Source organism: Zingiber officinale, chromosome 3B (genome assembly GCF_018446385.1).
Source record: "Zingiber officinale cultivar Zhangliang chromosome 3B, Zo_v1.1, whole genome shotgun sequence".
Classification (NCBI taxonomy): Eukaryota; Viridiplantae; Streptophyta; class Magnoliopsida; order Zingiberales; family Zingiberaceae; genus Zingiber; species Zingiber officinale.
In genome coordinates, this window is record NC_055991.1 from 104427894 (window position 1) to 104549742 (window position 121849).

Sequence of the window (121849 nt, forward strand, 5' to 3'; positions counted from 1 at the left end):
TCCTAGAAATAGGAGGTCCGGGCGCCCGGAAGGGATCCGGGCGCCCGGAGGTAAGTTTTATCCAAACTCACGCGTCGCCACGTGGAACTTGCTGGTTGGACCTGCCACGTCCCACCAGGGCGCCTGGAAGGGATCCGGGGCGCCCCGAGCCTCATATAAGAGAAGGGTCAGAGGGGAGCTTCACAACAACAAAAAGAAAGTCTTCTACTGCTTGCTCTACTGCTCTGCGCTTCTGCGACGCTAACAAAGCTCCGACAATACGCTCCTTTCCTTTTTATTAAATTCTTGTTGGTATTTGTTTTAACTTTCATTAGCATTCATTGTACTATTTTTGTAATCATTATTTCGAATTGCTAGTGAATTGCCCAACGAAAGTACTCACGGAGTACGGGCCTTCGAGTAGGAGTCGTCACAGGCTCCGAACGAAGTAAAAAACATCGTGTTCATTTGTCTAAGTTTTTTTTTTTTATTCCGCTGCGCTTAACTCTTTTCAACGTTGTTTTTCGAATCGATATTCACCCCCCCCCTCTATCGATGTTTCACGATCCAACAAGTGGTATCAAAGCAGGTACCGCTTTGATTTGGTGCAACCACCAATCAGACAGGGGGTGAAAATATTTTTGTTTTACGTTTAATTCAAATATGATATTATTATTAATTTAGGAATTTTTTTCTTCGTTGCAATTAAATCTATATTGGTGCAACACTAATTTAGATACTCCTATTATTTTTTTCCGCACTGCTAATCCAAGACCAAGTCTTGGGATATTCTTTTTCGTTGTTTACTTGTGTGCAGAATGTCTCAACTAGAAGGCTTTAGCACAGTACGTCCTCCCCTATTCAACAGGGATAATTTCTCGTACTGGAAGAAAAGAATGGAGGTGTACCTAAAGACAGACTACGATCAATGGTTCAGCGTCATAAAGGCGTACCGAACTCCAGTCGACAACTCCGGAAATCCACTAGACCCGGAACAGTGGACTCCGGACATGAGGAAAAAGGCATCAACAGAAAACAAGGCAATCAACACGCTACACTGCGGCCTAACACGAGAAGAGCTGAATCGGGTCGGACCGCATCAGAACGCTAAAGAATTGTGGGACAAACTGATCGAGCTACACGAAGGAACGAGCGATGCAAAGGTAACAAAAAGAGACCTACTTTTAAATAAAATATTTAATATAAAAATGCAGGAAGGGGAAACGACAAGTTAACTGCATGCGAGAATCAAGGACGTCCTCAACGGACTCCACGCGATAGGCCACCAGATGGAAAACAGAGATTTAATAAGGTACGCACTAAATGCCTTTCCTCGTAATAGCTTGTGGGCATCGATCGTAGATGCCTACAAAATTTCGAAAAATCTATCTAAGTTAAAATTAGACGAGCTTTTCTGTGAGTTAGATTACATGAACAAACTAATGCTGGAGCCGAGAAAGGTATTGCTTTATTTGCAGGCTCATCCAAAGAAAAGAAGAGCAAGTCTGAATCTGAAGAGGATTCCGGTCAAGATTCAGAAAACGAAGAATACCTGGTGAACTTGGTAAGAAAAATATTCACCAGGAGAAAAAGGTTCACCAGGAGAAAAAGGAGCTTCAGCGAAAAGGACCTTCAAAAGATCAGTCCTCCCGCGGAACAAAAGAATGTGACTTGCTACGGATGCAACAAAAAGGGGCACTACAAGAATGAATGCTCAAGACTGAAATTCGACAAACCGAAGCCAACCAAAAAGAAGGCCCTCAAAGCAACGTGGGACGACTCCTCCTCGGACGAATCGGAGGTAGAAGAACAGAAGCACCAGAGCCACCTCGCGCTGATGGCCAGCGAAGCTGAAACGGAAGACGAGTCGGGAGATGAAGACGGGTCCGAACCCGAATCAAGCCACGAGTCCGTACTCGTTTCCGAAGGCCCGAATGAGGTATATTTTAATTTAAACAGAAAATTTTTTAAAATTATTTCCTGCTTAAATAGTAAGTTAATTAAAATAGAAAATGAAAACAAATCACTCCTTGAGGAAAATCAAGACCTCAAGGAATAAATAAAAAATTCAAATCCAACTCAAGATATAATACTTGAAGAGAATTCATCATTAAAATCAGAAATTAATAACTTAAAAGAAATACTAGAAAAATTCACTACAAGATCAAAAAATCTAGACCTAATCCTGAACAATCAAAAAGCATGTTATAATAAAACCGGACTTGGATACAAGTCAAACTCAAATAAAACCTTTAAATCATTAATAACCCAATACAAATCAACTAATCAAGCTTGGGTTCCGAAAGCGTGTTTGACCACGCGAGTAGGAATTAATCAATATTACATATCTAAAGAAAAAATATATTATATAAACTCGAATAAACCAAATCAAAAACCAAAATACAAATCAAAGAAATCAAAATTTAAACATATTAAAACTCAACAAAATATAAATTATCACCAAGTTAATTTTAACTATAAAAGAAATCGACACAAACCTAAAACGAAAATTTAAATTAAAGGCAATAATTCAGGGGGAGGCTCCAGAATAGCTGGCACCTCCAAAACTAACTTACCCGACAGGGTAACCTACACAAACTAATCCGGCAGGATAATTAGGATTAGTTAAAAAGAGACCAAGTTTAACTTGAATCATGGTACTGGTGAAGTTTTTGGATGATAGTACGTTGGGGAAGCTTGGGCATCGCATGTCTAGAAAGATATGGTTTCGATCTGGTGTATTTGGCCAAGTGGAACTGACCGAAGCTACCCTTAAATGGATCCTAACTAGTTAGACCAAGATTTAGTACTAAGCTCCGTGGATAGGACTATTCGGAAAACCTCGAAAGGTTGGTTACTTCTAATGATGTCCAAGTGACTCACCAAGCTTAGAAGTTTATCCGAAGAATGTTTATTTGTAGAGACCAAAGCTAAACCTGAATCTAACACAAGCTAAACCAAACTCCATAATTAAAATCCAACTCATCTCACAAAATTATAGGATTCCCTGATTGAAAACTTAGATCGGGTGAGATGACTAAGGATCAAAATTAAATTTCGAATTAAATTAATTAAATTAGATTCGAATTAAATTAATTAAATTAAATTTCGAATTAAATTAAATTTCGAATTAAACTATTTAAATTAAATTTCGAATTAAGTTAATTAAATTAAATTTCGAATTAAATTAATTAAATTAAATTAATTAAATTAAATTAATTAAATTAAATTTCGAATTAAATTAATTAAATTAAATTTCGAATTAAATTAATTAAATTAAATTTCGAATTAAATTAAATTTCGAATTAAACTATTTAAATTAAATTTCGAATTAAATTAATTAAATTAAATTTCGAATTAAATTTGTTAAATTAAATTTCGAATTAAATTAATTAAATTAGATTTCGAATTAAATTAATTTAATTAAATTTCGAATTAAATTAAATTTCGAATTAAATCAATTTAAAATTAATTAAATTAAACTTCGAATTAAATAACTAAAATGAACTACGATTAATTAAAATTTAAATTAAATTAACTTTAAAAACTATTTTAAAAATATTTTAAAAATTACTTTAAAATTGAATTAACGTTAAAAATTATTGTAAATTAACTTTAAAATAAAAGACTAACCTTAATTCCTACTCATTGTAGAAACCAAGTGGATTTTGAACAGTGGTTGCTCCAAATACATGATTGGAGATCACACCAAGTTCACTCAACTCACTTACAAAAGCTTAGGAACAATTGCCTTTGGAAACAACGGCAAACTCAAGGTAATCGGAATATGTAATATTGAATTAAAAATAGATTTCATAATTACAAATGTTCTACTTGTCGAGAATTTTAAATACAATCTCCTGAGTATAAGTCAATTGTGTCATACTAGGTATAAGGTTAAATTTCTATCCACAGAGTGTTTAATCAAACATCTAGATAATCCTACTATAAGCCTAAAAGGTTTTAGAAAAGACAACATCTATGCTATCAACTTAACCACCTCTTCAATTAAGTGTTATTTAACATAAAAAGAAGAAACTTGGTTATGGCATAGGAGAATGTCGCACACCAACTTTAGAAATATAAGCAAATTAAATGGACTAGTGACAGGCTTACCGAATTACCTAACCTAGATTCAACCATATTTAATGCTTGTCAACAAGGTAAACAAACAAAATCCACTCACAAACCAACCAATCAGTCACAAACCAACTCGATATTAGAACTTCTACATTTAGATCTTTTTGACTCCCATGGAGTCAAATCCATAAATGGAAACTTATACTGCTTAGTAATAATAGATGACTATTCTAGGTTTACTTGGGTTAAATTCTTAAAACATAAAGACGAAACTTTTGAAATCTTTACAAACTTTTGCAAACAAATTGAAAACGAAAAAGATATTAAAATTAAAAGAATTAGGAGTGACAACGGGGGAGAATTTAAAAATCATAATTTTAACAAATTCTGTCTTGAGAATGGCTACCATCACGAATTTTCGTGTCCTAAAACCCCCCAACAAAATGGAATTGTAGAAAGAAAAAATAAAACTTTACTAGAAGCCTCTAGAACTATGTTAAATGAATATAACTTACCTAAATATTTTTGGGCAGAAGCTGTTAGTACAACTTGCTATGTGCAAAATAGAACAACATTAAATAAAAGACATAATAAAACTTTCTTTGAAATATTTTATAACAAACAACCCAACATAAAATATTTTAAAGTATTTGGGTGTCCAGCCTACATCTTAAATACTAGAGAACACTTAGGAAAATTTACCTCTAAAGTAGAAAATGAAATTTTTGTAGGATATTATCTAAATAGTAGGGGCTACAGAATATATAATAAAATTATGTTAAAAATCGAGGAAACCACAAACATAAAATTTGAAGAAACCCTAGGACAAAATCAACTTCAACCTATTGAAAATAATAATTCTGAAGAAACCAATTAATCCCTAGATCATGAAGAAGATGAACACACTCAAGCAAATCAACCCCCTAGAACTATAAAAATCAATCCTAACCATCCAACTGATCAAATAATTGGTGACCCAGACCTAAAGGTTCAGACCAGATCATCCTTTAGGAACCTAAGTCAAATTTCCCTGATTTCAAAAATTGAACCCAAAACTGTAGTTGAATCCCTACTTGATCCAGATTGGATCATCGCTATGCAAGAGGAACTAGCTCAATTTGAGCGTAATAAAGTTTGGGATCTAGTACCACCACCTAAAGATAAGAAAATAATAGAAACAAAATGGGTATTTAGAAACAAATTAAGTGAAACTGGGGAAATTACTAGGAATAAGGCTAGGCTAGTTGCCAAAGGGTTCAGTCAAGTTGAAGGACTTGACTACGATGAAACCTATGCCCCAGTAGCCAGATTAGAATCCATTAGAATGTTACTAAGTTATGCAACCCATAAGGGATTCAAACTATATCAAATGGATGTTAAGTCAGCTTTTCTTAATGGACTGATAAAAGAAGAAGTTCATGTAGGTCAGCCTCCTGGATTTGAAAATCTAGAACATCCTGATTATGTCTTTAAGTTAAAGAAAGCATTATATGGACTTAAACAAGCACCCAGGGCATGGTATGAAAGGCTAACATCTTACTTAACATCCAAAGGATTCAACCAAGGTCAAATCGACCCAACCTTGTTTGTTAAATTACTAAATAACGACATATTTATAGCACAAATATATGTAGATGATATAATATTTGGTTCAACTAACTCAGACTTTTTAGAAGAATTTATCAACCTAATGGAACAAGAATTTGAAATGAGTTTAGTAGGAAAATTGACATATTTTCTAGGATTACAAATTAAACAAACATATGAAGGAAATTACATTTATCAACATAAATACACTAAAGAATTACTTAAAAAATTCGGAATGGAAAATACAAAAGAAATAAAAACACCCATGGCAGTAAACACAATCTTAGACAATGACCCAAATGGAAAACCAGTGGATCTAAAGTATTATAGAAGTGCAATAGGTAGTCTACTTTACTTAACTGCAAGAAGACCTGATATCTTATTTGCAGTTAGTATGTGTGCTAGATACCAAACCTGTGCTAAAGAATCCCATTTGACTCAAGTCAAAAGGATTTTTAGATATCTTAAGGGAATAACAAACGTAGGAATTTGGTATCCTAGGACCAATGACTTTAAATTAATAGGATATTCCGATTCAGATTATGCTGGATGCAAATTAGACCGCAAAAGCACAAGTGGTGGATGGCAACTACTAGGTCCATCACTTGTTAGCTGGTTTAGTAGAAAGCAACATTGTGTTGCACTATCTACAACTGAGTCAGAATACATAGCCATAGGAGAATGTGTAGCCAATTATTATGGATGATGCACACCTTAAAAGATTTCAACTTAAAAATCTCAAATGTAAAAGTGTTAATTGACAATATTAGCTCAATAAATTTAACAAAAAATCCAGTGCATCATTCAAGAACCAAACACATTGAAATCAGACACCGCTTTATCAGGGATCATGTTACCAAGGGTGACATTGAACTCAAATACGTTGAGTCCAAGTCAAACTTAGCTGACATATTCACTAAACCACTCCCTGAAAGTGAATTTAGCAATTTGCGTAGAAAACTAGGAATGTGCCTAATAGACTAGGAGTTTCAAATTTCAAAAATGGTTATTCTCAAATTATAGGTTAAAACATATTTCATTTTCAAAACTTTCCTATTTTTAGATTTTTAAATATATTTTTAGCCTTAGACTAGTTCAAAATCCTTAGAAAGCATGTACCCATAGGACTAGTTTTGAGCATCTCACCAAAACCCTAGGCTTACCTTGCTTGTGTTTGACGAACATAGAAAGGGGTGAGATGTATAGGCCACTTGCCTAAGACTTAAGATGCTTATTTCAGTGCATCGATATAAGTCTGGGCGTTAAATACAAAATATACATTAATCAAGTTTTAGTTAAACTTAACTTGACTAACCAAGTGAAAGCTGCTATCTTCTGATAAGTCAGTCAGTAACAAACTGGTTAGACATTTGATTTAATGTCAGATTCAGGGGGAGAAATAAAACTACTTCAGTTTTTCAAACTTAATTTTGAAAATAAACTTTTCAAGTATTTTAAACCATGGTTTTAAAACTAGTACTCTTGAACTTTGAAAATTTGATTCTGGAAAAAGAATTTTACAAAATTATTTTGAAAACTCCTTTGTTTTGAATATTTTTAGAAAATACTTTCAAAATTTTATGTCAAGTTCAGGGGGAGGAATTAATTAAAATTTTCCCTTTATTTAAAAATATTTTAAAATTTTTGTTTGAAATCTTGAACTTTTAAACTTTGACCTTATAAATTATACTTGAAAAATCAGCTATCTTTCAAGATTTAGCTTTTTTTTTTTTAAGAAATAAAAGCTAAATAATCTATGTTCTAAACTCTCCCAGATTAACTTGACATTATTTCTTACTTTGTCTGAGGTCTGTATCTATGCTTACTTTATTCATACTTACTTTTGATGAATGCCAAAGGGGGAGGGTTAGGTGGTTAAGTTAGCTAAACCAATTTGAAAATACAAACTAACTTTAAAACCATATAAATGCATGTTGTTTCTTGCATATGTTTTCACTAACTTAACCAGGTTGTCATTCCATCAAAAAGGGGGAGATTGTTGGTGCGGTTAGCACTAACGATTTAACCCAGGTTTTGATGAATGACAAATCAGGTTAAGTTAGTTTGTTGTTGTCTGACACTTTGATCGAGTGTGCAAGAGAAGTCCAGATAGGTCGACGGGCTGACTGGATGTCTAGCACGAAGTCCAAGCGGGTCGACGGGCTGACCGGACGCTTGGCGAGAAGTCCAGCTAGGTCGACGGGCTGACTAGATAGCTGGCACGAAGTCCAAGCGGGTCGACGGGCTGACCGGACGCTTGACACAAAGTCCAGCTAGGTCGACGGGCTGACCGGATAGCTGGCACAAAGTCCAGACGGGTCGACGAGCTGACCGGACGTCTGGCAGGTAAGTGAGGTAAGTCACTGGAGGGGAGTGACTGCGAGGACGCGTTCCCGGGAAGGGAACATTAGGCGTCGATCCGACTTAGATCTATTTCGGATATCTAAGTCGAGATCATGACTAGATTCCGGTCTCGGAAAGACGGAATCTAAGTCATACTCTTTTTCTATTACTTTGTTGAACTTTAACTGTGCTAACAATCTGTTTTACAGGATATATATTTGCCTCGGACTAACTCTATTTCGCAGGAGAAGGAGTTCCTGGAAATAAGAGGTCCGGGTGCCCGGAAGGGATCCGGGCGCCCGGAGGTAAGTTTTATCCAAACTCGCGCGTCGCCACGTGGAGCTTGCTGGTTGGACCTGCCACGTCCCACCAGGGCGCCCGGAAGGGATCCGGGGTGCCCCGAGCCTCATATAAAAGGAGGGTCAGAGGGGAGCTTCACAACAACAAAAAGAAAGTCTTCTACTGCTCTGCGCTTCTGCGACGCTAACAAAGCTCCGACAATACGCTCCTTTCCTTTTTATTAAATTCTTGTCGGTATTTGTTTTAACTTTCATTAGCATTCATTGTACTGTTTTTGTAATCATTATTTCGAATTGCTAGTGAATTGCCCAACGAAAGTACTCACGGAGTACGGGCCTTCGAGTATGAGTCGTCACAGGCTCCGAACGAAGTAAAAAACATCGTGTTCATTTGTCTAAGTTTTTTTTATTCCGCTGCGCTTAACTCTTTTCAACGTTGTTTTTTGAATCGATATTCTCCCCCCCTCTATCGACGTTTCATGATCCAACATAAGCGTTATAGCTAAAAGTTAGCATAATATTAGAGCACCTATAAGGAGCCTAAAATAAGTAATATAGGGAATATTTAGACTCATTTCAACCTCAAGAACCTACAGGGCATGAAATGAGTGTAATTTGAGCTCTTTAGGTTGATTAATGGATTTTGATCAAAATCTACTAATGGACCTAAGATATTTGGATTTCTATAAACTTGCACCCACCTGGTAGGGTTAAGTAAGAGGAAGGTAGATATAATGTTGATGCGCGTAGATTATATACACTTTTATACATGTTTGGACGCACATCTACTTGTATTTCATTAGCATAATCTATGTTTATTGCATCCTATTTCATTATAATGTTATACTTTTATTATAATGGTATACTTTCATTATATTTTGTTCGGAGATCTGCTCTTTGCTTATTTTGATTGATAGGACGTTATTTGGAGCGAAAATGGAGCTAAAACACACACAGGAGCTTGGGTCGTGTAGGCCACATGACCGTGTGGCCATTATCATGCTTTGGCCATGCCAAATAGCACGGTCGTGCCAATGCTCCAGAGACAAGGAAAGTCATAGTCATGTGATCCACACAGTCGTGCTTCCCCATCAGAGGTAATTCAAGCCACGATTGTGTGAGCCACATGGTCATGCCATTATCCCCATGGCCAGGCAACACATGGTCGTGGCAAATGGCACGGTCGTGCCAACTTTCCAGAGGCGAAGAAGGTCATGACCGTGTGAATCCACACGGCTGTGTGACTTTAACAGAGAAGAAGAAGGCCACGACCGTGTGACCCACACGGCCGTGTAACTCAACCCGTGAGGAAGTTGGGTGAGGCCGTGTGACGAAGAACATGGGGTCGTGACGCTAAAACAGAGTTATGCTGAATTCTGGACAGATTGCAGACTAATCATAAAACGGCCATAACTTTGCGCTCTGTTGGAGTTTAGGGTTGTTCTTTATACCGAAACATAGCTGACTTCAAGATCTACAACTTTGCTTCAAATCCAATAGAGAGATAGCACTGTCTGCCCATGCTAAATGGCACGGTCGTGCCTCTTAACCGCGGGTTCATCTGGACCTCCGCCCAGACTGCAGACTAAACTTTGAACCATCATAACTTTCGGCTCGGTTTGAGCCATGGCTCGATCCAAGTATTAGATTTAAGATAATTTCAATAGATACAACTTTGGTTCAGGGTGAATCACGAGAAAACCGGGTTTAATGGGTGAAAATATGGTTTACCGAACCCTTGTAATTCTGGTTTTCCTAGGCAATTTGGAGGAGGTATAAAAGGGTCAAGATCCTCATTCTTTGACTTATCTTGAGTTTGGGACTTCGTCCCTCTCCTTGGGGAAGGGTTCTTCCCTTAGGGGGAAACCCTAGAGCTTCATTCACCTCTATTCATTCATGATCCATCCATCTCCGGAGCAAGGAGGCATCCCCAAGACATCGAAATCATCGATCGATAAGCATCTCTTCTTCCCCTTCTTCTCAAATCTAGGGTTGTAAGTATGCTTTTCTTTATATTTTGGGATTGTTCTTCCTTAGCAATGAAGTAGATCTCCAGATCTAGGATGTAGAAAGTATTTGTGATATAATGGAGATGTAAAACTATGTAGATTTGCCATGTTTATATTCAATGACTTGTTAATGCCTTGTTCATTTTTGATGATATATGTGTGTGAATGATTATATATATCTTTTGCATATTCTATCAAATAGTTATGTAGAATTGTTAATCCCGTAGAGGGGATACCTTAGATCGTATGACCGAGGGGCGTCGTGACAGGGCTGCCCCGCTAACGGACATCTAGGGTATCACCTTGAAAGGAGAAGCAAATCTCCATAAGGAAGTAGGGGATCATGCGTAATCACTATTTCTATTTCTATGTTATTGTGTGTTAGTGTGTTTCTATGTTATATAACTGAGGGGCGTCGTCACAGGGCTGCCCCGCTAACAAACTTCATGTTGGGATGTATACTATAAGCCTAGCTTTTGTATGAATATCTATTTTTGAGATATTTTGAAATGAGAATCACTTTGGTCAAATGTATGCATTTTATATTTATATGTCGATGCAGTTGTTCATTTAATTTATATTGTAGATAACATGGTGTGTGGTGCCGCACAGAAGATCATGTTATCGGTTCCTTATAAATTATAAATAGTAGCTCACAACCAAGATGGATAGGGGTAAACCATTGGAACGGTTGCAGTGTAATTTGGTATTAGTTTATCTTGACTATATAATTACACTAGTACACTATATGTGTGTTGAGCAGGACCATTTGAGGTTGTTCGATTTATACTGACTGCATAAAAGAACAAAACCTCTATTATTATGAATGTGTGTACTCTTAATCCCGATATAATAACAAACACATATACTTAGTATTTATTTCTTTAACTTATCAATGGGTGATATTTATTCGTTAAATCAATAGGCCCGATAAGTTGGGAGATAGTACCATTTATATGGTGTGTTGTTGATTATAAAGGGAAACTGTATCCTATTTATTTAGGTTGATGATGTCCCCTTGAGGAGCTCATAAGAATTATCATGTAAACCCTACAGGTGGACTTAGTCCGATGTGATAATAAAGTTGAGTGATACTACTCTTGGAGTCAGATGTTAATTAAGTGAGTTGTCAGTAACTCATTTAATTAACGGGCATACGATATTTTAAACACAGGGAGATTAATGTACTCATGATAAGTAGGAACTCATATTGTAATATGGGATTGATGCGGTAGTTTAATAATGACCCTTTAGTGGCATGGCTTATTATTGATGAACTTGAGTTGGGTGTTCGGGTCGAACATAGGAAGCTCAAGTCCATCAGGAGATCAAAACCAATTCCTCCTCTCAGTTCTTGTTGTAGCCTCTATAAAGCCTCGCATTCACTTATTTTCGTTTTGCTTCCTCCCCAAGAAAGGGGTCGGCCAAGCCTTGCTTGTTGCCCAAGCATAGGGCCAGCCAAGCCTTGCTTGGTGCCTAAGCAAAGGGTCGGCCACAATAAAAGAAAAAAAGAAAAAAAGAAAAAAGAAAAAAAAAGTTATGAAATGAAGATTTTTTTTCTCTCAACATAATTCTAAAAAATCTATTAATTTTTCTCCTTTTTTTATCTGACGCCAAGGGTTATAAAAGGAGAGGAGGTTGTGCCATAAAAACATCAAGTAAGAAATGATAAGTTTTTCTTCACAACCAAAACCCTCTCCTTTTCTTTCCTCTAGGGTCGGGGCCCAAAACCCCTCCCTTTCTTTCATCTAAGGTCGACGTCCCATCCCTTTCTTCCTCCCTTTCTTCCCTCTAGGGTCAGTGTTGGTGCGGTTAGCACTAACGGTCAAACTCAGGTTTTGATGAATGATAAATTAGGTTAAATTAGGTTTGTCGTTGTCTAACACTCTGATCGAGTGTGCAGGCGAAGTCCAGACAGGTCGACGGGCTGACCGGATGTCTGGCACGAAGCCCAACTAGGTCAACGGGCCGACCGGATAGTTGGCACGAAGTTCAAACGGGTCGACGGGCTGACCGGACGTTTGGCACGAAGTCCAGCTAGGTCGACGGGCTGACCGGATAGCTGGCATAAAGTCCAGATGGGTCGAAGGGCTGACTGGACGTCTGGCAGGTAAGTAAAGGTAAATCACTGGAGGGGAGTGACTGTGAGGACGTGTTCTCGAGAAGGGAACTTAGGCACCGATCTGACTTAGAACCATCTCGAAACTCTAAGTTGAGATCTTGACTAGATTCCGGTCTCGGAGAGACAGAATTTAATTAATACTCTTTCTGTTTATTATAACTACGCTTAACTCTTTTCAACATTTTTTTTGTTATCGATATTCACCCCCCTCTATCGATTCTTCACGGTCCAACAAGTGGTATCAGAGCAGGTATCGCTTTGATTTGGTGCAACCACCAATCAGACAAGGGGGTGATCTGTTTAAAAAAAAAAAATCTTCTTTCGACTTTCAGTTTTTCGTATAATTCCAAACTGGTATTATTACCTTTTTGGAAATTTCTTTCCATTGCAGTTAATCTAAATTAGTGCAACACCAATTTAGTTTTCTTTATTATTTCTATTTCTTCCCGCACTACTAAATCCAAAACCAAGTCTTGGGATATTTTTTGTCTAGCTACTCTCTTGTGTGCAGGATGTCTCACATCGAAGGTTTCAATACGGTGTGTCCTCCCCTATTCAACGGAGATGATTTTCCGTACTGGAAGAAAAGGATGGAAGTCTATCTAAAGACAGACTTCGATCAATGGTTGAGCGCCACAAAAGCCTACCGAGCACTAGTTGACAGCTCCAGGAATCTATTGGATCCTGAACAATGGACGTCAGACGTAAAGAAGAAGGCATTAATGGAGAACAAGGCGATCAACACATTACAATGCAGACTGACAAGGGAAGAGCTGAACCGGGTAGGACCGCACCAAAACGCAAAAGAACTGTGGGACAAGTTAATCGAGTTGCACGAAGGAACCAACGATGCTAAGGTAACGAAATGAGATTTACTATTAAATAAAAATTTTAATATAAAAATACAGGAAGGAGAAACAGCAAGTCAGCTCCATGCGAGGATCAAAGACATCCACAACGGGCTCCACGCGATAGGCCACTAGATGGACAACAGAGAACTAATCAGGTATGCATTAAATGCATTTCCACGCAATAATTTGTGGGCATCCATCGTAGATGCCTACAAATTTCTAAGACCCTATCTAAACTTAAATTAGATGAATTATTTTGTGAATTAGAGTTACATGAGCAGACTAACACTGGAGTCGAGAAAGGTGTTGCTTTATTTGCAGGTTCCTCCAAAGAAAAGAAGAACAAGTCTGAACCTAAAAAATATTATGACCAAGACTCCGAAAACGAAGTGTACCTGGTGAACTTGGTAAGAAAAATGTTCACCAGGAGAAAGAAAAGCTTCAGCAAGAAGGATCTACAAAAGATTAGTTCTCCAACCGAATCGAGGAACGTGACATGCTACAGATGCAACAAGGGGCACTACAAGAATGAGTGTCCGAAATTGAAGATCGACAAAATGAAGCTTGCCAAAAAGAAGGCCCTCAAAGCGACGTGGGACTCCTCCTCCTCAGACGAATCGGAGGCCGAAGATCAGAAGCACCAGAGCCACCTCGCGCTGATGGCCAGCGAAGCAGAGTCGGAAGACGAATCGGAAGACGGGTCCGAACCCGAATCGAGCCACGAGTCCGTACTCATTTCCGAAGGTTCCGAAGAGGTATACCTAACTTTAAATCGAAAGTTTTTTAAAATTATTTCTTGCTTAAATAGTAAATTAGTTAAATTAGAAAATGAAAACAAGTTACTCCTTGAGGAGAATCAAAACTTCAAGGAACAAATTGTAAATAATAATCCAACTCAAGATTTAACACTTGAGGAGGAGAATCTATCACTAAAATCAGAAATTAATAATTTAAAAGAAATGTTAGAAAAATTTACAACAAGATCAAAAAACTTAGATCTAATTTTAAATAATCAAAAGGTATGTTATAACAAAACCGGACTTGGATATAAGTCAAACTCAAATAAAACTTTTAAATCATTAATAACCCAACACAAATCAACAAGTAAAGTCTGGGTTCCGAAAGCGTGTTTGATCACGCAAGGAGGACTTAACCAATATTATATACCTAAAGAAAAAATATATTATATAAATTCGAATAAACCAAATCAAAACCCAAAATACAAACCTAAACCAAAAAATTCAAAATATTTTAAAACTCACCAAAACTTAGACTATCACCAAGTAAATTATAACTATAAAAGAAATAGACATAAACCTAGAACTAAAAATTAAATTAATGGCCAATAATTTAGGGGGAGGCTCCAGAATAGCTGGCATCTCCAAAACTAACATATCCGATAGGGTAATTAGGACTAGTTAAAAAGGGACAAAGTTTAACTTGACCTATGGTACTGGTGAAGTTTTGGATGATAGTACGTTAGGGAAGCTTAGTCTATGCATGTCTAGGAAGATATGGATTCGACCTAGTGCATTTGGCTAAGTGGAACCAGCCGAAGCTACCCCTTACGAATCCTAACCAGTTAGACCAAGGTTTTGTATTAAGTTCAGTGGATAGGACTATTTGGAAAATCTCGAAGGCATGGTTACTCTAATGATGTCCAGGTGACTCACCATAGCCCAGAAGTTTATCCAGAGAATGTCTATTTGTTGCACCCAAAGCTAAATCTGAATCTAACACAAAGTTAAACTAAACCCTAAAATTGAACCTAATTCATCCCACAAAATTATAGGATTCTCTAATTGAAAATTTAGATCGGGTGAGATGACTAAGGATTAATTTTAAAATTAAAATTGAATTTCAAATTAAAATTAAAAATTAAATTAAAGTAAAATTAAAATTAATTATAATTAAAATTAACTTTAAACAAAAAAAATATTTTTTAAATTAACTTTAAACTTAAAAATTATTTTTAACTTTAAACTTAAAATTAATTATAATTAAAACTAACTTTAAACTTAAAAAAATATCATAAAAATTATTTTAACATAAAAATATATTTTAAAAATTATTAAAAATTTATTTTTTAAATTATTTAAAAATTAATTTTTAAAAATCTCTTAAAAATTTATTTTAAAAATTCAATTAAAAAATTCTTTAAAAATTCATCTTAAAAATCTTTTAAAAATTTGTTTTAAAAATTCTTTAAAAATTTATTTTAAATTTTTTTAAAAAATTTATTTTAAAAATTCATTTTAAAAATTCTTTAAAAATTTTATTTAAAACTTTTTTAACAATTATCTTAAAAACTTTTCAAAACCATTTTAAAAATTCTTTTAAAAATTATCATAAAAACTTTTAAAAATTCTTTAAAAATAATTTTAAAAAATTCCTTTAAAAATTTTTAAAATAATTTTTAAAAGAAGATTTTAAAAATTCTTTAAAAAATTCATTTAAAAAATTCTTTAAATATTCATCTTTTAAAAAGTTATTTTAAAAATTCTTTAAAATTTTATTTTAAAATTTTAATATAAAAATTCTTTAAACATTTATTTTAAAAATTCTTTAAAAATTCATTTTAAAAATTCTTTAAAAATTCATTTATTTTTTTTAAAAAAATCATTTTAAAAATTAATTTAAAAACTAATTTAAAAATTCTGTCGAAAATTATTTTAAAAACTTTTAAAAATATTTTAAAACTTCTTTTAAAAATTTATTTAAAAATTATTTTTAAAACTTTTTAAAATCATTTTAAATTTTTTTTTAAAAATTATTTTAAAAACCATTTTAAAAATTCTTTTGAAAATTCTTTTAAAATTTCTTTTAAAAAATTATTTAAAATCATTTTAAAAAATTCCTTTAAAAATTATTTTAAAAACTTTTAAAACTTCTTTTAAAAATTATTTTAAAAACTTTTAAAAATCATTTTAAACAAACTTTTAAAAATCATGTTAAAAATTCTTTTAAAAACTTATAAAAATCATTTTAAAAAAATAATTTTTAAAAAAAATGTTTAAAAAATTCTTTTAAAAACTTTAAAAATCATTCTAAAAATTCTTTAAAAAATTCTTTTAAAAACTTTTAAAAATTTGTTTTAAAGAAAATTATTTCAAACTTAAATCTGAAACTCCGCCTAAAATAAATTAAACTAGATTAAACTAATTAAAATTTGATTAAATAATTAATAAGTAAATAATTAAAGTAAAAATTTTATACATTAACTGTACTTTAATGTACTTAATTGGAAATAAAAAGTTAAATTATAATTAATACTTTCATTAATCAATTCAATTAATTAATACAAAGGTTAAATTATTTTAAATAAGTATTAAATTATTGAATCAAGTAAAAGTTAACCAATTAGCATTAATTATTGAATTAATAAAATCTTATCTTATTTAACCTGAAACTAAAGCTTAAACGCCTGAATCTAAAATTAATTATTAATCAAACTCAAATAAACAATATACCAAGGGTACAGAGATAATTATGTAAATAATATAAGTATTACTAAATTAGAAAAATATATTAGGGTTTTGAAATTTTACACACCCAAACCTTAGCATTATATTAAGGGGGAGTAATAAAATAAGGAAGATTAATAAATTAAGGGAGAGTAATAAATTAAAGAAGTATTAAATTTAGGGGGGTTTATTTTTTTTAAAAAAAAAAAATTATCTCCTTAAGTGTTTTTCAAATTTGTCTTTCAAATATCTTTAGAAAATTCTACCTCAATTTATTTTAAAAAAAATACTTCAAAAATCTTATTTTTAGAAAATATTTTCAAAAGCTTTATTTTAAATAATTTTCGAATTCAGGGGAAGGAGTTAATTATTTATTTTAAAATCAGTATTTAAAAAACGTTCTCTTATTCTAAGTTTGTTACTTTTAAAAACTAAGTTGTTTTTAAATTTTAATTGTTTTTACTTAGTTTCTTTCAAAATTAAAATTGAAAATTAAATTTTACAAACTAAGTTATGTAAACTAGATTTTACAAACTTAATTTTGCAAATTGAATTCTTTTTCTTGGTTTTGAAAATCAGAGTTTACTTGCTTTTGAAAATCTAATTTGAAAGTTGAACTCTACTCTGTTTTAAATATTTTAAGTTTGCAAGTTGTGATTTTGAAAATTCCTCTATAAGTTATCTTTGAAAAATTATTTTAGAAATTAAATTTCTCAAAATTAGATTTTCCTGTTTTTGAAAATTCCAGTCTACAAACTAGATTTTGGAAAATTAAGTTAATTTTGTAAAACTACTATTTAAAAATTAACTCTTAAGTTAAGAAATTAGCTTTTATATTGCAAAAATTATCTTTTGAAAATTAATCGGCAAACTTAATACTAAGTTATGTTGCTAAATTAGCTATCTTTCAAAACTTAGTCATTTTACAAAAGTTAAGAAATAAAAGCTAAATTGACTATGTTTTAAAATTTAAACTCTCCCAAGTCAACTTGACCTTATTTCGTGCAATGTTTACATTGGTTGTATTCTTTTATTTACATTTTTTATCTATGTTCATGTTTGATGAATATCAAAGGGGGAGGGATAGGTGGTTAAGTTAGTACAACAAAATATCAAATTTAAAATCTAACTTAAAAAACTCTATAAATGCTTGTTTTTACTTGCATATTTTTTCACTAACCTGACTAGGTTGTCATTCCATCAAAAAGGAGGAGATTATTGGTGCGGTCTAACTCAGGTTTTGATGAATGACAAATTAGGTTAAGTTAGGTTTGTCATTATCTAACACTCTGATCGAGTGTACAAGCGAAGTCCAGACAGGTCGACGGGCTGAACTTATGTCTGGCACGAAGCCTAGCTAGGTCAACGGGCCGACCGGATAGCTGGCACAAAGTCCAAACGGGTCGACGGGCTGATCGGACGTTTGGCACGAAGTCCAGCTAGGTCGACGGGCTGATCGGATAACTGACACGAAGTCCAGATGGGTCGAAGGGCTGACCGGACGTCTGACAGGTAAGTAAAGGTAAGTCACTAGAGGGGAGTGACTGTGAGGACGCGTTCCCGGGAAGGGAACTTAGGTGTCGATCCGACTTAGAACCATCTTGGAACTCTAAGTTAAGATCTTGACTAGATTTCGGTCTCGGAGAGACAGAATCTAATTAATACTCTTTTTGTTTATTATAACTGCGCTTAACTCTTTTCGACATTTTTTTTTGTTATCGATATTCACCCCCTCCCCTCTATCGATTCTTCACGGTCCAACAGCCAGCTCCCCATCTCCCCTTGGTGGCTGGGGCTTGGAGGAGAAGAAAAATAAGAGAAGAAGCACCTAGGTGGTCGGCGGTTTGGAGGAAAAGAAGAAGAAGGAGCCGCCCTTTTGATTTGCATTCTTTGGTGGTAGGCGGCTTGGAAAGGAAGAAGAGGTTCGAGTGTTTTGTTTTGGTAGATCGTCGCCCACACGACGTCCAAGAAGAGGAGAGGAATACGGCAGAAGATCAAGAGGCCTTTAGCTACGAAGAAAGGTACAACTAGTTCTTTAATTCCGCTGTGTATCTAGTTTTGCTTTCCTCGTATCGATTTTTTATATCGATTTTGATTACCAACACAAGAGGCCAGCGATCTTGTGCTTCGATCAAGGTACGCTTTGATCAATCAAGAATTTGCTTGATTGATCCAACACATGTCTGATCGAGCATGTGGGTTGCTAGGAAAAGTTTTGTGCTTGTACACATTTTTGTATAGGGGATTTACACAGAACGGAATTCCCAGCGCCTTCACTTCATAGGAATCACTACCATTTAGTAGTGATCCTGTCCGAGCGCTGAGTCGACGGACGCTGGGGACGTGGCACGCTCCGCTGTCTCCGACTGTTGGTATAGATCTCCGGTGAACCTGCAAAGAAGTCGAGCCGGGAGGGGTTTCCTGGCGACGGTCCTCCAACGCTCAAGTCAGGCAATGAGAAATGAGAGAGGCAGCGTAACTGTGGCTACAGTGAGATCGCGCATACCTTCGTCGACGTCTGGGGGTCCTTATATAGGACCCCGGGGAGGCGCGAGCACGCTTCTCAATGCGTGCACGCTTCCCCAAACATACATTAACAAGCACGTGTCAGAAAAGTACCCCTGACGCCATTCCGCAATCGTCCGAGCATATCCCGGATGTGACGGTGGAAGCTTCTGCCGTATGATCCTACGTACGGCTCGGCCGCCAACTCTGCTGCTTGTCAGCGGCAGACGTCTAGAGGATGATGTTATCCCCTGTCTCCTTTGTCCTCTTGCGCCTCCTGTTTGTTCTAGGGCCGAGCGGTTCGGCCGCTCGACAGACATATCTCTTCTGCCTCGGTTGTAGGTATCGGTCCGACCGGGAGGACTCCCGGTCGTATGCTCGGATGAGATTGCTCCTGCCTCTGTTGCCTCGTGCCCGACCGAACGGATAGACCGCTCGGCCATGAAACCTTTTTACCTTGAGCATCGGAAACCCGACTTCTAGTCGGGTTGTCTTTCATTCGGCTCGGGGGATCCCCGGCCGGTCGACCCTCTCCGTCTGGTCCTGTCGGTCGGCCTGCTTCGTCCGGTCGGTCGGGTCTCAGGGTTGAATCTCTTGATCTCTGACCTCCACGTGTCGTTGACCTTCCGCCGCGAGGGTCCCCCATCCTTACCACCGGATCACATGCCTCCCCCTCAAGTCTAGTCGAAGGAGGCTCTAAGTCCGACTGACTAGACTGCCGGTCGGCCGGAGTGACACCGCTCTGCCACTTTCTGAAATGTTCCTCCTCACGACCGCTCGGCCTCTTACTGTCGTCGGCTTTGCTACCGTGTCGACGGTCAACGCTGACGCCCTTCGGATCTCTTCGAGATTCGTGCAAATCCTCTCCATTAAGACCGAGCACGCGCGCTGTGCGCCGTAATGGCGCTCATTAAATGCGCCCTTATGGCATGGTGCCACGTGGCACCTCCGCTGGCGTCATCGTACGGCTCGGCGATGTGTCCGATGGGACATCGGCGGTTTGAAATGAACGGCCCAATGTGGGCCTTGGTTCCTGTGACCTGCATCCGACGATCGAGGCCGATCGGGCCCGACCTTATAAAGCCGTCACCTTCTTCCTCCGCCGCACCTTTGCCTTCGCGTGTCCCGCAGCCTTCTTCGGTGCTTCAGCGTTCCGGCGACTCCGATTCTCCGTTTTCCGACGATTCCCCCGTTTCTTTGTAAGGTTCCTCCGCCTTTCCTCTTTGTTTCCCTCGTGTTTTTTGTCAAGTTCATCCACTGCAGGGGAGAGTCGGTAATGCATCTAACTTCCTACAAGAGCATGAACATAGAAGATAGAAACTAAGAAATCTATGTAACATCACCTAGCATTACAAGGAAACCGAAATCCTAGAATCTATCATCCTCAATCCTCTTAGCTCAATCCCCTCTCAAGATCCATTCTCTCTTCCCTCTTTTTTTCTCTTACTTTTACGTTTGTGTAGATAATTCACCGTGCGAAGTTAACTAGTGCTTAATCAACAGTCCGTGTGGATACGATAATCTTTTATATTACTGATGATGTAACCGTACACTTGCGATGCATAACAAATGTCAAACCTTGGCTCTGATTAAGGAACATTGTGGGTTGGTGTTCCAATGTGCTCCAATATAACACTAACTTTCAGTTAGAATGCTTGGGCCTAGTCTCCTAGAGACTAGGACCATATTGGGCATAATCTGCTCTCATATTAGGCTTAATGTGGTCTTGGTCTCCCCGCACCAAGTCAACAACATTCCTAAATCAAAACAAAGGTTTGACACTATATTTAACTTTCTCTCACTCGACCCTACCAAGTGAGTGAAAGTTTGTAAAAATTCAAATAGCCTAGGTCCATTAGTGAGTTTTGATCAAAACCCAATGATCAATCTAGAGAGCTCGAATTGCACATATTTCAAATCATATGAGCTTCTGAGATTGTAAGGAGTTTAAATATACCTTCCATTACTGTTTTAGAGCTTCCCTAGTGGCGATTTAGAGATTTTATCTTGTAAACACCATAACTTTTGACTCAGGATGAGTTTTGGGACATTCCAAGAGCCAAAATGAAGTCTGTTCAGAGATTTACGATTCTTTACTAAGTTAATCCATAACCACCCAATTTTAGATCTAAAAATATCATTTAAGATCTTTTTGAAGTCTGAAAGACTTTTTCTCTTTGATAGTAGTAGGGAAGCCCGAAAATAGTAAAGCAAGGCACATTTAGATTTCTTGACACTTCAGAAACTCAGAAGACTTGGCATGGATGTAATCAAAGCTCTCTAAGTTGATTACTGGGGTTTTATGAAAATTTATTGATGGACTTAAGCTATTTAGATTTTTGTAAATTTACAACCATATGAAAAAGTAGAGTTTAGAGATGGTAGATTTGATATCAAATCTTGATTTTGATTTTAATAATTAACTAAAAAAAATTAATTATATAAATCGATAGGTGAGAGAAAAGAAGAGAGAGATTTACTTTCCACGAGTGGAGAGAGAGGGAGAGAGAGATATTAAGGTTACATGTATCCAATTACCATAGAAATAATTTTTATATTTAATCTTTTGGATGTGGCTATGATGCTTTGGAAGTATGAATTGAAGTCAGTCGGAAGGATACCCAAAGTAGTAGCCCTTTGGTCATTCTCAAAATATGGTATGCGATTTGAGAATTTCCTAACACGTGATATATATATATATATATATATATATATATATATATATATATATATATATATATATATTTCGCCCACCAAGTAAATCTAAGAAACGAATCGCCCCATAGCCCAATGGCCCAGCATACCAAGTTTTCGAGCAATGTAGGCATTCGAAAGTGTGCTGCTGGAGAATTGAACCTTCAACGCTGAGTGTATCCACCGTGCATCTTGCCAACTCACCATGTCTGGGGGGCCACAGATTAGCCTCACTTGAACAATAAGGGATTGACAAGATCAATAATTCATGGTCATTATACAAATTAAAATTAATAAAATATAATATTTACTTAATTGATGGTTGATACGGTAAAATTCGAAAGCTCTAGATCAACTGAGTACTTCAGGGATGTCGATGGCCAAACACTCCGCGTCTTCTCTGTATTAAGTAGAAGAAGTCTTGTTCAAAGGCACATCAAAGGGAGCCAGTCTCATCCCAACAAATCCTCTCTGATGCTTAAGTAAGATAACGAGAGTAAAAATAATAAGTGTAGTAGAAAGAAGCGAGATGAGTGTATGAGAGTGAATATGAGAATGAGCATACTTTGTCTTCTGATTTTCACCATTCTTTTATAGTTTTTCTGTGTAACGGCAGCTTTTTATCTCATTTTAATTATCTGGTTGTAACGATTATTATTATTCCTTATTATGATTATGCTTGGTTTCCATTCTCTAACGGTCTCACACTCCCATCTCTTGGTAACACATCATCAGTAATTAATCTTCATCATTATTGGTTGTAATCCCATCTCTTGACGTTCTCCCAAACCTTTGTCTCTATCCAAAATTGTGATACAACAAATCGTTTGGTTCTGTACTGATTCCTCGAGCATTGTAAGACCTGACTTCCGAGTGCACTCTGATTTCGACTCCACTTCTTGAGAACCAATCGATTACGAACGCTACTCAGTACTTTCTAATTCCGACTCCACTTCCCGAATACTAATCGACTTCGAACCCGTCTTCCGAGCACAGTGAAACTGTAAACCCATTTCCTGAACCCGAACCCCCCATGGGTTGTTGCTGGTATAAAATCCATGTGCCAAGGCCATTTCATGACGGGCCAGGCCTCCCATCCCGATAATTATGGAGTATCAACTCTTTTATGAAATATATTTCTAAAAATAATCTTGATCAATCCAAATATCAAATCACGGGAGATAAATAGTGTTTAATTTTATTCATAATCAAATCACTAAGTTTGTGATGTTAAATTTCAATTGTATTAAGAAAGTGCTTTTGAAAAAATTACTTTTCGCAAGTAATTTCTATACGCTTTAAAAATTAGTAGAAAATTTTAAAAAATAATAGATAATAATAATCAATGGAAAATTTAATGCATTATGATGAATAAAATAAAAATAATAAATATATTTATCTTGTAGTAGTGATGATATGACAAAACTTATTATTTAATATTCATAATAAAATGAGATGTAATTTTATAATTAATTTTCACTCAATTAATAAATACAGTAATCATTATATATTAATGTTTTTATTTTTTAAAAAAGTATAGTTTTATTTATCAAACAATATAGATTGTAAAATGTCTTTGTTAAATAATTATGAGATTTAGATCATCAAAGCTAAATTACCTTTTATGGTAGCTTGAGTAAGAAAAATAATGGTCCCCTTGGATGGATCTAGTGGCTAGCGTATGAGGTATTGTCACAATGAGATCTGGGGTTCGAATCTCGACAAAGCTGAGGTAAATACCTCCCTTATGTGCTAGTCAGTATTCCAAAGGCTAGTAGCCGCCCGTAATTTACTTCCTCTGTGTTGACCCTGGGATGAATTAGCGGGGGTGCTGGAGATGAGCGTATTCATCTTTTACCACAATTGAATAAGAAAAACAATACATTCTTTCTATACATTTGATATATAAATTTACTAATCAAACATTATTTAAAATTATTTTACCTTTCTTTTCTCTAGAATAGTAAAATAAAGTTCTTAGAAAAAAAATCTTATAATACTTCCCACAAGTTATTAATGTCTATTTAACATCCCTCTCCATATAATGTCCACTCACAAGAGAGATGAGCATTCAAAGGCACCTCTCATCTTTTTTTTTTTTATTATTTTTTAAAAATTGTAAAAATTTTATATTATTTTTTAAAAATAGTAAAAAAAAATTAAAAGTACTACTAATAATAATAATATTTTAAATATTTTAAAATATATTTATTTAATATAATATAATTTTAAAATGATTGAATGGACGATGGGACTCATAAATAATGAATATTAATATTAAAAGGAATGTGGGTGAAAAGAGACATATTGTTATAATGAGTATGTGGTAGTATATCCCATATTTTTTTTAATGAAGTGATGGTGTTATAATGATGATGCATTATGAATGCTCTAATACAAATTTAGTCATCTCTGGAGGTTCACTAATAACAAAAAATGTTGAATATAGTTAGTGATATATGTTTAGTCCCACATTTAAAAAGAAGGAGAAGTTTGACAAGCTTATTAAAGGATGTATATCAAATATATTGTATTTGATTGATGACCAAGTGGAACATATTTATACATATAAATCAAAGATGGGCACTTGGGCATTTGGTTGTATTATTCATTATATATACATGCAATCACTTTGTTAGAATGTATACTAAAAGCCTAGCTTTTGGTATAAACATTTATCTAGAAATAAGAATCACATTGGTCAAATGTCTACATTTATGATAAATGTAGTTGTTCAATTAATTTATATTGTAGATAACTTGGTGTGTGGTGTCACATACAGAAGATCATGTTATCAGTACCTTATAAATTATAAACAGTAGCTCACGACCAAAATGGAAACGAACAAACCATTGGAAGGTCGTAGTGTAATTAGGTATTAGTTTATCTTAACTATATAATTACACTAGTACACTTAGAGTGTATTGAGTAGGACCATTAGAGGTCGTTTCTTTTATATTGACTTTATAAAGGAACAAAGACCTCAGTTATTATGGAAGTGTGTGCTCTTAATCCCAATATAATAACAAGCACATATATTTGATATTTATTTCTTTAATTTATCAATGGGTGAGATTTAGTTCGATAAATCAATAAGCCCGATAAGTTGGGAAATGATATCACTTATAGTGTGTGTTGTTGATTATAGAAGGAAACTGTGTCCCAGTGTTCTAGGTTGAGAATGTCCCCAAGAGGAGCTCATAAGGATTGTCATGTTAAACCCTGCAGGTGGACTTAGTCCGACATGACGATGAAGTTGAGTGGTACTACTCTTGGAGCTAGATATTAATTAAGTGAGTTGTCAGTAACTTACTTAATTAGTGGACATTTGTTATCTTAAACACAGGGAGACTAACACACTCATGATAAGAAGGAGCCCAAAATGTAATTTGGGATTGGTGCGGTAGTTCAATAATAGTTCTCTAGTAGAATGAATTATTATTGATAAAATTAAGTTGTGTGTTCGGGGTGAGCACGGGATGCTTAATTTTATCAGGAGACCAAAACCAATTCCTCCTCTCGGTCCCTATTGTAGCCTCTAGTATATAGAGATTTATACCCACCGCATACCCACCTTCTTACCCATCCAATGGGGCCGGCCAAGCTAGCTTGGAACCCAAGCTAGGGCCGGCCAAGACCAAGTGGATGAGCCATGTAGGTGGCCGGCCAAAGCTTGGGTCCCAAGCTTAGGTGGTCGGCCACTAGAATATTAAAGAGGATTTTTATTAAAATTATTTCTTATGTGGATATCATGATTTTTAAAGAGAATTTAAAAATTAAAAATTTTCTTTTATAGCTTTCTACAAAAGATTAAGAGAAGAGATTAATCTCTTTCCTTATTTGTAGTTTAAAAGGATGATTTTAATTTTTGGTAAAAACTTTCCTTATTTGTAAATCATCTACATGTTTAAAAGAGAGTTTAAAATTTGAAATCTTTCCTTATTTGTTGATTAAAGGAGGATTTTAAATTTTAAGAAAACTTTCTTTTTAACCATGTTCATGATTTAAAAGAGAGTTTAAAATTAAATATTCTCTTTTATAAGTTTCTACAAGAAAAGATTTGATATCTTTCTTTATTTGTAGATTAAAAGATATTTTAATTTATAGAGATAACTTTCTTTTTATCCACATGTTTAAAAGAAAGATTTTAATTTATTAAATTTCCTTTTTATAAACCAATCATGAAGGGATAAAATTATTGGAGAAATTTTTATAAATTTCCAGAAGCAAATAAGGAAGTTTTAATTGGTGTTTAAAATTTTATTTGCTTGGAAATATTATTTGTTATGGCCGGCCATTGTAATTTGAAAAGAGAAAATTGTTTTAATTAAATAAATTTTCCTTTTCAATGGCAAAAGAATTAAGGAAGTTTTTATTAAATTTTCCTTATTTGCCAAGACCAAGGATTATAAAAAAGGGGTAGAGGAGGCTTCAAGGCTAAGGACTCTATTCTATTTTTCTCCCTCTTTTCCTTGGTGTGGTGGCCGGCCCTTCCCTTTCTCTTCTCTCTTATTGTTGTGGCCGAAATCTATCATCTCTTGGAGCTTGGAGGATGTGGCTGGATCAAGGAAGGAGAAGAAGGAGAGAAAGCATGCATCCCTTGGAGCTTGGTTGGTGGAAAATTCTTCATCCTTTGGAAGTTCTTGTGCTTGGCCGAAACTTGAAGGAAGAAGGAAGAAGGTGCCTAGGTGGTTCTCATCTTGGAAGATCGTTGCCCACACAACGTCCGAGGTTAGAAGAGGAATATGGTAGAAGATCAAGAGGTCTTTCTAAAAGGTATAACTAGTAATTTTTCTTTCCGCATCATACTAGTTATTTTTGGAAATAATATTAAATACAAGAGGCATACGATTCTAGTGTTTCGAATTTGTTTTCGATATAGTGTTCTTTTGTTTTTCTTTTCCTTGTGATTTGATTGTTCTTTTCGGTTGACCTAAAGTTATTTTAGGAAATTAAATATTAGCTTTCCTTAAAAGGTTTTGTCTAGTCGGTGGTGGTTGCTCCCATATCCAAGAAGGTCATGTGCCTCGCCACGTCAGTACTGGGAACTAATTTTGGAAATTAATATTTAATAGAATTAATAACTTAGGTGATTTGGATCAAACGTGTTAAGTTCCGCAGGAGATCCAAGTCAAAACCTAAAAGAACAAATAGATTGAGTTTTGGATCAAACGTGTTAAGTTCCGCAGGCGATCCAAAATTTAATTTAAAAGAACACATGGTAGCTAGGAAAAGGTTCAGACCTTTGTACAAAATTTTTGTACAGTGGAACTTCTAGGTTTTCCGAGTAGCAACCAACACACTTTTCCATTATCTACATTGTCTTGGGGGAATTTATATGTTTGTTGTCTATAAATTCTATTTTGTTTTGAGTATCCAGGAGGGAATTTGTCATCAAACCCGACAACAACATAATGGGGGTAAATATTTCTTTCAACAATCTTAAGGAAATTTTTTATCCATTTTTGCAATGCAAGTCACTGGTTCAAAGTCTGTTTTTGATGCATTCAAGTTGGATCGTTTCAATGGGACGAACTTCACTCGTTGGAAGGATAAATTGTTCTTCCTTCTCACTTAATTGGGTGTCACATATCTGCTGCTGCATGATCTGTCTGCAATTCCTGCACCAACTAATAAGGATACTGATGAGATCAAAGCAACTTGGAAGAAACAGGAAGAGGATGAAGTTCCATATAGAGGATACATTCTAAATGCCTTATCCGACAAATTATATGATCTCTTCCGTTCGATCAAATCTCCACAAGAAATTTGGAATGCATTGGAAAACAAATATACATCTGAAAAATAAGGTACGGACAGATTTCTAAGCATGAAATTTTTTGAATTTCGCATGGTTGACAATAAGTCTGTTATGGATCAAGTCAATGAATTGCTTGTCCTAGTTTCTAGACTCAAGGATCTGAAAATAGAAGTGTCTGATCCATTACAAGTGGTTGCAGTAATTGCAAATTGCCAATCACTTGGAATGGATATAGAAAGAAATTATTACACACTTCTGAAGATTTCACCATAGACCAACTCATAAAGCATATTCGAATTGAGGAAGAAACTCAAATTCGCGAGAATAAATTAGCTTATGAGTCTAGTTCTAAGGTTAATAACGTTGAGTCTAAGAAAGCAGGATATTCTGGAAAGAAAAGAAAGTTTGCTGAAACTTCATCTCAAAATTTTGCTAACAAAAATGAATGCAAGTTTTACAAGAAACTAAAGGCAGAGGGAAATGCTGGACAAAAAACTATGAATGTTTTTGAGTGCCCTCCAAGTTCTCCTGATATCGTTGCTATGATTACTGATCTTAAAATCAGCATGATAACTAAATGCAACATGGCAACAAATGAAAATTTTGATGATTCGTAGTGTGACTCCGACGCTTCAGTTCATGTTTGCAATAAAAAAAGTTTATTCAAAAATTATGAATTTGTTGTAAAGGAAGAAAGAGTCTTGATGGGAAATCATGATACGACCATAGTGCTTGGAAAAGGAACCATTAAGATACAATTTAATTCTGGAAAGAAGATGATCTTAATGAATGTACTGCATGTTCCTGATGTGAGGAAGAATTTGATTTCCGCAAGTTTATTATGCAAGAGGGGATTGAAGGCTATTATAGAAGCAGAGAAACTTATAATTTCTAAGAATGATGTATTTGTAGAACAAGGATATTCATGTGACAGAATGTTCAAATTGAGTATCAATAAAAATAATTATTCTACCTATATGATTGTGTTTCCATTTAATTTATGGCATGCTCACTTATCCCATGTTAATTTTAATTTGATTAAATTTATGTCAAAGTATGGTTTAATTTCATATCCAAATGGAAATTCTGAAAAATGTGAGATTTGCATACAAGCGAAAATGATTAGAAAACATTTTCCTAAAAATGAAAGGATAACCAAATTGCTTGAACTAATACATTCTGATATATGTGAATTAAATGGTTACTTAACTAGAGGTGGAAAAAGATATTTCATTACTTTTATAGATGATCATTCTAGATTTACACAAGTTTATTTAATGACAACAAAAGATCAAGCATTTGATATGTCTAAAAACTATAAAGTCTTGGTTGAGAATCAATTGGAAAAGAAAATTAAGATCCTAAGAAGTGATAGAGGTGGTGAATATTTTCCAATTGAATTTTCAAATTTTGTGAAGATAATGACATAATCCACCAAACTAGTGCACCCTACACCCCACAACAGAATGGTTTGACTGAAAGGAAAAATAGAACGTCGGTAGATATGATCGATGTTATGCTTATGCATGCTAAATTACCAGCAAATCTATGGGGAGAGGCATTATTAACAGCCTGTTATGTACACAATGGAATTTCATCAAAGAAAACTAAAACTTCTCCATATGAAGTATGGAAAGGGAGGAAGCCAAATCTAAGTTATTTAAAAATGTGAGGGTGTATAGTTTATTATAGAGTTCCAGATTCTAAGAGGACCAAGTTAGGACCTAGAGCTCTTAAAAGTATTTTTGTGGGATATACTGAAAATTCAAAAGCATACAGGTTGTTGGATGCAGATTCTAATGCTATTACATAATCTAGGGATGTTGAATTTTTAGAAACAAGCTTTTTAAAAGATTCAAAAGGTAATCCACAATCAAATGAAGAAGCCCCTGAAAATGCAACACAAAGCACCTACTATGAATTCTGGTTCAACTAAGAAACAAAAATTAGTAGAACCTCCTAATGAACAAAGGAGGAGTCAGAGAGCAATAAAAGCAAAGTATTTTGGTATTGATTTTATAAATTTACAATCATTGATGTTTTTGGTCTAAGGAAGTAGAGATGAGGTGTTGAGTAAAATACCTATTATTTTGCATTTAGAAGATGATCCAAAAACATATAATGAAGCAATAACTGTTGGAGCAATCTTGCTCAAGACATTACTCATTGTTAATGTTTGATTAAATTAGTTTAAGTTAGACATTAATTGTGATCTAACATAAGTATTGAGTAAGCAGATATGAAGAGAAGACCAAGTATGAAGACTTGGCAAGGAAAGTTCTGGAGGTACGATCTATTGGCAAAATAAGAGACTTAGCATGACAAAGTCAACGGTAGCCGTTGAAGGCAAGCGCAAGGATGAGGAGTCATGAAGACAGAAGCATCCTAAGGGCGCAAGCTGAGGGAAGGTGCTTGGAGGCATGAAGTCTAAGCTAAGGAAGTATTTCAAGTGTGTAAAATAATGTACATCTTAAATTGGACATTTGCTGTAAACTTCAAAGATATAAGGTACCAGTCGACTGGTACCCACACTAGTCGACTGATACCAAGATACAGAATGGATAGAAGGTCGGCAGACAGATTGGAGTCAAGCACCAGTCGACTGATGATAGTACCAGTCGATTGGTAGACGACCATTACGAAATGGCGGCTCAAAATCTCATCAAATCTTTAGTTCCGTTGAAGCCCATCAGTCGACTAATATGTATACCAGTCGACTGATGTCGGGAAAACTATAAAATCTACTGTCAGAGCTTGAAGACAAACTACTGTTCAAAAACTAGAAAAAGTGTTCGTCAAGTGATCTACAAGTCTACAGATATTCACTCTCTTCCTCCTGATTCTACTCTCCATTTTTGTAAAGAGGAAGATAAAATTATGCAAGGGTTTCTCCACCTTCGATTGTGATTCGAGAAGGAGAAGTTTATAGTGGAGCTTAATTGTGTGGGTGTGTGCCTTGGATTAGTCACCTCAAGGAGGTGGAGACCAAGTAAACCAAGGAGTTAGCATTGTTCTCTTGTTTTCTTGTATTTTCTTTATTTCTATTTGCTTCCGCTAACAAGATTGTAGGCAAAATCGAAGAAAGGCTATTCACCCCCCCTCTAGCCAATAGTAAAGGTCCTATCAATTAGTATCAGAGCAAGGTTCGCATCGGAAGACCTCACCGTCAACCGAAGCATCAAAATGGCATTTCAAGAGGGATATAGCACCGCAAGGCCACCCTTCTTCGATGGGAATGACTTTGCATATTGGAAAGGTAGGATGGAGTATTATTTAATGAATGACATTGAAAATTGGTTTAGTGTTGTAGATGGATTCGAGATGCCAAAGGATAGGTCGGGAGCTCCTCTTTCAACCAAGGATTGGACAAAAGAGATGGCAAAGAAGGCTTAAGCAAATGCAAAGGCTACAACAACCCTACAATGTGGACTCTCAAAGGAGCAACTAAGCAAAGTAGGACCATTCAACTCCGCCAAAGAGCTTTGGGAAAAACTCATTGAGTTGAATGAAGGATCAAGCGAATCAAGGAGAGCCAAGAGAGATCTCTTGTTGGGGCATCTTCAAACTTTCACTATGAAGTCCAATGAGACCGTGAGTCAAATGCACGGTAGATTCAAAGAGATAGTGAATGGACTTCATGTAATAGGTGAGAAAATTGACAATCGAGACTTAGTAAGGTATGTTCTCCAATCCTTTCCTAGAACCACCTTATGGGCATCAATGGTTGATGCATATAAGGTTTCTAGAGATCTTTCTTTAGTTAAGCTTGATGAATTGTTTTGTGAGTTTGAACTACATGAACAAGCTAATGTGGTTTCAAAAGAGAAAGGTATGGCTCTTGTTGTAGAAAAGAAGGAAAAGAAAAAGAAGAAAGAAAAGAAGGTGGAATCCTCATCATCCGAATCCGAGCAAGAATCATCGGATAGTGATGATGAAATGTCGGCAAGTGAAGTGGCATTATGTTAAGAAGATGATGGGAAGATCAAGGAAATTCACAAGGAAGGATGTGAAGAGAATGTTCCAACCCTCAAAAGGTAAAAGTAATCAAAGTTCAAGTTTTAACCCTAATGTCATTTGTTATGGATGTAGTAAGAAAGGACACATCAAGCCAAATTGCCAGGAATTAAAGAAGAAAGAAGAAAAGGAGAAAAAGAAGGAGAAAAAGAAGAAGGAAGTCATGGTGGCACAAGCTACATGGGATACACCAAGCATTGACTCATCGGATGAAGATGAGCTATGCCATGTTACTCGACATATGACATTTATGGCTTTTGAAGATGACAAAGAAGAGTCAAGTCAAGAAGAAGTGTCAAGTGAAGACGATTCATCAAATGAAGAGTCATCAAGTGAGGAATCATCGTCAAGTGATGATGATGAGGTAAAAGAATCTCCCAAAGTAGAATTTCTCTATAAAACTATTGCTCACCTCAAAAATGCTTATGTCAAATCGTAATCTAAGGTAAAAACCTTGAAGGGAAAACTTAGGACCATTAAAGTTGATACATGCATGTCTAGTGAGTCAAATGTGCTCAAGGAAGAAAATGAGAAATTGAAGAATGATGTGATTGAATTAAGAGCATGTTTAGAAAAATTCACAAATACATCCAAGTATCTAGATATGATCATTAGAGATCAAAGAGCGGTTTACAACAAAATCGGAATAGGGTATAGATCTAAGGAAAAGGAAGTTGCATATATGTCTCTAATCAATGGTACTAGAAATGATGCATTTAGAAACAAAGTTAAGAAAAATCTTAAAGGGAAGGTAAAACAAGCTTAGGTGCCTAAGAAATATTTGAATGATACTTCCAAATCTAGTGCATGGGTACCAAAGAGTTGTGTGTTTTATGTTTCTTAGGTAGAGAAGAAGAAGGATGCAAGTATGTGGATTGTGGATAGCGGTTGCTCAAGACATATGACCGGCGATGTGAGCAAATTCTCTACAATAAATTATATAAAGAAGGGAACGGTATCATTTGAGAATAGTGGAAAGATCAAGATTATAGGTAAAGGTACAATTGAGGTATCATCTAAAATTACCATTCATAAAGTCCTATTGGTTAAAAATATGGGATTTAATTTGCTTAGTGTTAGTCAATTATGTGATGCCGGATATAATGTGGAGTTTCATCTCGATAAATATTTGGTTAAGCACAAAAATCTTGAGAATGTTGTGCTAAAAGGATTTAGAAAAGCAAATCTTTATTATATTGATCTTTCATATGCTTCTAATCCTCCTATTAAGTGTTTGATATCAAAATAAGAGGAAGGATGGTTATGGCATAGAAGACTTGGACATGTCAACATGAGAAACATAGCCAAGATAGCCAAGATGGATCTAGTAAAGGGACTACCAAAGATCAAGTACATCAAGGACAAATTGTGCGATGCATGCCAAGAGGGTAAACAATCAAGGTCATCACACAAAGGTAAAACCTTAACTAGCACTTCATTACCGTTAGAATTATTGCATTTGGATCTTTTTGATTGTCATAAAACACCTTCTTTGGTAAGTAACAAATATTGTTTGGTGATAGTAGATTATTACTCTAGATATTCTTGGGTTTATTTCTTAAAACATAAGGGAGAAACTTTAGAAACAATTATGGGATTTGCCAAGAGGGTAGAAAACGAAAAGAACATCAAAATTGATAGAATTAGGAGTGATCATGGTCGAGAGTTTGAGAACTTGAACTTTTCTAAGTTTTGTCTAGAAAATGGCTACAAGCATGAATTCTCTTGTCCAAGAACACCTCAACAAAATGATGTAGTGGAGTGAAAAAATTGAGCTTTACAAGAGGCGGCTAGAACCATGCTCAATGCATACTCCTTACCAAGCTATTTGTGGGTCGAAGCGGTTAATACTGCTTGTTACGTTCAAAATCGTGTCTTGATTCGCAAGTTCTTAGGGAAAATACCTTTTGAATTATGGAATGGCAAAATCCCTACAATTCACTATTTTAAAGTCTTTGGTTGCAAGGTTTATATTCTCAATACCAAAGATGACTTAGGAAAGTTTGAGGTCAAGTCCAATGAGGGAATTCTAGTTGGATACTCATCTACTAGTAGAGGATATAGAATATACAACAAAAGAACTCAAACCGTTGAGGAATCATCAAATGTTGAGTTTGATGAGTCCACTAAGACTTATCCTAGGAAGTTCTCTATTGACAAGGATATAATTGAACATAACCAAACCATTACTCAAGAAATGAAAAGTCTACAGTTAGGGGGTATTGATCAAGAGGGAGAAAGAGATGGTTCGGATGATGAAAGAAACAATGTAAATAATGACCCTTCCAAAGATGATGATTCGATTATCTCAAGGACCTTAAGGCACCATCAAGATCATCCTATTAATCAAGTGGTTGGAGATGTGGCACAAGGGGTAAGAACTAGATCCTACTTTAGGGATCATACTAGTCAAATTGCTCTAATATCACAACTTGAACCAAAAATAATTGATGATGCTTTACTTGATACGGATTGGATTTTAGCAATGCAAGAAGAACTGAACCAATTTGAAAGGAGTGATGTGTGGGAGTTGGTTCCAAGACCTAATGATAGTACAATCGTCACAACAAAATGGATTTTTAGAAACAAGTTGGATGATCAAGGGAGAGTCACTAGAAATAAGGATAGGTTGGTAGCTAGGGGTTTCAATCAAGTAGAAGGACTTGATTATGATGAAACATATGCTCCGGTAGCCCGATTAGAGTCCATCCGAATATTATTAGGATATGTCGCTTACATGGGTTTTAAACTTCATCAAATGGATGTGAAATCGGCTTTCTTAAATGGGTTCATTAAGGAAGAAGTTTATGTAGAGCAACCACCCGGATTTGAAAGTATAGATTGCCCAAACCATGTTTATAAGCTTAAGAAAGCATTATATGGGTTAAAACAAGCACCCAGGGCTTGGTATGAAAGACTTTCATCCTTTCTAATTTCCAAGGGCTTTAGAAGAGGAACAATTGATCCAACATTATTTTTAAAGTCTAAAGATGAAGACATTTTCATTGCCCACGTCTATGTTGATGGCATCATTTTTGGCTCAACAAATAATGACCTTCTTCATGATTTTATTAAACACATGGAAAGCGAGTTTGAAATGAGTCTAGTTGGAGAATTGAGTTTCTTTTTGGGATTACAAGTAAAACAAACTAATGAGGGAACCTATGTTTACCAATCCAAATTCGCTAAAGAACTCATCAAGAAATTTGGGTTGGAAAATGCTAAAGGAGCACATACCCCTATGGGGACAAACACCAAGATCGATAGTGATCAAGAGGGAAAATTAGTGGACCCAAAGCAATATAGGAGCATGATTGGTAGTTTGCTTTACCTAACCGCTAGTAGACCGGATATATTATTCGCGGTAGGAATGTGTGCAAGATATCAATCATGTGCTAAAGAGTCACATTTAGTAGCGGTAAAAAGAATTTTGAGATACATCAAGAGCACTCTTAATGTGGGGCTATGGTACCCTAGAACGAGAAATTTTGACTTGATTGGGTATACCGATTCCGATTATGTGGGTTGCAAATTGGACAGAAAGAGTACTAGCGATGGATGTCAATTTCTTGGACCTTCTCTTGTAAGTTGGAGTAGTCGAAAACAACCTTGTGTGGCATTGTCCACAACCGAGGCCGAGTATGTGGCAATGGGTGGTTGTGTAGCCCAATTGCTTTGGATGATGAATACCTTGGAGGATTATGAGCGACATTATTCTAAGGTCAAGGTCTTATGTGATAATGTGAGCACCATCAATTTAACCAAAAATCCCGTACATCACTCTAGAACAAAGCACATTGAGGTCAAACACCACTTCATTAGAGATCATGTGGCAAGAGGCGACATTGAACTACTTTATGTTGAATCCAAATCTAATCTTGCCGATATTTTTACCAAACCTTTACCCGAAGCAGAGTTTATCTCTATCAGAAGAGAGCTTGGTCTGTGCCTTGTAGAATAATAATAGATTTAGCTTTTCGGGATCCCATAAATTTAAAAGCTAAATACATACCTTAATGTATCTCACCAAGACCTAGGATGCCTTGCTTGTATTTAGACATCATGTGAGATATTAGGAAGATGCACTTGGTTCATCATGTTAGTTATGATGCATGATATTGAGCCATTATGACATCTAGTCACATTGATCCTTAATTAGACCAATCATTGGGAAGACTTGTGCAAAATTAATGTGTACATAGCCCTTTGAACATGATTGGATATTTCCTTAAAAGATACAAGTATCATACTCTATTGTATGCAAAATACCATATAACCACATGCAAGAAGGGAACCTTGCTCTAACATAGGTATAGCAACCATAGGAAAGTCTTATTTGGAACTTTCACTCAAGGTTATACTACATAATCTAAAAATTTTGAAGTTTGTGTCAATCTTGGGATCTGTGATAGACATATTTTTATGTATATTTTTCCCAAGTAGACATGATTCAAATGGACCTCTCCATAAAATTTGAGATTTTTTTGAGGTCTGTAGAATTATCTGCGAGTTTTTGAAATTTGGGTAAGAATTGGGCCAGTATTGGTATCAGTCGACTAGTAACAGTAAAATTTTCAAACAAAATGGTTCTGTATGTTTCTGTTTTAGGTACCAGTCGACTGATATGTACATCAGTCGACTGATCCTCGAATCTTTATAACCTTCCGCGCGGCAGGCGGCCCGCTGGAAACCCTAGTTCCTTCCGTCGCCTGCTGTCGCCTGCGTTCCAGAGCCGCTCCTCGCCGTCTCCTATCTTCTCCGGCCTCCTAAACCTCATCTTCTTCCTCGATCTACCCTTATCTTCCCTCTTTGCCCGGTTTGTCTCTCTTGCTGTCTCTCACCGCCAGTCCTCTTTCCCCGTTTCCTCGCCACAACTGCTTCTCAGCTATGGAACGAAGGTAATCCCTCTTACACGCCTTCCTCAAGTTCGGTTGTGATCTAAACCCTAATATTTTGTTATTCTATATTTGTTCCTGCTGTGTTCTTCTCTGTGCTCTTCATTTGGGGCTACCTTTGGATCATATGCATTGCATTCATACATTTAGGGTTAGGCAAAAACATAGAGCTGGTGAGGGGACCTCGCGGCAGTCCACTCCCGTGCCCTTGGTGGATCGATTTCGTTCCGAAGCCGCACGGCAACGGTTTGCGAATACTGATTTCGCTATGATTCCCTGTCGGTATCTGAATTAGACTTATTTTACTCAGATTGTGCCAGATATCATGGATACTCCTCTATACTTTGGGTTGGATAAGTTAGTGCATTGCATGTATATGGTAAATCTGGATTTGTGTAAGGAATTCTACACCAATCTGCATCCTAGTGCTAGCGGAGGTCGTGCATGGGTATCTCGTGTAGGTGGTGTCGACATTGAGTTCTCCCCTAGCATTCACCGGTCTTTCTTAGAGTGTTGGGCTTCTGATAGCTCCTTTACTTGTTTCCCTATAGTTGTTGAGCCCTTCACTGATTCATTCTCTCATTTGTCGTTCGAAGTGATACATCAGTATTACTTCAATGCCCCCGGGCTCCTCTGCGGCGTATCTTCGATGCCACACGCATGTCTGCCCGCAATAACAATCTTTATAAGATTGTTATTGCGTGTATTTTACCCATAGTCACTAGGGGGCAAGCCAAGATTCGGCTACCCCATCTGGTCATGATGTATGTTTTGGAGCACCGGCTCGACATCGACATTGCCCTTCAGGTCTTTGAGTCCATCTTGCACTTCTCTAGTCCTATCCATGAGAAGTTGTACATGCCCTACTGCCACCTCCTGACTTCCTTCTTTGCATCTCGGCATATAGATGTCATGAGGGGTCAACAACATCAATTATCTAAGGACTATGATCAGGTCGGGGCCCGCCAGCTATCTCTTGCAGGGATTGAGAGACGCCAGGGGGTGATGGTATGGCGTGCTCAGGCGGAGGATGATTCTGACGATGAGGAGGAGGCGGACGTACCTGCTCCTGCACTGACACCGGATCCAGCTCCCATGACTATCGAGGCTCGACTGACTCAGCTGGAGGAGACAGTACGCCAGGGGTTTCAGGAGTTTCGTGGATTCCGACAGGATTGGACTGCTTCTCAGCAACTTCAGACAGAGGTGTATGCGATGCTGCAGCGCTAGGATCTGACATACCAGGCTTCTCCCCCTCCTCCTTCCAGTGATGATTACTAGGATGCTACTTCTATTTTTTTTAGTTAGTGTCGAGATATGTTTTGGTCTCGATAGCGATATCTTTTGTCTATCTCGAACACTTAGTTGTCAGACTATGATGGGTGTATGTTGTTATGATATTGTCTGTCTAGCGTTTATTATGTGTTGATGCTTCTCTATTTCTCTATTACTGTTTTGTGAGTTCCTCTATGTCCGGTTATGTCTTCTTTTATTATTTGTCATATGTTTCTCTCTATCTCTTGCTCTTCGAGGATACCCTGGATTCAGGGGGAGCTGTTAGCATATTTTTAAATCTTTTTGATGTCTGACAAAAAGGGGGAGACTTGGATGGTTTAAGTTAGATATTTTGTATGCTTCATGGATATTATCATGCCTTATGGTATATTTTGTATGCTTATGCCTCATTTATGCTTTGTGTTATATGCTTCATGTTATATGCTTCATGGATATTATCATGCCTTATAGTTATGGTAAATTTGAAGACCTAACTTAAATAAATTTTGCCAAACATCAAAAAGAGAGAGATTGTTGGAGCAATCTTGCTCAAGACATTACTCATTATTGATGTTTGATTAAATTAGTTTAAGTTAGACATTAATTGTGATCTAACATAAGTATTGAGTAAGCAGATATGAAGAGAAGACCAAGTATGAAGACTTAGCAAGGAAAGTTCTGGAGGTACGATCTATTGGCAAAATAAGAGACTTAGCATGACAAAGTCAACGGTAGCCGTTGAAGGCAAGCACAAGGATGAGGAGTCATGAAGACGGAAGCATCCTAAGGGCGCAAGCTGAGCGAAGGTGCTTGGAGGCATGAAGTCTAAGCTAAGGAAGTATTTCAAGTGTGTAAAATAATGTACATCTTAATTGGACATTTGCTATAAACTTCAAAGATATAAGGTACCAGTCGACTGGTACCCACACTAGTCGACTGATACCAAGATACAGAATGGATAGAAGGTCGGCAGACAGATTAGAGTCAAGCACCAGTCGACTGATGCTAGTACCAACCGATTGGTAGACGACCGTTACTAAATGGCGGCTTAAAATCTCATCAAATCTTTAGTACCGTTGAAGCCCATCAGTTGACTGATATGTATACCAGTCGACTGATGTCGGGAAAACTATAAAATCTACTGTAGAGCTTGAAGACAAACTACTGTTCAAAAACTAGAAAAAGTGCTCGTCAAGTGATCTACAAGTCTACAGATATTCACTCTCTTCCTCTTGATTCTACTCTACATTTTTGTAAAGAGGAAGAGAAAATTGTGCAAGGGTTTCTCCACCTTCGATTGTGATTCGAGAAGGAGAAGTTTATAGTGGAGCTTGATTGTGTGGGTGTGTGCCTTGGATTAGTCACCTCAAGGAGGTGGAGACCAAGTAAACCAAGGAGTTAGCATTGTTCTCTTATTTTCTTGTATTTTCTTTATTTCTATTTGCTTCCGCTAACAAGATTGTAAGCAAAATCGAAGAAAGACTATTCACCCCCTCTCTAGCCAATAATAAAGGTCCTATCAATAACTTCAAGAGATTCCAGTTTCTGGAAGGAAGCACTAAACGATGAAATGGATTCTCTTCTAGCAAATGAACATGGGTGTTAGTTGATCCACCTTCTAAATTAAAACCTATTGGTTGTAAATGGGTGTTTAGGAGCAAATACAACACTGATGGTTCTCTACAAACCTTCAAGGCAAGGCTTACAGCCAAGGGCTTTAGGCAAAAGGAAGGTGTTGATTACTTTGACACATATACTCTTGTAGCAAGAATTACTTCAATAAGAGTTTTGTTTGCTTTAGCATCAATCTACGATTTACATATTCATCAAATGGACGTACAGACAATATTTTTAAATGGTGAACTTGATGAAGAAATTTACATGGACCAACCAAAAGGTTTTGAACTTCCTGGTCATGAAAAGAAAGTCTGTAAATTGGTTAAATCCTTGTATAGACGGAAGCAAGCCCCTAAACAGTGGCATAAAATGTTCGACAATGCGATTTTATCACATGGCTTTAGACATAATGGGTAGACAAATGTATCTATTCTAAGTTCACAAAAATTGATGGTGTAATTATATGTCTTTATGTTGATGATATGTTAATTATAAGAACAAATATGCAAGGAGTAAATGAAACTAAATCTTATTTATCTTCTCAGTTTAAGATAAAAGATTTAGGAGAAGTTGATAGTATTTTAGGAATAAAAGTGACGAAACATAGTGGGGGTTTTGCTCTGAATCAATCTCACTATATATATAAAGTTCTTTCTAAGTTCAGTCATCTAGGAATAAAAGAAGTCAATACCCCATTTAATGTTTCAAACAAATTGACAGATAATTCAGGTATATCAATTAGTCAATTAGACTATGCAAGTGTTATTGACAGTTTAATGTATGCTATGCATTGTACAAGACCCAACATATATTGCCTTTTCTGTTTGCAAGCTTGCAAGGTATACATATAATCCTAGCACTGAACATTGGATAGCGATTGGAAGAGTTCTTGGATATTTGAAGAAAATAAAGTCTCATTCCTTGTTCTATAATAAGTTCCCATCGGTGCTAGAAGATTATATAGATGCTAGTTGGATAACTAGTATCACTGATAATAAATTGACGTCTGGTTGGATTTTCACCTTGGGTGGAGGAGCTATTTTATGGGCTTCCAAGAAACAGACGTGTATTACTCATTCTACAATGAAATCAGAATTCATTGCTTTAGCAGTTGTAGGCAAAGAAGCCAAATGACTAAGAAACATGTTGACAGACATAGAGTTGCGGCCACAACCAATGCCAGCGATCAAGCAACTATGTCTAGAGCATTTAGCAAGATTTACAATGGTAAATCAAGACATATTGCCTTGAGGCATGAATATGTTAGACAATTAATTTTTGATGGTGTTATAACAGTTGTCTATGTTAGGTCTAATAAGAACCTAGCCAACCCATTAACAAAAGGCCTCTCAAGATATATGATAAAAAGTATTACAAGTGCAATGGGTCTAAAACCATTATGATTTGTTAGTAATAATGGGAACCTTACCTTTCTTATTGCATAGCAATTTTAAAGGTTTAATAGGTAATAACAAATTATTAGTGACATATAGCAAGTACTAGAATCACTACAGTACTTATGGAAAAGAGGTTGAATATAAAGTATTTTTAATGAAGATTTATGTTGGTCATAAACAAGAAATCTCAAACGAGATTTTAAAGGTCTTTCACCTATGCAAACACAAGAAGTGGTGCCACTTCTATCAAATGTTTGAGAATAAAAACTTTTGTAAGTCTTTTGTGAATCCAGGGTAGCACAAGGCTATAATATGATGTTAAAGCTCACGGTGGATATATTGGAGAAATCAAAAGTCATATGTGTATGATATTTCCAATTTTATCATATATAAATTATTGTTTAAGTTAATTAACTACCATATATTTTGATGAGATTTTGAAATATTTATACTAATAACATGTTTAAGTCGAAAGACACCTTCTAGATATATAAAACTTTGCATTTGATTGCAAATATCACTAAGTAGGAGATTGTTAAATATAATTAATGATATATGTTTAGTCCCACATTGAAAAGGAAGGAGAAGTTTGATAAGCTTATTAAAGGATGTATATCAAATATGTTGTATTTGATTGGTGACCAAGTGGCACATATTTATACATATAAAGATGGGCACTTGGTTGTATCATTCATTATATATACATTCTTTTCACATCTTCTCTTACAATCACTTTTCCATTCTCTACATTGTCATTCATGCTCAAAGTTCTGTCATCGAATATTTCTATCAACAAAAAAATAATATACATTTTTTTTTGCTTTGTCTTTCGACCCTTCTAGCTTTGAGATCTTTTTAAATCTTTTATTTTTCAGCAAACATTAAAACAGACTATAGATAAGTAAAGACAACACTTACTAAGATCTTTTATTCTTATCAACTTTTTTCACCCACTCTGCATCATGATGATTGAAAGATATTAATATGAAACTTTGTGCCAACAATATACAACGCTGCGGGGTACACATACAAATCCAAAGCAATATGTCAAAACTTATATGGGAACTTCATTAGTATTTGAAGATAAAAGTTACGTTTGTTGATTAATTTTATGATAACAAATAGAGTTTATTCTAAAATGATATTATATTTGCTAGTTTAACTTGATTAACTAAATCATATTATATATGTTTCTAATGCTCTCCTACTTTGATTGCCAAGCATATAGTTATATATGTATACACTTAAGTTATAGCATCACAAGCATTCTCATTATTTGACATTATGACATGGTATATTTTGGACATGGAAACATATTTTCTTATAGTTCTATACCGATCCAACTAGTTCTCAATAGCTTTGTTTCATGTGTATTCTATTTGATAACATTTAACGATCACATCTATCACAATTCCTTTGCATTTTTGGTTCTCCTCATATTTGTGTTGTATTATTGCACTATTTCTAGGTTGTTGATGGATATCCATGCATTTGAAATATTAATAATAGTAATTTCTGTATTTTTAAAATTTTATATATAATCATATTTGTTTAAATATGCAATGCACATGAGACATCCATCCACAGACAGGTGGAGGCTAACGGAATCCAAATTGACTTGGTAGTGAAGGGAGTCAGTTGGTGTTGCTGCTCCATGGCTTACCAGAGCTCTGGTACTCATCCAGATTCGTGCTTGCCTTAGACCTTCGTGGCTACAATGACTCCTCTGTGCCACCTGATGTTGCCTCCTACTCTGCCCTCCATGTCGTGGGCGATCTCGTCGCCCTTCTCGATGCCCTCGCCTTATCTCAGGTTCTCCGATCCCTCTACTTTTTGCGAGAAATCTATTTTTCTTGAATCGGTTCTACTGTTTCAAAGTTCGAAATTGATTGCTTTGATTGATAAAAGCACGGTGCCGACGACAGAACTAGTCATTCGAGAGAAAAAAAAGTTGATTCGAAGATCACTAAGAAGGGAGCCGACGACAAAGTGAATCCGTCGTGGATTCATTCTTCGCCTAATTAATCGATTAAAGTTAGCTCTGTTAAAAATGAGAAGAAAATAACATAAGTATTCCACGATTTGATACCTGGAAATTGGCTGGTCGGATCTTACCATTCCCAACTCGGTCAATCTGTTTTGTCACCGCTGCAAAGTGTAAGAAAACTCCGACACTAAAGAAAATGGTATTTAAGAAAATAATGGAAAGTATAAAAAATATACCTCTAAAATTTATTTATTTTAGCATTCATGGAGGAAAAGGTGAAATTATTCATCTTAAACAATTTAATATATCGGTTCCATAATAATATTCGGACATATAAATGATCTAATTAATCCTCTTTCTCAGATTTTGGATTGGAAGATAATGCAGTCCGGATCCTCTAGATTAAAGATTGTTGATAGATGAAATCTCATGGACTCATTCTTTGGACCGCGGTCCAGAAGATCCAGCCCGTACGATCCAGAGGATCCAGCCGAAAATGTTGCAACGGGCAAATAAAATAATGATTGTTAGATAAATAACCTAATTAATCCAGAAGTGAGTATGCGTGTCATGGAGCAGAGTGGCATGTGAAGAATTTTGGACACGGAAGCGAACGGGCTGTGAGCCGCTTTGTGCCCGTTGCAATCATCTCCGATCCCGTCCAATCGCAATGGCGATGTGCCGCGCAGGCCTTCTCGGCAGCCGCCTTCCTCACCCCTTCCGAATCCTCTGCCGCCAGGCAAGTGCTGCTGGCTCCGGATCGGTCTTCCTTCTTCCCGCTTCGCTTTCAATCTCGATCGAGTTTTTTTTCGTCCGGAAATCTTTTCCGTTGTTTCCGATCGAGAATAAATTTCTGGCTATTCCGTTTGTACTGTGGTTTCTGTTTTTGATCGGATTGGATCTTGGGATTATGTCTGTGCCCAGATGAGCACGGAGCCGAGGGTGGCCGTTGATCGACTGAGGCAATCAGGGCTGTTGAGGACCCAGGGACTTATCGGTGGGAAGTGGATCGATGCTTATGATGGCAAAACCATTCCGGTACATAATCTTCTATCTGGTTGTTTGAATTGCGCTCGTTCTTTGTTAATTTCTTAAAATAAGATTTTGGCTGTTGAGATATATAATGTTTGTTGGAGAATAACTTGTCAAACAATACGTCTGGAGTCCGTAAGGGTATGCTTTGGTTTCAAATACTTCTTTTGTGCTGAAACCTAATATACCTGTATCATGATACTGCATTTTGGTTGGAGCTCAATTCTAATGTCACCTTTCCCCACGTTGGCCTTTTCAAAGGTCAAATTTTCATATTCAATAGGTTTCCTAATACCATCTGTACATGTTTTCACATAATCTTCTTTAAAGTTAAGATCTAAAATTAATCTATAAGTGCCTGTAATTTTTCTCCGTGATGGAGAAACTTGATGGAGAAATCAGTCAATTTTGTTGTCTAACAAGATTACCAGTGGCTTATTACACTATGTAACGAGCAATGTTCTCTTGAGAACTTTAATAACAGATCAATATTTTCATCATATTGCACTTCCAGTTCTATATTGAGACTTCAAACAGCAACGACAAAAACCCTTGGATCTTATCTCACCATCATTGTTGTGATAATGATATATTGGTAATAATATTTAGATCTTTTAAATGACATTTAATTAATCTAAGAGAGTTTATGTTGTGCTTCACAACTTATTATAATTCAGCTAATTTAAATTTTATCAACTTGATAATTTTGTTCGTGGTTGTGATTTGCAACGTATATTTGATTCAGCAAATTTTAATCTTATCAACTTGAAAATTTTATTCCTAGAATGTCCTTTCTACCGTGTCTTTGATTTTTTAACCATCCGTTCATTGATTATTCATATAATTGCTAGCTAACTGTGATTCATGAGCTTTAGATAATTATAGCATTAATTATGTACACAAGTGTACCTATGTTACGTGGTGGTGTGCATATAATTACTCACATCCGAGTCATTTTGTTTCAATTTATTGAGAGTCCATGCCACTATAAATTTTAAGATCACTACACATTCTCATTCTTTCCTTTCGTCTTTCGTCTTTGTCGTCCTTCCTTTAGAGAGGTTGGAAGTCATTAATTATGTGCCACTAAATAGAGTTGGAAATTATTTGCCACTAATAAAGCAATAGTTGCTTGCCTTTGGTACTACCTCAGTACCTCCTTTCTTCATGATGAAATCACTAGTCTCTCAACCATTGGTATGATATTAACTTTTGTGGTTGACATTCGACATAGAACAATTCTTGGAACCATAGGGTTGGTACCCTACTTGCTTTTTACTCAGTTTTTTGAACCACGAAGTGTATCTTCCATTTTTTTAGAGGAGATGGTTCATCATATAAATTGTACTTGTGATTCTCGTCGTGTTGGTCCTAGTTAGGCTGCTGCAATGCTATCCTATTGAACTCCTTTCTTTTATAGCTTGTAATGAGTATTGTCTGTGGCATTCTAGTTGCTTCTTGCATTCCCACTTTTTTTTGTGTGCATACATTTCCTTTAGTCATTTGGTGTCATGGATATAACCACGAGTCATTGACAAGATGTTTGAGTCATAGATTGCCTATACTATGAGCATATGATTGAAGAGACTTTATTCTTTTTTTTATTTTTTATGATAATTTCTTTTAGTGCACACATCGTGTTGGCCCTAGTTAGGCTGCTGCAATGCTATCCTATTGAACTCCTTTCTTTTAAAGCTTGTAATGAGTATTGTCTGTGGCATTCTAGTTGCTTCTTGCAAGCCCACTTTTTTTTGTGTGCATACATTTCCTTTAGTCATTTGGTGTCATGGATATAACCACGAGTCATTGACAAGATGTTTGAGTCATAGATTGCCTATACTATGAGCATATGATTGAAGAGACTTTATTTTTTATTTTTTTATGATAATTTCTTTTAGTGCACACATGAAACAAATTCTTCCTTCTTTGGTGAAGGGCAATTAAGAGTAAGACGAGTTGTTGTTCTGTGATAACCACTTATTTAATGAATTTTTCCTTATGTACTGTACCTGGACTTATGATAAATTACATACAAAAATCTTAGAGGACAACTATAACTTTCCACTCCTTATTTTGCAGGTTCATAATCCTGCTACTGGTGATGTTATTGCTAATGTTCCATTCATGGGAAGAAATGAGGCCATCAATGCAATATCCTCTGCACATGAGGCATTTACATGTAAGAAATATCAAAGTTAGCTAATATTTGATTTTTTTGTTTGTTTGGCACATGGTGATGCAAAGTCACTTGCTCCAAGTTTGTGACATTTTCTCTTTTAAGCTAATACCTCTGACCCATCTGTGTATTGCTTTGAGATGGTTGTGTTGAGATGTGAGATAATGACCTGTAAGCTTAATATCGTGAATACGCAAAAATTTTGTTGAGACTGGTGCAATTTACCATGCCCTACTTGTCAGGGTCCTTTCCTTCAAGTAAATCTAACCGAGCTCAAGCTAACCTCAATCTTTACTGGATCTTATAAAGCAAGAGTAGTCACTCTACAACCTGGATGCTTATGCACCACCATGAGCTCGAAAGGATGATGGGAATTGAGGAGAGATCTAAAGGAGACTGACTATCTCTTGTTAAACCTCTCACCCTAAAACGCTTAGCAAATTGTGTATAGTTAGTGGAGGAGATGACAGATTTCTAATGAAAAATCTCTACCCAAAAGATTGTTTGTACATTTCAGCGACCCTATGATATCCGATGACTATATTTTCACTAAGTAGACCGTATTTTGAAAAACATCCACCTGGGTAAACTTGTTTTGCACAATACCACACCAGGACATCAGGTAGAGTGGCCAAGAGGATCAATATCTCAGAGGATGTCCAGCTGCAAAACAACTGAAGCCCACAATGCCCATACCATGGTACCACAAATATGTTGTATGAAAGTGTCAATTCAACATTGAAAGTGGACAAGCTATCATAACCTAACTACATAACTTTAAAATATAGCAACAAGGGCCGACATCTTATTGCTGGCTTTAAGTCAAAACTCAAGCAGTGTTGCTCATGCACTAATTTATCAAGAGGATGATTCTTCTAGAAGGTCCTGTACATATGAATTCGAGTTAGAATTCTCATCATCTAGTCATGCACTAGGAATAAGAGCATCTTTTATAGGTTTGTGATGGGTATATTATATAATGCCTTCGCTCCTTGACTACACTTTGAGTATGTGTGTTTTGTATGTACTAGATAGTTGTGCTAGATTCCCTTTGAGTATATGGAACATGCCATCTTGTGCTAGTATACATTGTTGTTTTATTTCTGATAATGCTGAATTGTTGGGTAATATCCATGTGGGCACCTAAATTGTTAATTGTGTTGCTTATTGTTGTGTACTTCTATTCCATAAATTGTTTATCTATTTCTCAATACAAATGTTGCCTGGAAGTGGATCAGGTCTAAGTTGTTGATTCCTTGTATGGAACTCATTGGTTGCATTATTTTGTTAGGAAGTCTTATAATTTTGTTTGTTGTCATGGATTTATCAAACATTGATATATTTTATGTTATTCACAGCTTGGAGCAAACTCACAGCAAATGAACGGAGCAAGCGTTTAAGAAAATGGTACAGATAAATATGTCACTTGTAAGAGGAATTTAATTTTACTCTTTTTGTTAGATATGACACGTAATCCTTTATGAATTTAAAGTAGGTGTAGGCATCCATAAACCAAGCCAAATCTGATAACCCACACACACCACCGCCCAAAAAAAAAAATCTGATTTATCAATTTATTGGATTGGTTTGGGTTTTGATAGTAGATAAAATTATCAGTTTTGGTTTGATTCAATTTGAACTTGTGCAAACAGTTAAAATGGAACCCAACTGTAAGTTTTTTTATAGTATTTATGTATATGCAAATCTAGATAAATTAGTATGTTAATTATTATGGCTTCTTGCTACTTTTTATCTTCCCTAAACATTAAGCTTAAATGATAATAATTTTATTTTTATTATTATTATTATTATTATTATTATCTTCAATGGAATTATTGTTTGGAAATTCCTTTTTAATTGGCTTTGATTAATTTGTATTTATTTTGAATTAATAGTTTCAAATCGAACCAATCCAAAAAAATTTGGTTTGGTTTCAGTCATGGATTAAAATCTCGTGTTGAGCTAGTTAAAACGGGCGAAACATTTCGTTCCACCCACTAACTAGCACTTGCACGACCCGACAACAGGCCTCGTAGCAACCGCGAAGGGGTTGCGCGACCCCCGTGGCAACAGTGGAGGAGTCATGTGACCTTGCGGTCGCGGCAGAGGGGTCGTGCGACCACCACGGTGGAGGGGTGATGTGTCGCAAACCGTAAGTGCATGGTTGTTGTCAAGTAATAAAATTATCAATCCCACGAGAACTAGAAATTGAGTACCGATCTATTATGTGAAAACGATTATCTAGATAATTCAAAAGTCGCGAAGGTCTTGAGAAAACCAAGAAGACTTGTGAGAAAAGTTCTAGGAGGAAAATCCGATTTTAGGAAGCGATCCTAGGATTTCGGTTTCACTGCAATGATCGTAGACATCCTATCTTATATTTCGTTTCCTAATTCTCATTGTTTGTTCATGTAGGTAGACAATCTCGATTTAACCGACGTGATCTTTTAGAACTATGCCTATGTATCTGTCCAAACGCGACGCCTACTTTTAGGGCGACATTGCTGAAGAACCTCTTTCTCTTGCCTTCCCTTACTGTGTGACAACTAATTGAGGCAGACCCATTAAGCTCCGTGAAAGCCTAGGGAATCCTCATGGTAACCTGGCCTACTTTTGTGACCAACCCTCACATCTCGGTATTCTATGAATCAGAGGATTGGGTTCATCTTCGGAAAACTCGCTTTTGGTGTCGGAATTAGACCACAAACAATCAAATCATAGAAATTAAGAAACACGAATATATCAAAACATGGAAAGACAAGCGTCTACATACCAAAAGGCTACTCCTTAGTCCTAGAATCAAGAGTACTACTCCATGAATATGGAGTTACAACAAGAAACATGTTTTAAGCTTTTACAACCCAAATCTAAGAGAAAGAAAGAAAAGATTATTCAATGGAGCGAAGGACGTCTCTGGGTTACTTCTCCAACTCTAAACATACACGAGAACGCCTCTTGCTCCTTAGAATGACTCTCCTAGTGCTCCTTGTCACCAACCTTCAGATTTGGAAATAACTTCCAAAAATACCGAGTCGACGAAATCTGTGGCGGGGCGACATGGCCATATGTAAACACACGGCTGGGCCTCGTGGAACTTTGGGTTCTTCAGGAGAAACGACTCACAGTCGTGTGAAAACACACGGCCGGGGGAGAAATGACACACAATCGTGTGAAAACACATGGTCGGGCTATGTGGAACTCTAGGTTCTTCATTTTTGCTCCTCTTTGCCCCAAGGTATATGCCCGTGTCTTGGATACAGCCAGAGCATATTCCTCTCTTGATGTCATCATTCCAAGGCTCTTTTAAATCCGTTTTAGTTTCGATTCTTCATCCTATTAATAAAAAGTACAAGAGTAGATCTCTGAATAAGAAAAATAGCAATACAACACTAAAGGGGGAATTAATCATGCAAAATATGCTCCTAGAATATCACAAGATGAGTGCAAAATATGGAATAAAATCCTATATAAAATACACTTATCAAGGGGTTGCACGATCGCTGTGGTCTCACTAGAGGGGTTCCGCAACCCCAACGACCTCTCGGGAGGGGTTGTGCGACCCAACGGAGGATCGTGTTAGGTTGGTTGCGCGAGGAGGCCGAGTTTTTTTTTTAAATTAAATTGCGAAACTTACATTGATTATCCCGATCAACTCATAGTTATAGTAGAGATAATCTAAAGAGACTTAACTAAACCTTAATAAAATTATCTAATTAATTATATATTTTTATTTATTTTAATTCTAAAAATATATAATAAATTATTTATTTATTTATCTCTATATTTTTCTTTTTTAAAAATTATTTTTTTCTTTTTTAAATATTTATGTTAAATATTTTTTAGTTAATATATTTTATATTTAAAAAAATATAGAAATCATATCGGTACGATACAATATCAAAATCGTATCGTTCCAGTCGCAACTAAAACTCCAATATGGCTCAAGATTTTAAACCATGATTTCAGTACTATATTTTAGTTTCGTTTTGGTTTCCTACAAAAGTGAGAAAGCGAATGTGCCCAACCCTAATATAAACACAAGATAGGAAACTTGTTTATATTGACTAGAGTTGATATTAGGATGAGATAATGGTCCTAGCTAGTATCATACCTGTACATGCTGGCACTACGTATCTTTTTATTACATATACTAGGCATACATACTCTACAGCCCAACATTTTCCATATGTAGCAACAGTAATTTGCCATTCACTCCAGACTTGATAATAAAAGGGTCTACTATCTCTTGGTCATTGCTCAGACCAGTACATATCAATTTTACCCGCCTGGTATGATGTATGCCATGTAAACCTCTGAATTAGTCTGATGAAGGTGTAGTGTATTCTCCAAAAGATAAAGGAGCATTAAATGGCGGAAAGGTCATCTGGCCCTCCTTTTTTTCAGTAAAATATCTTTTCCTTCGGATTAAACTGCCACCTTCATGCAATGAGTAGTAACTAGTGAGCAGAAGCAACAAGTAGCTTGAGTTCCAATTTCATGCTGAGTGGTACATATTTCCGACAGACCTTAAGGATCATGAAGAGCATCTCACAACATTGTGGACTCATTTTATGATTCTAGAGTAATTTCTTTACATGATGTATCCCCTTTTAGACCTTTTTCTCTTCTTTTATTTGTATCTTGAATAGCCAGTACAGATTGATAATCTTTTATCCCAAAGGAAATTTCCACATTCTTAACTAACTGTTATAGAATAAAACAGTTAGCATGATATGTAATATAATCTAAATGGCGCTCACATCATGGTTTTGCCACAATATTTCTCTTTTGTTGTTTGTATAAGGATTGAGCAGAAACTTAGAAAAACAGCTCTGCTCACTCGTCATGTATTTTGCTATTGTTTATAAAAGAGTCCCAAATGGTTGCCCACGTAAAAATAACTCTCGTTTGTTTATTCATCTTGCATTCTTGATATATCAGTCGTTCTAGTTCCTAATCGAGGATCTTTAAGCAGTCTTCTGGTTCTCCAAGATGTATACTTTTTTAAACATAATTCCTTGTAGATCTTTCAATTAAGGGTGGGAAAAAGTTTGCTATTTTAGAGTTTTTTAATTCATTTAGTACCAAATATGGGCATTAAGACTGGGTTTTCTTTTTGTCACCAAGGGTATTGGGCCCATTAACAATTTGTACATGGAATCAGAGTTTAAAAATATTGTTCTATACTAATCGGCACATTTGAAACATATTGTTCTATTGATTGACTAACATGTTGAATGGGTTAAGATATGATATTAAGTAACCTTTGTGGAACTACATCCAACCAACACCTGAACTCTATGAATGATCTCTCACGACAGAGACAGGAAGCTTCTTCATAGATGCACAAAGCTTCCTCTAACTCTAGTGATTAGAGATGCGAATCTACTTGGGTCCAACCATTGAAACCCTGTTAATGTTCTTCTGTGACAGATGTGCGTGATGGAAGACTTGATGAACATGAGGCAAGGTGACACGAGACATAAGCCTCATTTGGATTCCCTCCTCAAGTTAAAGCAACTTTGCCACTTCATCTTCTCTAAATCAACTCCCACACTAATCACATATTGACATGTAGGTACAACAGTAGTACAATATTGTTTTTTGGCTAAGACCAATACAGAGCTCAGGTTGATACTTTAAAATTTTATCAAATGAGATCAGGTTCCACAATTAATTGAGTGGCATAGTTATTGTTATTTGGTGGTAGTCCGATAGTGACCAATTAATAGAAAGTTTTGTTGATATCTAATAAGGTCAGGGCTAGCACCAATGAGCACGTGATAACAAGATCAATAAGCAATAAATAAGAAATTTATATTCTGACTCGAAATGTTTGAAGTTCATGCCGAACAAGTTAAAGACAAAGATAAACAAATGAACTAAGTGCTAAATGAGAAACATATGATGCACAAACAATAATCTCCAAGATGCAATTTATAAATCTCCAGATGGATTTAGTGGCGAGTGTCTTAGAGCAATATTATATCTTGATTTTACATCTCTATTACTCACCTCCAATAAATCTAGAATCAAGAACAAAAGGGATACCAGATGAGGAACTAGTTGATAAGGATGCAGTAGTGTGCAATGTGCAGTGCAGTAAGGGAAGCAGTGGCTTATCACCCAACAATTAATATAAGGATGAGTAATAAATCAAGCAAAGATTCGTTAGGATGTTTTAAGCTAGTGTATGCACTATGTTTTACTTCATGGTTAGCTTTGTGGTTTGTAAGTAAAATTGATCGATCGGCATACGAAACACCCAGAATTGGATGTTTCAACATGGGAAGCTTCAAAAAGTGAAGCTAGAGAAATAGAAAAAAAAACAGAGAATGAGAATGGGAAGATCGCTACGAAAGTGACAGTATAAGAGGAGTGAGGATAGAAAAATATAATCTAATTAAATAATTATATAATGTTTAACCTTATATAAATATAAATAATTTAATTAAATACGACTGAACTAAACTTTCCTATATATAAACTTCGTTTAATTTTAAATAAACTAAAATAAATCCAAATTGAGTTGGGTTTGAATCCACTTGGTCCTAATCATCATATCTACTTGATGAGCTCTAGTTAATCCTAAATCAACTTTCATTCAACTATAAAACTTAAAATATTAGATTGATTTAACTTAATTAGTTATTTAAATTATTTTAAATTTAAAAGGATAAAATTTGGTAGCTAACCTATGTGAATAGTTTATGATTTTCCTACTTTTGTAATGAAGAGACTGATAGAGACAATGTGACCAAGAGATAAGAAATTACTAGGGTTTAACAAGTTGCTTTGATTAAATGTCGAGTTTCTTATCCTCCTTTAGTCTTTTCTCAGCTTTACTTCTAGCGCCAACAAATATCTAGGGTTCGACATGGACTTTGATTAAATGAAAAATTATTTAATTAAATTTAGAAAATGATTTATTTTTCCATAATTTGTAATTTGGATATTTTTAAAGAAACTCTATTTTCAAATTTGAATATGATTTTATCAAAAAAAAATTGAACCTAAAATTTTCCAATTTAATTGAGTCGAGGTCAAATCAAGTTTTATATATTTAATTTTGATAAATTTAATTATAATGTTTTACATCTTAAAATTTAAAATCTCTTTATTTTTTATCTACCTAGTAATTATAGTTATGTGGAAGAATAAAATCCAATTAAAATTAATGGTAGAATTTTAAATTATTTCACTGTGTTCAAATGAATTTTTATTTAAGTTTTTATCATATAAAATCTAAAAAGTAATATTTAATGCTCTATTAAATGCTCATAAATACATTTTAAAAAATTATAAAAATATCAATTTATTTCAAACAAGTTTGTATCCGTAACAATGAAAGCTTCTCAAACTCACTTTCAAATATGAAAATGCTCTAATTTTTCATAATTTAAAAGATAAACATGCTTAAATTTATAGTGAACTAGAGAAATTCTCATTTACCTCAAATTGAATAAATTATAAGTGTGAATTTGTATGCAACAAAAAACAATATGAATAAAGATAAAAATTACAAACATTTTTAATTGCAAAAATTGAGATGGTCAAATTAATCAACAAAGATAAACAAAAGAACAAACATATATTAACAATAGCATTAATTATTAACAAAAAAATTAATTATAATTAAAAATTATGCATATTAAGTAAAATTAATTATGTTATTATCAATAATTTAATTAAATATATTAACAATAGCATTAATTATTAACAAAAAAATTAATTATAATTAAAAATTATGCATATTAAGTAAAATTAATTATGTTATTATCAATAATTTAATTAAATAAGTATCAAAACCGTATTGGCATGACACGATGAGGTATTGAAAGTTTCTATTTCCAATCAAAGACCGAAACTCAGATCGAGATTTTAAACCTTGACTAGTAAGCAAATACTTGTGAAAAATTTAGCGGGCTTGCAAAAAGTCTAAAGCAAAAAAAAAAAAAAAGCCTTTAATATTTAAGGTTTAAACTTAGCTAGCCAATTAAGTGTTCCTAAGCAAGGAACGACATAATTAGCTTAACATTATCTTAATTCTTAACCAATGCATATGACATGGTATAATAGCATAAATTGGAATTTCATAGTCCCAAGTGTAGTAATTCATAAACAAGTAAATGTGTGATGAAGCAACCTGTGTTTGCTAAACAAGGAGCAATATAGTTAAGCATGTATTAGTAGCAACAATAGCTTCAAGGAAAACTTGTAATGCTAAACAAGATAGATGAAATAGCATACAAATTATGCATATATGAACAATAAGCCTCAATGATTTTAGAAGCAAAACAAGCAACTAAGAATAAAGAAAGTCAAAGGTTCTTCATCCATCAAATTCCAGCCAAGGTTCCCTAGCATACCCCAATTCACAAAGGTAAACACTACCTAACTTAGCACAACAAGGAATGGTTTACATTCTAATTGAGTCAACCGTCAACAGAAAAGCAAAGAAATTAATATAGCATGGTGATAAGAGATTCTGGGACCTATTAGCCATCAGCACCAAGAAATCAAACTGAAAATCCTGTTCATTTTAGGACATTCCAACAATGCTGTTCTTTTTTCCCCAGTCATCACATACTTAATTCTCTTTCTGCACCTCCAATATGTAACATCCGTTCTTCTCTGTTGTTGAATTTCGTGCTTTCAAAGAAATTTCTTGTATGTTAAACATCATGATTTCAATTATAAAAGAAAAACAAAACAAAAATCAGTTTGCAACGAGTAAGCTCTTTCTCTTCTTATTTCTTGAGTTCCATTCAATCACAGTTCAAGGATATCAATTTTGCAAATTGTAGTTATTTATTATAAAAAGAGCAATGGTTCCATTTCTGTCATTCATGCTGCTGGAATTTGGAGTTGTTTTTTCTTTCAGACGTGGGGAAATTATCTTGATAATACAGTCACCTTCGTGTTCCTTTTTCTGTTGTCTATCATTCCCTTATAAACCTTTTTTCTTCTTTCGACTAACACTAGTTAGTCAACTTCTTACTATAATCTTCATTTTACTTGACATTTTGATGACATATTGCATGTATATCTCACTCTATCCTTAAATGTTTGTGAAGGTATGATTTAATCATTTCTCATAAAGAGGATCTTGCACTACTTATAACATTGGAACAAGGAAAACCTTTAAAGGAGTCACTTGGCGAGGTATCTAAATTATTCCTGCAATCCTCCCAAGATAGCTTCTGTACTTTGCTGATGTATATCCATCATAAAATAATTTCTAACTAAAATTATTTTGCAGGTTAACTATGGGGCTTCATTCATTGAATTTTTTGCCGAGGAAGCTAAAAGGATCTATGGTGACATAATTCCTCCTACAATTGATGATCGCCGCTTGTTGGTTTTAAAACAGGCAATACTTGATTGCCAATTAGATATGTTTAATTTTCATATAGCTTATCCATCAACCTTTCTTCTTAGGAAATACCTCAAATTAACAGTTAGCAGTGTCTACAGTCAGAATTGTTTGTGTTCCTTATTGTGCATTATGATCATGCCAGATGCTTTTGATATTTCTAATACTTTGAGCATATAAGCATTTGAGTTGATTATCAAAGTTTATAACAAGAGAAAAGGAAAACACCATCCGATCCAGCATTCTGGAACCTCCTAAAAACTTAGTGCACCCTATTTGTGCATACAGAATTCTAAATCCTTTGACATTTGCTAGACAAACTAGTTTGAGTCTCCTATTGGATATGCCAAAAACCAGCCATCAATTGAGACCACAAATGATGGTTTCTTGCTGAGCAATTAGCCAAAAGTTGAGTCCAAATAGGAATCTTATACTGGGTATTCTATGTGAAGTATAACCCATTTCTCTTTATAGTCATGATAGATTGATGTGAACCCTATTCCACGTCACGATACACTTCAAATTGAGTAAGATTGAAAACCCTTACATTTCAAAAGTAAAAATGTAGTATAGAGTCCCCAAGTCGAATTTTTCAAAGGACAACTAGTGAATATGTGCACTCTAGATTCAAATTATTCTTTTTGGGTTTTCTTAACTAAATAGTGTTCTAATTCAAGATTTTAATCAAAGGAAAATTAGATGAAATCTAAACAATGTAAATCCACTAAAAATGCTAACTAATTCAGAAATGAAATTTAACTCAATGCAAGGAAATTAATTCTACGAATGGAATTCAAATTGTAACTTGGTCAATCTGTTTATTGAATTCAAATATCAACCAGCTAAGCTAAGCATTCTAATCAAGCTCAATTGAGAAACAAGTGGAATTCAGATTGGTGTAGATCAAACACTAAAAATCTAGGGTTCCTGACTTGAACAAAGAATAAGTGAACAAACAGTTTTGAGAAGCTGAAATTAATGGAAGAAAAATTGCAATTGAAAAGAAATCAGATCTTTCGATCTGAGCAATGCTATGGAAAAGAAAATGAAAATGAAATTGCAAGAAACGTTCACAAACACAGATCTCATATCGTAGTCCTTTCCTCTGCCGTGAAACAGAGTTGCTTCTGGAGAACATCCTTTGAGCAATCGGGAACGAGATTCCAAGCTCCCAGCCAGCAACCGACAAATTGCGCGACTCCTGGGAAGCTCCCTTCAAGTCCACGATCTTCTGAAGCAACTCTCTGCGCGAGGAACAGAGAATTGAAGTTTGGTGGGCGATTTACCTGATGGATCCGGGCGACGTTGATGAAACGGAAGATGGGAATGGATCGGTAATGCCAGGAAAACTCCTCCGACACCTCCGTTGGTTGGTGGAAGTCATAGATCGAGGAAACTCCCACTGATCTACGTGCGATTGAGAAACACAGTCTTCAAAATCGCAACGTGGGAAACTCCTCACCGTCAGTTGATGATCGCCGACACACCTTGAATCTAGCCGCCGATGAAAAACCTCAAATCTCAGATCTGGTTGGAAACGGGACTCCGCCTCATGTTCTCTGTGCAAGCAGCAGTGACTTATACCCCTAGTTCAAATGGTCCAATCGTGACTTGGTTCAACTTGATTCACACAGCTGGCTGAACTTGGACTGAGCTTGAATGGAGCCTTGATCTTCTGACTTGGTTGCACAAACCCAACTCCTCCTCAATTGATCACTAATTCCTTCCTCAATTCCCCTTGAACCACCTACACAACCAAATTATACTATGAGAACAAAATTCATGAATCAAGACTAAAAATGTAATTAGCTCGAATCAATTCTTGCTTAATAAAACCATATTACAAATCGATTAATTAATACAATAGTTCTCCAAAAATCATACAAAATCCAACAAAATAATGTGCCCAATAAACCAACTATCATAGATGTTATGCACTGTTATGCTAAAACCTCTTTCTTACATTACCATTTAAGGAATGAATCCATGCTAGATGGTACTTAATGATAGTAGACTCAGGTGTAGAAAACGGCTGAGGGCTTGCCAAGCACTATGTAGTCAGGTTCAGCGTTGCTGAAGTCTGCCACATTGGCACTGTATGCTGTTGACACAATAACATGGCAATGCTACATTTAGAATTTTAAGTTCCCTGTTGTTCAAATGCTAAGTGGAGGAAGCCACAAAAATCTATATTAGTAGATATATTTTGTAAACACTCCCATCTTTCAAGAAATCTAGGTAATTGATATAGGATTTGAGATTTTGAGTTAAAATCATGCTAGAATGTCCAAAGTTCGAAATCTTGAGCCATGTTTGTGTTTTAGTCATTGACTAGAATGATATTGATTCGGTACCGTGCCAACATTTCAGTGTATGATGTCAGTAAAAATTGGAAGTGGAAGGAGGAAAGAGATGAAGAAGAAAAGATAAAACAACTATATAGTTAACTTTGATGCTTGCCTTTCCATATGGAGATGCTATGATTTTGAGATTATTTTGTATGGAGACAACCTATAAAATAACAATATCATCTTAATTTTAGCCTGCCAAGAGGTGTTGAGTGTTGACATGAATTGATACTCGTCGAGACACAGGAGACATTGTGTTGGTGCCAAGTAGTATTGAGTTTTAGTAATTTATTCAGCATGATACGTTTTGACTGTTTCATCTAACACGGTATGAAATTTCAAACCATGGCTAGGACATCATTCTTTGTTCATTAAACAACATAATAATTTTAGGAGTATTACTTTTAAAATCATTTTTCTTATAGTAAGTCCAGATACATCCATCTCAACATTTTCATCCCTACTAACTCTTGTACATACTAGTTTCTTTGTTGTTCATCACTATCAAGATTGATGACGTAGTTTGGAAGTCTTGCTAAAGTGAGGGAGGGTGAATAATCAGTGCCCATCTATTGCAAATCTCGTGCACAGTTAGAAAAAATCAACGGTGATCAAGCACAAGTGATTGTTGTATAACTAATGATTGTATCAGTAGTCTACTAGAAATCCAATTCAGTCAACTACTAAAGCCTTAACAATTGGATTGAATCGTTGACAGAAACATTCTATTCGCCAAAATCTCACATTGATTGCTCATTCAACTGCAATGCTCTAGTTGACTAAACTAACCTTCCAGTTTATTGAATCTTGTTAAATATTTCAAGTCAGGTGGAGTAATTTAGGTAAGTGATAGTTGAATATTTGACATAAATGAAGTCATGGAACTGAGCTCAACCATAAATTATGAGTTAGGACCAATAATTCTTTGTTGAAATCTTCAAACCAAGCCACCAGATAGTGTACCTTTACCTAGCTAAATACATCATCTAGATGATGCTGCCAAAAAGTAAAAGCTCAAGAATACACAACACTTGTAATTTCTCATAACTTTCATGCCTGAAGGTCTTTAACCTTGTTAATGCTCCTCGTTGCCCTCGAGTCCACATTCTATTAGGCCTCTTGTCCACATTTTATTAGGCCTCTAGTCCCTCACACCAATCTCCATGATCTTGCTCTATGTGCCACCTTCTTCCCTCGCCTACAAGTCTACCTTGTTTTGGGCAGTCTCAGAGTACACCTTCATTAAGCCTTTGGTACCTCAGGTGCACCAAGCTTTGTGAGCTTGCTCCACTTGCCATCCTTCTCCTCTAGTCTTCCAAGTCCACTTTAGAGTGCCCCTTGTGTCAAATCATTGATCCTTCAAATTATGTGAGCTTGCTCCACATGTCATCCTTCTTCCCTCACCTTTCAATTCCATCTCTGTGTCAAGACTTTGAGCCATCAATCCCAAACCAAATAACTTGATTGCATTGAGTATTCCAATAAACCAACTTGACCACGTCTAGTCACCAAGCTTTGTGAGCTTCTACGTTTATTATTCTAAATTTTTGCACACTTATTGCACACATTAGAAGCACGGGTAAGGCTTAACTTAAATTCTTTTTCACACACATTAAAACAACCAACCATGTCGAACCCAACCACTTGGGTTCATTGTTTCCCAACAATCTCCCTTTATATGTGAGACAATCCGTTTATGAAATAAAATGAATAAAAAATTAGACAATAAAAAAATTAAAAGTTTTCCCTCAAGTAAAGCTCACCTCGATTCAAGATCCCTTTCCCGAATTAGCTACCTTTGAGGTGACCCTTTGTGGAGACACATTTACTAACTTAGAGTTCTACACTGACTTAAATATTTACACTCTCCCCCTTTGCATATCAAATAAGTATTAAATATGTGAAAATTAATTGCATGCAATCAACGATCACAAGTCTTTATCCCACTAAGTAGGGTTGGTTATATGGATCCTCCAATGTCATTGAGCTTGATGCTATATTATATCCTCATCTATATTTAAATGAATTTTAACTTATTTTAACATTGCTAATCGAGTCTTCTTTGGTCTCTCTCTTCCTCAATTAATGTGCGTATTTATCATGGTCTTATATTGACTAATTGAGGCATTTATTGGTGGCCTAAGTACATGTCTATATCATCTTAAATGCGTTTCTCTGAATTTTTCCTCAATTAGTGTAGCGCCAACTTTCTAGTATTCTCATTTCTTATCTTGTCTATCCTCATGATCAAGGCATGTAAAAATATTAAAATACATCCAATCATGCATATAAATTAATCAATACTACCCTTAAAGCATGACATTTAAGTAAACATGGGGACATATATGATTATGCATGACAAGCAACTTTAAAGTATAAAATATTCTTTAAGTGTTGCTAAACAATCGGATTGTAACTTTTCAATAATCTAAGCATGACAATACTATAAATTGCATAAAATAAAGTACTTTAAAATGGATATGTTCTACTAGTTAGATCAACTAAGTACTCATTTAGTTGACTAAACTAACTTTTAATTGGATTCCTATAGCAATCCAATTTGAATTTACTAAAAATTCTAAAAAATCTAAAATTTGTAAAACTTTGCATGCATGTCTATCTAGATGTTCTAAAGTTAGGAAAACTTATTTTTCATGTAAAATCATCATGGTTTGATACTTCGTTACAAATTTTAAATAAGTTAAAATGTTCAATAGTTTAAGTATTAAACCATGTATTATATAAATATCTGCATATGAATTGCCTATTTTTATCATAGATAATATGTAGCTTATTCATTTATTTATGGTAGACTCAAAACCTTAAGTTGTGTCAGAATTTCAGTTTTTGACAAGAACAATATTGTTTTGGTACCGTATCAATGTTTTAATTTATGATGTTTGTAAAGAATTAGATGGGGAAGGCAGAAGGTGACGAAAAAGAAGAATAATAAGAGAACACAACTATATACTAACTCCCACATGGAATGATTTATTTTTGACATTATATTGCACAGAGAAAAGCTAAAAATATAACAAATACTATTTCAATTCATATTGACATGTTTTATAACATGTTTAAGGGGTGTCGAATATTAGTATGATATGATACTTATTGATGAACCCTATAATTTTCTAGACCCAAACTAAATAATGCTTTTAAGACACCTGATATAACAATTGGTTTCTCCACATGCGTATTAATATATCTTGGTTAACTACTCGTAAGTGGACTTAGATTGACATAGCTGTATATATATATATACAACCCTTTATAGTGTTATCTCCTCCCCATGACCAGATGATGGAATCAAAGATGAGCCAAGTGAAGAAAATCTTTCTCTCTTGGCTAGTTTTGGATAGCACAGGCCAAGATAGGTTCTGTCTCGGTTGGTATAACGTCTCTATTTTAACAAGGCGGTAACTCTTATTTGTTTAAATGGTATTGTTTTTAGTTGCCATTAGGAACTGAACATTTCAGCTATGCCGACCAATACCAATAATTAGCTAAAGTCTTGGTATCATCTGCCATTACTTCTAACTATTCCCTTAGGATCTTGTGATAATCCATCTGTGAGTTGCATCTAGAATGCTATTGACTTTTTCATGTAGAAAACAAAGATGATATTTCTTTTAAGAGATCATGATTAGTTGTTAACTGAGATTCGGTGTCTCATGCAGCCTGTTGGAGTAGTTGGAGCAATAACTCCTTGGAACTTTCCTTTGGCCATGATTACTCGCAAGGTAATACTGGCAATTAGATTGTCTTCTTGACATGGAAAATCTCTTTACAATTATAATGGAGAATGATGCCTTAGTGGTATGCCAGGTTGGGCCAGCATTAGCTAGTGGTTGCACTGCTGTTGTCAAGCCGTCAGAGTATACACCCTTAACTGCTTTAGCTGCAGCTGAGCTTGCTCTTCAAGCTGGCATTTCACCAGTAAGTCTCTTCTTGTTATTTGTCTTTTTTTTTATTCTATTCATAGGATCTACTTTTGAATGTAATTATGCTGTAAAAAGTTGACAATTTTGATTGTAGATGGGCTTAAAATTGATAAATTGGCTGGATTAAAATAGTGTTTACCACCATGGTCCATTGTCAGGGTCTGGCAGAGCTAACAGGTTTAACCATTAACTGGCATATGGACCAAGCAATTTTGCTGTCTTGTCAAACATCTGTATGGGTGGGAAATAACAAAGGGAAAGCGGGGAGAAAGTAGAAAGAGAAATAATGGAGATTTACATTTGTATTGTTTTGATTTCTTTTTTCCCTTTTCCCATTATTCAGGGTGCACTAAACATTGTATTTGGAAATGCTCCGGATATTGGTGATTCTCTACTTGAAAGCACGAAGGTGTTTGCCTATTATTTCGTGTTTGCATGACTTTATTTTCTTTGAGCAAACCATCCATGCTAGTGTTTACTATCATGTAGGTCAGGAAGATCACCTTCACTGGATCAACAGCTGTTGGAAAGAAACTTATGGCAGGATCAGCAAGTACTGTTAAAAAGGTATATGTTTATCATAAGTCAGCCATTGCAAGTTACTTCCATGATTATTGAATACCATAGACATTGACCTGAGAAAGGGCACATAACCCTATGGAATATTACTAACTTTGTATTGTTCGCTAAGCCCTTAGTTTCTTGTTTTACTGATATTGGTTCAATATTTTAGTCCAACTATTGTACTTGTTCTCTATATGTAAAATTAAATGTCACATTGTTATAATTATGTTGAATTTGTTAATCTTCATTCAGATATCGTTGGAACTAGGTGGGAATGCACCTTGCATTGTGTTTGATGATGCTGATCTGGATGTTGCAGTAAAAGGCACCGTATGCCAATCACTTCTTATTAACTAAATACTGTCTTTTCTTTGGCACTTTGTTTCTGTACATTCATGGTTGTTCTCTCCTTGTTAATCACAAGCTGAATTTTATCTGACTATACTATCATGTTTATCTAATCATTTCAGTACTGGTGACATTGTCCCATTGATTGAGCAGTCTGAATGATGAAATAGATATTTAATCTAACTATCCTCTTAGCTGTTCTCAACTTGGACATTAGCTTAGTTTTTAGACTGTGACTTCTAGGTCAGCTCTCACCAATACTCTTTCAAGTTATCACCTCTTTCTCATTGAAACATTATCATTCATCTGTCTTTCTATTACTAATCAACATAATTATCCTCTTTACACTTTTACATTTACTTTTATCACCAGAATGCTTTAAATTTGCTCTACCAATCAATTAGTTTATTTTAACATGTTAAACAACTTTACTCAGAAAATGAGGAAGAAATAATTTCTTTTACACAAAAGAATAGGTACAAGACTCTTATTTATAGAGAGAATTTACAAGAAAGGAAACTAATGAAAAGGACACTAAATAATAAGGAAACTAATTAAAGCTAATATTTGACATATTGTCCTTTTTTTTTTTTCCTGATTTGCATATCTTTGACATTAATGATAGAATTTCCAACACTTCCCCTCAAGCTGGTTTGTAGATATCTTCCATAGCCAACTTGCTAGTCAGCTTATCAAATTGTTTCTTGTGTAGTCCCTTCGTTAATACATCAGCTAATTGTTCATTTGTTGGAAGATATGTCATGCATATTATTATAGTGTTGATTTTTTCTTTGATGAAATGTTTATTTACTTCTATATGCTTTGTGTGATCATGAAGAACAAGATTATAAGCTTATAAAAATAGCAGCTTTGTTGTCACAATAAACCTTTATAGGAGTTGAGTAAGAAAGCTTCAATTCCTCAAGAATTCTTTTGATCCACATCACCTCGATTCCATGGGCAACAACTCTGAATTCTGCTTCAACACTACTTCTGGCTTCCACATTTTATTTTTTATTTCGCCACGTAACTAGGTTCCCACCAACAAAGGAACAGTAGCCTAATTTTGATCTCCTGTCCGTAACACTCCCAATCCAGTCTGCATCTGTGTAGACTTTGACTTGAATATGCCCATGTTTCTTGAATAATAAATCTCTCCCTCGAGTCCCTTTCAAATGTCTCAATATCCTATAGACGACCTCTAAATGTTCTGCTCCTGGTGAGTGCATGAACTGACTTACTATGCTAACTGCGAAAGCGATATCAGGCCGCGTATGAGACAAGGAAATCAATTTTCCTACGAGTCTTTGATAAAGGTCCCTGTTCTTTACTTCTTCAACCCTAGCAGCTTGTAACTTCAAGTTAGGCTCAATTGGAGTTTCAACCATTTTACACCCAGCAAACCTGTTTCTCCAAGGAGATCAAGAATATATTTTTTTTGATTAACAAATATACCTTCCTTGGATCTTGTAAATTCCATTTCGAGGAAGGACTCCCAAATCTTTAATTTGAAATTCTTTTGCGAGTCTCTTCTTTAGGACTACTAATTCTGTTTCATCATCGCCAGTTAAGATAATGTCATCAACATAAACAATCAAAACAACAACTTTACCGTTTTTTGAATGTTTATAAAATATTGTGTGATATGCTTGACTCTACAAGAAGCCATAACTAACACTAGCCTTTCCAAAGTGTTCAAACCATGCTCGACTGTTTTAGTCCATATAATGCCTTGTTTAATTTGCACACTTTTTCACTACCAAGTCTCTTTTCAAATCCGGACGGTAGACTCATGAATACCACCTCTTCTATATCACCATTGAGAAATGCGTTTTTAATGTCAAGTTGATGTAGAGGCCAATCTGAATTTACTGCAAGAGATAACAAAATTCTAATAGAGTTTATCTTAGCAACTGGAGCAAAAGTCTCTTGATAGTCAATCCCATAAGTCTGTGTGAAGCCTTTAGCCACTAGTCTAGCCTTATACCTTTTAATGCTTTCATCAGCTTTACATTTTATTGTAAACACCCATTTATGCCTAACTCGTTTCTTGCCTTTGGGTAGATCAACTATCTCCTAAGTGTCACTTCTCTTTAAAGCATTCATCTCTTCCATGACTGCTAAATTCCAACTCGGATCATCCAACGCTTCCTATATATTCCTTGAAACAAACAAGTGTGAAATCCTAGAAGTGAAAGCTTTATGGTTTTTTTTTTTGACCGTCTTTGATAGGAAAGATAATTTGCAATAGGATGATTAGTGCAATTTCGGACACCTTTTCTAATTGCTATAGGAATATCAAGATCAGGAATAGTAGGTGAAGAATTAGACACAATAGGAATCAAAGCTGGACTTGTGATAGAGTTACTTAAAAATTTTGATGCCAGAGCTCAAATTTTGAGACTAGTGTTGTGCAGGCTTGACATTCGAGTCTTTATTCCTCAGATGAAATCTCTTCTTAGTATAAACCTGAAGCTCAGAATTTAGATCACAACGATTAGTTTGTAGTATTTCTCTCCCTAATTGTGAGTTTCCAACACTAAACACTAGAGGTAGGCGATTATTTTCAAGATTGTCTGGAAAAATGATATTGGGAAGTGGGAAAAATTGGAAAAATGATATTGGTAAAATAAGGTTTTGTTTTTAAAAAAGATACATCCATGCTTACATTTTTTTTTTGATGATTGAAACATTTATACCCCTTTTTGTTTGACGAATAACCCAAGATTACGTATTTTATAGTACGTGGTTCAAGTTTTGAACGAAATTGACATGGAACATGAACATAGACAGTACATTCAAAAACTTTGACACAAATCATAAAACAATCTAATTTTAGGAAATTTTTATTTTAAGACAATCAAAATGTGTTTTGTATTCTAACACCTTAGTAGAAATCCTATTCCGGGTTTAAAATGTCGTTTTGTGCCGCTCGGTATGGACGATTTTTATCGTTCCGTCAGGCGGTCGAAACCGCTGGGCGGCGCCGAAAGAGTCGCAGGACACCTCCGGAGGCATCGAAAGCATCCTGCGACGCCTTCGACACCGAAGGCATTGCGCGAAGCCTTTTGAGGCGAAGCCATCGCCGGACGGGTCCGACGACCCTTTCGGTACCGCAAGATGTGTCCGACGAGGCTTTCTGTGTCGCCGGCCCCCCCCCCCCCCCCCCCCCTTCTTTGGCGATCGCGGGCGAGCGATTGTCGCGGATGATGATACACGTTTTTTTCCGATAAATAATTATTTTATTTAATTAATTTAAATAATTCTTAAGAATGTGTGATATTTCGAAGAGACTTTTATAAATCCTAATTAAATTATCCTAATAAAATATATTTAAAATTTAAATAAATTTAATAAATTTTATTAATTAATATTCCGATTTTTTTAAAAATGTTTTAAATTTCATTTAAAATTTAAAAAAATCTTTAAAAATTCTAAAAAAAATAAAAAAATCTAATAAATAATAGTTATATTATGATTTTTTTTTTTTTAATATTTTTTTACTTGATATTTTTTTTATTATTTAAAATATATATTATTTAATTAATAATTAATTAAATGAATAAATAGTTAATTTATATAATTATTATTATATATAAAATAATATCTTGTATTAATTTATATACTTATTATTATAGATAGATCCATTTTAATTTGAGTTATAGATATATCAATTTTATTTAAATAAAACTATTTTTAATTATTTTTCTAACAATATTAAATTATTTAATAATTGAAAACTTATACAAAATCAATATACAACTTATTTTTATATACAATATAAACATATTTATCTTATAATTATTATATATAAATAAAAAAATACTGAAACTATATCGGTACGACACGATACGATACCGAAACGGTATTGAAACTGTATCGTTTCGGTGACCGAAACCTTGGCACGGACCAAAATTTTAAACCTTGATCCTATTTATCAAATTAGAGGCTGTTAAAATTGTTTGACTCCATAAATACTTGGGAACATTCATATAAAACATTATGGACGTGCCACTTCAAGTAAATGTTTATTTTTTCGTTTTACAATGCCATTTTGTTGAGGCCTGAGGGGTACCTTGCAAGTAGATTGATGAAAAATACCTTTTTCGTTCAAAAAAATACCTAAGTGCTCATTAAAATATTTTGTTCCATTATCAGAATGTAAAATACAAATTTTGGTTTAAAATTGGTTTTCAATTAGAGTGTAAAAATTTTTGAACAAATTTTTCACTTTAGATTTTTTATTCATCAGATAAATCCAACATAAACATGTATGATCATCAATAAATGTTATAAACTATTTTTTTTTTCAGAAAGAGTAGTAATTTTAGATGGACTCTAAACATCACTATGAATCAAATAAAAAGGTTTGGAGGGCCGGTAATTTTTTGACAAATAAGTTGAATGATGAAATTTTGTAAAAAAACAAGTTTCACAATGTAATGCCTTTAAATAATTCTGGAAATAAGATTTTTAGATAAGGAAAATTGGGATGCCCTAATCTATAGTGCCATAGTATTATTTTTTCTCAAACTGAGTTTGAACTAATACTATTAAAGCTTTGAGCTTTTTTATTACTAACAGGTATTTCATCTAAGTAGCAGAGACCTTGAATCATCCTAGAACGCCCAATCATCATCCCTCTTTAGTAAGATTAACTATTGGAATGAAAAAAAGAAGTGTTTATAAAATACTACTTCTCTTTCATTTCGAAATTATTATAAATATCAACTCAACGTTTGGATTATTTGAGTTATCGTGTCATTAGTTTAGGGTTTACCTTTTTAACCATAGGAATTCTTTGTGGAGCAGTATGGGCTAATGAAGCATGGGAATCGTATTGGAGTCGGGACCCCAAGGAAACTTGGGCATTTATTACTTGGATCATATTTGCAATTTATTTACATACTAGAACTAGTACAAATCAAAATTTCCAGGGTACAAATTCGGCACTTTTGGCTTCTATGGGATTCCTTATAATTTGGATATGCTATTTTGGAATCAATCTATTATGGATAGGTCTACATAGTTTTGATTCATTCACATTAACATTTAAAATACTAAATAATTGAATAAACTACATAAAATGAATTCATAATGTGATTCAAGAAATATGATACGACAATTAGAATCTTTAGATAGTTTACTAACAGACAAAAGATTGCAAGCTAATTTAGGAATATGAAGAACAGAATTAAGATTAATTTGTTCGGTTAGTTTGATAAGTCCTTTTCCCGCAATAGGTGAACAACTACCATCTACAATTCTAATTTTCTTGTTTCCAGAACAAGGGGAATAAGTATCAAATAAGTGAGAGCAACTAGACATGTGGTATGTGGCTCCAAAATCTACGATCTACGGAGAAGAGTTTAAACCGGAGAGAGCTTTAGGATTGTTACCTGCTTGTGCCAAGGAAACACTAGAAATAACATATGAGAAGTTGGATTTTATCAGCTTCAAGAGTTGATCCATCTGCTCTTTATTAAAGGGGCCTAAGTTGGCTTCATTGGCAGTAGGAATTTCACGATTCTTCTGTCCTTTCTTGCTATTTTTCCAGTTGGTAGGCTTGTCATGAATTTTCCAACATGTCTCACATGTATGACGAGGCTTGTTGCAGAAATTGCACCAAACCCGCGACTTATCATCAGACTTGTGATAGTGGCAAGGATTATAGTGGTTTCAGACGTGACTTCTGACATAGCTACTACAATTTTATTGTTGCTCTAATTCGAACTTAGAAAATGAGAAAGAAATAATTTCTTTTACCCAAAAGAATAGGTACAACACTCTCTTGTTTATAGAGAGAATTTACAATAGAAAGGAAATTAATGAAAAGGAAACTAAATAATAAGGAAACTAATTACAGCTAATGTTTGACATATTATCCTTCCCTTTTTTTCTGATTTGCATATCTTTGACTTTAATGATAAAATTTCCAACAGGTTTCATGCATGGTCACGTGTTGAGTCGTGCTGCCTGAAAACACCAACATTGAAACTCATCAGTGCATGCAAATTACGCCATGTTGCCCATATCTCATGGTTATTCCCGTGGTCAGTTACATGATGTTGGTTAACATGCGTGTTGGTGGCTGGCACCATGGTTTAAAGTGTTGTGTCGAGACGACCGAAACGGGCGAAACGTCTCGTTCCGTCCGGCAACCGGCACCGGCACGACCCCGACACCAGACCCACGACAACTGCCAGGTGTTGCGTGACCCCGTGGCCTCAACGGAGGGGTCACTCGACCTCGCAACAACAGCGGAGTGGTCGTATGACCCTTCCACTGTCACCGCAGAGGCGTCGCGCAACCTTGTGGTCGTTGCAGAGGGATTGCACGACCACCGCGGTCGTACCAGAGGAGCCACGCAATCCCCACGACCATGATTGAGGGGTCACGCAATCCCGCGGCAACAGTGAAGTCGCGTGAGATCGCGAGTGGTGTTGGATTTCGATTTTTTTTTAATTAAACTTAAGTTAATTATTTTAATCAACTCCTAGCTATGATGAAGATAATCTAAAGAGGCTTTATTATAAAATTATCTAATTAATTTTATATTTCATTTATTTTAATTTAAAAATTATAATAAATTTTTTATTTATTTATTTATCTATTTTCATATTTTTTTTAAGATTATTTTTTATATTGTTTATTTTTTAAATATTTATGTTAAATATTTTATTTTTTAATTAATATATTTTATATTTAAAAAATACCGAAACTATATCGGCACGACACGATACAGTACCGAAATCGTATCGTTCCGATCTAGGACCGAAACTTCGGCACGGGTCGAAATTTTAAACCTTGGCTGGCACAGGATGGGCAAAAGAAATCGGGTCTAATTTCTTCTTTTGATGGAAAGGGATTGGGTTATACATTGAAAAGGTTTAAGGAGATGACACTGGGTAGTGGCAACAAGTATCAATTAGTGAGGAGTACCAACGGCAGCAAGTGATGCATAGAGGTGTTGGGCTCTGGAGCAGCAACGACTAGAGGTGGATGGTGCACTGACAAATCATGTAGGCAAAAATGATCAGGGTGGGAGTGGCAATCAGGTGTGGGAAGTGCGGCTGCCAAGAATTGCAAGGTCAAGTCACAGCAGTATATATATAAACTTCAATTAACAACATTAGTTGTAACCTAAACATGAAAGGTATACTAAGAGTCTCAGAGGTAGAGATTTTCTTAGGTGTTCTAAGTAAAAGCAAATAATATATTTACAATGTTCTAGTTTAGTGTAGATAGTTTTCATCCTAAACCTTCTATATGTACATTACAATAGTTAGAAATCCTAGGCACATTATATTGTGACTTGCAAATTTCATATTTCTAGTAAATTTAACTTGAAGGTAAAAGGTGGTTCTCTGGTTTGGTTTTAACGTCTACTATGGATATCTCTTTATATATACAACATTTGTGAAATATTTCTGGTGACTGACATCACTTATTGTTTCAGCTTGCAGCAAAATTTCGCAACAGTGGCCAAACTTGTGTCTGTGCAAACAGAATACTTGTGCAAGAAGGTACATATCTTATTCCCTTGACAAGATACTATACTTGGATTTAATTGCTTTGAGAATTATGTGAGTAATGCTTTAACGTCAAAGTCTTATCAGAGCTCATCTAAACATTCTTTGAATCTAGAGCCAAGAAAAGATGATTATATTTAGTCACACTCAAATATTTGAAATTCCAGAAGACATGTATTGTATATTTATTTAGATGAAGTGTTATCAAACTGTGACATCATAGAGGTTACTAAATTCATATGAAGGCCTCTTATTGTGGGGGTGAAATCATTATTGTTTGTCAAAAAATTTATTAGAAGGTGCATAAAAATTTAGGTCTAAATGCTATAAGTATAGAGTTTGGAAGAGTTTAAGAAATGAAGTTATAATTTTTCTTGCTCAATTTTTCATCAAAATTTTGAGAATTAAAGAGAAGTTTCACTCAGTTCCAATTTATGAGAATAAGATGACATACAACCAATGTTCAAAGTCTTGTTCCATGCTAAGCTCTTGGTCCTTGTCTAGTATGTGATATGTCAGTAGTGTTGATGGCGTATCAAGGTGGTTTTGATAGGCATTGATGTGATAAATCCGCAAGTACACGGAGTGTCGTCAAGTAATAAAATATCGATCTACTAATTAAGCACCAATTGAGTTCGCAAAACTAGTTATCTAGATAATCGAAAGTTGGTTGGAGTCACCAACAAGCTTAGGAGAATGAGAGAGAGAGATCACTAAGAGAGCAAGAGGGAAAGGTTTGAGGGGCTGAGAGAGAGAAGGTCAAGGGAAGGCAAATGGTCAAGGGAGAAGTTGGAATTGGGGGAAACAATTCTAGGACTTCGATTTCACTATGATGCTTGTAAAAACCCAATCTATGTTTGGTTTCCTATCTTCAATGGTTGTTTATGTAGGTAGACTATCCTAGGGTATTTGATGTGGACTTTTGGAACTACATTGGCGTATCGATTCTAATTCATTGTCTACTTTCAGAGCGATAGAGCTAAGAGATTGCTTTCTCAAGAGGATCCTGTCATATGATCCCACAACCCCCGAGTTGCCTCCTGGCGATGAATTGGAACTGATCCATTAAGATCTATGACAACCTACTACTTCTCGTGGCATACCGATTTATTCTCCTAGTCGACTCTCCATGTCTTGGGTTTCTACGGGTCGGAGGATTGAGTTATCCTTTCGGTTTATCCTCAAATCCTTGTGGGATACGAATCTCGTGCTTTTGGCATCGAGATCGTGTTTACGCAGTAGGCCCAGACCATAAACAATCATATCATAGAACATGGAATTGATTAAATACATAGTTCATGCATTAACAATTACATCATAGTTACTCCCTACTCCTCGAATCTAGAGTTCTACTTCATGGAGAAGGAATTACAACCAAAAGACAAAGAATATAGCAATCTACAATTCAATACACGAAATAGAGAGGAGAGAATGCTTATTGTTGCCGGTCTTCTTGGATGAAATACTTGCTTCGGAGGTGGAAGGATCGTCGAGATGGATGAAGTTGGTTGCTCTAAGATTTCCCCAAGAGGGGAAACCCTCTCCTCAGGAAGGGGGTGGAGCCCCTGTCCAATATCCTCCCAAGAAGGGTTTTCTTGGCCCTTTAATATCTCCCCCAAAATTGCCTAGATCTGCCAAATTTACATGGCTCAGTCAAAATGGGTTTTTTTACCGATCTGGTTTTCTCGAGTTGGACCCTGAAGCAAACTTGTAGAGCTTGAAATTATCTACATTTTGATAGGTCGTTTGACCTGTACTTTAACTCAGCCGAAAGTTATGGCCGTTCAATGTTTGGTCTGCAGTTTTGGACTGGAGGCTAACACGACCCGTGCCACTGGCATGAGCGCCCGTGTTAGGCTTGGGAAAATCGCTAAAATTGACACGGGTCGTGCCCAGCTGGCACAGGCGCCCGTGTTAGGATTGGGAAAATCGCTAAAATTGACACGGGGCGTGCCTAGCTAGTATGATCGGCCATGGTGGAAGTTGTTGGCTCCATTTTAGCATTGTTTTGGGCATGATTTCGTCCGTGCGAACACGCTCATGTCATGAGACACAACCAAAGCGTGTTTGTTAATTAAAACTTCATTTTGATAGTCTTTTGAATACCTTTTTCTTCCCGAATGTTTCGTGTGTTGGCTTGATGATGAAGCTCGATGATGAGGCATAACTAGTCAGTGTTGAGCCTTTTCCGCTTCATTCTTTGTCTTTCTTGGTCATAGGAGCACACCCGTGTCATGAGACCTGGCTAGAGCATGCTCCTTGCTCCAACTTCACATTCCAAGGGGTTTATGTTCCATTTTTATTCTGAAAACACATCCTATCAATCAAAACAAGCAAAGAGCAGTTCTCCGAACCAAAAGAGTAAAAATAACGAAGTCACTTAGAATAGGGTGCGATAATGTAAATCATGCTTATGAAATGTAAATAAATATACAACAATCAATGCCTAGAAACATGCATAATCTACGCTCATCAAGCATCGATTAGGAGGAATTGAATAAGGAAGAAGAAGAAGAAATAGGGATGGAAGAACGTGAATTGAGCCTTTGTGGATCCTAGAGTAGCTTTTGCCAATAGATTGCATACTGTTCAAATGGTACCCTAGTTAGTGGAAGACCTCATTGTCGACCTCTATCTTGTGAAAAGCTTGTGGGATCCTTGCGGAAGCCTTATGAAGGCTTCTAAGGACACCCAAGTTTGTGAAGCCTCGAGGAAGTAGTACTCACGGAAGCCTCGCAACTCGATGGCCTATGGTATCGTGTGTATTAAGGGGTTTCACATGCAAGATAGTGAGCAGAGCTGTACATTTTATTGTATTAGGCAACAATTTGAAACTTAAACCATGTGTTGAGATTAAGGGAAATTATTCTTCACAAAATAGCTAGGTAGCTCCCTTATGGATGTTTTTAATGAGTATAAAATATTACATATGCACCCGCACCCTACATAATTTACATGTGTAAATATTAACACGAGTCCATCATACTCTCCCTCAAGCTAGTTTAAATATATCGTAGAAACCCAACTTGTTATAAATATATTCAACTTAGGCTCTTTTAACAATTTGACCAGCAAATGTGTTAACTAATCATTAAAAATTACAAAGGAGGTAATGGTCTCATTAGATTGCACTCTCTCTGATGAAGTGATAATCAATCTTTATATGGTTTGTTCTCGTAAAAAAGAGATTTCAGGCTATATGAATTAGAATTGATTGCCGCAGACAAGCTTCATGGACTCTATATAGTGCATCCTAGTTTGATCATCAAATGTTTAACCCAAATAAACTCACATGCAGCTACAATCGTGACACTATATTCTTCCTTAGGACTTTGATCTCGCCATCACTGTTTGCTTCTTACTCTTTCAAGAATTAAGAATTAAGGTTACAATTCTTCCTTAAGCTTCATACTTTGATCTCGCCATCACTGTTTGATCATCAAATGTTTAACCCAAATAAACTCACATGCAGCTACAATCGTGACACTATATTCTTCCTTAGGACTTTGATCTCGCCATCACTGTTTGCTTCTTACTCTTTCAAGAATTAAGAATTAAGGTTACCTCATCTAGATCGCTTATCTGTAATGGACCGACCTAATCTACACCATATTGCCCTATTATCTGAAGATAATCTTGATCATGAAATAAAATACTTTTCCTTGAAACATCATATCACTAGTAGTATAGGATCCTCAAAGCTACTATCCAATGATCTGACAAGTTAGCTTTAGTGACTGTGAGATAGTTTAATTTTCTTATTAGTTTTCTGAATTTCTTTGAATGAGTTAGTGACTCTTATTTGGGATTCATGGGAGTATCTTGATTTAGTCCCTAGTATAGCACCCTCCTCCTCTAGTATATCCAATGTATACTTCTGTTGTGTGATATATATACCTTTTTTTAGACAAGCAATTTCTCTGCCGAGAAAGTATACCCAAGTGTTTAGTTTAGAAATGATGGTAAGATTGTCCACACAAACAAAGAAAGCAATATGTTTTCCTGACTATGAAATGAAGTAGAACACTGAGTGATTTATTATAATCTTGTCATGCCCTACTATAGAAGAGCTGAGTTGAATTTTCTAAACCAAGCTCTCAGAGATCACTTTAATCCATGTACACATTTCCTCAATTTACACATCAGACCCATCTTCCCTTGAGCAACAAACCTTGGAGGGTGCTCCACATAGACGTCCTCTAAAAGATCACTGTGAAGAAAATATTCTTTTATATCAAATTGATGAAAGGCCAATGAAATAAAGCAACTAAGGAGAGGAAGAGGCGAATTAAAGTGAGTTTGTCCATTGGAAAGAATGTATCAAGGTAGTCAACAACATAAAGCTAGGTGGAAACTTTAACCACCAAGTAAGCTTTACTAAGTCTATCAAGTTGGTGAACAATTAACTTTGAAAAAATTTTGACATTCTATAATGGACTTCCTAGGAGGAAGAGAAAATAGCTCCTAAGATGAGTTGGCGACGATTGTTAAACAAGGCACCTACTGTGATGGAAAAGATATTCTTAATTGCATGGGACTTCATGACAACAAGAGCAAAGGGTTAGCATGGATGAAATCTAGTTAGGTCATATATTGATTGGTTGATCTAGAATTGTTCACTCTTGTGTAGAAGATAAGCAATGGAAGGGAGGTGACGAGCAGTGGGAAGCTTGGACACTACTAAGTTGATGAGCCCTCCACAATGAAGATAACTACTTGACACAATGATAACAAAAATTTGTAAAAAGTGCAAACTGAGGTTCAAAATCTCTAACTGTGTTAGAGTTTCAGTCTTTGACTAAAATGATAACTTTTTGATATTGTGTTAACATTTTGATGTACGTGCCATGGCAAATTGGAGGTGGAAGAAGGAAGGAGACGAGAAAAAAATAATAATAATAACACAACTATATATTTAAATTCAAATGTTGTTCTCCACTTGGAATAATACAATTTTAACATTATCTTGTATGGACACATGCTAAAAAAACATTATCTCAATTCATCTTCACCCATATGGTAGCATGCCAAGAGGTGTCAAGTGTAGGTATGAAACAATACACACCGACATAATTGACACAACAATACATGAGACATTGTTTGTGCTGAATAGCATTGAGTTTTGTTAATCTATTAGAACAATACGTTCGACAAATTCACTTGGTAGGTACGAGATTTTAAGCCATGAGGTGGAGTTTCTGTGTTGTTTGAAGAGAGGGCAAATAGGAGGGCATTTCACTCTGAAATTTCACAATTTGATAAATATGAAAGCCCTTTGTGTGATTTTATAAAATGCTGAAAATAATTTAAAAAATCATATAGATGTTGAACACTGTGCTCCACTAAGTTATAAGAACAGTATATTGGTTTACTGATATAGGAAGTTTGGAAAAATAAATGTAGTTTTACCTTGCAAAGAAGTAACAATTTAATATGCAAATCCAATTTTTCGTGAATCAATAAATCACACAATGATTTTCTATTGAATTTTCATTGATCCTTTCTTAAAGATATTACACTTTCACTCTATTTTTCTACAATTTTAATGTGACACCATAATACCATATTAATTTAAACTCAGTGGTTGTTAAAAGACGTGAGCTAATGCTATAGGAATATTCTTATATCTTTTTATATCTTCATTTGATTTTGTTTATTTCTTGTCTTAATTTAATGAATTAGGTTTTATACTAACTTTTTTGCCCATACAAGTGAAATATGCCCAATGAAATTGAAATGGAGAGATTAGGGCTAGTTTATATTGGCCCCAGTTAATTTTGTGTCAATCTGTACTGGTTTGTACCAGTATGTACCTACCTCTCTGTCTCCTTTTTGTTTCATTTCTATCATCTCTGTGTTATACTCCACTTTTGTCTAGGTATATATGATAAATTCGCTAGTGCTTTTGCAAAGGCTGTTCAAGCTCTGGAAGTTGGCAATGGCCTTATTGAAACTACTGTTCAGGTATTAACTTCTATTTTGATGCAAATTCAATCCTTCAATATTCATGTACCTGAAGTACTTTATCTTCAGCAATTGGTTGATGTAAAAAGGCCAGTAACTTCAAGTTTTTTCACTCCTTGAGAAAATTCGTTTCTTCAATTTTAATCATCTCAAAGTTAACTTATTTTGTAGATCAGTTTTGTGTTTTTACTTAGTATTTCTAATTAACATGAGTATTTCTAAACTTTTTGTACTTGTATGAAACTTTAGATCTTTAAACTTGTATCTTCTTATTGCAGGGTCCATTGATCAATGAAGCCGCTTTAGAAAAGGTGATTAATTTTCTTCACCTAAATATGAATTCTATTACCTTAAAAAATCTCCCTTGGGAATATTTAGTGACATGGTTCTTTCTGACTTTTTGCTTCTTCAGGTTGAATCATTAGTTAAAGATGCTACTGGAAAGGTAATCTTCATTACTAGTATGGATAGTCATTGCTTTCCTGATTGGAGCCATTATTATTATTATTATTTGATGCGTTCAAACCTGAATTATAGTCTTTTATATTTAAAACTTTCGTCTGTATAAAATTATTGGGATTCAAGGCTCTATAGGACTATTACAGAGGTAGTTTGTCTAGGAGTTCATGAAGTCTCTGTTCGTTGATTCATAGAAAACAGGAAGGGATAAGTGATGTATATCATGCATGGACTGAAAGTTTGAACCATGTGAACCGGCACAATCCCAATGTCTCATTCTGTTCCCCATAACAATGTCGTATGGCCAGATGATACCAATTGCCGCTTAGGCCAACATGGAAGGAGACAATAAGAATCATTCGTAATTGCTCACATGATACTTAGAATAATTTTGTTGGTCACAAGGAGGGGAAGAGGAGAGGAAGAAGGGCTATAAATTGGGGTGAAATAGAGAATGGAAAACGTAAGAGCAATAATTAAGGATCGAGGAGGTGGACGACTGAGGAGGTGGATGCAAAACTGCTAAGAAGCAATGTTGATTATGGAGGAGATATGTAAGGTTTTCGGAAGGGGTTTCACCTCATTACCGACCTTTATTGGGTTGCGATTTGTTGATTGCGAGTTGAGATTATGGTAGAGTCGCAATTGACACTACAACTGAGAAGATGAGTTTGTGTTTTTTCCTATTGTGCTCCACTAAGTAAAATTTTAATCAACCTAATTAATTTTAGGGCATATTATAATTTGACACTGCAGTTATAGATAAATGCCATTTAACTCTGAATTTTAGGTTTAAAATGGCATTTAAGATAAATTTCATTTAAAACCTTATTTTTTAGGTTAATTTCATTAATTAATTTTAGGATAAAATTAATTTACTCTCTGATTTTAGGATAAATTTCATTTAGTCATACATTTTATGGTAAAATTTATTTAAACCTTTTATTTTAGATAAATTTCACTTTAACCCTTATTTTTTAGGTAAATTTGAGTTTAACTATGGACTTTAGGGATTTATCAAAATTAAAATTCTATTAGTTGAGTGTATTAAATCAATTAATTGATTAACTTATTGTAATCAATTAGCAAAGTGAATTAATTCCAATCAGCTAATTACAGATAAGATTATATCTATTTGCGAACAGAACGTGTTCAGTTGACTTCCGAGTGGACTCAACTACTCAGTTGATTGCAGCCTACAAATACCTTATTTTTTAGTCAAGTACGCACCTATGTAAAAATTCTCAAAAACTAAGAATACAAGTTCTCTTGTAACCTCTCACAACTCACATACTAGGAATCCTTGCCTTGAGTTTTCTTCTGCCTGTCAGGAGTCCCTTCTATAAGACTTCTTCAATCTGCTAGGTATGTCATCAACCTTGAGGACTTCTTGTCTGCCAACTAATGTTGAACTTCTCCATCTACTAAGTATCCGATCAACTTGACACTTCTCCATCTGTCTGCTCCTATTGGACTTCTCTATCTGCCAAGTATTTAATCAATTTGACCTACTTAGATTTTTCCAATCACTGCACCTGACAGAACTTATAAGCAAATGCAACATTAACCAAACTTAAATCTTTTTCCCAACCTGTCAAGATCACTTGCACACTTGACAGAACTTATAAGCAAATACAACATTAACCAAACTTAAATCTTTTTTCCAAATACATCAATACCATTTAGAACTCACCACTTAGGGTAAGATTGCACCAACAAATTTTTGACAACTAATTATAGAATTTATCTTTGAATGTTTACATAGCATCTCAACCCTATTTCTCTCATATTATCATGTATTGAGATTGCACCTAATGTTTTGTAGATGTATACTATGTTATGCAAATATTATTTGTTAACCTCTGCTAACATGGACAACCATGATACCTCTAATAATGAGGCTCTTAGCCTCATTATCTTGATCACAAGTCTCTTTGTTAATTCCTTCTGTAGGAGTTTCCTCATAGATGGGTTCTTTATCTTAACATAATATTCTCCAAGTAGATTAAGTCAAGATTTTTTCTTAAGATATTCATGATATCATGATCATTTTCTCTGCACATGGAACATCTTGTCAGTATGAACACACCCTTAACTTGATTTTTCTTTCCCATCAGGTGGCTTTGATTGATTCTAGTTGAAATCTCTTAGGATCGTGAAATTGTTGTCTTTTGCCAAGTGAGATCCTCCACCCTTCTTGTAACTCCCTGATTTTCTCTAGTCTTCCACTGTAAATGTCATCTGATAACCTTCTTCAACAATTGCATTGAATGTGTGGCAAGTTTCAATTTCTAGGTTATATTTCACCAAGCTGATTATCATTCTTATCCAATGAAACATTGCTCTTTACTGCTTACTATACTCAGATATATATCATCTGTTATCTTGCTTTAATCAGTGGAACTATATATTCATAGTCTTAATTCTATTCAAATTTCCTTCTTAATATAAGACAAACTACAAAATTTTGGTCAGACCGCTTAAGATCTCATCAAGTCCTCCATTCCCATTAATTACCAACCTTATTTGTAGAAATTTTAGTGAACCTTGAAGGATCAGCTCATCCTCATTGGAATTTCAATATTTTCAGATAATTACTTTTTTGGCTTCTAGGTGCAGATGTTGGTAGCCTATGTTATGAAGATTGCCAAAGTTTAACCACCTCAGCAATCAGGTTATCTTTCCACAAAATTAATAAAACAATGATCTTGGATGTTTGACAACTTGACCTCTCATGTTTCAAGATTCAATTTCTTTACAAAAAATTAAATCTCAATTCACTCTTTCCTCTTGAGAGTAGAAAGATAATTCATATTGTAGAGTATGAAAGTTCCATGCTGGTATAGGTTTAGCAAGAAATGACTGATTCTTGAATTGAACCTCTGTAAGCAAAACCTCAATAACTTTTTCTTAGAGTTGCAATCTTTATCCATCTTCCTTGAAACTAGACACGAAGATTTTTTAAATGGTATATTGATTCTTGTGCAGGACTCCATATAGCAGGAAAATTGATTGATTTCATGAAATGAATAGCTGAGTGATAAGCCTTAGCTCTTAATTGAGGCAGTTCAAAAACTTGTAGAACAAAGTTGAAATAAATTCAGAAGAGATAACCAAGATGCCACTTGAGTTAGGGTGATAAAGAGAACTTGATACCATTCCAGCCTCTTAGGTGTGAGAACACCTCAAGAGCTGGCTTTACCTAGATCAGTGAACCACACCTCATCTATAAAATAGTGAGTGAGTAGGCAATCCACATTTCAAGTTTTGAAACTGATGTTGATCATAAACCTAGAGATATTGTATATATGATAGTTAATTGCACCAAACTGAGACTTGGAAGATTTGTGAGGTATGATACAACAAGGAAAGACTTACAAACACATTCATACTTAATTGAGTAACCTAATTGAATGAAATAAAGGAACTTTCACATTATTTGACTTATATGATTTTTTATATAAATATATTTTGTTTTTTTAATATTATTCCATGAATAAAACTTGTAATCAATCTAGGCATACTTTCTTCTTATTTTGTACATCGTGAATCTTAATAAAACTAATATTTTTCTCACTTGAATCGTAGAAGTAAATTCACCTTACTTATTGACCCCCAAATAATTATACTCCTTTTACAGGGAGCAGATGTACTAGTTGGGGGAAGGAGACACAGCCTAGGCAGGACATTCTATGAGCCTACTGTACTTGGAAATGTCAATAATGAGATGCTAATATCTAGGTACAATCTATGGCCTTTAGCTTTTCTGGCTTGTTTACTCTGATGTGATGCTGTTCAATGACAACTTAATTGTAGTGAATGGCGATAACTATGATCAAGTGCTATTTTACCTTTTAGTGACTATTGAATTCATTAGCTCTTAGACACTATCGCAACTGGATTTTGTTAGGCTTATGTTATTTTGATTCTCTACTACTTTAATATTTGACTAAAATCTGTGCAGTCAAGAAGTATTTGGCCCAGTTGCACCACTTTTACGCTTTAAAACTGAAGAAGAGGCTATACAAATAGCTAATGATACAAATGCAGGTTATTTCCTAAATGCACTGCATATATGTTTTTGTTTAGGTTGTTGATACCGAGTAGCTTTTTTTGTGGTTCAATATAATTGAGAACATTTTGCTTTGATTAAATTTTAGTTTTGATATGCATCAACTGTGTACTTGTGGGTCTGAAAGGTTAGTTCAGCATGATAGGAATCAAAATGGAGCTTAGACACCGATGGACATTTATAGATAGTTGTATGCTTGTGAATATATAACCACTTGTCAAAGCAGTCACATTGCTGAAACAACTGAAGTTGGTGACAATCATACTGGATTTATTACTCCTGTGTTCATTAATTGAGCAAATTTGTGCTCTTCATTATTTCTTTTCAGATTTATTTGTGTTAATAATATAAATATTTAAATTTGTCCTTTTCCTAATAACTTGGGTTTTTAGAGTAATGGCTATCAATCCACTTTTACATGTTATCAAAGGAAGTTCAAAGTCATATGTTGGCTTTGAACCAATCAAGTAAAGTATAGCCACCTACATATAAAGGGGAAGTGTTAAGAACATAAATAAAAAACCTTTTCTAAGAGCTTGAGATTTTGGGTTAAGTGCTATCAACTATAATATTTTTCTATAGAAGATCATGTTGATGAAGCTTTCTTTATCAATGGTCATTGAAGTTTTTTTCATCATGAAGTATATTTTCAGTGTTAAATAGGGTTCAAGGAACCAATAGAATTAATAGTAAGAAGAAAGCAACTAGCGCTTGGAAATGGATTAACAATGCAGAGTTTCAACATTGCTAGTGGATCATATAATTTTGCAAACTTGTTTGTAATTCATCGAGGTAGATGTTGAGTTGGTGATGATGACGAGATAATTTGTACTTCACAATCCAACTTGAATGATGCAGGTAGATAGATCTACACATGCTAGAGGGAACGTCGTATGGCGCCAAAGTTATCTGACAAAGCTCCTATGATGCTTAAGTCAATACAATGCTTGTGGAAGCAAAAGTACGATGGAAATTAAGAGAGAGAGAGATTGTGAACTTGTCTACGTTGAATATACCTCACTACTTATAGATGTGTGGGAAGTGTGGAATCTGTAGAGATTATGGCCATAATGTCCAAGAAAGTAGAGGGGTTGTTCTGATTATTTCAATCATTTTTGGTTGTTAATCTCGCCTCAATTACTATTTGATTATAGCGGCTTCAATTGTTCAGTCATAGCTACCCTAGAGATGGTGATTGTGGAGTGACCATTATTAGAATTGTGGGCCACTTCAATTGTTCGATTGGGGAACTGAGTTGTATCAAGGGCTGTAAACAAGCCAAGCTGAGCCAAACTTTGTGGTGTTCAAGCTTGTTTGATAAGGTAATCAAGCCAAGCCAAGTCTAGAATGAATCAAGCTGTTAAAATGATTGTTCAAGCTTGGTTTGATTTTTTTTTCATAAGCTTAAACTCGGGTCCGTTTAAATGATTTCGAGCTCTCAATTCAAGTTTGTTTGATTGTTTGAAATTTTTACTTTTTAAGCTTGTTAGGTTGGTTATTGAGCTTGATAATACATATTTATTTCTTCATTTTGAAACTTTTTTTGTTTATTTAGCATGTTCATAAAAGTTTATAGTTCACAAATATTATTCATCAATATTATTCACGAACGTTGTTCATAAATATTATTCACGAATGTTATTCACAAACATTAACGAGTTAAACACGTGTTCAAGCTTGTTTATTTGGTTTAACGAGTTGTTCAAATTTGTTCATTTAATTGATCTTATGTGTATTGAACAAACATAAATAAGCTCAACACCAAACTTGTTCACGAATGTTCGGTTCATTTATAACCCTAGTTGTATGTGCTCAATGGGTCGAGTTGCGTGGAGAGTTTGGGTGACCAAGCTGTATAAAAAGCTTGAGAGATTGAGCTATATGGAGAGCTCAAGAGATCAAGCTCTATGGAGAGCTGGGAAGACCGAGCTGTAAGCGGGAAGCTTAACTGATCTTGCTCTTAATTATGATTTGGAACTTCCTGCACATCTTTATAAATGCTAACATTGTCAACATGGGACGAGATCACATAAGCACAGTATGCTGACTTGGAGTGGGATTAGTATCTTTTTAGCTGCTAGGAACTTTCTTGCAGCTAAATCCACCAGTTAAAAGCTAATTGTTGCTAGAAATATAGTGATGTATCAGCTATGATCATTGTTATATTTTCTTAATTGATGTCATTTTATGATGCACATTTTAGACTCTCCGTCAACTAAGATAGTCAACAAATGACAAGAATATGTACATCCGCCTTCCATTTTTTTTTTATTGGTTATGTGGAACTGTCATTTGTGCAGGTTTAGCTGCTTACATATTCACTAGTAGCATGCCTCGTTCTTGGCGTGTGTCAGAAGCTCTTGAGTATGGACTTGTTGGAGTTAATGAAGGATTAATATCCACTGAGGTTGGCTCCATAAGTTTATCTATTTTACTAGATGTGCAAAACAAGTTTGCTACATTGGTATTTTGTCTTGTAAGGTTGCACCATTCGGAGGATTTAAGCAGTCAGGTCTTGGAAGGGAAGGTTCCAAGTATGGGATTGATGAATACTTGGAAGTAAGTGAATGTGATTCCAATATTTACATTGAATATTAACTTTTGTCAAAGTGACATATATGTTCCCGTGTGGATATCTTTGCAGATTAAGTATGTATGCTTAGGAAACTTGAAGGAGGCATAGATTGATGCAAGAGCACAGCAGAAACTCGACTGAAGCTAATAATGACCCAGTCGCCTCTGTAGGTGGGTAGGAGTTTTCACATTATTGTTAACCAATATTTAGTACTTTGGAAAATCTTCACAACAATGTTTAATGCTCTTGGCTGGATGAGAACGCAAACTTCTGCTCAGGTGTTTCCACTTTTCGTAGTTAAATGAATCAGGACAAAAGATCACTCTGTTTCAGTGTTAACAATTACCTTCTTGTTTAATAAAAGATGTTTTCTAAACTATGGAATGGGCCTCGAATTGTTGATGTGGTAGCATAGCAGTCGTTCATCTATCTTGTCCTCTATACCTTTGTCAGGCCATGGTTTTGTTGAGGGGCTTATGCTCATCAAAAACACAATTTGATTTGGTCAAAAATATGAACTGCAGATGTGTGGAATTGGTAAGAAGCATTGAGCTTTATGGTTTCTTCTAAATATTAGAAATTTTTAATTTTATTTTCTTGTTGTCTTTTATGTTTTTGTGAAGAAAGGGATTGTGACTGACAAATATTACAAAGCTACTTTAGAAAAGTTCTCACCAGCCAATTGAGAAAATTCAAATGGGGGTACCCATAATACAACATCCCTACTACATTTTCTTGTCAACATTGGATTAGCATTTGCCAATCCCTTAAACGCCAAGCTCCAATGTTCTCCACAATTGTCACTTGACAATCCAAACTTGCAACACTATGTTTTGGAGAAGACATCAAGAGTGCCCAAAATAGAACAACCGAACTGAATTTCCGGCCACTTAATTTGCTAACATATGAAAACACTTTAAAGTTTCCTCTTCAAAAAGGATTATATCCAGTTCTTCCCTTAACTTGGAGTTCAGATCCTGCAAAAGGGTTGCTATTCTGCATCATGGCTTCCTGGATTCCTCCAATGCAATTTCTTTAGGAAAATATTTCCGAATACAATGTGAAAATATCTGACACACAAGCGACAATAATTATGTTAAAAAAAAATGGCTGCTACTCGGTCGGCTTCTGCTCGTCGTCGGAGTCCTTTAGGTGTTCGAAGAAATTCCCCAGATGCCAGAGATCGTTCTCGTGCCAACTGCCACGGTTGGCGGTGGCCCTCCACTGCTGGTCGGCGATCATCTCCGGCGACAGCCCCCATTGCCTGAGTTCCTCCTCGGAGTGGTGGAGGGCGAAGGTATAGTCGCGGCCGCTGGGACCGAGCTGCATGACTCTGATGTCGCAGTTTTCGGGGTTGTTCAGCAGCTCGAACTGCTCCACCGTCCACTTGAACCACTTCATCAGGAACACCCGCGAGGTCAAGCCGTGCGACACGATCACGAAGCTCACCTCCGCCTTCTCGTCCTGCTCCAGCCTCCCCATGTCGATGTCCCTCCACAGCGACTCCATGAAACCTGTTTCCCGTTGTTTGCGTCATTTAATTCTGTGACCGGAGGATTGAATTCATGGAGGAGAATGTAACATCTTACTGGCAACGCGGTCGAAGACGTCGGCGGCGGACTCGCCTTCGGGGAAGCGGAAGAAGAAGCGGCCGAAGCGCTCCCTCGCCTCCTTGATGGCCTTCATCCGCTCCTCCACCTGGAAGTTTCCGAAGTCCTGCTCCCTGATCCGGCACTCTTCGCGGACGCCGACGATGCGGTTGCGCGGGAAGGCGCGGCCCAGCTCCCGCAGCGTCGCCCGCGTCCGTTCGTACGGCGACACGTAAAAGTACACCTTCCAGTTCTCCCCGTCCTCCGACGACAGCAGCTGCCGGATGCACTCGCCGGCGGCGCGGGCCTGCTCGGCGCCCTGCGGAGTAAGCGGGACCTTGTGGTCGGGCGTGGTCGAGTACGCCGCCGTGTCAAGGTTCCCCTGGCTCTCGCCGTGCCGCACCAGGATGATCCGCTTCGGGAGGCACCGGCGGTGGACGTGGCTCCTCTCTTCTCTGTTCATGGGCTCCGACGATGACTTTGTCCGATGTCTTTGGCCGACAATTCAACAAGCGCGTTTATAGAGGGCGGAGTCGTCCATTTTTCCTTGCCTTGCAAGACTTTGACTTGAGTTGGTCATCAAAGTTAAGCCCATGCTTCGTGCGCAATAAGAGTCCAGAATCCTGTCAACAATGGCTGTTCAACAAAAGGAGGAGGAGTTAGCTGGAGCTCAAAGATTGTCAGAAATTCTCCAAAAGCTATCCATTTTTATTCAAGCTCACAACTTTTGTTAGAGAGCACGAGTTAGTCACGCAAAGTAGGGGAGGCAGGCATCAAGTTGGCAGGTATGCCAAATTAGAAATCTTTAATACGTCCGTAAGAAAAGATTGTCAGATTTCAGTTCAGATAAGGACATCCACAATAATGCTAGAACGTTATAATATTTATCATCTCATCAAAAAAACATGGGGTCCATTATCACATACTTATTATAACAACATCCTTCTTTCACCCACATCCCTCATTATTTATGGGTCCCATAAAACTAACCATTTTATGGCCGCCCCTCTCGGCCGGAAGCTACCTCCAAGTCGAAGCCCTAGCCACGGTAAGGTCTGAGCCCCTTCCCCCTACCGCCAGCGATGTCAAGCACCTCTGCGCAGTGCCGCCGGCCTTCCTTTTTGCCCTTGGAGTATATTTTTTTTTTATTTTTTTTTTTAATTTTTGGTTCGGCTTCTCTTCCAGTTCACAACATCCCGTCGGCGAATCCTCTTCTTCTTCCATGTCAAGCCACCGAAATCTTCCTTTACCTAACTGACAGTGGTTCCTCTTTCCTTCGCGAAATATCGATTCAGGAGATCCAGCAGTAGCCTCTCTCCTGAAACGAATAGGCTCGAGCGCCTGCCACTGCCCTAGAACTGTGGCCACGATGAAGCTTCATTTTGGTCACCCAAGATCCCAAATCTGATGCAGGCGGGTAGTGATAGACTTGTGAGTTGTTCTTCCGACTTTTCTGTAATTGCTTCTTTAGGCTAACAATTCGGTATGTGCCCCGAAAGGCTGCTTCGAACCGTTCCCCACGAAGCGGAGAATCCCATCGAAAAGTCCCTCAGAGAAGCATTCCTTCTCCTGCAGGACCAGTTGAAACCCCCTTTTCCTCTTACGATCCCATTTCCTCCCGAGTACTCCCAATTGAATCATGCAATTGCTTTCGGCATACTGGCACAACCGCATCTTGCTAAAGTGCATCTCACCCACCTTCACTCCATTGTTGTGGACGGATATGAGATTTTCACCTCCATCCTCCTCAAACTTTGCAATGAATCCTTCTCCAGGCTGTTGGAGGTTCCTAAATGTTAGCTGCTCTGGGTGTGCTCAATGCTGATCCACGTCTCAGCCGAAAAGATTGAAACTTTGTTCATTTCTCTCATGAGGCAGATTACTGGAGGGGATTTCAGCGAGTCCAATTTGTGGTTGAGTGTCGAGGTTCTTAAAATATTGTCTAACAATTGGGATTGGTTGGTGGAGGAGCCTATAGTCCTCTCAAGTGCATTGTATGTCTATCTCAGGTTGTTAGCAGATCATTTTAGGTTAGGAGGAAGCTTCAAGTTGGAAGAGCTGAAGAGGATGGAGATTGACTTTTGTGTCAAGGCGTTGAGAGAACACTTTCAGTTGTCTATGCATATTGGTAGAGATCTTGTCCGTATTCTACAAGATGTGACCTATATTCCTGAGTTCAAGGACATTTGGAAGGATCTGCTGTTTGATCCTAAAAGTTTCCAGGTTTCAGAATTTTCCAGTCTGTCCAACCTTTATTGGAGAAGAACACCATCACACTTTTTCTTGCTGAGGATCAGTCCCCAAATGGAAAGCCAATTGAGGTTTTTGCTCACCTTTGTGAAATGGGGGAGCCAGAAAAGGTACCAAACATGGTTTGTCAAGAAGCACTTATATTGGCCTGGTAGTGAGTCTATGATAAGTGACATAGTTCGCTTCATATGTTGTGTCCACCATCCTTCGAATGAGATAATTCATTCTAATGTCATATCGAGGTGGGCAGTCATTGGTTGGCTTCTGAAGTCTTGCAGGAGGAATTATTATGAGGCAAATGCAAAGCTTGCTTTGTTTTATGACTGGTTGTTTTTTGATGAAAAGATTGACAATATCATGAACATTGAACCTGCAATGCTTTTGATGGTAAATTCTGTGCCACAGTATGTTGATATTACACATATGCTGCTAGAGTTTTTGTTTCTGCTAGTAGATAACTATGATGTTCATCACAGAGAGATGCTTGCTGGGAGTGTTTCAGCATCTATTAATTTATTGCTCAGAAAAGGCATGGTACATTCATTGGATCCTCTGATTTCTTGTAATTCGATCTCACCAGCGCTCAGGGAAAGGCTCAACTCGTTCCTTCCAGCACTACATCTGTGTTGCCATAAAAAGGTTAATGAAGATGAAACATCTATTGACATTTGACGGTATATTGCTCATAAAATAGACATTTCCATCACTGCATGTTGGCTGGTTGGGTGACAGATCCGGAATATGACATATTTCATCACCTTGTTCCCGTGAATATTATTTTTCCTAATTATCAGCAGATTTAAAATTTTTATATCTTCTCTGTATCTATTTGTTTCTTTATCTTCGACTCTTTACAAGAAAGGATTGTATGATATTATCGACGTTTACCTAATTGGTACAATATAATTTCTTTGAATTTGAAAATGTCAGAGATGCAATGCCAAGAGAGGCCCCTTGGAGGTAGGGTTTTCAGTTGTTTAATATGATTGTCAGGTGGTACACTAACAATTGTTGGATTTTATTGAACTTCTCAGATGGGGGATGATAAGATGGTAGGATTATATATCTCAAATCTTGTCAGATCATTTTGTAGGTCAACTAATGAAGAATCAAAAAGTAATATGTTAAATTTTTTTTTGGTATCCCTACCCTATGAACATTTCCTCATTTTTCCGTCTTTAATCCTGCTGATAGATTTAGTTTATCAGCTATGGTTTTGTTTCTCTTTTACTGATCTTAGATACAATATAAAATACCGAAAATAGGCGAATATTAATAAGAAAATTTTCCGGAATTTTGGACATTTTTTGGGAATTTTTCGGAGCTCGTATGGACGAGTTTACGGGGATAGAAACAGGGCCCGGGAAAGCCTGTTTAGGTTACCCAATTTAAGTGAGGAAAAGTTTTATTTTTCCTTTTTGGTTTTTCTTTTTCTTTATTTTGTTTTTCTCCTCCTCTTCTGTCGGCGTGTCCCCAAGCCTTCCCCGCGCGCCTTCTCTTCTTCTCACGCGTGTTAGGATCGGTTGAGCTAGAGGGGGGGGGGGGGGGGAATGGCTCACTTCTTTCCTGACCAACTTTGTTTTGCACAGCGGAAATCTGAAGGCAACGCTAACTTAGGTATTTACTTGGTATCCACCTCCTCAAGGAGGTGACTAGTCCAAGGATCCACACCACTCACACTCTTTCACTATCAAAAGCCCTCCTTCTCGGAATCACACCGAAGGTGGAGAAACCTTAACAGAAATACAACTCTCCCTTCTCTCCAAAGTAAGTATCACAAACACTACAAGGAAGAAGAAGAGAAATATTACAGCTTTTTACTAGCTTCTTCTTTGCAGTGGGACTTTTGTAAGTGTTGGAGAGGAGCTTGAACCATTTTCTTTGAATCTTGATCACTTGAGAGCTTTTCAAGGACTTGGAGAGCAATAGAACAGTATATGTTTGTTGTTGTACTGTTTTCCAATTTCTTCCCGTGTTTTAAACGTTGAGAAAACTAGCCGTTTCTCACGCCACTGTCGCCGTGGATCGATTGAGACTATATCTCAATCGATTCACAAGTATCCGTTGGAAGCCATCGCGTCAAGATCAACGGTGTAGATTCTTTTATTTGACTTGGATCGATTGGAGCAGCGTTTGAATCGATTCAGCCACCTTGCTCATGAAATCGTAACCACGTGAATCGATCGTCCGATCGATTCAATACCTTGAATCGATCGGCTGATCGATTCAGCACGATTCTGTGCTTCGCACAGAATGTTCACGGATCGATCGACCGATCGATTCAATCCCTTGAATCGATCGGCTGATCGATTCAGAACAATTCTGTGCTTCGCACAGAATGTTCACGGATCGATCGGATGATCGATCCAGACGCATTCTGTGCTGCGCAGAACCTTACCAATCGATCAGCTGACCGATTGACTTACCTTCAATCGATCGGCTGATCGATTCAGAGGTAATCTGCTGCATGAGCATGTTTTTGTGACTTGCAGGAGCTTCTCTTTGCCAAGAATCCGGTCCCCGACCTTCTTGGACTTCTCTTTTCCTGCATCTGGTCTTCTGACCCGCAAGAACTCTTTTTGCCAAGAATCCAGTCCTCGACCTTCTTGGACTTCTCTTGCATCTGGTCTTCTGACCTGCAAGAAACTCCTCCTGCAAACTCACAGTGCATGTTAGTTCCAACATTTTAACCTAAATTTAAATAATTGTCAACACATTGAAACTTCCAGGGCATGATTGCACCAACAATCTCCCCCTTTTTGATGTTTGATAATCTATTTAAATTTAGGCTCGTTTCCAATACAATAATAGATAATGATTGTAGCTTGCTGAAATAACAATTGCATAATCGCAGTAAGCATTTTAATTTACTGATATAAGCATAAGCAATAAGCATGAATTTCAACATAAATCTCCCCCTTTGTCAAAAATCAAAAGCAAATAACTCCCCCTTAATAAGTGCACAAAGCAAAGATGATAAATTCGAGGAGTGCTCCCCCTAAAACACACATATATCAACAGAACATAACACATTGAAATGTAGAACCAAAAAGGAGAGCTTAGCAACAAAATATATTATACATTCAAAATGAAAGAGAGTTCACAAAAGGACTCCAGAATAACCATCCATACAACAAAGAAAACAGATCATATAGGAACATAAAACTCGATAAGCTCGTCTCCAGGAGGAGTGGGATCAGTAGCAGCAGCTGGAGTGGACGTAGTAGTCGGAGCAGGAATCGACGCAGAGGCAGGATCAGGAGCATCCTCAGCAGGAGGAACAGGGGCGGTGGATGGACCAGACTGAGACGGGTGAAACGTCACCCACGAGCCCACTAGGTCCACGAGCGTATCCAAAGTCTTCTGCATCGAGGCCTGCTGCTGGACCACGGTATCCATCGTGGTACGAAGACTAGCTATCTCCAAGGTCTGCTCCTCAAGACGAGTGGTAACCGTCTCCTCAAAAGTCGGAGAATCTGGCCCGTGAAACTCCTCCTCGGCCTCATCCTCCACAGGAGCCACTGCCTGTGCATCCCCTCTGGGACGAGCCCTCGGTCCCTCGCCAAAAGCACGGCCGTCAATCCATCGAACGCCAGCTGGACCACCAATCAGGCCCGACTTCTTGAAAGAGCAGGAAGAAATCCGAGAGTAAGCCACGGACATGTGCTCCAGCCGTCCCCGGGAGACATCGATCTTCTGGGACTCCAGCCAATCCGTGATAAGATGCCCGAAAGGCATATGTATCGTCTGCTACACGGGCTGGGTGAAATGGATGATGCAATGAAAGATATTCAGAGGAATGTTGATGTCTAGAGAGTGACGGATGGCATAGAGAGCAAACATATGAGGCGGTCGTAGAGCGGCGAGGGCACGAGAGACAATCGGGAAAAGGCAATTGATGATTACTTTAAACAAAGCGGTATTTTCAGCCGATAGCTCAAGAGAAGAGAATTTAGTGACATGAGCATCTGGCCCATCCGGACGTGGACGACCAAAGAAAAATTGATGCATAGATGCAATGCTAATATGATCAAAAGGTGGAGGGAGTTCATCGGGAAGAGTTGGATAAAAGACAAATTCATTAGTTGAGGGTAGACATTCAAGATAGGATTGTAGAATCTCATAAGAGAAATCTAGGCTCCGTTTTGCTACACGAGTACGATAATTTACACCATCCGAAGTGTGTAAATTATTATAAAATTCGGAGACTAGACCGATATTGATGTCCCTCTCACATGTCAACAAAGATTCAAGTTTAAAATGTTTGAACCTATTATAGGTATCAAAACAGGATGATCTATAATATTGCAAGTCCACTGATCTAGGGGGAATAAGTTTAAAGGTGTTTTTGGTGAAGGCTTGTTGCATGGCAGCATTTGGGAACCTAGGATCAGTGGGAGGTTGAGGACGTGAGGAAGGTACAGATGATCCTTCGCCCGATTCACGAACCTTTTGTTTCTTTCTGTGGAATAGAAAGCAAATGCAAGACATGCAAGAAATGCACATGATTTGGAAGGATAAACAAAGAATCAAGAGTAATGCAAGTAATGCAATGCATGAGGGATAATGCAATGCACAAAGACACACAAGAAACATATAGATTAGGTCAAAAATAGGAGCAAAGAGTAGAGCAACAAAGAGTAGAGCAAAGACCTTACCTAGGGTTAGGGTTTGGGGTCCGCATCTCGTGTGAGGACTCAGAGACGAGGGAAGGAGTTGCCCAGTGCTTCGAGAGAGAGCTGGAAGAGATCGTGGAATAGCTCCCCGTCGTCGGAGAAGCACGCCGGAGTGACGACCGAAACGGGCGAAAATGTCGCCTGGGAAATCGCCTAGGGCAAGATCGCGTCGAGAGAGAGAGAAAGAGGAATGAATAGAGTGAGGGAATCGATTCGGATCCAAAGGTTTAAGTCGGGTTTTAAGGTCTTGATCGATCTACCGATCGATTGAGAGTAATTGAATCGATCGATCGATCGATTCACAATGCTTCTGTGAAAATCGTAACACACGGCCGAATCGATCCAAGGATCGATTCAGACGCCTTCTGTGGGAACCAAAAGAGCGTCTAAATCGATCCATTGATCGATCAAGGTATTCTGAATCGATCCGTTGATCGATTCAGATGCCTTCTGTGAAAAAACCGAAAAGGGCGTGTTAATCGATCCGTTGATCGATTGAGGTGATTTGAATCGATCCATAGATCGATTCAGATGCCTTCTGTGAAAATCGCACAAACGGCTGAATCGATCCAAGGATCGATTCAGACGCTTCTGGGGAAAATCGAAGGCCGTCTTAATCGATCCATTGATCGATCAAGGTGTTCTGAATCGATCCATTGATCGATTCAGATCCCTTCTGTGGCCAAGTGCGAGTCTCTCAATCGATTGACCAATCGATTGAGAAGCCTGATATTTCTGCATTTCTGAAGAACTTTCAGAACCCAGATTAGAAAATCAACAGAAAATTGTACATTACTCCAAAAATCACGAAATTTTACATAGACACTATATGTGTCCCATATTATCAAGGAAAAATAAAGTTTAATAAAAATAAACTCATCTTAGTTAAAACTTACACAAAATCGAAAATTATTGAAAGCTTCAAAGATATGAGGAAAGTTGTATCTTCCTGTTTCATAATAAACCCCCATCCAATAACACGCTTCAACCAATTTTCGCATAAGTGAGTTTTGATATGGTAAATTGAAGATTTCCAATCATAATCGTAGGGCAAAGGGCACATGAGTTGTACACTTGCTTTCCCTATGATTGGACAAGTGAATGTTTCATGTGAAAATCATTTTTCTTGACCAACTTAATGCATCATAACAAGCATTATGACCAAGATAAATGTTCCTAACCTCTCACCCCCATCTAAATTACACAAAGAGGACAACCCTATGTGTTTGTGAGAGGCAAAAATTAAGGTGAAGAACTTAAAAGCTTTACCTATAAAGTGACCATGGAGGATTTGATTTAATCAATACAACACATTCCCAATTCTCTCCTAAGAAAACTAAACTCAACTTCAGGAAGAGGTTTGGTGAAGATATCGGCTAAGTTTGATTTCGATCCAACATAATTTAAAATGATATCACCTCGAGTTACATGATCACGGATAAAATGATGTTTAACCTCTATGTGTTTTGTTCGTGAATGATGAACGGGATTTTTGGTTAAGTTGATTGTACTCACATTATCACAAAGAACTTGAACATTGTTATAGGTAAGTTTATAGTCTTCTAGAGTATGAGTCATCCACAATAATTGTGATACACACTCTCCCATGGCAATATATTCCGCTTCGGTTGTGGAGAGAGCTACACAATGTTGTTTTCTACTTGACCAACTTACTAAGGAGGATCCTAGAAATTGACAGCTCCCACTAGTGCTTTTGCGATCCAATTTGCATCCGGCATAATCGGAATCAGTATAGCCCACTAGGTCAAAAGTTTCGGTTCTAGGATACCAAAGACCAACTTTTTGAGTTCCCTTGAGATAACGAAGAATTCGCTTAACGGCACTTAAATGTGACTCCTTGGCACAAGATTGATACCTAGCACATATACCTACGGCGAAGAGTATATCCGGTCTACTAGCCGTGAGATAGAGAAGACTTCCTATAGCACTACGATACACCTTGGAGTCAACTTCTTTCCCCTCAATGTCTTTATCCAACTTCGTATTTGTGGCCATGGGGGTAGATATTTCCTTTGCATTTTCCATCCCAAATTTCTTAAATAACTCTTTGACATATTTGGATTGATGAATGTAAATGCCTTCTTTTGTTTGTTTAATTTGTAATCCTAGGAAAAATGTCAACTCACCAACCAAACTCATTTCAAATTCACTCTCCATGTGATTAATGAATTCATTTAGAAAATCTTTATTTGTGGAACCACAAATGATGTCATCTACATATACTTGGGCCACAAATATATCATTACCACTATTTTTCAAGAATAAAGTGGGATCAATTTGTCCTCTATGAAACCCTTTTGATACTAGAAAAGTTGACAACCGTTCATACCAAGCCCGGGGAGCTTGTTGTTGGGACCTTAGATGGCTAGAGGGGGGTGAATAGCCTCTTTGAAAAACACTAAACAACACTTTCTTCAAGAACTTGTTAGCACAGCGGAATTAGAAAACTAAAACAAGAAAACACAGCACACTAACTCAGAGATTTACGAGGTTCGGGGATAACTTGCCCCTACTCCTCGGCGTGTCCGTAAGGTGGACGAATCCTCTTGATCTTTCGGTAGATCACACCCCGGAAGCTATCCGGCTAAAGGATTCTCCTTCTCGGTGGAGTAACCTCTCCACAAAGTCTTTAACAGCAGTAAGAAATTTAAGCACAAGACTTACAGTAGTGGCTCAAGTGAAAATGATCAAGGGAAGCTCACAGCCACAATCAGCGAAGAACAATCAGCGAAGAACAAGCACACTGCTTCAATCTTCAGAGTTTTTCTCCACAGTTTTTCACAGCAAGAGCACAAAAAGCATTGTTTCGAGAGCCTCTCCTCTCCACCTTCATATGCCTCTCTGCTCTGTAACGGATCTCTGCCAAACCTGCAGCAAATCCCTGCAACCGTCCACGACGTCGCCAATCACACTTCTTCCTTGTCTGATTGTCTCAGCTCCCACCAATGGCATCCTCGTTTCCACTGGTACCTCTGAGCTTGAACCTATCAACACAAGTCAAGCTGATTTCGACCAAACGGTGCCAGCAGATCGCAAGCGAGACGTTGCTACCAAAACTGGTTTGTCCGCAGCGAGACACAGCAAAAGTTTTTGTTGCCTTCTACTAATGATCCTTAATTTGAATTCACCCAACATCGTAATCAGTAACCTGAAACTTCGAGAAAACTGCAGATGGTTAGAAACGAAATAGGTAAAAGCAATTGCGAATCGAAACAATAAGAGAAAGCGCATGCAAACAAGCCATCGTGGATCGGTCGTGACCGATCCACGCTCTATTATCGTCGATCGGTGCGGGGACCGATCGGTGCTGTCGATCGGTCCCAAGACCGATCCACCCTTCACGCGACTCGGTAGCGGCCTGATCGGTGCGGGGACCGATCGGGACTCAAATGGATCGGTCCGTAAGGCCGATCGGTATCCACCGAGCCATCGAGGATCATCGATCGGTCCCCGGACCGATCGGTATCCACTCAGTGTGCTACTGAGTGTTATCTGATCGGTCCCGGACGATCGATACACTCGATGTGCTCGAGTGTTCTCGATCGGTCCCGGACCGATCGATACACTGATGTGCTCGAGTGTTGCACGATCGGTCCCGGGCCGTCAGAAGCTGAATCGATCTGCAGACCGATCCAAAAGCGTGAGTCTCGAGTCAAGCTTCCAAGCTTGCTGTCCTCACCCCGGTCGGAGACGTGCTACCAAACCCTCTCCGACCATACATGCCAAGCTTCCACACTTGGACTTCCCAATTGTCCGGTTTCACTCACCAGGACTTTCCAAATGCCTAACATCCAGTTAGGACTCTCCCCGGCTTCACTCACGGGACTTTCCGTGCCAAGCTCCTCGCTTGGACTTTTCCAATCAGGTTAATCAGTTAACCAAGTCAACCTTGATTAGCAATTAGTCCGAGTTAATTTAATATCCGATTCAAACTTAAATCGGTGTCAACATCAAAACAACATCCAGGTCAGACAATCTCCCCTTTTTGTTGTTTGACAACACAATTTAAGTTTAGATCAGAAAAATTCTCATATCCATAATTTCAGGGAAATTAAGATCTCCCCCTAAGATGGATATAACTCAGTTACTTTTTCTTTTTTTTTATTGATTCAAAGAGGTCAAATCGTCTCTAAACTTAATTATTTTCTCCCCCTTTGTCAAACACCGAAAAGGTGTAAAATAATGAATAAGACTGACAAGCACCTCCCCCAATAACGCCTCAATCTTAATCCACACAAAAAAAACACGGTATATGAAAAACAATGGCATATGAAACATCATAAGTGTATCATGAATAGTGAAGCATCATAAATAGCATGAATATAAGAAACACAGCTAACATCTAGTTCAGATAAATGTATCAAAGACATAGTATCAACAAAACAATCAAAACATAGAGAATGTCAGCCAACATCCTCATCAAGAGGATCATCTGCAGCATCAGCTGGAAGAGTGGAATCCTGAAGAGGCATGCTGCTGCCTGAGGGTAGCTCGCCCGCGGAGTGCTGAGGAGGTGGATGGCCGGCCATCCATCCTAGAAATGCCTGATGTGTCGTCAACTGCTGTCTCTGTAGAGTATCGAAGCGCTGATCAATCTGGAGGCGCAGGCCATCGAACTCTGCAGCCACCATCTCCTCGTGGCGGTCAAACCGGCTCTCCAGTCTGCCAGCGCAGATCTGGATCCTCCTCGCCATATGCAGCAGCAGCAGGAGGACGAGCAACCTGTCGTGGAAGTGGTAGCTCACCCAGTGCCCTCCCATCCTTCCACCTAACCGGCCCATCCTGACTTAGGATTCCGGACTTGGAAAACGCACGTTTCCCAAGTCGACAATCCTGCCTGACCATCTTCACTATCCTCCCCCTAGAGACGTCAATACCCATGGACTCGAGCCAATCAGTAATTATATGCCCAAAAGGCATATAGATGTTGTCGCCGCTCGGTTCACTATGGGATATGATAGACATATAGACACTCGACATAATATCAAAATCTAGACGTCGACGTAACCCATAAAGCATCAGACAGTGATATGGTCGAATTTCTACCAACGGTTTAGAGGTGATAGGTAGAAGACATTGTGTGACAACTTTGAAAAGGATGTAGTCAGGAGCAGAGAGTCTAAGGGCTGCAAATGTAGGAAAGTCGTCATCTAACTCATCTAAACCATCCAGTCTCGGATGACCAAAAAAGTACTCATAGATTGAGTCAGAAGAGACATTAAGAGGATGAGGTATGGGTTCAGGCAAAACAGGATAGATGGAGAACACCGTTCCCGAACACAAACGACAACCTAAATACCCAAAGAAGTCAATTATGTTGAGATCAACGTTTTGCTTAGCCACTCTTGTCCTATAACTACCATCAGGAGTCTGATGAAGGTTGTTATAGAATTCAGATACTAGATCAAAGTTGATGTCCCTTTCTAGAAAAACCAACGAATCGAGCTTGTAGTAGGCAATGGTTTCTAAAATAGAGGGACAAGATTCCTGCATGAACTTCTTATCAACAGATCGACAAGGGAGTAATTTGAAAGTCCTCTCCTTAAATGATTTTTCAAATTTTTGGTTGGGGAATCTCCCTGAACTAGCCGGTTGAGGTCGGGAGGTAGCAGGAGCTTTGGACTTGGATTTGGATTTCTCGGTTGGTTCCTTAGAGGTACCCTCACCACTAGTGGGTTTCTTCCTAACCATTTTGACAATGGGAAACAAAGAGAGAGCACCGGAGCCACCAACAAATAAGAACCGAGACAAACACAACAACAGATGAGAAATGAAAACACAATGCCAAGTTCTATAGAGGTAGGAGTTACCTTGGAGCCATGGAACTCTCGGCTAGGGCTTCCGAGGGCTGGAGCTTCGGCGTGCAAGGAGAAGAGAAAAGGGAGGACTGGTGGGGAGAGTCGGCTAGGGTTCGCGTGAATGAGGGAAAGAAGGGATCGGGAGGTTTTAAGGGTTAAGATAGGTGTACAGTGAAGAAAGGATCGGACGGTTGTCCGATCAGAAGGTATCCGAAGCCCCCTGATCGGTCACCAGACCGATCAGGGAACCTCCTGACCGGTCTGTAGACCGATCAGAAGGTGATCAGTAGCATTCAGCGAAGCTGATCGGTCCCCGAACCGATCAGGGAACTTCCTGATCGGTCCGTAGACCGATCAGAGATCGATCAGAAAGGTTGAAGAGGGTGAGACTCTCCTGATCGGTCCCTGGACCGATCAGATGTGAATCGTCGCGTGAGATCCTCCTGATCGGTCCCTGGACCGATCAGATGTGTCGCGTGAGATCCTCCTGATCGGTCACTGGACCGATCAGTGAGCCAACAGAAAGCACGAAGATATCTGGAGGACCCCTGATCGGACTGTGGACCGATCAGAGAGTCTCCTGATCGGTCGTGAGACCGATCAGTGTCTGATAATTCAGATTTCTGATATCTGAATTCGAGCAACTGATTTCGCAGTCGTTTCTCTCGAGAATTCTGAAAATTCAGAACTTCTCAAATTCAGAACACAGAACTTAAACATCTACGAACAAGAACATTTCCTAATTGCAAGCTCTGAAAGTCCTAACATTCTAGGTTTTTTTTTTATTAAGTTACAAGTTAGTTTCAGACATTTCAGAGTTTCAAAACCTGAAATATCCAACCCTGTCATGTTTAGTTTCAAATTTGTCAAAATATATCCTAAATTACTATTCTTACATTATCAACTCATCTTATCATTAAAAATACCAATCCAAAGTATCAATCAACACATCAATCATGATTAGATAATTTCTAGACAAAAGTCCAACCAAGATTCCTTGGTTGGAATATATGAGTAAGATCTAGGAGTCAAATACACATGAATTATGTAATGACCTTCCCCATACTCAATTTATGTCTCTTCAACCTACTTATTCAAGGGATGCATAATACATTTTGAATAAATTGGTTGTTCCTAGCATCTCACCCCATTTCTAGCAAACAAAAATAATTTGTTAAACCTTATCGTTTGTGTGAGATGTCCCCAAATTGCCCAAATCAGTTTCCCAATTACTCTTGTCATTTTAATAGTCCTTATTGATCATGGTGAAGTTCTAATGACCTAAGGAGCCAAACACATTCCCAACTCCTCCTTAAATGACTAAATTCATTCTCCGGAAGGGGTTTTGTGAAGATATCGGCTAGGTTTGACTTTGACTCCACATATGTGAGCACAATTTCTCCCCTAGCTACGTGATCTCTTATGAAGTGATGACGCACTTCAATGTGTTTGGTCCTCGAATGATGGACTGGATTTTTAGTTAGGTTGATTGTGCTAATGTTGTCGCATAGCACTTGTACACCCTTATAAGAGAGTCCATAATCCTCTAGGTGTGTATCATCCACAACAACCGTGATACACTCTCTCCCATGGCAATATATTCACCTCGTGTAGAGAGCAACACAATGTTGCTTCCGACTTGACCAACTAACTAAACATGAACCTAAAATTGGCAACCTCCACTCGTACTTTTCCGATCCAATTTGCACCAAGATAATCGGAGTCGGTATAACCTATCAAGTCAAATGATTCAATACGAGGTACCAAAGACCTACTCTAATTGTGCCTTTAAGGTATCTCAGAATTCTCTTAACTGCAATTAAGTGAGATTCCTTGGCACAGACTTGATACCTAGCGCACATGCCCACAGCAAAGAGTATGTCCGGTCGACTAGCTGTGAGATATAGAAGACTACCGATCATGCTTCTATATTGCGTTAGATCAACTGATTTTCCACTCTCATCATTGTCAAGACGAGTGCTCGTCGCCATAGGAGTGGATACTTCCTTAGAATCACTCATTTTGAATTTCTTAAGCATCTCTTGAGTGTATTTTGCTTGATGGACATAAATGCCATCTCTAGTTTGTTTGATTTCTAGTCCAAGGAAGAATGTCAATTCTCCCACAAGACTCATTTCAAACTCACTTTCCATGTGAGTGATAAATTCATTTAAATAGCCCTTGTTATTTGAGCCACAAATTATGTCATCGACATATACTTGGGCTACAAAAATATTTTCACCATCTCGACGAAGAAATAGTGTTGGGTCTATTTGACCCCTTACAAAACCCTTTTCTAATAGATAAGTCGACAACCTTTCGTACCAAGCTCGAGGTGCTTGTTTTAGTCCATAAAGAGCTTTCTTGAGCTTGAACACGTGGTTTGGAGCTTCGGTATTCACAAACCCCGGTGGTTGTTCAACGTAGACTTCTTCTTTAATGAAACCATTTAAGAAGGCCGATTTAACGTCCATTTGATAGAGCTTGAAACCTCTATGTGCAGCAAAAGCTAGCATTGAACGAATGGACTCCAATCGTGCCACAGGAGCATAGGTCTCATCATAATCGAGGCCTTCAACTTGACTATAGCCCTTGGCTACTAGTCTTGCCTTGTTTCTTACTACCTCTCCCTTTTGGTTTAACTTATTTTTGAAGACCCATTTAGTTCCAATAATGGTGGTCTTCTTAGGTCTAGGAACCAAGTCCCACACTTGGCTTCTTTCAAATTGACCTAACTCATCTTGCATAGCTATGACCCAATCAGGATCATGCAATGCCTCATCAACTAGTTTAGGTTTGATTTCTGAGATCAAAGCAACCTCATTCGACTCATTTCTGAAGAATGATCTAGTCCTAACCCTTGTTGGATGTCTCCACAATCTGGTCTTGTGGATGACTAGAGACTATCCTAGATTGCCTTGGGGTTGGCGGTGCCTCATGAGTGGTCTCACTCGGCACAGGCAAGAGATCAGATTGAGCCCTTTCTTGCCTTTGCTCATCATCTTCGAGTCAACTTCGACTCTTCCAATGTTTTGATCATTCAAACTTAGATTTCTAAGTTCGAATTGAATTTCTCCTACATCCCTTGATTGATCATTTGATTTAGGGATTTCTTCAAATGCTACGTCCGAGGACTCTTCAATCAATTTAGTCCTCTCATTGTAGACTCGATAGGCTTTCTTTGGTAAGAGAGTACCCGACCAATATCCCTTGATCAGCCTTAGCCGTGAACTTCCCAAGATGGTCCTTGGTGTTTAAGATAAACACTTTACAACCAAACACCCTAAGATGTTTAATTGTAGGCGGTTTCCCAAACCAAAGTTCATGGGGAGTCTTTCCTAAAAACCTATGTATTAAAATCGATTTTGCACATAGCAAGTGTATTCACAGCTTCACCCATAAGTAGCTCGGTAGTGAGTACTCATGAAGCATGCTTCGTGCAGCCTCTTGTAGGACTCGGTTCTTTCTCTCCACAACCCCATTTTTTTGTGGGGTCCTTGGAGTAGAGAACTCATGCCTATATCCCTTTTCTTGACAAAACTCTAAAACCTATGATTTTGAAATTCCCCACCATGATCACTTCTAATGGTTTTAATTGTTGTCGATTTTTCATTTTCCGTTCTTCTACAAAAGGAAATAAAAATATCCATAGTTTGGTCCTTATGTTTCAAGAAGAAAGTCCATGTGTATCTAGTAAAATCATCAACGATTACCAAACAATATCTACTTCCATTCAATGATATTACACTACTGCAATCAAATAGGTCCATGTGCAATAAATCTAAAGCAGTAGATGTACTTACATTGCTTTTACCTTTATGGACAACTTTTGTTTGCTTACCCTTTTGACATGCATCACATAGTTTGGTCTTGTGGAACTTGATGCTTGGTAAGCCTCGCACTAATCCTTGGTTGGCCAACTTCCAGATGTTCTTCATGTTTACATGTGCCAATCTTCTATGCCATAACCAAGACTCTTCTTCTTTCGACATGAAACACTTAATCAAGGCATTAGTAGCACTTTTAAATGATACTTGATAAATATTGTCAACCCTTGTGCCTACTAGTACCGTGTCAAGTGTGTCAATGTGTTTAACCAAACATTGACTTGAATGAAATTCAATTGTGTAACTCGTATCACACAATTGACTGACACTTAGGAGATTAAAAGTCATCCCCTTGACTAGAAGGACATTCTTGATATGAAGACATTCGGATATATGAATGTCTCCAATTCCTACAACCTTAAGGCTACCATTATTACCAAAAGACACATTACCTCTACTTTTGTTTTGAATGGTAGTAAACAGTGATTTGTTCCCAGTCATGTGCTTGGAGCATCCACTATCAACAAACCAAGTTGATAGATGCTCCCCCTCGACCAATGCCTACAATACACGAAAAATAGAGGTTTTAGGTACCCAAATCTTGGGACCTAATGCTTCTACAACGAAGACCTAGGAACCCATGCCTTGGTCATACCTTTCCTAGTTCCATGAACTCTAGAAACATGTGATCTACTATTTTGAGTTCTAGACATTAGAGAAATGAAACTCGACTCCTTGGGTTGATACCCTAACCCGGCTTTGTTGTAAACTGCCCTTTGGGCATTTAGAATCATGTCTAGAGTCTTAGAGCTAGTTGAGAATTTCTCAAGCATTTTCTTGAGTTTCTCAACCTCACCCTTTAAGGCCTTGTTCTCATCCTCAAGGACTTCTAGATGTAGGTCATCGACCTCATCTTCCCTAAGGGTCCTTAAGGTTTTTACTTCTTCTTTCAACAATTTATTTTCTGTTTTTGACTTTTTAAGCAATGTAGATAAGTGAGTGATAGTTTTATAACACTTTTCTATATGAGAAGGGGTTACCTCTTCATCATCCGAAGATGATGAAGCCGTGGTTGAAGCGCTTGAGTCATCACTCTCGGATTCGGACTCTTCCCTTGCCATGAGTGCCAATTGCCGAGTGCTCTTTTCCATCTTCTCTTCTTCCTCCGATGAGCTTGATGAGGACTCATCCCAAGTGGCCTTGAGGGCCTTCTTCTTCTTGGCTCTTTCCTCCTTCCTTTTGGCTCGTTCCTCCTTCCTCTTTAGTTTCGGACACTCGCTCCGAATGTGTCCTTTCTTGCTACACTCATAACATGTAACATTAGATTTATCAAAATTTTGATCATTAGTTTTACCTTTTCCCTTGTATCTTCGGCCTCTTCTCATAATCCTCCTTACGAAGTTCGCCATCTCGCTTGATGATGATCCATTTTCATCATCGGATTCGGAAGAAGAGGTGGATGAGGAAATCTCCTTTTCTTTCTTCTTTTCCTTCTTCCTTCTTCCATCCTTGCTCTTTGGTCCTGCAAATAAAGCAATACCCTTCTCTTTTTGACCTTTGTTAGCAAGCTCATGAAGTTCCATCTCACAGAAAAATTCATCTAGTTTAACAATGGAAAGATCCTTGGATACCTTGTAGGCATCTACCATGGATGACCACAAGGCATTCCTAGGAAAAGATTTAAGAGCGTACCTTACTAGGTCACGGTTTTCTACCCGTTCATCCACGGAGTGGAGACCATTGATGATCTCCTTGAATCTCCCATGAAGTTCACTCACCGTTTCATTGTCCTTCATGGTTAGATTTTGGAGCTGATTCAAGAATAGGTCCCTCTTGGCAATCCGAGAATCTCGAGTTCCCTCTTGGAGCTCGATGAGTTTGTTCCATAGATCTCTTGCACTTGAGAACGGACCTACCTTGACGAGTTGGTCCTTGGCGATTCCACATTGCAAGGTGACCATAGCCTTGGCATCGGCTTGTGCTTTGCGGAGTTGTTCGGTAGACCACTTTGACGACTCGAGTTCCTTACCTTCTTCATCCTTTGGTGGTGTGAAACCTTCCTTGACTGAGAACCACATGGCTATGTCGGTTTTGAGGTAGTACTCCATGCGGCCCTTCCAATATTGAAAATCTGCTCCTTCGAAGTAAGGTGGACGGTTGGTGCTAAATCCCTCCCTCATGGCCATTGTTTTGCTCTTCGGGTTGTTAAGCCGAAATGAAGAGCACCAGGCTCTGATACCACTTGTTGGGACCTTAGATGGCTAGAGGGGGGTGAATAGCCTCTTTGAAAAACACTAAACAACACTTTCTTCAAGAACTTGTTAGCACAGCGGAATTAGAAAACTAAAACAAGAAAACACAGCACACTAACTCAGAGATTTACGAGGTTCGGGGATAACTTGCCCCTACTCCTCGGCGTGTCCGTAAGGTGGACGAATCCTCTTGATCTTTCGGTAGATCACACCCCGAAAGCTATCCGGCTAAAGGATTCTCCTTCTCGGTGGAGTAACCTCTCCACAAAGTCTTTAACAGCAGTAAGAAATTTAAGCACAAGACTTACAGTAGTGGCTCAAGTGAAAATGATCAAGGAAAGCTCACAGCCACAATCAGCGAAGAACAATCAGCGAAGAACAAGCACACTGCTTCAATCTTCAGAGTTTTTCTCCACAGTTTTTCACAGCAAGAGCACAAAAAGCATTGTTTCGAGAGCCTCTCCTCTCCACCTTCATATGCCTCTCTGCTCTGTAACGGATCTCTGCCAAACCTGCAGCAAATCCCTGCAAATCCCTGCAACCGTCCACGACGTCGCCAATCACACTTCTTCCTTGTCTGATTGTCTCAGCTCCCACCAATGGCATCCTCGTTTCCACTGGTACCTCTGAGCTTGAACCTATCAGCACAAGTCAAGCTGATTTCGACCAAACGGCTGCCAGCAGATCGCAAACGAGACGTTGCTACCAAAACTGGTTTGTCCGCAGCGAGACACAGCAAAAGCTTTTTGTTGCCTTCTACTAATGATCCTTAATTTGAATTCACCCAACATCGTAATCTGTAACCTGAAACTTCGAGAAAACTTGCAGCAGATGGTTAGAAACGAAATAGGTAAAAGCAATTGCGAATCAGAAACAATAAGAGAAAGCGCATGCAAAACAAGCCATCGTGGATCGGTCGTGACCGATCCACGCTCTATTATCGTCACCGATCGGTGCGGGGACCGATCGGTGCTCTCGATCGGTCCCAAGACCGATCCACCCTTCACGCGACTGCAGTAGCGAAGCGATCGGTGCGGGGACCGTCAGGACTCACCGGATCGGTCCGTAAGACCAATCGGTATCCACTCGAGCTCGAGGATCATCGATCGGTCCCGGACGATCGATATCCACTCGATGTGCTCGGGTGTTATATGATCGGTCCCCGATCGGTATACACTCGATGTGCTCGAGTGTTCTCGATCGGTCCCGGACCGATCGGTATACACTCGATGTGCTCTTGAGTGTTGCATCGGTCCCAGGCCGATCGAAGCTGAATCGATCTGCGAGCCGTCGTCTCATTATGCCCTTGGATTGGTGCGGACCGATCCAACGTGAGTCTCGAGTCAAGCTTCCAAGCTTGCTGTCCTCACCCCCTAGAGAGCGTGCTACCGAACCCTCTCCGACCATACATGCCAAGCTTCCACACTTGGACTTCCCAATTGCCTGGTTTCACTCACCAGGACTTTCCAAATGCCTAACATCCCAGTTAGGACTTTCCCACTGCCTGGCTTCACTCACCAGGACTTTCCCGTGCCAAGCTCCTCGCTTGGACTTTTCCCAATCAGGTTAATCAGGTTAACCAAGTCAACCTTGATTAGCAATTAGTCTGAGTTAATTTAATATCTGATTCAAACTTAAATCAGTGTCAACATCAAAACAACATCCAGGTCAGACTGTATCAACACTTGTTTTAGCCCATATAAGGCCTTTTTAAGTTTATATACATGGTTTGGACACTCCAAGTTTTCAAATCCCGGTGGTTGTTCAACATAGACTTCTTCTTTTATAACACCATTTAAAAATGCTGATTTTACGTCCATTTGGTACAATTTGAATCCCTTGTGGGCGGCAAAGGCCAACATCATTCTAATCGACTCCAATCTTGCTACAGGTGCATAAGTTTCATCATAGTCCAACCCTTCTACTTGATTGAAACCCCTAGCGACTAATCTAGCTTTGTTTCTCACCACTATCCCTTTATCATCAAGTTTGTTCCTAAAGACCCATTTTGTGTCAATAATTGATTTGTTGGCAGGCCTGGGAACTAAGTCCCAAACTTGACTTCTCTCAAATTGAGATAATTCATCTTGCATTGCTAAAATCCAATCCGGATCAAACAAGGCATCATCAATGGTTTTTGGTTCTATCTGAGATATTAAGGCAACTTGACTTCCTTCATTTCTAAAGTAAGATCGAGTTCTCACTCCTTGAGTAATGTCTCCTACTACTTGATCTAAGGGATGATTTACATGAGTCCTAGTAGGTCTTCAATCTTGATTAGTCATAATTTCGGGTTCAAGTGGCAAAGGTTCATTTTTCTCACCATCACTTTCGTGATTTTCTTCTCCTTGATGATTTACCTCATTTAGTGTTAGTCTCTCTAACTCAAATTGTAATTCTTCATCGTTGGTTCTTATAGAGTTTAAAGAAGAATTTTCTTCAAATACAACATTTAGTGATTCTTCAACTAGTTTTGATCTTTTGTTGTAAATTCGGTATGCCTTGCTATGACTTGAGTAACCTACAAGAATTCCCTCATCCGCCTTAGCGGAAAACTTTCCCAAGTGATCCTTGGTGTTTAGAGTATAGACCTTACACCCAAATACTCTAAGATGCTTAATTGTAGGTTGTTTACCAAACCACAATTCATGAGGTGTTTTTCCTAGAAACCTATGTATTAAAGTTCGATTTTGGACATAACAAGCCGTATTAATTGCTTCGGCCCATAGGAAACTATGTAATGAATATTCGTTTAACATGCTCCTAGCGGCCTCTTGCAACACCCTATTTTTCCTCTCAACAACTCCATTTTGTTGATGTAAAGCCCGAAAATTCTTGAAACTGCATTATAAATATCCTAGCAATTTTCTGGAATTTCTAGATATTTTTACGGAATTTTCCGAGAAGCGGAAGTAGCAAAAATAATTAGAAAACGAAAAACGGCCTAGGCGGGAATTGAACCCGAGACCTATGGTTTAGTGGACAAGGCTAGTAACCAGTGGACCCAGCAGGGCTGTGCTGAAAGAAAAGAGAACCAAATATATTTATATTGGAGTTGGGAACATTCAGCCACTTAATATAAATATGAACTTAAGTTGGGTTTGGTTGAGTAATTGGTTCGGCACCTCCTCACCACACGCAACTCTCTCTCTCCCGTTTCTTTCTCTCGGCGCAGCAAACCAAGGCAAAGGGAACACCTAGGGTTCCCTCCCTAGGACCGTGGGTGCATCTTCCGGCGATGACTCCAACACGAAAAGAGTTCTTCTCCGCGAGAGGAACGCGAGGACGTAAGCGGTTCGTCGAACGAAGCAATTTCGGGAAAAACCTAGCGGATAGAATCGTAAGAAAACCTTACGATTGAGGTAAGAGACCCCTCACCTGCAGTATAATTGCTTTCGCTTGTTAGATTTGGCGTTAGTTCAGTAGTCTACAGTTTTCAGTTTCAGGGTGTGCGGTTAGTGCACACCAGGTATTCGATGAAATGCCTAGTTAAAAAGGATGCACCAGTAAGCGTCCTAACAGCATGTAAAATGTATTAGAAACATTTTATTTAGCTTAACATCAGTTATCACAGCTATATGGATCAGATATCCATTGGGTGGGCTCCCACAGTAGCCTCTAGGTTCAGATAACCTAGCACTAGGTTCAGATAACCTAGAACAGCAAAGTAAGATAAATCAGTACTCAGTATTTTACTTTATTCAGTTGGCACTGTACTTGGATCAGATATCCATGGGCTGGACTCCCACAGTCGTCCCTAGGTTCAGATAACCTAGTAACCCTGCTAGATTCGGAACTTGCAATCCCGGGTCTCGTAGGGATGCGCTATATGGATCAGATATCCATGGGCTGGACTCCCACAGTCGTCCCTAGGTTCAGATAACCTAGTAACCCTGCTAGATTCGGAACTTGCAATCCCGGGTCTCGTAGGGATGCGCGCACAGTAGTACAGTTGCCAGGGCCCCAGCAGCATGTTTAGTATTTTCATCTATTATTATATATAGTTTTCCAAATATACAATCAGTGATGGAAATACTAACTCAGTTTCAGTTTCAGTTATTACCTCAGTTAAGCTTCATGATTTGAGTTCATGATCAGCTAGATGCATATGCTTAGTTTCAGTATTTGTTTGTATGCCATGATCAGTTCAGTACATGTTTGTATGCCATGCCATATTGCCATGCTCAGTTCAGCTTTCAAACAGCATGATTTAAAAACATATTTGCATCGTATGCATGATTTAGTGAGGTAGATGGTTTCTTACTAAGCTTATTGGCTTACAGATACTACTTTTCTTATACTGCAGATACCGGTAAAAGAAAAGTGGACTAGCGGAGGCTGGAGGGCGATGCGGAGATGGTGTGTGTGTGGAACTGGAATAAAAGGTCCTAGGGGACTTAGCAAGTTGAACCTCAGACTCTTTAGCATTCTCTTTAGCGTTTACAGTTATTTAGTTTTATCACTTTCCTTTTCATGCACTTTAGGTTTGGAATGCACTAAACTATGAAAGATTGGTTTAAATTGCTAGTAACCTTGTTAGAATGTTAGCTACATGTTAGTAGAAGGTTTATTATGCTTTAGATGTTTGCAGTGTATGAGTTTGGCACGAATCAGTGCTGAAAAAATCAGACTGTCACTGCGAAATCAGAAACTCTGATCGATCCGTGGATCGATCAGGGGTCCCTGGATCGATCCATGGATCGATCCGTGGCTGATTCCGAGAACAGAAGCTCTCTGGATCGATCGGTCGATCGATCCAGTCACATGGTATCGCGAACAGAAGACTTCTGGATCGATCGGTCGATCGATCCAAGTTTTCTCCCCGCGAACAGAAGGGTGCCGAATCGATCACTGGATCGATGCGCTTCATTGGATCGATCAGCTGATCGATCCAAATTATGTCCCGTGCACAGAAGCACGCTGAATCGATCACTGGATCGATCGGTGAGCCTGGATCGATCAGCCGATCGATCCAGAGTTATCACCCGAACCCAGTAGCAGTCTGGATCGATCCGTGGATCGATCCAACAGAGAGCAATCGTTCCAATACAGCTTGGATCGATTGAAAAGCTTAGGTTTCATCCAAGGAACCTAGCAAGACAGTCTCTCAACCACAGGGGATGTAGGATACACCTTGTATCCCTTAGAATACATCCTTCAGCATATGTAGAACCCAGAATGGTAAATCAGTTAGCAAAAATTTAATTAGTTCAGTATATCCGCACAGTAGTTAGCTACGCAAATCGTAGCGATTCGCCTTACAGCCTAGTACCCAGAAGGTGGGTCGTTACAGAGTGGTATCAGAGCCAGGTTCCATACTTCCTACACACACATCAGCATTGTACCTGCAGCTTCCAAGTAAGAATACCTCTACTCTCTTTATTGTTTCTTGCTTTCTAGTTACAGTTCATGTTTATATGCTTACTGCTTATTAGTATATGTTAGTCCTTAAACATGATATCAGTAATTATATAATTGTGATAGTATTAGTTATATATATGTCCTCTATGCCTTTAGTATGGCACGAGGACGCCCAGCTAGAAGGGCACCAGCCACTGAGCCCCAACATGAGGCAGGCAGTTCAGTGCCTCCTCCAGATCTTACAGCGTTGGTGGCTCAGCTACAGCAGCAGTTAGCTGAACAGCAGCAGGAGATAGCCGCCTTAAAGGCTAACCAGCAGACTACTCCCCCAGTCACTCCAGTACCGAACCTCACGACTCCAGTAATTATAGAGGTTCCACCGATCCGACCTCTGACCGACGCCAGCAGTCCCAGCAGGTGAGCCAAGGAAGGAAGCCTACCTAATCGGTGGCAGAGAGTTAAGCGAGAATTTCTGAGCATTGGCGAACCATGGGATGCCAAGCATGGTTCAAAACATGGAGAGGATAATGGAGCTTACGGGTGGCGGAGCAGGAGAAGGTGAAATGTGCTTCCTTCTGCCGGGGACGCTAGTATGTGGTGGGAGAGAGTCGAGCGGCAATGAATCGATGTCATGGGTTGACTTGAGAAGGAATTCTTCGAGGAGTTCTTTCACATCAGATTCTGAACCGCCTTCTGACGAGTTCCTTGAATTTTGCGGGCAACCTTTGATGGAGGCCGTGAAGAAATTCAACAGTTGGCTCGTTTATGCCCGAGCTAGTCGGCCAGAGAAGGAGCGAATCGGGTTGATCTTGAAGATGCTCGGACGAGATAGCGATGAATGTGGTGGTGGCGTTCATAGGCCACAAACCACGGAGGAGCCGGTGAGTAGTGCCTTGACCACGAGCATTATCGCCTGACATCACAGCTGAGCGGTTTCCTGAGCCCAAGGGACGGTGGCTCGGTACTCGTAACCAGGACATAGCTCAGTGGAAAGGAAGCCGGTGACCCAAAGGAGGCGGTGGGAAACATTTCAGAAATCCCAAGTGTGCTACTTGTGGGAAACATCATCCAGGAGTTTGCCGCAAGGGTACGCGAGGTTGCTTTGAATGTGGACAGGAAGGGCACATGGCTAAGCAATGCCCGAACAAGAACAGTCTCCCTCAGCCTCAGCCAGCGCAGCTACACCAGATGTATGCTGTCTTAGATGGTCCACAGATCAGTCAGGGCAGATTAGAAGCCCCCGCAGCTACCACGAATGCCAGAATTTTCTCACTGACCAGAGAGGACGTAGCAAATGCCTCGACAGTTGTCACAGGTCAGATCAGTATTTTACAGCATGATGCAACTGTCTTATTCGATACTGGGGCAACCCACTCTTATGTTTCCAGGGCATTTGCCGGGAAATTAGCAACACCTCCAGAGTTGCTCAATAGTCAGTTCCTGACAACACTACCCTCGGGAGACATCATGGCATCTACGCACTGGCTCAGAGTAGTGCCAGTCATAATAGCAGACGGAGAACTTTTTGGTGATCTGATAGTGCTAGAAATGACTGACTACGATGTCATCCTTGGGATGAATTTTCTGATCAGATACGGCGCTTCTATAGAGTGCCGTAAACAGAAGGTCATATTCCAATCTGAAGCAGGGGTACAGTTTGAGTACATAGGAAAACCAAAGAGAGAAGCCAGGAAGTTTCTCTCAGCATTGAAAGCACAACAGCTATTGGATTCAGGATGCAAGGGATTTTTAGCAAATGTAGTCAACACCAGCCAGGACAAGAACCAACAGCTATCAGAGGCTCGAGTCGTTTGTGACTACCAGTTTTCCTGAAGAGCTACGGGGTTAGCACGAGACGGAGATTGAATTTTAGATAGAGCTCATCCGGCACAAATCCAATTTCCAAGGCACCATCCGCATGGCTCCAGCAGAACAAGGAACTTCAGGGGCAATTACAGGAGCTTCTTGACAAGGGTTTCATCGCCTAGTCACTCACCATGGGGAGCACCTTGTTGTTCGTGAAGAAGAAGGATGGAAGCATGCGACTATACATAGACTCAGTGCCTTGAACGGTCACAATTAAAAACAGGTACCCTCTCCCCAGGATAGATGACCTGTTTGATCAGCTAAAGGGAGCTACAGTGTTCTCTAAAATTGACCTCAGATCAGGATATCACCAGGTTAGAGTCAAGAAAGATGATATACCTAAAACAGCTTTCAGAACCAGATACGAACATTATGAGTTCGTAGTCATGCCTTTCGGCGTGACAAATGCTCCAGCTACTTTCATGGACCTCATGAACAGAGTATTCAGGGAATACTTAGACAAGTTTGTCATCGTGTTCATCGATGACATTCTTATCTATTCAGGTACTCAGGAGGACCATGCAGAGCATCTGAAGATAGTTTTGCAGATCCTTCAGCAAAACCAGCTGTACGCCAAATTCACGAAATGTGAATTTTGGCTAGACCAGGTAGCTTTTCTAGGTCACATCATCTCCAAGGATGGTGTTATGGTAGATCCCAGCAAGATAGAAGCAGTAAGTAACTGGAAGAAACCCAGGAACGCCAGTGAAATCAGAAGCTTTCTGGGATTAGCAGGCTACTACAGGAAATTCGTAGAGGACTTCTCCAGGATAGCCTCGCCACTGACAGCTCTTACCAGGAAAAATAAGAAATTTCAGTGGACAGAGGACTGCAAGAACAGCTTCAGCGAACTAAAGCGGAGATTGACCAGTGCTCCTATTTTAACTATACCAGAAAACACAGACAGCTTCGACATCTACAGTGACGCCTCTAAATTGGGATTAGGAGCAGTACTGATGCAGCAGGGCAAGGTGATCGCCTATGCATCCAGACAACTCAAGGATTATGAGAAGAATTACCCTACTCATGACCTTGAGCTTGCAGCAGTAGTGTTCGATCTCAAAATTTGGAGACATTACTTATATGGAGCTCAGTGTAGAGTGTATACGGATCATCAGAGTCTGAAGTATTTATTTACTCAGAAGGATCTGAATATGCGACAGCGCAGATGGTTAGAGTTGGTCAAAGATTATGACATAAATATCCTCTACCATCCAGGGAAAGCTAATAGGGTAGCAGACGCACTCAGCAGGAAGTCCAGTGCTACCTTATTATCTTTAGCAGCTATGTCACCACCCCTCAGGAAGGAAGTTACAACCTTTGGTCTCGAGCTTATAGTCGGGCAGCTTTCCACTATGTCCTTAGCACCTACCTTGCTTGATGATATCCACACAGCTCAGGAGCAGGATCCTGAAATCCAGAAAATCAAGCAAGGGTTAGCAGAATCAGATAGTGGAGAGTTCAGAGTGTCCGACAGCGGGGTATTGTATTTTGGGGACAGACTCTGTGTTCCAAATCAGGAGGAGTTGCGGAGACAGATTTTAGATGAGGCTCACAAGACTCCCTATGCGATGCATCCAGGTTCCACCAAAATGTATTAAGACGTGAAGAAACATTTTTGGTGGCCCGGGATGAAGCGAGACATCGCTAGATATGTTAGCATCTGCCTCACCTGTCAGAGGGTCAAGGCAGAACATCAGCGACCAGGAGGAGTCTTGCAACCTATTCAGATTCCAGAATGGAAGTGGGAGGATATCTCTATGGATTTCATAGTGGGACTGCCCAGAACCACGAATGGTTTTGATGCCATCTGGGTAATAGTCGACAGGTTGACTAAATCAGCCCACTTCTTAGCTATCAGAATATCCTATTCCATGGAGCAGCTAGCACAGTTGTATCTCAGGGAGATCGTCAGGCTGCATGGAGTCCCACGAACCATTATTTCAGACAGAGACAGTAGGTTCACATCACACTTCTGGGAGTGTGTACAGTCAGCATTGGGCATGAAGCTAAAGTTCAGCACAGCATTCTATCCTCAGACAGATGGACAGACGGAGCGAGTAAATCAGGTACTCGAAGATATGCTCCGAGCTTGTGCCTTAGACTTTAAGGGAAGTTGGTGCAAATATCTGAGCTTAGCAGAGTTTGCATACAACAACAGCTATCAGGCCACTATCGGTATGACACCTTATGAGGCACTCTATGGGCGGAGGTGCAGATCACCAATCTGCTGGTATGAGAGTGGTGAACAGAAGGAACTAGAACTTCAGACAGATCTAGTAGCAGACACCACAGCAGCTATACAGCAGATCCGCCAGAGGATAGAGACAGCTCAGAGCCGCCAGAAGAGCTATGCCGATACACGGCGCAGACCCTTAGAGTTTTCAGTTGGGGATTCAATGTTCCTCAGAGTAGCTCCCATGAAGGGAGTAATGCGTTTTGGGAAGAAGGGCAAGCTAAGTCCCAGATACGTGGGACCGTACCTTATCAGTAGAAGAATGGGCAAGGTAGCATATGAGCTAGAGCTACCACAGGAAATGTCAGCTGTCCACAACGTATTTTATGTCTCTATGCTGAAGAAGCATACCCCAGATGCCACCCAGGTGATTGAGCCCCAGTCGGTACAGATCCGCGAGGACCTCAGCTATGATAGTCGGCCTATTCAGATAATAGACCGAGCAGTTAAGAAATTGTGGAACAAGGAAGTACCATTAGTCAAAGTCAGCTGGCAAAATCACACAGCAGCAGAGGCGACTTGGGAGACAGAAGCCAGCATGAGACAGAAGTACCCAGAATTGTTTTAAGTTCGGGGATGAACTTTTTATAAGGTATGGAGAATTGTAAAGCCCGAAAATTCTCGAAACTGCATTATAAATATCCTAGCAATTTTCTGGAATTTTTAGATATTTTTACGGAATTTTCTGAGTAGCGGAAGTAGCAAAAATAATTAGAAAACGAAAAACGGCCTAGGCGGGAATTGAACCCGAGACCTATGGTTTAGTGGACAAGGCTAGTAACCAGTGGACCCAGCAGGGCTGTGCTGAAAGAAAAGAGAACCAAATATATTTATATTGGAGTTGGGAACATTCAGCCTCTTAATATAAATATGAACTTAAGTTGGGTTTGGTTGAGTAATTGGTTTGGCACCTCCTCACCACACGCAACTCTCTCTCTCCCGTTTCTTTCTCTCGGCGCAGCAAACCAAGGCAAAGGGAACACCTAGGGTTCCCTCCCTAGGACCGTGGGTGCATCTTCCGGCGATGACTCCAACACGAAAAGAGTTCTTCTCCGCGAGAGGAACGCGAGGACGTAAGCGGTTCGTCGAACGGAGCTATTTCGGGAAAAACCTAGCGGATAGAATCGTAAGAAAACCTTACGATTGAGGTAAGAGACCCCTCACCTGCAGTATAATTGCTTTCGCTTGTTAGATTTGGCGTTAGTTCAGTAGTCTACAGTTTTCAATTTCAGGGTGTGCGGTTAGTGCACACCAGGTATTCGATGAAATGCCTAGTTAAAAAGGATGCACCAGTAGGCGTCCTAACAGCATGTAAAATGTATTAGAAACATTTTATTTAGCTTAACATCAGTTATCACAGCTATATGGATCAGATATCCATTGGGTGGGCTCCCACAGTAGCCTCTAGGTTCAGATAACCTAGCACTAGGTTCAGATAACCTAGAACAGCAAAGTAAGATAAATCAGTACTCAGTATTTTACTTTATTCAGTTGGCACTGTACTTGGATCAGATATCCATGGGCTGGACTCCCACAGTCGTCCCTAGGTTCAGATAACCTAGTAACCCTGCTAGATTCAGAACTTGCAATCCCAGGTCTCGTAGGGATGCGCTATATGGATCAGATATCCATGGGCTGGACTCCCACAGTCGTCCCTAGGTTCAGATAACCTAGTAACCCTGCTAGATTCGGAACTTGCAATCCCGGGTCATGACCAGTAAGTACAGTTGCAGGGCCCCAGAAGCATGTTTAGTATTTTCATCTATTATTATATATAGTTTTCCAAATATACAATCGGTGATGGAAATACTAACTCAGTTTCAGTTTCGATTATTACCTCGGTTAAGCTTCATGATTTGAGTTCATGATCAGCTAGATGCATATGCTTAGTATTGTTTGTATGCCATGATCAGTTCAGTACATGTTTGTATGCCATGCCATATTGCCATGCTCAGTTCAGCTTTCAAACAGCATGATTTAAAAACATATTTGCATCGTATGCATGATTTAGTGAGGTAGATGGTTTCTTACTAAGCTTATTGGCTTACAGATACTACTTTTCTTATACTGCAGATACCGGTAAAAGAAAAGTGGACTAGCGGAGGCTGGAGGGCGATGCGGAGATGGTGTGTGTGTGGAACTGGAATAAAAGGTCCTAGGGGACTTAGCAAGTTGAACCTCAGACTCTTTAGCATTCTCTTTAGCGTTTACAGTTATTTAGTTTTATCACTTTCCTTTTCATGCACTTTAGGTTTGGAATGCACTAAACTATGAAAGATTGGTTTAAATTGCTAGTAACCTTGTTAGAATGTTATCTACATGTTAGTAGAAGGTTTATTATGCTTTAGATGTTTGCAGTGTATGAGTTTGGCACGAATCAGTGCTGAAAAAATCATACTGTCACTGCGAAATCAGAAACTCTGATCGATCCGTGGATCGATCAGGGGTCCCTGGATCGATCCATGGATCGATCCGTGGCTGATTCCGAGAACAGAAGCTCTCTGGATCGATCGGTCGATCGATCCAGTCACATGGTATCGCGAACAGAAGACTTCTGGATCGATCGGTCGATCGATCCAAGTTTTCTCCCCGCGAACAGAAGGGTGCCGAATCGATCACTGGATCGATGCGCTTCATTGGATCGATCAGCTGATCGATCCAAATTATGTCCCGTGCACAGAAGCACGCTGAATCGATCACTGGATCGATCGGTGAGCCTGGATCGATCAGCCGATCGATCCAGAGTTATCACCCGAACCCAGTAGCAGCCTGGATCGATCCGTGGATCAATCCAACAGAGAGCAATCGTTCCAATACAGCTTGGATCGATTGAAAAGCTTAGGTTTCATCCAAGGAACCTAGCAAGACAGTCTCTCAACCACAGGGGATGTAGGATACACCTTGTATCCCTTAGAATACATCCTTCAGCATATGTAGAACCCAGAATGGTAAATCAGTTAGCAAAAATTTAATTTGTTCAGTATTTCCGCACAGTAGTTAGCTACGCAAACCGTAGCGATTCGCCTTACAGCCTAGTACCCAGAAGGTGGGTCGTTACAGTTGAGGTGTTCTAGGGGTTGAAAACTCATGTTTGTAGCCTTTTTCCATACAAAAACTTATGAATCTATCATTTTCAAACTCACCTCCATGATCACTTCTTATTTTGTTTATCTTATGAGCCTTTTCATTTTCTACTCTATTACAAAAAGCAATCAAGGTATCTAGAGTTTGGTCCTTATGTTTCAAGAAAAACACCCATGTATACCTAGTGTAATCATCCACAATCACAAAGCAATATCTACTACCATTTAAAGAACTATATTTACTACTATCAAATAAATCCATGTGAATGAGCTCTAAAGCATTTGAAGTACTTACAATATTTTTACCTTTATGAGTAGCTTTGGTTTGCTTACCCATTTGACATGCATCACATATTTTGTCCTTTTGAAACTTCAACTTTGGCAATCCGTGCACCAACTCCTTCTTTGAAAGATTTTTGATATTCTTCATGTTGGTGTGAGCGAGTCTCCGGTGCCAAAGCCATGTCTCCTCTTCTTTGGACATGAGACACTTAGCAAACACATTAGTAGCACCAAATAGTTCAACTTGATAAATATTTTCTTTTCTATGGCCTATGAGAACATTGGTGTTTAGTTCACTATGCTTGACTAGGCATTGAGATGAGTTGAACTCAACTCTATACCCCGAGTCACATAGTTGACTAACACTCAAAAGATTAAAAGCCATGCCTTTCACTAGTAATACATTTTTTATTACAAATTTTTCGGAAATTCTAATATCTCCTATTCCTATAACCTTTAACTCACCACTATTACCAAAAGAAACGGTACCTTTACTTTTGTGTCTAAATGATGAAAATTTTGATGAGTCCCCCGTCATATGCTTAGAGCATCCACTATCTACGAACCATGTTGTTGGATGCTCCCCCTTTGCACATGCCTGATTAAACACGATAAACCAAATGTTTTGGTACCCACACTTTGGGTCCGGTAGCATCAATAACAAATTGCTTGGGTACCCAAGCTTGAACAATCTTAACCCTTGAAGCATGGTTTCTACTAATTAAGGACATGAATTTGAAAATGTCAGAGATGCAATGCCAAGAGAGGCCCCTTGGAGGTAGGGTTTTCAGTTGTTTAATATGATTGTCAGGTGGTACACTAACAATTGTTGGATTTTATTGAACTTCTCAGATGAGGGATGATAAGATGGTAGGATTATATATCTCAAATCTTGTCAGATCATTTTGTAGGTCAACTAATGAAGAATCAAAAAGTAATATGTTAAATTTTTTTTTGGTATCCCTACCCTATGAACATTTCCTCATTTTTCTGTCTTTAATCCTGCTGATAGATTTAGTTTATCAGCTATGGTTTTGTTTCTCTTTTACTGATCTTAGATACAATATAAAATACCGAAAATAGGCGAATATTAATAAGAAAATTTTCCGGAATTTTGGATATTTTTCGAGAATTTTTCGGAGCTCGTATGGATGAATTTATGGGGATAGAAACAGAGCCCGGGAAAGCCTGTTTAGGTTACCCAATTTAAGTGAGGAAAAATTTTATTTTTCTTTTTTGGTTTTTCTTTTTCTTTATTTTTTTTTCCCCTCCTCTTCTGTCGGCGTGTCCCAAGTCTTCCCCGCGCGCCTTCTCTTCCTCTCACGCGTGCCCTAACCGGCGCCGCAACCGCCGCTGCCTCCCTCTCCTCTGCCCGACGCCGACGACACCAGGGAACAGAGAGTCGGCGATTGAGCATCTCCTCCCTCCCTCTTCCTTTCTTCTTCTCTGTCTCCGCCACTGAGGTCGGGATGCGCCGCCGCCCCTCTCGGCCGGAAGCTACCTCCAAGCCGAAGCCCTAGCCACGGTAAGGTCTGAGCCCCTTCCCCCTACCGCCAGCGATGTCAAGCACCTCTGCGCAGTGCCGCCGGCCTTCCTTTTTGCCCTTGGAGTATATTTTTTTTTTATTTTTTTTTTTAATTTTTGGTTCGGCTTCTCTTCCAGTTCACAACATCCCGTCGGCGAATCCTCTTCTTCTTCCATGTCAAGCCACCGAAATCTTCCTTTACCTAACTGACAGTGGTTCCTCTTTCCTTCGCGAAATATCGATTCAGGAGATCCAGCAGTAGCCTCTCTCCTGAAACGAATAGGCTCGAGCGCCTGCCGCTGCCCTAGAACTGTGGCCACGATGAAGCTTCATTTTGGTCACCCAAGATCCCAAATCTGATGCAGGCGGGTAGTGATAGACTTGTGAGTTGTTCTTCCGACTTTTCTGTAATTGCTTATTTAGGCTAACAATTCGGTATGTGCCCCGAAAGGCTGCTTCGAACCGTTCCCCACGAAGCGGAGAATCCCATCGAAAAGTCCCTCAGAGAAGCATTCCTTCTCCTGCAGGACCAGTTGAAACCCCCTTTTCCTCTTACGATCCCATTTCCTCCCGAGTACTCCCAATTGAATCATGCAATTGCTTTCGGCATACTGGCACAACCGCATCTTGCTAAAGTGCATCTCACCCACCTTCACTCCATTGTTGTGGACGGATATGAGATTTTCACCTCCATCCTCCTCAAACTTTGCAATGAATCCTTCTCCAGGCTGTTGGAGGTTCCTAAATGTCAGCTGCTCTGGGTGTGCTCAATGCTGATCCACGTCTCAGCCGAAAAGATTGAAACTTTGTTCATTTCTCTCATGAGGCAGATTACTGGAGGGGATTTCAGCGAGTCCAATTTGTGGTTGAGTGTCGAGGTTCTTAAAATATTGTCTAACAATTGGGATTGGTTGGTGGAGGAGCCTATAGTCCTCTCAAGTGCATTGTATGTCTATCTCAGGTTGTTAGCAGATCATTTTAGGTTAGGAGGAAGCTTCAAGTTGGAAGAGCTGAAGAGGATGGAGATTGACTTTTGTGTCAAGGCGTTGAGAGAACACTTTCAGTTGTCTATGCATATTGGTAGAGATCTTGTCCGTATTCTACAAGATGTGACCTATATTCCTGAGTTCAAGGACATTTGGAAGGATCTGCTGTTTGATCCTAAAAGTTTCCAGGTTTCAGAATTTTCCAGTCTGTCCAACCTTTATTGGAGAAGAACACCATCACACTTTTTCTTGCTGAGGATCAGTCCCCAAATGGAAAGCCAATTGAGGTTTTTGCTCACCTTTGTGAAATGGGGGAGCCAGAAAAGGTACCAAACATGGTTTGTCAAGAAGCACTTATATTGGCCTGGTAGTGAGTCTATGATAAGTGACATAGTTCGCTTCATATGTTGTGTCCACCATCCTTCGAATGAGATAATTCATTCTAATGTCATATCGAGGTGGGCAGTCATTGGTTGGCTTCTGAAGTCTTGCAGGAGGAATTATTATGAGGCAAATGCAAAGCTTGCTTTGTTTTATGACTGGTTGTTTTTTGATGAAAAGATTGACAATATCATGAACATTGAACCTGCAATGCTTTTGATGGTAAATTCTGTGCCACAGTATGTTGATATTACACATATGCTGCTAGAGTTTTTGTTTCTGCTAGTAGATAACTATGATGTTCATCACAGAGAGATGCTTGCTGGGAGTGTTTCAGCATCTATTAATTTATTGCTCAGAAAAGGCGTGGTACATTCATTGGATCCTCTGATTTCTTGTAATTCGATCTCACCAGCGCTCAGGGAAAGGCTCAACTCGTTCCTTCCAGCACTACATCTGTGTTGCCATAAAAAGGTTAATGAAGATGAAACATCTATTGACATTTGACGGTATATTGCTCATAAAATAGACATTTCCATCACTGCATGTTGGCTGGTTGGGTGACAGATCCGGAATATGACATATTTCATCACCTTGTTCCCGTGAATATTATTTTTCCTAATTATCAGCAGATTTAAAATTTTTATATCTTCTCTGTATCTATTTGTTTCTTTATCTTCGACTCTTTACAAGAAAGGATTGTATGATATTGTCGACGTTTACCTAATTGGTACAATATAATTTCTTTGAATTTGAAAATGTCAGAGATGCAATGCCAAGAGAGGCCCCTTGGAGGTAGGGTTTTCAGTTGTTTAATATGATTGTCAGGTGGTACACTAACAATTGTTGGATTTTATTGAACTTCTCAGATGGGGGATGATAAGATGGTAGGATTATATATCTCAAATCTTGTCAGATCATTTTGTAGGTCAACTAATGAAGAATCAAAAAGTAATATGTTAAATTTTTTTTTGGTATCCCTACCCTATGAACATTTCCTCATTTTTCCGTCTTTAATCCTGCTGATAGATTTAGTTTATCAGCTATGGTTTTGTTTCTCTTTTACTGATCTTAGATACAATATAAAATACCGAAAATAGGCGAATATTAATAAGAAAATTTTCCGGAATTTTGGACATTTTTCGGAAATTTTTCGGAACTCGTATGGACGAGTTTACGGGGATAGAAACAGGGTCCGGGAAAGCCTGTTTAGGTTACCCATTTTAAGTGAGGAAAAGTTTTATTTTTCCTTTTTGGTTTTTCTTTTTCTTTATTTTGTTTTTCCCCTCCTCTTCTGTCGGCGTGTCCCCAAGCCTTCCCCGCGCGCCTTCTCTTCCTCTCACGTGTGCCCTAATCGACGCCGCAACCGCCGCTGCCTCCCTCTCCTCTGCCCGACGCCGACGACACCAGGGAACAGAGAGTCGGCGATTGAGCATCTCCTCCCTCCCTCTTCCTTTCTTCTTCTCTGTCTTCGCCACTGAGGTCGGGATGCGCCGCCGCCCCTCTCGGCCGGAAGCTACCTCCAAGCCGAAGCCCTAGCCACGGTAAGGTCTGAGCCTCTTCCCCCTACCGCCAGCGATGTCAAGCACCTCTGCGCAGTGCCGCCGGCCTTCCTTTTTGCCCTTGGAGTATATTTTTTTTTTATTTTTTTTTTAATTTTTGGTTCGGCTTCTCTTCCCGTTCACAACATCCCGTCGGCGAATCCTCTTCTTCTTCCATGTCAAGCCACCGAAATCTTCCTTTACCTAACTGACAGTGGTTCCTCTTTCCTTCGCGAAATATTTTAGAAATATTCTAGGATTTTTTTGGAATTTTTAGATATTTTTCCGGAATTTTCCGAGTAGCGTAAGTAGCAAAAATAATTAATTAAGCAAAACGGTCTAAGTGGGAATCGAACCCGGGACCTCTCGGGTCCGCTAAACCATTAGTTAGCTTTAGAAACCGGTGAACCAGCCGGGCCATATTGAGAGAAAAGAGAACCGATTTTATTTATATTAGAGTTGGTTCAATTGAACCACTTAATATAAATAGGAGAATTAGGTTGGTTTGGGTTATTTTAGATTTGTGGTTCGGCAATCCTTCTCCCCGACACCCATCCACGCCGCCCCTCTCCTCTCTTCCTCCTTCTCTCGGCGCCAATTCAAGAAGAGCCTAGGGATCTTCTCCAAAGGTCCCAAGTTCACCATCCGGCAACGATTTCAACACAAGGAAGATTCCTCCACGAGTAGAGCACGTGGACGCGAGGGAATCGTCGAGAAATCGTCTCCACCGGAATTTCTAGCGGGTAGATTTGTAAGGAAATTAGCGTATGAGGTAAGAAACCCCTCACCTGCGGTATAAGTAGTTCCGTTTGAATTTATGCATTGGTTGTTAGCTATATTTAGTTTTTCCGGCACTTAGGATGTGTTTAGACCTTTCTTTGAGATTGGGGATTGTGTTTAGCACCT

The 121849-nt window shown here is 37.8% G+C and overlaps 4 protein-coding genes across 6 annotated transcripts; 3 read left to right on the plus strand and 1 right to left on the minus strand.

The window, feature by feature from the left end:
• The first annotated feature begins 43427 nt into the window (after positions 1-43427).
• LOC121967200 (succinate-semialdehyde dehydrogenase, mitochondrial-like) lies at positions 43428-83648 on the plus strand. 2 transcript variants are annotated; one of them, XM_042517275.1, is made up of 20 exons: positions 43428-43618; positions 43804-43917; positions 45991-46090; positions 47446-47494; positions 55165-55252; positions 55350-55460; positions 61492-61554; positions 61640-61750; positions 62099-62164; positions 62245-62322; positions 62572-62649; positions 70127-70193; positions 76078-76163; positions 76442-76474; positions 76576-76608; positions 80263-80363; positions 80587-80672; positions 82995-83101; positions 83176-83253; positions 83339-83648. In XM_042517275.1, exons 1-20 carry the CDS (start codon positions 43550-43552, stop codon positions 83375-83377), a joined length of 1557 nt encoding a protein of 518 aa, XP_042373209.1. In that variant the 5' UTR covers positions 43428-43549; the 3' UTR covers positions 83378-83648. The 2 variants fall into 2 exon arrangements, with proteins under 2 accessions (XP_042373209.1, XP_042373210.1); XM_042517276.1 differs by lacking the exons at positions 82995-83101; positions 83176-83253; positions 83339-83648 and adding an exon at positions 81553-82120.
• A 613-nt stretch (positions 83649-84261) lies between these two features.
• Positions 84262-85524, minus strand: LOC121967201 (phosphoglycerate mutase-like protein AT74). Its single transcript, XM_042517278.1, has 2 exons — positions 84859-85524; positions 84262-84783 (listed from the first exon to the last, which is right to left on the minus strand). The coding sequence occupies exons 1-2, from the start codon at positions 85319-85321 to the stop codon at positions 84383-84385; spliced, it is 864 nt and encodes a 287-aa protein (XP_042373212.1). The 5' UTR covers positions 85322-85524; the 3' UTR covers positions 84262-84382.
• A 780-nt stretch (positions 85525-86304) lies between these two features.
• Positions 86305-87641, plus strand: LOC121967202 (integrator complex subunit 3-like). The gene is made up of 2 exons (XM_042517279.1): positions 86305-87495; positions 87585-87641. Exons 1-2 carry the CDS (start codon positions 86677-86679, stop codon positions 87618-87620), a joined length of 855 nt encoding a protein of 284 aa, XP_042373213.1. The 5' UTR covers positions 86305-86676; the 3' UTR covers positions 87621-87641.
• Positions 87642-117780: 30139 nt separating this feature from the next.
• On the plus strand, positions 117781-120135 carry LOC121967203 (integrator complex subunit 3-like). 2 transcript variants are annotated; one of them, XM_042517281.1, is made up of 3 exons: positions 117781-118035; positions 118173-119624; positions 119714-120135. In XM_042517281.1, the coding sequence occupies exons 2-3, from the start codon at positions 118473-118475 to the stop codon at positions 119747-119749; spliced, it is 1188 nt and encodes a 395-aa protein (XP_042373215.1). In that variant the 5' UTR covers positions 117781-118035; positions 118173-118472; the 3' UTR covers positions 119750-120135. The 2 variants fall into 2 exon arrangements, with proteins under 2 accessions (XP_042373215.1, XP_042373214.1); XM_042517280.1 differs by having other exon boundaries at positions 118173-120135.
• Positions 120136-121849: the final 1714 nt, after the last annotated feature.

Excerpts from the sequence above, each read along its gene's own strand:
- LOC121967203 (XM_042517280.1), top strand. The coding sequence starts at position 118,473 with ATGTGCCCCGAAAGGCTGCTTCGAACCGTTCCCCACGAAGCGGAGAAT.
- LOC121967202 (XM_042517279.1), top strand. The coding sequence starts at position 86,677 with ATGCTGATCCACGTCTCAGCCGAAAAGATTGAAACTTTGTTCATTTCT. Across the intron at positions 87,496-87,584 it reads AACCTGCAATGCTTTTGATG|AGAGATGCTTGCTGGGAGTG; the intron begins GTAAATTCTGTG and ends TGTTCATCACAG.
- LOC121967200 (XM_042517275.1), top strand. The coding sequence starts at position 43,550 with ATGGCGATGTGCCGCGCAGGCCTTCTCGGCAGCCGCCTTCCTCACCCC. Across the intron at positions 46,091-47,445 it reads TGCACATGAGGCATTTACAT|CTTGGAGCAAACTCACAGCA; the intron begins GTAAGAAATATC and ends TGTTATTCACAG. Across the intron at positions 80,673-82,994 it reads AGCTAATGATACAAATGCAG|GTTTAGCTGCTTACATATTC; the intron begins GTTATTTCCTAA and ends TCATTTGTGCAG.
- LOC121967201 (XM_042517278.1), bottom strand. The coding sequence starts at position 85,321 with ATGAACAGAGAAGAGAGGAGCCACGTCCACCGCCGGTGCCTCCCGAAG. Across the intron at positions 84,784-84,858 it reads CGTCTTCGACCGCGTTGCCA|GTTTCATGGAGTCGCTGTGG; the intron begins GTAAGATGTTAC and ends AACGGGAAACAG.